Source organism: Astatotilapia calliptera, chromosome 15, assembly GCF_964374335.1.
Source record: "Astatotilapia calliptera chromosome 15, fAstCal68.1, whole genome shotgun sequence".
In the NCBI taxonomy this organism is placed as follows: Eukaryota; Metazoa; Chordata; class Actinopteri; order Cichliformes; family Cichlidae; genus Astatotilapia; species Astatotilapia calliptera.
The window spans coordinates 15429205-15549182 of record NC_137436.1 but is presented as its reverse complement, the minus strand read 5'-3'; the positions used below and the strand labels follow the sequence as shown (position 1 = coordinate 15549182).

The following is a 119978-nucleotide window of genomic DNA, read 5'->3' as shown; positions in this document are numbered from 1 at the left end:
GTTCTCTGCTAGCAGAGGTTAATAGGTGTGTATGGACGTGAGATTACATCCCAAAGGCTGCATGGCATCTGGCAAATCCCAGAAATCAATTCTTTCCAGGGAACAGCTTGGAAGAACGGTTACCAGAGGGTATTTTTTTCCTCTCTTTTCTTTATTATTCAGTTCACGTTTCCCAACTTGCACATCAGATTTAATGATAAAAGACACCCACAGGTGTCCAGAACATTGCTGTGCATCTCAAGACATAAAAGCATCAACAGCACACCTATGAACTTAACCCTAAATGCCCTTAAAATGGCTCTTAACTTTTTATTTCAGATTTGATTATGGGTTAATGTTTCTCAGGCTGACATTAAAATGGTGCTGGTGAAACGGTTCACTTTGAAACACCTATGAAGCAAGTCAAAGACAAAACTTCAACAGATAGGCATTTCTACTGAGTAGTCATGTCATGAATCTTTGCTAAGTAAAAAATATTATAATCACTAGAAGGCCATTGATTTGTCAGAGTGGACAAAAAACAGACATTTCTACATGTGCATATAAAAGAATCCCCCACTCACCCTGCAGGTGGTCTTTGTCCTTCAAGCTTGGGTTCTCTCCTGAAAGCCTGGGATCTTGAGAGTCCTGCGCAGTATATCAGCTGTTCCTAGGACTGGAATCTTCTGGACAGAGATCTCAGACAGACCCATTCTCCCAATGTGGGAGTCTCCGCCCGAGCGTTTCATTTGTCCTTCATCCATCAGGGTCGCGGGAAGGCTTGATCCTATCCCAGCTATCACAGGGTGAGAAGCGGGGTACACCCTGGACCACTTGCCCTCTGTCATGGGGCTACCACAGAGAAACAGACAACCATTCACTCTCACATTTTCAAAAGTCAACAACACTCTGCTGGCTTGATAATTGCAATTTCAAACCTCTTCTGGCATTAACATTAGAATAAAAATTGCGCGCTGGGAGTTTCATAGCATGGGTTTCCATGGCTGAGAACCTCCTCTAGGTGTAATGTGTAGGTGGCCGAATACTTTCATCCACATAGCTGGCATGGATCCAGCATTATTGAATTTTTTCCCCTGTCCCTTTCAAGGTTGTGTCCTTTTTAACACTAATTTTAGATACCCCACTGCAAGTCCTGTCCTGAACACCCTAATTTTGTATCTGCAATTTTATATGGACCTTAAATTTGCAAAGAGAGGAAACAGGAACCTCTCTGTCAAACTGACCTTACTGACATCACGATAATTGGAACTGGACCTTCTCTAGACCCAGAGACCAAAAAGACATTTTCAGTGGAGCGCCATTAGAATCATGCTCCTTGGGGTGATTTTGATACTCACAAGGGCATATACCATAAATTAGTCCCTGTCATGCACTGCCACCCAACTTACTAAATACACAGGCCATAACATTGTCTACATTTTGTGATTAGATGAGGACTTTTCAGAGCAAACTGAAAATACTACGCTGGCTGAAGGCCGTGTAATACTGCCCAAGGTGACCTATAAAGAGAGATCTGACAAATATAAATCAGGCGGTCAATGGTTTTAGTTATTGTGGTTAGAATCATGGAGGTTTCTGATCTACCACCTATAGGTGTGATTAACTGTCAGGGCAATGCATTAATTGAAATATACATGTGACAAATTAACATTAAACTTTAAATCAGACAGTTCTGCATGGTATATGATTCAGTGACTGTGGCATAAAATAAAATAATATCCATAAAGGCAAAATCTATTTGAACTTCCTTCTATTAGTCAATTAAACATAAAGAAAATGAAAATTGTTGCCCTAATGCACAACCCAAATGAAACTGAGTGGTTGTGTATCGTCTGAGGTTCTGCTTTACATAAAGTCCTATATACTCCCAATTTGCTTGAGACTGCTAGTAACTGTCAAACCAAATGTGTCCAGGATGTGATTTGGAAAGCCAGGTTTTTGGCCACAAAGAGTATGGTTGCTTACACAAACATTACATCACACTCCAAAAAATGAAATTGGGTGATTGTTACATGTACAAGATTCAAACTTGTAATTTGAACTAAATAATTTCATATTTCTATGGTGAACATAATTAAATCATGTAGCATCTGCATGAAATTCAGCAACTTCATTTGTTGTTGAGATGACATGATGCAATCTAGTAAGAGTGGTTAGTTGCCTGGACTCACGAACTTCACAAGATCACATTAGATGTCAAACTGCAGGAAAATCGCTGAAGTTTTAAGAGGCAAGCAGCTACACCCACACCACGTGTATGCTATTGCTATTTATTGTGGTTTAGCCCAGCGGTCCCAACTTCCTCGGACCGGTACCGGTCCGTGAGTCGTTTGGTACCGGGCCGCGAGAGTTGAGGCTCAGGTGTGAAATGTATGGTTTTCAGGGTTTTTATCGGTTTTCAGCGTTATTTTGTTATCGTTTTTGTCGTTAACTCGGTTTTCCTGGGTCTTTTCACGTGTGTTATGAATAAATCTTCTTTTTTTCGGTACCGGTACTAGTTTTATTTTGTTGTATTTATCCACGACACCTTAAAGGCCGGTCTGTGAAAATATTGTCGGGCATAAACCGGTCCGTGGCGCAAAAAAGGTTGGGGACCGCTGGTTTAGCCTGTCAAGGACAAAAACGTACAGAAAATTCTGGATCAAGCCTTGTAATCATAGCTTTCCTAGTTTTGTTAAGCCTGGATTGACAGCTTTGTGGTGTGATGGGTTGTGCTGTTGCCTCACAGCAAGAAGGGCCTGGGTTCAAATCCACAATCTGGTTGGTTTGCTGTGTGTAATTAGAGTTAGTTTAAATGATGATTCTAAATTACCCATGAATGTAAGTGCAAATGGTTGTTTGTCTCTATGAAATCATCAACCTGCATGGTCATTAAGCAAGACTAGCAGTAACTGCCTTGATTAACAAAGTAGTTGTTCAAACAATAAGATTTCATTGCTTTTTCCTGAAGTTTTTAACTTGTGTCGAATCAATTAAAAGAAATTTTACTCTGCATACTTAAATAAATCACTTCAAGGCAATGTAAGTATATTACGTTGATCCAACGTAATGTGATTACATCAAACCACCAAATGCCAAATGTGTTGGTTTGACATGGTCAAAAATGGGTTATTGTACTTGGTTAAATCACGTGGAAATAGGTGCCATGATTAACTTGTGTTTATCCAACAACTGATTTTTTTTGAGTGCAGGCGTGTCACTACGAATAGAGATGGATGGGTGTATTACCTTCCTTTCCACACGGTGTAGCTGAGACAAAATGAAGGCCGGGTTAGCCAGAGATACTTCACAGAATAACACATTTTATGGTTGTATTTAAGTGGCTTCAGTTAAATCTGAAAATGGATTCTGCATACAAAACGGGATTTCTAGATACATGGTATTTTATTTATTTATTAACTCCGTCATGTAGCAGAGGTCCTTCCTTAAACTTCCAAAAGTCCAAGCTGACTGATTATCACACGGTGAACCCATTAACAAGCGTTTTGGGTTTTGTTTGGGTTTTTTTTTTATTAGTATTCTGCTTTAAGGGCAGAAAATCTCTACGCTTAACTCCTTTGCATTAGGAGCCAATTATACAGCTGAAAAAAAATGACCCAGGGTAGTTTGGTGTCCAAGGTTGTTTGTGCTGACATTCTGCTTTTCAAATGCCAGTCTGTTAATTATGCAAATGGACCACAGGGCCTCTGTTCAACATATACATAGGCCCCCTTCATGTGTTCACAGTACCATATATCGTGTGAGTTATTAGAGTCAGCCGTCTCTTTTCCTAGATACAATAAAAACTGAAATATGAACAAGGCTCCTTCGGCTGCAGCGAGCCTCCCTTTCCAGTGTCCCTCTCAGACTTTCAGGCCCTCACTCTCCTCCCCTGTCCTCTTTTTCCTTGTGGTGCAGTTCTTTGCACAGCGATGCTATGCGACACCGGCCAGCTTTAGAGGAGGCGAGTCCACATTGCATTAATTCTGTGCAGAGCGAAATCCAGTATCAGATGTAATGGGTTTGAATCCAAAGCCCTGGAGCAATGTTCTGTGCTGCTGTAATGGTGGTGGGAGTAGGCAGAGATCCTGCACTCATCAGAATGGTGCCTAACACACACACACACACACACACAAACACACACTCACTCTCTCTTTCTCTCCCAATCTATCTCTCTCATTCTCATGTTTTCTCTCTTGTTCTTCCCATTTTCCAATCCTCCCTTAATTTCTCTCCCTTCACTGGAGCAGACCAGAGGTGTACACCACCCTGCCTCTTACTCGTCCCAACCTCCTTGCCATGTTGTTGCCTAATTACTGTCTCTAAACAAGGGTTTTGTCCCCAGCAGTCCTCAATTAAATGTCTGCTGCTCATTCGCAGATGGATAATTGTTTTGGGGGTTTTTTTTCCCTTCCTCGCTCTCTTCCCCTTTTTCAGCTCAGGCCACATTTAGTCAGGTATTCTGCAGAAGGCATCAGGGAATAATGCTAAAAAAGCCCGAAGGTAAGTTTCCCTTTTCTTGTTTACTTTTTTCCACCTCTTATTTTAATTAAGGAACAGCATCCCACCGTGAGCAGGGGAACATTTCCAAGACGACATATGATTGGTGCAGGGAGTTAGAGTCAAACTGCCTGCTCCAAAAAATGCAAGTGACATAAATCCATTAAGTCTTTCTTAAAAGAAAAAAAAAGAAGAAAGACTGAACTTTGACTAATCAAACACACATTTGGTTTTAAATGAAATATTTGACCTATATTAAATGATGAGGTACATCGCCATAAAGTGGTGTTTAACTTTGTGGAACCCTGTAAAACTTGCAGCTGCATGCTTTATCATGCATGTAACAACTTCAGCCTGCTGTTTTCTTTTTAGGAATGGGGGCAGGCTTGGGATCATTGGAGTGGAAGTAAAGCTTTACGGCTCTTTGGTGACAACATCCTGCATGTTTTATGGCATTGGAAGTATCTGTTACTTTTTCCAGCCATTTCACCAGTCCAGAGACTTTGGGGAAATTATGAAATCAAAATAACAAAGGGCATTTATGCAGAAATATGTCCTTGTTTGTCTCTGAGGTTGAGTAGGTTATCCTCTTTATGCTGTGTTTGCATTTACAACAGCTAAATTTGCTTTCCGTAGTTTTGTGGGAGATTCCCCTGCCAGAGTCCCCAGCAGCCTAAAGACAGAGTTTAAGTGCCTCTAATGCTGTAAAACACAAACACCCAGAACAGGCGGCTGTCCTCTGGCTGCACCCTTTCTCTTCTTTCTATCTTGGGAAAACAAGGGGATTCCCTGCGCTCACCACAAAGATGAGGATGCATATGTTTACGGCTCTCTCTGTCTACCGAGGCTCCGCTTTTTATTGTGATGGATGGTGAGGCAAAAGGGGAGAGCGATGGCCCTTGCCTCCCCGTCACCTAGCCATGAACAGCGAGCAGCTCGACCGACAGTGAGGTAATTACACCATCATTATAACACGCACTTGTGCACAAGCATACTTATTTGCACACTACATAAACACAGTCCTCTACACACCAGATGGGGTCCCCAATGTCTTCAGCCTGATGACTCCCTCCCTCCCCTCCTCTGTACATCTCTCCTCTACTATCTTTTTTTCTCAGTTTCCCTCTCTATGCCAACTAGGGAATTCCAGCCTTCCAGGAAAGCTTGCCAGCTCTGGACCACAGAGTGTGTCTGCGAATATTTGTGTATGTGTGTGTGAGAGAGCAAGAGAAAGAGAGAGGCACCGTCTGTTTGCATTGTATGTGCACATATGCGCAGTTCATCTGGGCATGCTAATCCTCACTATTAACAATTGGTAAGTATTTAACACTGGTGTCTCATTGACAAGCTGACAGATGTGTAAGCTTTTGTGATGCTGTGCTGGAGGGAAGAATACCGGACATCTGTATTATCGCACTTTACCTCATAATATAAAGCACCTAGAGGCAACTACTGTTGTGATGTGGCGCTATATAAATAAAATTTCATTGAATTGAATCGAATTGAACATGTTTTTCAGCGTTTCTAAAAGAAAGTCAAAAAAAGCATTGACTCTTTCTTTTTTCCCCTCCCTTTTTTCTCTGTGTGTTGGTGTACTACGTTGTTTTGTCTGTGAATCTTGGGTGTGGCCTTCTCCAGACCCTCGCTTCATTCAGGTTCTCATCACCCTTCTGTAAATCGTACCACCTCTTTGATGTATTCATTTCAAAGAAGACTATTTCCAGTGCTTTGCATTTTGGGGTAAATAGTTTTGAATTTGTCTGTCAGTAATACTAAAATGATTGCACCCATTTTATTTGTATATTGTATATGTAAGGTTTTTGACTGTGTGCATTGTTTTTTTTTGTTTTCTTGTTTTTTAAAGAAAAAGTACATGAAGATGTGTGGTATGTATTCCGTGGCCTTAATAAATGTGAATTTAAAGAGAGAAAAAACAGGACCGGGAGCATTTAGCTCGGACAGGTTATGTAACTGGTATCCAACTGAGGTATGCAGTGCAAGGCAACAGTGCACAACAGGACATCAAACTTCCAGGGAAGATCAGGAAGGCGTTCAATAAGCCCTTGAATGTCTTGTTTCATGTCCTTGTCAGAGCACCCCTGATGCTTCGCTGTGTAACAGATGAGTAAGAAAAGAGTGGAAACTGTGCCATGCACTTGGTTGGGTCATTGGACAGGAATATGGCAACACTGATAAAAAACCTAGAGGAGCTGTCTCATTTCTTCCTCCTTTAGTGTGCTCATATACCTGTGCTGATGAATTATGATAGATTCCCCCCCCCCCCCCCCCAATGAGAATAATACACCATGGAAGCATGAGGCCAGTCCATAAATAGCAGCGGTGCTTTTTTGCCCGGGGATGTAGTTGCATTTTTACAGGTCAGACTGTGATCTCCTCTTAAGCCTTTGCATTGAGACACAGCCGCAACATCTCTAGAGTGTTGACCTTGCTGTTTGAGGGCCCCCCTTTAATCTAATAAAGCAGGTGGCATCTTAAAAAGGAAGAGCTGGACGGAGGAAGGGGCTTAATTGGGTTTTCAGATCGTAGAAAGGATGCTGTTATTAATCACGTTTTAGGGTCCATGAAGCCTTCCTAGCTCCGAAGGATGCATGACATATAAACTGAGTGACGTCTGCAGACGTAACTACTGTTAATCAGTCTCCCTAAAAGCCTTCTCAGAAAATAATGGTCTCCATAAGAAATAATCTAGGATCCACACTACAACCGTGGCTGGCGGCCAGCAGAGTGATGTGTGCGGTTTAAACGGCCCCCGCATCCTGCCCGCTTATCTGTAGGTGTCCCGATGATCGCTCGGCGTTCTACTCCTCTCGTCTATTTTTTTATTTTTTATTTTTTTGCTGTATCCCAGCCCTCCTCCAGAGCTTCCTCCTCCTCCTCTTCCTCCTCCTCCCCTCCCTCTCCCGACTAAGTTCGATGCGATCGGCTCTGGGCCCTGCCGTGAGTTCTCGGTGCGGGCGACAGCGCTGCTGAACATGGCGTCAGACGGGATGATTTTAACGAACCACGACCACCAAATCCGGGTCGGAGTCTTGACAGGTAAACGCAGAGATGTCCACCGCCCGTTTCATCTTTCGCTCATGTTTCTGTGAATTCATTTCCGCCGGCTGCCGGCCCGGTTCTTCATACGTGTCGGCTGGCTTTGCTTGGCGGCGGCGGCGGCTCTGAGTCTCTCGCTGATTTTTTTTTTCAGCCTCTTGAAGGCGACGCTGATTTAAAGCCGGGTCTTGGGGTTTTTTTCCCCCCTCTCTCCTCTCTTACCGGTATGCATGACAACCAGTGCTAATGTGGTAAATGTGGGCTCTGCATTGGCGTGTGTAGATTTCTTGTCGAGCCGTTTTCCCTGCTGCTGATGCTGAAGAAGAAGAAGCGCTCAGTTTGTGCATTGAATAATTCATGCCCCTATCTGCTTGTCAAAGCTGAGAATTACAGCTGACCGTGTGTTGTGTCGATACTGAAGATGCTCAGCCTCTATGTTGCATTACGGACACCCAACTGACCACAGCATTTTTTTAAGTGCTGCTCACGACAGTTGCTGAAGGTGGATGTGGTGGTGATGATGATGAGCGCATCTTTGGCCTATTTAGAGCAGTGGCTGATGTGAGAAATTCAGTGAAATGAGTGTTAGACGGCTCACTGGGGGTTATTTTGTGAATGACATTGCCGACCGAGAAGTTTGGGCTGTATGATAACAGCTCTGGCTCGGTTTGGTAGGGCTGAACACACCGGTGAATCCCGACATTCCTCTGAACGCAGAGCGATGACGGCGCGTCTCTCGCTTACCAACACTGGAAACGTTCTGCGTTTAGATGCGATGTGAGGCTATGAGACGGCGGATGGTGTTGGATCTGGTCGCCGCCGGCCTTCATTTTACCCATATCTGTCACGCGCGCGTGTGTGTGTGTTAGACTGCTGCTTTGTCATGTTTCAAATCGGTAAAGCATAAGGCGAGGCGAAAATCAGCAGTTGTGGTCATGATCGGAAAGTAAATGAAACAGATTTGCTTTTTTTAGTGATATGGAGCGAGGGAGGGAGGGATGGAGACGATATCGGTGCTGGTAGTGGGAGCATGATAAAGGCTGTGCAAAGGAATACCCCCCCTCCACCCCCCCTCCAACCTTCCCCCCTCACCCCCTCCCTTTCCCTCTCTCTTCCTCTCCGTGTCCATGAGGCTGGATCGATCAATATTTCATGAAAAGCCGTGATCTCTCTCACACACATATGGTATTCCTCCGTATGGAAATCCAGTACGGAGGAGGTAGTAGGCGGTTTGCAGCGATGGAGGAATGACTGTGTAGACCCTCTGCTGAAATCTGCCAGGGAAACCCCCTCCATCACCAACAACAACACCACCACCACAACCACTCGTCTCCATCTCCATCCCTCCTCCTCCTCTCCCTCCTCTCCTAGCGCTGGAGGAAAGAGGCAACGCGCTGTCCGTGGTGCTGAAATCCAAGCGTCACTCACAAATCAGTGCGGTACTGACCCTACCACAGTAAATACTGCATGAGGTAGATACAGCCGGGAATGTAGCGGAGGATAAACGCATCCCAAGCCACTTTGATTTCTCTTCTTATCTACATCATCGTTTTTGGGCTGTATGATGGGGAGTTCCAAAGAGAAATAGTCATCGGCTGATGAGGATTTGGCATTAAAATTGGAAGTAAGCTTTTCTTGTGGATTCTGATTATGTTGGTGGCTGTTAGGTGGCTTATGTTCATCACCAACTGGAGGTCAAAGGATACTCATCCCTTTTTCATTTTTTTAAACTGACATTAAGGCCCACGCCACATTAGAGTCTGTTAATTTCTGTGTGTGTCATCAGTCACTTAAATCCCCAACTGTATCCCCAGCAAACTGACAGATTGCCAGTTTGATCTTGCTGTGCAGTGTTGACAATTCCCGCATACATATGCCGATGTTGAGACGCACAGAGACACAACCGACAGCTTATTTGTCTTTTTGATGTATTTGTGTGTGCATATGGAAAAGGAAGGCTCGCACTGTCAGGTGAAACAAAGCATCAAAGGCGTGAGGGGAAAATCCTGCAGGAAATGGTGCACAATGGCATTAAGTTCCCATGTTGTACCTGACCCCTGGTCTTTTAAGACTCTAATCATGCTAGGATTACTACAATAACCTCTGCGTGTTTTGTTTTGGGTGGGTTTTTTTTCTCCTTTTGGGGAATTTACTGAGAGATGATGTATTTTGACAGCAAAAAAAAAAAAACCTCCCCTGCTGTGATGCCAGAAAGAAGCAAAGCATTCAGGTTGACTGAATCTCTCTTACAACTCAGAACCTTGTTGCTAAGCCTCAGTCTTCTACATCGACAGTGTTCATTCCGAGTCTGCTATGGTATGGGCCGTGTGTGTGAGCAGAATGCTAATGGAGTCTGGAGCGTTGCTCAATCTCCTTTTCTGCCAGGGTCAAAGGTCACCCGTCCACTCCTGCATTCAGTCACCAGGGAGCAGATGAGACCTTGGCTCATCCTCCTCCATCACTTAGCCCCACATCTCTTTAGACAGGTGACAGAGCCCAGGGGACATCTCTGTTTAGACCCTGGACACAGTGCAGGAGAGGTGAGCTGGCATCTCCAAGTGTGTGTGTGTGTGTATTAGAGCGAAAGAGAGAGAGGGGGGGGAGGTAATGTATGTATTTTGTTGAACGTTTGAAGAAGAGGTGGGGTTTATTTGTGAGGAGAGGGAGGTAGAAAACTGGATAATTGGGGTGAACATGCTGTCACTTGTCAAAGATATCACATTGAAAATATGAGCTTTGTTAGGAGTGGATGAAAGCTTCTCACGCTGAGCTCAACCTTTGTGTGTGCTTGTATTATTTTTTTGCGTCTACCTGTATGTAAGTGCTTGTGTGGTTGTGTATTTTTATGCATGATTGCTCAGTGGCTACTTTCGAACTGTCTGTGTTTCTTCCACTTTACCGTGAATTTTAATTGTCCTATGCCTCCCACCCTGGGCCTGCCTCAGGGTCTGAGCACTCATCTACGCACTCACTTCCTGTGAGTGTGTTCTTGTTTGTTGCATATGCATTTGCGTGCTCCATTCAAACACTCACATGTCATATATTTCTTGCTAAATTAGTGGTCTGACTTGGCATGATGTATATTATGCATTTACAAAATGTACTTTGTATAAAAATATGGCAAAAATTTTGACTATTCTATGACATCTTGCCTTCTGAGGTCCAGGTTCGCTCCAGTTTTTGTCTGAATTGTGTGTGTATGTGTGTGTCCTTTGCATGCACAGTATGTGCATTTGCATGTGACTCCGCTTTGCTCTTCATCTTTGTGTAGTAATACCAAGCTCTGGCTGGGAAACACAGCTTCCAAATCCCCCCAGCCCCAAATATAGCCTCTGTATGCATACCTCCCATGATCACGCACACTGAGAGAGTGTGTAAGAGAGAGACTGAGTGAGAAAGAGAGAGAGAGAGCAGCAAAAGGCATTCAGTGGCTTTTAATCTGTGCAAAGCTGGCACGTATGTGTGGGACCATACAGTATTATTACACGGCAGCGCCCCGTGCAAACGCCACGGATGCTCTTGGATGTGTGGCTTGATTCGCAGCCCACTGAAAACTCCATTGATGGTGGATGTTGTGTGTGGGTTAACGCTAGCCTTTCCTCAAAGAGACTTGGACACAACCTAACCACCAAGCTTCCGACGAAGAGCCGAGGCAGGAAAGCTCCACTGTGCGACAGTCAGCACATGTTTTTCCCTCTCCGATCTCCTTGTACCCCTTTCTCGGTCTTGTCTCTACCTCCCCACCCCACACATATATTTTTTTCTCTTTTTCTATCTTCCTTGGTTTTAAGAACTCAGAGAGGCTCAGGGACATGTGGGCATCTCTCCAAACTTACATGTCTATCAGAAAGACATGAACTGACAGCAGGCAAGCTTCCCAAAACAACCACATTTAGATCACGCTCTCCATTCCTCTCTTAAGTAGAACTAATTCTGTGAATCTCATCAGAATGAATGAATGAAGCATTCATTTGGAAAGGATGGTGGTCTTTTTTTTTTAAATCATATGAAGTCTGCATTTTATTGCTGAGTTAAAGATCCAACATGCTGTCCTAAAAATGAGACAGAACAACAGAAAAAAGAAGTAGGAGAGTAAAGTAATTATTTTTTGAACATATATGTATTTCCCCTGCTTATTGAACAGTGCCCCAAAAATTTCAACCACAAAAATTTTGCATTAGTTCCCTTCAGCCTTAATGTATTTTGCTCGTGTGCAAGTGTGCAGGCTCACGGGATTGCGGAGATGTAAGTGTACCTTCTTGTGTGTGTACTTGTCTGGCTGCAGATGGGATAATAACTATTTAATCAGCTTTTCCACGTAATTTAATCTCTGGAGTTTATCCCAAACTCACCTTAACAACTTAGGTGCTAAAGAGGCTCTCAAGAGTAACAGGAGTCAAGTCAGCAAGAGGTGGAGCAGCTTGCCAGCGTACCTTGACCAAAATGCTATCGGGTGTCACCAAACAACACGGGTGTGTGCCAAATAATGGAGCAATTTCCTCTTAGTGTCTATTTATGACTCAACAAAGCAAAGTGCAGTTTTTGGCATTGTGGCCATTCCCATCTTGGGCTTTTTTTTTAGAGCCAACAGTGACGGCATTTAGACAATATGGTCATTATTATTGCTGCATTAATTGGCAAGCTACAGGGAGGTTGGCAAACTGCATCCATAAATTGTAGGATTGAATCACACAGATACCTGATAATTAGTGTTAAATAACATATAAATAAAAATGTTGGCAAACCAAAACAAGGAACACATGTTCTGCATGGTCTGTTTTTACAATTAACTGCAAGCCCTGTAATTCATCTTTCATTAAGTGCAGCAGCAGCACTCCCAGTATGGCCTAGAGGTCCAGTTCCATGTCTGAATTAGGGGAGGTGAAGGGCAGCAATGCTAAGTTACTAATGAAATAGTAGAAATGAACTAAAGACAACAACACCGCAAACATGGTTGAGAGGTTCAGCTCAGTCATTCGGCAAACAGATATCGGCTACAGCTGCAATCAGAAGCTGTTTCTTATTTACGGCCTAATGAAATTAACATTAAATAAGGGAGAATTTATCAATAGATACCAAATCCATTTTTATACCAGGCTGTAAACTATTCATGTAGGCATATTTTATGCTCTAAAGCCATTTTAATATTGGAATCTATGGGGATTGACTTGGTTTTGGAGCCAAGTGGCGATTCCAGGAACTGCAATGTTTTTGGCACATACGTGTTGGTTTTATTTTTCATCCCCCAGGGGCTGTTGCTTTGTTGCAAACAAGCAAATGGACATTTTTTTTGCTGGTGGGAAGCCATTGTGGGATTACCTTATGGCTTCAAGCATTAAACAAACAAGAGCCAGGAGACTGATCAGTGTTGTCTGCAAATGTTAAATGAAATAGGATCTTAAAGAAAGGTTTTGGCTTCTTGCAGAGTGTGCATGTTCTCCTCTAGCCTGTGGATTTTCAGCAGGTGCTCAGGCTTCCTCCCACAGTCTGATGAGATGAAGGTTAGGTTAACCTAATCGGCCCGTAGGTGTAAAGGTGTGTGATCTGTGTTTGACTGGCAACCTATCCACAATGGACACCGATTGTCACTAAGGAAGGATGTAAAATGACAGTGCGTGGCGGTACTGGATGGATAAGTGATATGGGATATGTAGTTTAGCCTATTTTTATATGAAAAAAATGTGATATAAGACAGATTTAATTCGAAATTTGCATCCTTTTCAGTTAAACTCTTTGCTTTTTAATAACAGCACTATGTACTGAAAGAAGCAAATAACTGTTTACACACTTTTCTGGTTGTCTGTACAGTTAACAGCAGTACAATCTTTCAATCTGGAAGATGTTCTCAAACTCATTGTAGCTGTTGTAGTGTCGTGTTTTCTTCATTTGGCCAGTTATCCATAGGCAATGGCAAAAAATGCACAACTACACTACAAAGCAAGCTCAAAAAAGTCATTGCTAACTCCCTCGTGGCCACCAGCCTGTCATTGATCCCATTAGCATCACAAGATTATTATCATTCCTTCCCATTTTCCACTTCGCTGACGCTTAGACAGGCAAACGTAATATCCTGACAAAGCTGACATCATGACAGGATAACAAAAACACAAAATAAATGTTAACAGTCGGTTCTCTGGTGATATAAAGATACGTGGTTTGAATGGGAATCAGTGAGCCCCAGGCGTGTGTCTACCCACTAGCATGATTTTATTCCTCCTTTTTCCTGTTTTGACCCTACTCTTTGTGTCTGCGTACGGTTGAATCATCTCTGAGCTGTTACTGGAGTGATCCCTTGCAATGATATGTGGGCATCTGTTCAACAATATGCTAGTCTGAGAGGGATACACTTGGAACAGAAGCGCTAAATCGGGAGAAAAAAAAATGAGCATATATTTGTTCCTGCTGCTTATTTCTCATCTGATTCCAGTATTTTTAGATCATCTCTGAGCCAAATCTGAGGGATTTCTTTGTATTTATTTAGACTTTGGTGGTTGTTGCCTGCATCATCACTGATGCGTAGGCTTCCAGCAGGCTGTCAAACTGGAAATGTTCATCATGTTACAATCCCATAGGCATGGAAGGCAAAGTGGTGCCGTTGTTAAAACGCAGGCATGCACCTTAATGGTTCCTCTTTGGACTCTACATCTATCTGAGCCCTTTATTTGCATGTGGTCAGACAAGGATTTGTCTTTTGTATGGGTGCAGCTCATACTGTAGCAGTAGGTAATACACAGACTGACCCTTTTCTCACTCGTTCTCTCTCTCTCTCTCTCTCTCTCTCTCTCTCTCTCTCTCTCTCTCGCTCGCTCTCTGCATCAAATACACATACACACACAGCTGTCACAGCGGACAGCAGTAAGGCAGGCAGACCACATGACCAGAATAGACAATACGGGATCAGGGACACGAACACAGAATGAGAATTAAGTCTTCACTGCAAAGGAATTATTTTCAGCATCTAGTAGTGGGGATTGCAGGGTGTGCTGGGCCGGGAGGGGGGTGACTCCCCTCTACTCTCCTGTCCTCTCCTCTCCATTGCACACACCCCTCACTCTCTCTGGCTTTCTCTCTTTCTCTGTCTCTGCTTTCATAGCCCATGGAAATGATTCTCCCTTACTCTAAATAGTCTTCAGTTGGAATTGCGAGTTAGAACAAGAGGCAGACTGTATTGGCGGGGTCTCCTCCGCTTATGTAGGCTCTTGTCAACTCTCCAGAGAAGAGCTCCGTCGGAGCTGCCTGGAAAGCCATTCCCAGACTAAACGCGTAGGTGTAGGAGAGTTGGTTGGTTCCCACTCCCTCTAGGCATAAAGCAGTGCTACAGTCTGTCATTCATTTGACGCGATAAGCAGTTTAGACAAGAAAAGGACATTTGTGCTTGGTATTTTTAGAATGAAGGATTTGGAATTGTTAGCTTTGTGATAGTCTGGCTACCTGTACATGGTGTACCTCTCCTCTTGCGCAGTGTGGGTTGGCATAGGTATTATCCCACCACCTGTGACCCTAGGCAGTTAAGAACATAGATGAATGGAGCTTTTTAGTCGAAGCACTTAACTTGAAATGATTGATGATAAACAGGAAAGACTATCCTGACTGACAGGATATCTCTATGGCATCTGTGTGATGTTTTCTTGCCAACACATGCATGTCACTCTCCTGTTCCACCACATCCCAAAGGTGCTCTGCCGACTGTGGGAGCCATTTGAGTGCATAGAACTCATAGAGATTTTTTGAGCTTTGTGACATGATGTATTATCCTGCTGGAAGGAGACATCACGAAGATGGTGATCACAGTGTTTGCATAAAGGGACGTGATCAGAAACAACAGCATTATGCCACCACCACCAGTTTGAATTGTTGTGACAAGGTTGAATGGCGCCATGCTTTCATGTTCTTTATACCAAATTCTGACTCTAACATCTGAATATGACTACAGAGATCGAGACAAGGCAACATTTCTCCAGTCTTCTGTTGTCCAGTTTTGTGAATCATAGCCTCATGATTTAGGTCCTTGTTCTTAGCTGACCAACCCAGTGTGGTCTGCTGCTGCTGTAGCCCATCTGCTTCAAAGTTCAGTGTGTTGCACATTCAGAAATACTCATCTTCATCTCTTGGTTCCAGCAAGTGTTTATTTGAGCTGCTTTGCCTTCCTACCAACTTGAAGCCATTCTCCTCTGACTCGACGATCAACCCTGAGAGCTGTCGCTCACTAGATATTTTCTCCTTTACAGAAGGTGTTTGGTAAACCTCGAAGAGTGTTGTGTGGGAAAATCCCAACAGATCAGCTATTTCTGATGATGCCACATTCAAAGTCACTTAAATCACCCTTCTACTCCGGTCTGATGTTCAGTTTGAACTTCAGCAGGTTGTCTTGACTATGTCTACATGCCTAAATCAATGAGCTGCTTCCACCTGATTGGCTGATTAGCTATTTCCATAAAAGAACAGGTGAACAGGTGTACCTGATAAAATTTATTACAATTAGTTCTTAGCTACAAATTTCTAAAAAGGCATCATAAGGTCATGAGCTATTACCAGCTCTCTTGACTGAAATTATTATGTTATTATTATCAATATGATAGACATTTGCATACAGTTGCTTTAGTAAGTATTCGCATTTCGTTTAAACCAATTAAAAACAATTCAAACTTTTTGCACCAGTGACAAAAAATAAACTGAAAACTCTGTTTTACAAAAGTATTCAGACTCATTGTCATGACACTTGAGAGTCAGGTGCATATTGCCTATGATTGCCCTTGAGATGACTCTAGACCTTGATTGGAGCTCAGCTGTGGCAAACGTAATTAATTAAATGTAATTTTTAAAGGCACGCCCCTTTCTATAAGGTGCCACAATTATACTGTACATCAGGACAAAAACAAGCCATGAAGTCAAAGGAACTCTCTGAGTGTCTATGAAATATGTAGCAGTGAGCAAAAGTCTAAAATCCACTTCGAAACGTCTGAGTGCTCACTCAGTGGCCTCAATAGGAAGAAGTTTGGGACCACTGGGACTGCAGCTGTCCAGCTAAACTGAGTAACTGAGCACAACCAAGACTGAACTCCTTTGCTCAGGCCGGTGTCTTTTCTCTGGGAGGTCACCACAAATCTCATGGCCACTGAGTTCCAGGATTGATGTCCTCTGCAGAGGTAAGAGAAGCACCTGGCCTAAAATCCAACCATCTCAGGAGCACTCCATCAATTTTATGAAGGAGTATTTAGAGGAAAGCCACTCTTGACAGGCATTCCTCATCTCCTGTTTAGTGCAGACTTTTCCAGAAAAATGTGGTGGCACCATCATGCTATGTTGTTGCTTCTCATGGTCAAAGGCAGGGAAATCATAAATGAGAATGGAGGAATCGAGCCCAGTGTTTTTGCTATTGAACTTTTGAAGAAGTTATTTACCATTTGTTTTACTTCAGTGCAGTGTAAGAGTCACTACTGCATTTATGTAATTTAAGATCTATTGGTTTTTGTTCTCAGTACAAAAATTTGTGTATATTTAAATATTTTTCACCTATTTCACCTGAAATGGCTTGGATCAAAGTACAGAGTAAGTACTGCAATTACTCTACTTTTTCTGTCTTCTTTTCCAAGAGAAGTTTTGCACTTTGACAACAATGTAATTTGACCTTTGGAGCAAGAGAACAAATAAGGTTAATTGTTGTAAAAAACAAAACAAAAAAAACAACAACAACAGTAAAATAAATAACCCATTTACCATCAGGAGATATATCCCATGCCCTTTAAAATGATCAGAAGCAAAGTTATTGTTAAATAATTGTTTATTATATGTATTATATGTTTATATGTTTCCAAGAACGCTAAACGTTTGAGATGAAGGACACTTCTGGGCTGTCTACAGACAGCAAGGGGTGCCCCCCTCCTTTGCTCAGGTCCGTCTTCTGCGATGACCTGTGCGAGGAGAGAAGCTGCTGAGTGATGGAGATAGAGATGGAGATAAAAGATAGAGTGGTGGTTTTAACTGATGAGTTACTCTTAATGCTGGATCCTCTGTCTTGGCTTGAGCTGTTAATTAGGGCTGGAGGAAGCAAAAGATAAACGATGATGGAAAAAGAACGAAGGGGAAAAGCATCAGTGGCCTCCATGTGCTGAGATGCCACCATGCGACTTTATCATTCCTGATCTAACAGGCGTCTGAAACATATGCTTCCACCATGTTTTACTCTGAGGACAAGGTCAGATCGCCTGTATCTAAGATTTGTTGCAGACTGACTGGGTGCTGATGAGACAGGGAGCTCCTTGTTGAGAGCAGGGGCTAGGGTAACAATGCTAATAGTCTATAGGTAGGGCCTCATTTTCTTGAAACAAATGCTTTGGTTTCTGGATTGTCTCACCTGGTGTCTGCTTCAATGCAATACAACATTTCAGTTGGCCCAAAAGATCCATAAATATTCTCCAAAAGTTGATTCTGTTCATCTGGACGTAAATATTCTGTTTCTTTAATTTAAATAGCAGCTCAACTCCTTTTCCTAATGCGATCTAGTAGTTCTTCAGCCAGAGAGCGTCCTCCCCCACTGACACTAAACATACTGTAGCTAGAACCTGGATATAATTTAGATGTGTTGTACAGATTTGAAATATGTCTGACATAATCATGATGAAATCAGATTTGTCCCTCAAAATGCCGGCTGCTGGACACATCAATTATGCTGAGATCCTCACAGTAAACACCTTGCTTATATTTGGTGTCTGTTACTGTCTGAGCTGCCCACTACCTGCTTGATATACACTGCTGGTGTTTTCTGGTTGGATGCACACACAAATCACTATGTCTGTTATAATACTTGAATCTATTGTTACCATATTGGTTTAATTTTCTGATTTTCTGGGGCTCAATGCATGTTAATTTTGGTGATAAGACCGGAGGATAATTTCCTGGATTTTTTTTATTGATCGTAGGTAACGTCAGCAGAAACTGTATTATTATCAGCCTTTTTTATGTCATGTCATGGCAGACAAATTCATTCAAAGGCACACTACAACCAAGATCAGAGACAATATATAAATGGCACCAATTAAATAGTGTTGATTTTGGCTTGGAGAGTGCAGATTTTTAGTGCAGAAGCAGTGTTAGAATTTGGGGCATGGAAAGGTATAAGTTAGGACTGCACAATTAATTGAATTTTAATCTTGATGAAAATTTTGGCTTTGCACAGATAAGTGAGTATGACTGACGTATACAGAAAATGCACGCGCCAACCGTAAAATGCCAAGCAAAAGTGTTCCCTAGTCTGGATGAGTAAGACTACATTAAGCGTAAGCTATACAACAGATAACAGACTGTGGAAACAAAAATTAAATGTCTAGCAAAGCAGAGTGCAAAGACTTGTCGCTAGAAGCTGATCATCATCCACTTTTTGGAAATACTTTTGATTTAAGACAATTGATGTTAACCAAGAGCAAATCATGGGCCGAGTGCTGTAGAGTTATGTGTACACTGCAACTCCTTGAACTCTAGTATAATGAATATATGAAGACCCAGGAAAGCATTTTGTCCAAGTCAGACATCCATGAAAGCGAGCCTGCACAGTATGTTTGCGTATCTGTCAATCTCATAAAGATGCACAGGAATTACTGAAATGTGATCACATTCCGTTTGGCCAAAGATATGTGTCTACTTAACACAGCAAGTAATGAAGGCTTCAGGAAAACGAAGACATGTTATCTCCTCTCGCAATTATTTTCCCAAATTGGCAATACCTGCAGTGTAAGCAAAACAGGGGAAGTGTAGACGAATCTCATAGCTGCTGCATAAGTTTTAGCCACTTCCGTTGTGCAGCAACAATATAAGGAGTGAAAGACTTCTAGGAGATACTCTTAGGTAGTTCCCCTTTTCATGCAAACATTTCATTTCTAAAATTTTCCAATATACTTATCAGCTAAATAACTTTAATGGCAAAATGCAAGACATGCTGCATGAGCCATGTAACAAAATGCCCCCACCCCCACCCCCGGACCACCATCAGTGACAGGAGTAATGCGCTGAGAGGGGGGCTTCTGAGATCTTCTATGTAGTGCAGCAGCTATTAAATTTGCTTCCCTGCAAGAAGAGACGGGGAACTTCATTTATGTCAACATCACTCAGGTTTCCAGTATTTCAACATTTTGTTATTGTTTGCCAAACAGAGCAGGAGAGTGGGGTGCAGTTTGAAGAGGGATGAGGAATGAAACACAGGAGGCAAAACAGAGTAAGTCAAAGCAAAGTTATGACAAGTGAAAAAATAATTTTTCAAAACGGTAATATTTTTCTCCCAAAAGGTGTGCACGATTGAAAACCACAAGCCCTTTAATGTTCATTCAGACATGCAAATAAAAGAGGTTAGAAAGCATCAGTCAGCAGCACACAACATCAGCCATTCATAAGAACAAAAACACGAGTCAAGAAGGAGGAAAAGGACCTCTGGGAAGTGCTGTGGTGCTGTGTGACTTCTGGCTGTCACCCTTGGCAATGGCCCTTCCACTGCTTCTTGACTTTCTGCCAGCTTATCCATTGGCTCGTCACTTCTTCAGACCTCTTCCCTCCCACCATTATCCGTCCTTCCCGAGGCCACAAGACCAGCCATGTCGAGGTGAGACGTGCTGATTGATGTGTGTGACACATGCTTCTGGGAACCTCCGTCATCTAAATTGCTTCTATTTTAGAAACAACAAATGCAAAGGTGCCACACTGGGGGGGTTGTTGTTATTGTTTTGTTTCTTTTTCTTCTTTTGAAAATGTATTCTCACTAACCATCATGTTTGGTGGTCCCCATTATGAAGGTTTTCCCCTGCAGTGTTTGGTGTCGCTATGGAGACAATGCTGCAATTGCATTCATAATTGACAGCGATAATTTAAGTCACTGTCTTGCTTGCACATGTATGTTTGCGTCAGTTTCACAAATCGATTCTGAATCAGTGATGACTGACATTGAGTTTGAAGAAAGTCTGAGGATTTCAGAGATAAATATAACACATTCACCCTACGTTTTCTACTCTTATAACACATTTTATCCCAGACCGTTCCCCCTTTTTCTCACCTACTATATTTGTCCCTGTCTCCTCACCTCTCTTTCTATGTCCACCTTTATCATTTTTTTCCCTTTGCTGTCTGTCTACATTCGGCTCACTCCATCTTCCCCGGCAAAGCAGTATGAGGGGAGCATGTGCCTGTGAATAATGGAGGAGGCCAGCTTCCCCTAACAAGGTGTGTTTGATGGCCGGCCTCGTCCCAGTGTGTGTGTGGTCAAGGTGTTCTCCTATTCTCCTCCTCCATTATTCAGTGTCATGCCTTTTCCGTTTCTACCACAAAATCCTTTCAGATCATGGCACCTAGGAATCAAATGTTAAGAGACACCCACGCGCCCGCATACTCACACACATCATAGCCATAAAATTTCAACACATGAACACAAAAGTCAATTTGATTGACAAGGCTTGACGGCTTTGTTGCCCTTTTGCATCATTTATGGTCTTGCAACAGGCATGACTGGTGATTTTTCAGTTTTGGCACGTGACACTGGACATTTAAAGATGTGAGTCAGGGAGTGTCTCACTCAGTTTCTTCAGTTTTGTTACATTAGCCCTCTTATTTTTACTTGTTTTGTCTTTTCTTACATTGGCAGCAGATTTCGAGAGATAAATAATTATCAATACTTGTGGCTTACCTTGAAATTTTGCCTAATGCAATAGAAAAACAGACATTCACTAATTCCAGTGTGGTGCTGCACTGTTGCTACTGAGATTTGCATAAGCACATCTACATGTTGTAGCAGTCTTCAGCCATTTGGGGACATTTAAAAAAAAACACAAGCTTCTTTTGTTTAAGTTTAATCTATATGTACTTTAGCTGCAGAGAGGATAAATGAAACCAAAACATAGGGGGTCAAAAACTGCAGCTTCCCTAGTGACCCTTTGGGTTCATGGAAATGTGTTTAATGTGCAAGGTAAATGAGACTGGAGGCCAGGAAATGCCTTCTAGAGTAACTATCTGGCAAGACAAACATGATTTTGAGAATTATATGTGCAAATGCAATAATTTTGTATGCATATCACAGTAGAGAATTACACGCCATCTAGCCCTTATAGTTCTTTAAGACATGGTGATAGTTTATTTAAAGGATTTGTGTAACCTTGTTTCACAGATAAATATAACTGAGTGGCATCTGCATTCAAATGGAAATGTATGCAGTGTTTTTAAATAATGTGGCTCGAAACAACCATGTGTAATGTGTAGTATGGGACCTAGAACAGAGCCTTGGGGGACTCCATGACTAACCAGTCAGTCTAAAAGTCAAGCTAGTAAACTAGTAAGTCACTAGTGTAACTTAATTTCTGTGCTGTAAATCCTGGCTGGATTTCTTGTTATTATTAAACTATTCCTCTGCTAAGGATCACATATTTGATCTTCAACAATTTTTTTGAGAAGGTTGGAAATGGTTCTGTAATTGACTAAAACACCTGAATCAAGTATAGATTTTCTGAGACCCATGTCTACATATAATTTGCTAAACATGCAGTGGTGTAGTGGGTTGCCTGACAGCAAGAAGGTTCAAATCGACTCGCTGGATGGGGCCTTTCTGTTTGAAATTAATATGTTCTCCATGTGCCTGTGTAAGTTACCTTCAGGGACCTTGGCTTCCTCCCATGTAAAATGCATGCAAAGATGCATTTTGGGTTAACTGGTAATTCTAAGTCCTTAGAACTGAATCGTTGTGTATCTTGCTATCTAGCCTTGTATCAGAGTAGCAGCCTGTCCGGGCTGTACCCTGTCTCTTGCTCTGTGACAGCTGTGATTGGCTCGAGCCCCACCATAAACTGATCCATGAACTGGATAAGAGGAAGAAAATGGATGGATGATAGCATTTTCTGTCATAGCTGACAGCTATCCCAGCTAATTTCAATTCTTCTTAGCACAAATTAGCAGGCGTATGTGTCTGTGCAGTGCACCCATACGCTCATATTATACTATATAGCTGATAACTTGGCACTCCACCTTCTGGTATTGTCAATTGTCACCTGTGGCTTCAAAACAACAACATGGAGGTACCGCAAATGCACCATTCATAACAATTATACCACTAACAGCAAGTGAAGCAGCACTTATTGGATCCTGCTCCTCAAGTATGAAGATTTAATGCTGTTCTTTGTCATATATCAAAGTTAACTGAATATTGTTTTACAGTTAGTTGTGAAGAGATTACCTTAGTCTTTTTGTCAAAGTGGTGTACTTTATGATTATTTGCAAAATAGTAAATTTTTTAATTAATTATAACGTATGACCTTTACGAAGAGGTTTGTTAACAGCCTGGAAAAAAGGTCATCCTGTGGATATAAACTGAGGATATTGTTGTTTGTGGCCAGTGCCTGTGGGCAACCAAAGGCTCCAAAAGGACTAATAATACTAGGAATGTAATAAGGTAATTAAGGAGCATTGAAAAAAATCAGTAGCTGCAAATCCAGGGGGTAGAAAGATGAATGGGTGATTACCATCTACTGTCATTTATTTACATATCATCACATACATATGGATATCTTCATCAGCAATAGTGGGATTGATTGATTTGATAGGCTCCACCCCCACACACAAAAAGCTGGATGGATGGATGAATGGATTTTATTTAAACACAGAATTATACACACAATCACACCAGTCCCAAAAACTCTCTGATCCTTAAGGATCTTCCCTCTTCAGTTGCCCCCACAGTGACATGTAGATGTATGTGTCTCAGTGGGATAAGTGATGAGATGTGTAAAATATGGCAAGTGGAGCACTCTATTAGGACGCTTCCCCCTTTGCCTCCAGGCTTCCCTTCTGCTCCACCATACAGAGAGGCTGGTAGAGTGAGTCGTCACAGGGGGTATGGTGATGTGGTGGTAGATCTAAGTTTGCATTGAGAGGTTTGGGTTTTAAAGAGCCAAGCCTGAGCCAAACACCCACTACTAAAGAAGAAGAGGAACAGGAACTCCTCCCTGCATCAACCTCAATTAGTCTGGAGAAGAAGTATCCAGCTGTAGTGTGTGTGTGTGTGTGTGTGTGTGTGTGTGTGTGTGTGTGTGTGTGTGTGTGTGTGTGTGTGTGTGTGTACATACATGTGTGAGCTCTGACAGTGGGAAGCTGCAATGTAATTGCTGACACTGTCCAGAGGATTGAATGTAATGAAGGTAGCTGCTTACAGGCTTCTTCATTAGTACAGCTGGGCCCGGGGCACTCCTCTTTCTGTGTGTGTGTGTGTGTGTGTGTGTGTGTGTGTGTGTGTGTGTGTGTGTGTGTGTGTGTGTGTGTGTGTGGGGGGGGGGGCATGTAAAACTCTGCATCCTGGGAAATAAGGGGAGTCAAATCATTTGCACACATTCATACTGATACACCCATGTATTACCACCCACTCACACATTAACAAACACATCAACAAGCACTGGCAACGTGTGGAATGTGTTCATCGTAACTTTCATCCACAGGACTTTATTTCCACTGTGAGTTTGCAACTTTAGGTACATTTTCTCAACAATGACGCCATTTCTGAATATATCACTTTTTGCATATCCTGTGAAAGATCTTTAATTCTTTGCAGCAATGCTGCACTGCATTTTTGAGCGCTTATACTGGATGTAGTCAGATTTAATGCACTGATAGATGTAGGCCTGCAACTAATGACCCTTATCCATACTCAGCTGATAATGTCTACATTTAATCAATGCACTGTTTGGTCTTTAAAAGATCACATAACAGCAAAAATCCCATAACAGTTTTCAGTTTGTTTTATTCAACCAACAGTCCATAGCCCAGAGATATTCATTTTTATGTAAATAAGTCACAGAATGAAAGCCACAATTTAGAATTGAGAAGCTAGAGCCAGCAAAAGCTTAGCAAATTTAGTTGCTGATTAATTTCCCTTCAATTGAATTGCTTATTCGACTAATCGTTTACGCACTTGAGGGATTTGCAAAACACTTTGCTTGTTCCTCTTCAGGCCTATGTGGATGTGGAAAGTGTAATTTGGGCTTGTTGAGGTGCTTCAAGTGTTTGGCATGTCCAACCACAAGGAGACTCTGGGAAACACTGGATGCCTTTGCTTACAGTGCTACTCCACAACCCTGAACTGAATAATACTTAGAAGGTTGATGCATGGATCTGTCAGTGGATGGGTGCATTAGAACAGCATCAGTTTATGATTCATGCTTCTTTTCACTTTCTTTCAACACCTACCAGCTAAATAATGCAGGTGTCATTGTTTACTTTTAGGAAGTAGTAGCCACAAGTTTCCACACCTAAGAAGCCCATATTGTTTAAAGCTGCAGAGTGCAGTGCTCAGTACTCTTGGTTGCTGCAGAGTTTTACTTTGCTCTGTTCCACCGATTTCACGATGATTGTTGGCACAATGTCCTAAAGCCGCAGCTGTGCTGATCAGGCTTTTGTTTTGCCTTTTTAGAAGCGAGGCTGGCATGAAATGGGATTTGTGGACAGAGAGCGGAGACTGGTCATGGGGAGGGCAGCTGGTAGACCAGGCGATGATGAAGCTGCCATCTTTGCCACATGGGGACCCTGTGGAGATGCAGTTTAGATTAACTTTCCACTTAGTGAACAATGTGTCACTTACAATATGGACGACTCTTTTGCCCCAGAAATCGTCTTGACAGCTGCACCTCTTGGGACTTGTTTGTCCCAATCAGGATTGGAGTTGTGGTTGTGCATTTGTCCTGCCCATCAAATGATTCCCCTCTCAGCATGAATGTGACCATTTGCTCTGATCAGAAATGAGACACTGATTCTCAGTGGCTTTCTGTCAGTATAACCTTGACCTGTAACCCTTATTGCAGTACCATAACCGTTGGTCTGTTCCTCCCTCTGCCTTTGAGCTTCTCTACCTTCCTTCATATGAGTGAGACATATCGCAGAGGAGCAGGGAGAGCATTAAGCTTCCTCCTCTATGAAGACCAATCGATACCTGATCTGATTAGGCCTCAGCACATATGTACCACTACAAACCCTGAACGCCAACAGATTAAGAGCCCCATTGCTTATCTTAGCCAATAGCTATACATTTCAGAGGCTAACCGCTCTCCACCCTTCGATCTTTACTCATTTTAATTGACGTTTAATAAGTGAGGTGAGTGGGGGGGGTTTTTTTCCATGTTGTTGTTCCATGTTCAAACTGGGATGCGTAAATCTGTGGTTGTACTGCTGCAGCCTCGCATGAGCATCTTGGAAGGATAAAGGAGGAGGTGGGGGTGGAAGAAAGTGGAGGAGAGAGAAAGAGAGAGAGAAGGGAATTGGAGGCAGAGGGGTGGGGTGGGGGGTGGGGGGCTTCTAAAGGAGATATCAAAAATGTACAGCTATACCGATGCCAGTGTAAGCACTTCTATTGAAATCAATAGAGCTGCTCTCAAACTCATTTTGGCTTCTAACAAGAGAATGGTACCTGGCCGATTAATGGAGCAGTCATAGATATAACACACACAGCTCGGTATTTGTTTGCATTTTGTAATCCTCAAAATGACAATATCCATTATCTTTTAAATATGTTGTTTTCTGAATTCCGTAAATCAGCCAGCGAGTTGGTTCACAGAAATTGCACACACACACACAACAGAAAAATACTTTTGATCTAATTTTCCTATATTTAAAATTTTTTGGTAGCACACAAGGACTTTTGTGCTGATAGCCAGTTTAAATTTGAAATCGGCACATAATTTTGTTAATTCTGAGCAAAATCTGGATAATAAATGTTATTTTCACAATAGCCTCCTATCTGAGATGTGACTATTCCTTTAGATATGCTCCTGCACATCAAATGCAGGCGAAGTCTCTTAAATTAAACTGTTATGCATATCACATCAGTATTAATTTTGGGGTCTCCAGTACTTGGGCAAAGTAGGAACTGTCAAATAAATTTAGTCAACAGGTCATGCTGTTTATTGCTATCCCAAGTGGTAGCCACAAAGTGGTATTACGGATTATTAGGAAATAAAAAGGTAAGAGTTTTTCAGCACTGAGCTTATTTATAAATTAAGCTACATCTGTAAACTGTATATAAAAGATGAATATAACAACCGTAATAAAGCAATAGATCTTTCAGCCCAATTCTATTTTTTCTGCATAATCCATCATATAAAATGTAATCAAAAGAAAAAGCCTCTTTTTGAAACTAGTTTTATTAGTTTTAATCTTTTAACTTTACGCATGAAGCAAACATTAAATTATATGCAACATTCTCTGACTGGAAGAAATTTGTTTAACATTTAAACCTATTTTCTGCACATTCCAGCACATAAAATAAAATAGTTTTTTGTGTTTACACTCACTCTTTCAAATAAATGCACGTAAACCACAGCAGAAAATAAATAAAATCAAAGACTCAGCGGTCCTGTTGCTCTATTTTCACCTGTATAGCAGGAGTGGCATAGGCGGAGGTTTGCCCTGGTGCAGGTGTGTCGTAGTGGTCAGTGGAAGGATCTGGGAGTTTGACATTCCCGTGGCGGCGTACTGTCGGTGCTTGCTCTGCTCGGAAGTTTAGGGGTTTTTTCGCTGTAAAAAGAAGTTTTCTTCCCACGTAGTGAACAGCGGACGCTAATGTTTTTGTCACTTTTTACGGAAACAAACTCAAAGTAAGGTCAGTACTTCCACGCTTTAAACGCTGCATGGTCATACTCTCTGCCGCACTCGTTATATTATCCATTGTTGATCTGCACGCAGCTGTTGCAACGAACGTGGCACTCGCTTACGTCACTGTCATGAGTCACTCGCAAACAGTGTTGGGTAAGTTACTTTAAAATAGTAACTTAGTTACATTACTAGTTACTTCTCTCAAAAGTAACCCAGTTACTTCAAGTTACTCGTTACTTTCAAAGTAACTAGTTACTAGGGAAAGTAACTTTGGTTTTACTCAGAATTCTCTTGTTAATGTGTTTCTTCCATAACTTTGCCAGTCTTCTAGCTTGCTTACTTGCCACAGTGCACTGTGCCACCTACCAATAGAAAGGAAAAAATAATGTGCACATTTCCACGAGAGAAAGCCCACGCCTGATTCTATCCTAGCCATTCTATCCTCGCTTTTTACATCCAACACAAAAACTGCAGTCGTGGTGCTTTCGATTGTACTCAGAACTCGGAAATTCTGCCTTCTGAATAGGAAGATGTAGGCAACACCAGACTGCAGATGAGCTGCATACAGGGCTGGACTGGGACAGAAAATTGGCCCGGGCATTTTGACTAGAGACCGGCCCACCATTATAGGAAAAATCATAAAGCCTTTGAATGAAAATAAACACTGTTGTGACAGTGATGTACACTGTTCTGATGGTATATATGTATCAATCTATCAATCGTTTGTTGTAAGATTCAGATAATTATTTTTTAAAAGCGAGACATTTTAAATGAGAATAAGACAGAAAAGTATTTCTTTGTGCCCCCCTTTCCCTGTTAATGCCCTACCTGGCCCCCCTGGCAACACTTTGCTAGATCCGCACCCGCACAGTTACCAGCTGTCAGCTACATAGAAAGGGATCCTGGTGTTATTTGTCTCTCAGAAACAGTTCATAACTTCCCTTCAACTCATTCATGTCACCTAAAAGGTAAACCTGTTTCTCCATCACAGCTCTTATGATTCAGTAAGGACATCTCCTGGTTTCATCTTCATGTTTCCCTCTCACCAGATAACCAAACTGATATCATGACCAGCAGCTTTTTTGCAGCTGTGGCTCCAGCAAACATCAGCTGATACTAGAAATTAATATTAAATAAATTCTAACAACAGCTGATCAAGCTTAAACGTGCTGCTGTTGTTTAACGCGACCTCCGCTGGTTTCCTCTTTCTGGCGCAAAGTGAGCGATAAACAAACAAGAGAGAAAAGCCGATCAGCTGATCATTGATCAGTTTTCATGATTGAAGTAGAAACGGGAGAGGGAGGGGGGAGAATGAGAGAAGAAGAGGCAGCTGTGCAGCAAAGACACAGAATAACTCCAGCTTTGTGCCTTTTTCATTGTAGCTGAATTACAGCACAAACTGTTCCTTTTCACCTCAATAAGAAACGCGTAATATTTCCTCTGAATACCAGACGGGACGGTTGGCAACTCTAATAACTTATGAACAAAATAAAGTTCAACATCATTAACTTCATAGCACCCACCCAGCTGTATAGAAACTCCGTCATGCTAGCTAGCACGCAGTACAGAAAAAGTCAGAATAACAAAAATAAACTCCACCTAAACTTGGTTCATATCTGACCCAGAGAGACTGCAGGTCATAACTTCTTACCTGAAGTTCAGTTCACACTTGGACCGGCGGCCGCCTCGGGTCTCTTTTCCTTCTGCGTCCCTTTTCCTTCATCCACCTGCTGGCCTCCACCACTTGCTAATGTTACTGAATCTGTGGAAGCTCCGCGATAGCCACCACACGAAGTAACGAGTAACGACCCTATCTAAATCCCAGTAACGAGTAACGCGTTCCTGATTTTGGCATAATAACTAGTTACCGTGCTCGTTACCACAATAATAACGTAGTTACTGTAACGCGTTACTTAATAACGCGTTAGTCCCAACACTGCTCGCAAAGAATCACGGTTTTAGTAACGCAGTAATGCAGCGTGCTTACGGGAAAGTAACAGTAATCTAATTACCTTTTTTGCAATAGTAATCCCTTTTTTCTCATTACTTGAAAAAGTAATCGGATTACAGTAACACGTTACTTGTAATGCGTTACTGTAATACTTGTAACGCATTGCTGCCCATCTCTGCAGAGGATGCAATGCTGCCTGGTTGTGTAAGTAAGCTTGGTTAGTAAACACCTTCCAGTGTATGAGTGATGCACACCAACACACACATCTGCCTGTTAGTGTAGTAACTAACAAACTAATAAAGAACTAATAGTGTCATTCACCAAGACTGTAGCGCAGCCTTTTTTTCGACAGCCTGTATTGCACAGCAAGTCATATTATTTGTTCTGTTTGGCAGCTTTTGGAGCAATGGCGCAAGCTATGTCCGCTTTACAGTATCCAAATGGATGCGTTATGAAAAACAAAAAATCACCCACGGTGTAGATGACATGAAGGGAAAACTCATCCATAGAAAACAAAACCATGTGTGTACCAAGCTGTAAGCTTTTTAATGCTGTTAAGCTGGAAATTGTAAAAAAATAAAAATAAAAATTGGAGCCAGCCTTTCTTACTTGCGAACATTAAAAACTAAATCTAATCATTTTTCAGGAGGAAGTTAAAAAAATTTGGAATCAGAACCTCAAAAACATTCTTCTGCAGTGAGAGACTGAGAAAATTACATTTAGTGGATGTGGGCGTGTGTCATACTAGGTAGACAAAAACCCAAATTACCCACATTGTGAAATAGCGTTGGTGGCAAAATAGAATTCACTGTATACATACTTTATTTTTTAATTTCTTGTCAGCTACTATAGATAGTGTGTTTCCCTGCTTGAACCCCTGTGACTTGTGTACATCCAATGTGAAAATTACTGATTTCTTTTTTGCCCTCACCTATACTTCAAATGGCATATAGTAATAGTAATAGTAGTAATAGTAATAGGGCTATAGTAAAATAGGCCTATAGTAAAATGAATGTGTGAATGCTTGCTCTCGTGCATTCTACATACTAGCACTCGTGTTTATAAAATGCCCAGTGAACATTTAGCTTGTGTGTATGTGTGCATAAACAGCTGTTGGAAATGCCACAGAGAGCTGGCTTGCCGTGGGCCCTCTGCCATCGAAATGTCATGCTACATGGGGGAAAAGCTGTGATACCTCATCCCCCAACAGCCACACTCTCGCCCAACCTTCTTACTACATGCACACACGCGCACGCACTCCTGACTGGCTATATTGTAATGCAACGCCGAGCCACAGACACATTCATCACGCCTGTTGTCATTAGAAACAAGCCTCATTATACTCAGAGCCTGTGGTTTATGATTAATATTTGCAAGGGGTGTGGCAGATTGTCAAGCCCCTCCAATCCATTGATTTCATTGAACAAGAAAAACATAGATTGGGGAAGAAGATGGAGGCTGCTGAGGGGTAAGTGTGTGCGTGTGTGTGTGTGTGTGTGTGTGTGTGTGTGTGTGTGTGTGTGTGTGTGTGTGTGTGTGTGTGTGTGTGTGTGGGTGGGTGGGTGGGTGGGTGGAGGGTGAGCTGCAGGGGCATTCCAGCCATGGTGTGGGAAATAAGATGAAGGACAACGAAAGAGAAAGAAGGGTGACATAATCAAGGCCCCGTACTCCTTGCTGCTGTAAATTGTCTCTGGAACTTTTCTACGCAGCTTCATTAGTAAGTGTCTTTTCAATATTTATGGCTATGTTAATAAAACATTAGTACCTGAGGCCTTTGTGGAGAGCTGCAGGTGGCTGCAGGTTTTTAGTAATATTTGGATCATAAAGAGAAGTTCAGGTAAGTGTGATGCAGAGTGACTGCAAGGAGCTCACCTGTGGTGGGACTAACATTTGGATGACTGTGGCAACTCTGATGGTGGGTAGTTTGCAATTCACTGCCTCACACCACTTGCTTTGACTGCTGGTACTTTTGTCATTCGATATTGTTTGTAGGTAGTGTTGTAGAGTAACCATAAACTGCATTAACGTGGACGCTGTTTTGGACGGGTTTTGTATCAAGCATTGAAGTGTTGAGTTGGGCAGTTGGAGATGAATGCACACAAGCAAAGTATGAATATGGATAAGAAGCAGGGAACATTGTAAATGACAATGTTGCCACACTCTAATGCATACTTTCCTTTTTAATCACCTGTTTTTCTCTAAATGGGACCAAAATGTGCATAATGAACATCACAATGCATTAAAGAAGACTTCAAGCTAGCAATTGACACCATAAACTCATTAAGATGTTTATTCTGGTATTAAATAAAGTGAGAAGCTCAGTCATTTTCACATAGGCTTCTTTAAAGAAACTGCTGGAAAGAATCTAGGTTTCCTTTTGCAGTGCACTCTCAAAGGTTTCACTGTAAAACTAGATGTGGAAAAAAATTATAGTTTACTAAAATACAAATGAAAACTTTTCACAAACAGTAAAAGTAACTGAAATGATTTTGTGAACTTTAAAAAAGTAACTAAAATCAAATCAAAAGGAGAGAGGAAATATCCTTAGTTTTAGTATTTATTAGTATGGTAACTTTTTATTAGAAAACTTGCCTGATGAGCCTTTGAAGGCGGTAATTTTTAAGACTGGATGAGAGTCAATTTTATTTCAACAAGTTCTGTGTTTTATTGTAATACCAGTGCTGATTTTCCTAAATCTTCCTAAATCTTGCCTCTTACATTTGCCCTCTAACACTGAAACTACTAAAAACGTATTGATAAAGGTAGGAGCCAGATTTACTAAGGTTTTTATGGCGTTAAACAAACTGCTGTCAGTATCTACAAAGACACTGAGAAGATTGTGTGTACGAAGCCGGGAGGTTGCGTTTTTGCAACTGAGCCTCTTGGATTAAAAAAAAAGGTATAGATTATATAGCCACCTAATTCAAAATTTGTTTAGTGAATTCAGAGGTGACCTCGAACCTTCACCCAAAGGGAGTCAGCTTACACCAGCAACAACAAAATTCTTCCAACTCTTTCATTTTTGGTGTTGGTCCTTTTCAGAATACTGTGGCTTCTGTAGCAGGAATTTCATGAGGTTCAAAGCTAAATGCCTGAAAAACAGAGAGACCAGAGCGAGGACGATGTTGTCTTTGGACCCTATCCTGAATATACTCAGGCCCCGGTTTGATATCAGGCACAGGAAATCTTAAAAAGCGGTCTATTTTTTCATTTTGATGTTTTAGATGGTTTGATAGTTTGAAGGTGCTTTTTGTTTTTGGTCCGTTTAATAAACTAAACACATTTTTCCCTTAATAAAGTTTTATTACACTTAAACAGTGAAATATTAATTCAACTTGTAAACTTAAACTGAACCACAGACAGTGCAAACAGTTTTCACTCTGATTTCGTAGCTATGATCGAATATGGCTGTTTTTAGTCGTAGATCTACACAAATTCAGCTGCATGCACTGACAGCACGTGAGGGATAGATCACAGATGGGCAAACATCTGTAATCTATGATTGTTTATCCTTTTAATTAACATTGATAGATAGCATAGATAAATTCTGCTGGTACTGTCCACCAGTTGCAAAGTATAGAAATAAACGTTTGTCAATCAAACATTTCTGGTTCATTTTATCCCTTCAAGTGTTGTAAGTTGTCTTAATACATGAATGCTGCATAACGCTGTGTCAAAATATTGTTGCAGTTTACAGTTCTACATTGGAACCTGTCAATTAATGAAGCTTGTTTCCATTATAATGACTCTGTCAGGCAGACTGCCACATAGGCCTACTTTTAACGTGTACGTGTGACCTATATTTAAATGCTTTTCTGATTACAGTGAACAAGTCTGTCCTGTTAGTAATTACCCACAGCTGGCAGATTGGGCATGACATATGCATAAAACAGCAAAACCTTTGTAGATCACCGCAAAACTAACCCATTTGGGGTTTGCCCTCACAAGCCTTGTTTTGCCCTGTTTAGTAAATCTGGCTTTAAAAGCAGAGCTTGGTCCATTTGAATATTTAATATCCTAACAAATCTCTGAAATCTCAGCTATATAAAGTATTTTTACAATGGCACCAGCCTCTAGAGGCAGAGGCTCAAGTAAACAGTTAAACGTGAAGTAAAGGAATGAAACAAAATCAACCTGGCAATGACACGGCAAGTGCTAACACACATAATCAAGTATACTAAAACAATGCTAACACAACCTTGCAAAGCCAGAAGCATTTATGGCGAAACTAAAAGCTGAAATGTAAAAATAGAAAAAGAACTACAGAGGTGGAATATCATATGCCGCAGAAGAGAATGGGAAAAGAGAGAGCAATAAGATATCTGCTGCGCCTAGATATGAACCTAACAGCTAGATGTGAAGACCTGCAGAATAGACTGAGAGGCAATAATTTGAGAATATATTGTGTGCCTTAGGGGAGTGAGGAAAAAGATGTTAAGGAGTTTGCAAAGGAGCTGATACAATTCACAAATAGAGAGCTCACCGTTCACTAACAACCAAACTAAAAAACCCACCAGCAATCCTTAATTGTAATATGTGTGAACTACTTGGTCATACAAGCATGGACCTGAAAACTTGTCGAAGTAAATGTTCTTTGTAGACCATAACTACTCACTTTTTAAAAAAAGTCTCTGACCTTAAATGAGACGCCTGCGGTTCTTTAATATTGTTCTGGGTTCTTTTGTGACCTCCTGGATGAGTAGTCGTTGTCTTCTTCTTCGGGTAATTTTGGTCAGCCGTTCACTCCTGGGACGGTTCGCCACTGTTCCAAATTTTCTCCATTTGTGCATAATGGCTCTCACCGGGGCAGCACGGTGGTTAGCACTGTTGCCGCACAGGAAGAAGGTCCTGAGTTCAATTCCACCATCAGGCCGGGGTCTTTCTGTGTGGAGTTTGCATGTTCTCCCCGTGTTTGCGTGGGTTCCCTCTGGGTACTCCGGCTTCCTCCCACCGTCCAAAGACATGCAGCTTGTGGGGATAGGTTAATTGGATAATCCAAATTGCCACTAGGTGTGAATGTGCGAGTGAATGTGAGTGCGAATGGTTGTCTGTCCCTGTGTGTTAGCCCTGCGACAGACTGGCGACCTGTCCAGGGTGTACCCCGCCTCTCGCCCTATGACAGCTGGGATAGGCTCCAGCGCCCCCCGCGACCCTGAAAAGGATAAGCGGAAGCGAATGGATGGATGGATGGATGGATGGATGGCTCTCACCGTGGTTCATTTAAGTCCCAAAGCCTTAGAAATGTCTTTGTAACCCTTTCCAGACACTTGGAAATCAGGAAGGGGGAAAACAATTTTTCACACCACTGTACATGCTGTTCACACATATAACACTAAACAAAGAACCCACCCAACAGTTATTACCTCATACCCAAGCTATCAATAAACAATTCCTGAGCACAGGAAAAATGGAGCCAATGCAGTAGTTTTCTTTTCCTTGATCAGGCAGATGCCAGGTTTTTTTTAAGGACTCCTCCAAACCTTTTTGACAATTTGATAAGGAAAAATTTGAAAAAACATTTAAGTGTTGATGTGATCAAATGTCATTCTGTCATGTTCAAAGAACAATTATATACTGACTCTGACTCTTGGCTTTCAAGTTACGAATATTCCCCACAGTCTTTGCCTATTTAGGCAGAAGAACGGAATAAATTGTGAGGCTAAAGAGAGACTGAAACTATAGATAGTCAGGCGTATCTGGGAGCACTCGGGGTTCTCTTCCCCCATTTTCCTTCTTCTTTTCTTGTACCTTTATATGTTCTATTCATCTCCATGTGTTTTATTTATTCCTCTGCATCTCTCTTCTCACACACTCCCATTACCAGTCTTTTCCCCGTCTTCCCATTTTACCGTACAACTCCCTTTCCTCTCCTTCTTCCTTTTTCTGTCCTCCCTCTTTGTTTTCAGAGTACTCCCACTGCTGCTCCCATCTGTCTTCTTTTCTGTGTTCACCTTCTTTTTTATCCAGTGTGAATTGCTCTGTTAATCCTCTCAGGGTTGGGCTCCAATTTACCCTCCCTCAACTCCACATGTCCATCCTACCACCTCTCCTCCTCCTTTTTTTTTTTTTTTTTTTACTCAGGCTGGGATGGAGCTGCCTCATCTCCAGGGAGGCAGGCAGGGGGAGAGTTGCATGAGCCGGGCTGGGAATGGTCCCTCCCTGCATGCCTGGGACACAGCTGTGAAGAACAGAACTGTCTTCCTCTCTCCGTCCTTCTTTCTCTGCACATCTGGTGCGTAGGGGGGACTGGGCCATGCTGTGCTGTGTTGTTTTGTCCTTGGCGCGACACGGCTGCCGGATTTTGGCCGGGCCACTTTGTAGTAGGTTTGGATTTGAGATGCAAATCGGCCCATTGCTATGCCCACACGGATGAGCCAGGCTCCTTTGGTTATAGTAAGCAGTGGTTATTAAGCCAATGGATTAATTATTAGCCACAGTGCTAGCGTGGGCCCAGTGCCTTTTTGAGTTGTTTCCCTCTGTAGTTTTCTTCAGCGGCTGGCTCAGTAGTAGCAGGTGGAGTGTCGCACTAGTTGCATTATGTAACTCCACCCCAATTTAGATCTGACTTCAAATAAATGAAAATCAAGCTGCTGGTTGGCTCCTTTCCCCATGGATATAAATAGCATTTTCAAATCTTATCTAGAAACAGTGTTGTAGAGGGGAGAGGCTTTGAAATGCAGCCCGACGATTAGGATCCCATTGTTCCGCTCCACACCCCCTCCATTCTCCTGACTGCTTACAGTAAGCCTGAGGTTCTGTGTGCATGTGACTATATGCGTACTCTTGCACATGTGTATGCCTTGATCTTTAGCACGTGTGATTGAGATAGCAGGTAATGGCAAGATAGCATGTGCATCTGCATGGTGTCGTGGATTTGGGAGTTTGAGTAATTGGTGTGTGTGCGTGTGTGTGTTGCTGCTGGGTGTGTCTTTGATGATGGATGCTGTGCTTCTGCTGCTTACCCCACTGCTCCTCACAGAATTAACAAGGTTGCTAAGATACAGTGGGCTTATATTAGATTAGGTTATCTGCCGTTATTGCTGTTACTATATTTTACCCAGCACCGTGAAGCTTTTATTAATTTGGAAATTTACCCTGCCATGGAATGAAGATGCTGGTATTTGTGCACCATTGCTCCTCTCCTCTCCTGGCTAAGAAAGGGGTTGTAGTACTGAAAGCCCCCTAGTCAGATGTCTACCCCACCCTGTTACAATCTGGAGGCGGATCCAAACCTCTATTCATCATTAAGCCCATTTAATCCAAGGCCTGGGGCCCAGTGTTTCCATTTGATGGAGAACAAGCCAGTAAAATAGATGACAAGAGGTAGTGATATCACTTTGGTAGAGGCTTATTGGTGTGCAGAGGTGTTGTCCCTCCCACCGGTAGATGTCAGCCCAATCCAGTGTTTGACCCCCCAGAGTAGCTTCTCCGGGGCTGGAGGGCCACTTGCACTGCTTTTAGCAGATAAAGAAGAAAAAACAATAGAGGTGCCAAGTGGGCTGCTGAGAAAATGAGACGATACCCTACTATCCCAGCGCTAGTGAAATTGCAGATTTTTTTCACATGTACAGATGTAATGAGCAACTTATAGCCAGCTGGATTTCTGTGTCCTTCTTTCAAAGCAGCAGGGTATATAGTCTTACTCATGGCGGAAGTGTCACAATGGGACTGGAAGCAAACTTTATCCATTCTGCTCTGCACTGATTTGTAATCTAGCTAAGCCCCGTTGCTGATCCATATAAGAGCCTCCAAGGTTGTGCGTGTCAGTGTATAGGTGTGTTCTTACACCTTGAAAGTAGAGTGCAACATTTAATAGGCATCTAAACACATCTATACACCGGCACACTGTGTGTGTAAGCTATGTGATGGGTGTGGAAGGACCTGTTATAAGAGAAAACCCCATTAGTGTGGAATCCCAGGGAGATGATGAGAGTTGACTGTTTTATGTCCTGGAAATGATTAAGTGGAACAGGCTAGCGGTTTATGAAGCAGCAGTCTCTGCTAGCGGCTAACAGACTGACAGCACACAGACAGCTAGCTAGTCAAGCAACTTACTCTTTTACAGACGCTTCCTGCCTAGTTGCATGCTAGCATTACCTATATCACAGAGACACCTAACCTGGTCTGTTTGCTGACTTCATTGTCCGTTTCACCATCACTAATAGCATAGTTTTATTTTTGAGGCTGCAGCTGAGTCCGAGTTATAAACCAAAATAAACTAATTCTAAGTCGGTTATGGACTGATACTTATATAGTGCTATTTAACACATAAAGCACTTTTTTACTACTCATTCCCCTTCTTAACTTTTATCTATGCTTTGTTAGTGCTTAGTAACATTCAGTCAGGGATCAGTCCATTGACCTTCTGATTGGAAGGTGATCCACTCGATCACCTGAGCTACAGCCTCTTATCACTTCAGGTTTATACTAATCAAAGAATAGACTATAACTAATTAATGCAGTGCAATATTTGGAGATCCTACTCACAACTTGAAAACAACAATTCAGATGTTTTGTCTGTTGTTTTGCATGTTTGCTTATGCATAAGTCTTTTGCATCATCTTGTGACATCATCAAGAATGGCAAATGGCGGGCAGGCGGAGTGGACACCTAATTTTATGAATGCGATAACTCGAGAAGGAGGCAGCGTAGGAGGTTCAAACTGATACCACATCTCTGACGAGTTCGAAACTCAGTGACCTCAAGGTCAGAGGTCAAGTTTTCTGAAAATCTCGTGAACGCAATAACTGGAGATAACTTAGATTGTCTGGAATAACTTCACTGATGTGACAAATCTAGTCATGTTTTGTTTTGTGTGTGTGTGGGACTTGCTCAAATGGAAGATCGGGATTTGCAGTTTTGATGTGATTTTATTTTCAGTTATATTAATGTGCGCACAGATGTTTACCATAATCATCACCACTACATACAGCAGATGGCAATGAAAAGACACCTTTTACTGAGGCATAACTTATTATTAACATAAACAAAAATGAGCATTTTTTTGTAAATGACATTGTTTTTGTCACTCCTTAACAAATAAGCCATGTGTATTATTTCGACCCCGCAGTCTTAGTCCAGCTGAAAGTTTCTAACCCTCTGAAATATAAGAACAAGAACAGTCAGCAAGGTTTCTTGCAGGATCCTTAACATAGTTCTGTCATGTAACCTCTAGAAGGGAAGCCTCTTGGAAATGAGATGTACTTTCTAAAAAACTAAAAAGTTTCCATTTGCTCTTGTAGTCCATGTTGTAGTCTTAGTACTAAAGACTGGTCACGGTAGGGAAGACATTAGTTGCAAGAAAGCAAACAGTCAATAGGAAGAGCAAAAGAAGAAAAAAGACTTGTGAATGACATCTCAAAACCACTAGCTATTATTTAATTCTTTAACTTTTTATTTGCTTTTTTTTTTTTTTTTAAATGGACTTTAAAGTATCAGCCCAGATGTTCGATGGCCAAACACACCTCAGTCAGCCAATGATTGCTTCTGGTTTTCTAGATTGATGTGTAGGCAAGATATCTATACTGTACCGGGCATTCTTCCACAGGTTTTATTGGCATTGTCTCCATTATTCCAAGGTCAAAGATACATAGCATCAAACTTTTGTCCTATGATGACATTTCTTTCCACTTCCTGATCAGTTCTCTTTTCTTTGTACTCTTGATGTGCTCTCCTGTGCTTTCCCGTGCACTAGCAGTTTACCCTTTAAGAATGTGCAGGAGCCCGTGTTTGCGTTAGGGTGTGATCTAGATCTCATGCGTGGTGCTGCCCTGCGTAATGCTTCTGAAGCACAGGCCTCCTGTTCCCCTCCCACTACTTTAGCCTGGGGACATCCGAGCTTGTGCACTCACACACATTCACAGGCAAATATAAGATGATAAGAGTCAATACCGACAGACACCCCAGAAAAAAAGAGATTAAATAGAAAATTGATCAGGATAACGGAGATACCTGTATGGATAAATGCAATACTTTTAGGGACGTTAAATCAGTACTCAAAATACTTGTTTTTCACTATTTATTTTTTAATCATTGAAACAATGCAATAGCAATGCACTATAACATTGGTTCAACTTTGTAAATAGTTACTTAGTGGTTCTCCTTTCTTAATATAATATGACTCAGACAAATAGACAGTGACATAAATGTAGAAAAACAATGTAAAAAACGGAACATTTATCCTTAGACTCAATATAAATAACATTGAAAAGAAGAGGACAGTTCAAGGGAAATGTTTGGTTGCACTTGTTATCATTGATGTCCAATATAAAAACTAAATGCATTTGCTCAGAATTGAAACTTTTCTCAAAAGATATGAGCCTGACCACAAAATAGCAGTCAAATAGAAGTCTGTCTGGGGTTTAGCCGTCTGTCTCCTGCTGGATGTCCAGTCATGTAGAAGCATTGACCTTTAGGTTGCAGTATGTACAGTATGCAGCATGGGGTATAGCACCCTCTGGGGTGGGACAGAGGTCACTGCATTGCGTCTTTACTGTCACCGGGAACAGAGTTGCACTTCCTCAGCTGCTCACTGATCAGGTATCATCGTCGTGCTTGTAGAGTTGGAAGTAAAACTCTGCATGTGCTTGCTCTGATGATTAAATCCCTGGTGGCTACTACACCGCATCAGGTGTGAGTAGAATGCAGGCGGGCAGTGAAGGCTTGAGCTGCAGATTCACCTGGAGAAAGGTGCATGGGTGGAGCTACACGGATGGGAGATAGCGATGTCATAAATTCTCACGCCCCTTTTCCCCCTTGCCTTCTCTCTCTCTCTTCCCCATCTACCCTCCCTCTTCCCCCTTCTCTTCCCCTGTCTTCAGCTCTTGCACAGGATCACATTAATATTCCTTTGAAGCCTGTTTCAACTGCAGCCAGATCTCCCTGTCCCTCTCTCACCCGCACTCCTTTCCCCTCCTCATTTTGTTCCCCTTTCTCTCCCTCCTGCTTTCTTTTTGTTTTCCGAGCTATTGTTTTCTAGGAGGGATCACTTTCCCACCATTTCTAACCGGTGCAGAAGGGAGGGGCAGTTTTATTACCCTCAGTCAGGAGTTCCCCTTGTTGCACAAATGCATGCACGCGCACATGGACGCACGCACATACACACTAAGGGGTGGTGGATGCCGATGCCTTTGACAGACCGTGTTGATTGGTTCAGAATGGTTGCTGCCTCTTGTAGGAGAGTGGAACGGCTATTTTTAGATCAAGGGGTAGCTGGGAGAGAAAGACTGAGGAGGGCTCTGTGTGTGTGCGTGTGCAAGAGTGTGTTTGTAAGGAATACTGCAGTCTTGAACGAAGTTTCGTCCTTATACACATACATACGCTCAACCTGATACACACATACACATCCTTGCACTTATGCAGCAGTCCCCCTGTAAAGCCAAGGTGGTGTGTATTCCATGTGCTATCATCCCCTTTTCTCTCCTCCCTCAGACTTTTTCTTTTGCTTCGCCACCACCCCTCTCCGACAATCTTTCTGTCTCTCTTGCTTCTGCCTTTCTTTCTCTCTTTCTGAGAAGGCTCAGTGTGCAAATGTCAGCACTTTCCTATTTATTTGCCAGAGCCTAGAGCAACGTCCTGCTCCCTCTGTTTACCTCCACAGCGCTGCCCCATCGGCACAGCTTTTTTCGCCATTGCCCTTCCCCCTCTTTCAATTTTTTTTTTCATCTTCTACATCTTCCCATTTTCTCTTCCCCAACTCAATCTTTTATTGCCCGCACTCAGATCACGCCATACTTTCCCATCTTTTTTATACAGCTTTGTTGCGTTCTCTTCATTTGAATTCCTCCCCTTTGCCATCTCAATTCCATTTTTTGCACCATTCTTGCTTCACCCATGTCCTTACCCTATCCCTCCGCCCCCACCCCCCCTCCCCACCCGCTCTTGTTCATGGATCATGGCACTTTCATTGGAGTAACATCATGACATTTCCAGTGTTGGCTACGACTAGTGCATCAAGTTTTTTGGCTTAAATCCACCGCCATCACCCCCTCCATTGACTCGTTTTGGATCTATTTTCAGATGCGAGTGCGTGTCTGCTCATGTTTGACCCATCGGATTACAAAACACCTTATCCCTCTCTCCATTATCTTGAAATGTCTCTTTCTGTCTCCTTTTGCTTTGTTACTCATTTTTCTTTCTCCACATATTCATCTTCCTCCCGTCGTACTCTATCCATCACTCTATCTGTCTATCATCACCGCGATGACTCATGTGGCTCACACCTGCTCTGCAGTCAAGGGGGGTTTGCGTGAAGGTGTGGCTTTCCATAGGCTCACCGATATCAAAAGCCTGCACAATGAAGGGTTTGGAAGGGTGTCACTATGTATTTTTCTCACACCCTGACCGTTTTTTTAATTTGCACTATGGTTTGGGTTGGAAGACAGGGTTCAGGCGACAATATAGCAGTTACACCAGACATGATTCTGATATACAGAAACACCTGCCTTATAATAGTCGCAGCTGACAAGTGTGGCTGCAACAAATATCAGCATCCTGTTGTCCCCGTTTTTGACAGGACGAAACCTGTGTGCTGGAGATTCTCTGTTTGCCAAAGCATAGGTGTGAAATGTAAGAATAAAAACAAAAACAGCAGAGATCCATTTAAAGGTGCGTGTGGAGGGATGTTTCCTGGATTTTCCTCCTCTGGTGTTTTTCATCTGTTCACAAGGAGAATCGTTTTGGTTTATTTCACTATTTTCCTTCATCTGGTAATCAGTTCAGTTTCCCACTGTGGAGTCACAGGTAGGCACAGTTTGGAAAATTAGAGGAGTAAAAAATAGTAATTTTTCTTGCGTACTGCATTAGGAGGCAGACACAAGAATAAAAAGGTTTATGAACGTAAATTCTTGAGGTTTTCTTTTGCTTTTCCCTTGAAATTACTTGCATTTATGGCAAAGAAAAATCTTTTTCCTGGACTATGCATGTAATATAACATTAGAACTTGGAGCTAACCGCATTTTTTCTTCTTTCTATCGCTGCCTATCCAGTGAGTGACAGCTGTTTTCGAAACCTAGCAGAGGACCGCAGTGGGGTCAACCTCAAAGATCTCGTCCACGATCCCTCCCTGTGAGTACTGCCCTTTTCTAGACAAATGAACACACACACACACACAAACACACAGATGAAAGTTGTTTTAAATCTACCACACACAAATGTGATGCACAGTCTCCTGCATGTGTGCGTCTTTGAGTGTAAGCCGCCTTCTTTTAGTGCAGGAGTGTAACTAAGAAGCTAAAAATATCTCTTCAGCTCAACATCAGTGTTGCCCCTCATGAAGAGAATTTCCCAGCATGCATGGCAACAACAAAAGCGCTTGCAGTTCTCTTATCTATAAGGATGAATTCTGGTAGCCGCAAGAAGTCATTATTTACTCAAAAGAAGTTGAAGGAGGGGAAATCAACAGTTGTTAAAAATGTCCCAGTACCACCGTGCTCATTTGGATCATTTATTTCTTAAATAAAGTCATTCATTCAGTCACAAGAGGATTAGTGAAGTCAGGCCGGGCTCACAGTTTAAGTTCATCCTAAAGGTGGGATTCAAAATGGTTGAGGTCAGAATTCTGCGTGAGCCAGTCAGGGAAAGCCGTAAAATTTCAAGCACACCATTGTCTTGTATTTCTTCCATTTAGTGATTTGAGAGTCTTTTTATACCCCTGCAAATATCACACATAGAAGTGCCATCTCATCCTGCGAATACAACACTAAAAAGTGTGACCCCCAACACCAGCCTCAGACACGCTTCTCTAGACATCCGAGCAATTTCTCATGTGACCGTAGACCTGCTGGAGCTACCCTGCTCCCTTGTCACTGTCTCACACTATTCAATATCACTGGAGTGTCACGAGGCCCCACCACCCCCCTGTTGTGGGACCCTGGACTGATCCATGCTTGTCATGTCCTTTACGGTATGTTTATTTTGAGCCTGATGTGTAATTCATGTGTCAACTCCGTGTGACACAAAGAGGGAGTGTGGGCAGCCCTATGCCATGTCATGTGCGTCACGCTCGACAGGGTGCCAGAAAGTGATTAGGGATTCATGACATGCTTGTTTGTACAGTGTTGTGCAGCAGGAGTAGAAATTTTAAGTTGCTTGTTTCATTTTGTTTGTGTATCTATCAGTGCATGCATGCTTTAAACCACGTGTGCGTGCATGTGCGTGTGTGTGGCTGCGTGCCTTACAATATACATATTTTCGAAAAATATTTTAGAGTTGACGGGTCAAGCAAAGCAACAACAGTGTTAAAAGATCCTTCAGTTTCCTTCTGGTATTGATGGAATTGCATTTATTTGCATTAACTCTTTAGCCCTTGGACGCCTACTAGGGGTAACCCTGTATCTCTTTTGTGACCTGAGCGGTTTTTATCATACTCCAGCCCTGCTTCCAGAACAAAATCACTCGATGTACATCAGAAGTTAATAAAGGCGATCTCTTCCTATACAGTTAACTGGGGGAAAAAAACATAATCTGTTTTAATGGTCATCAAACCACATCTTTATTGATGTATTTAGAGTCAAGACTTGTCGCTAAGGGTACTCGGCAGGTTGTCAGACGTCATCTTCATGAGGGTAAGAGTTAAAGACGGGCAACCCTGTTGATATTTGAATATAATAGGTGGATCTATTTTAATATGAGGGATGTAAAAGACTTACAGAGAACTCTTGGCTCGCTCGTTGTGAACTGGGATATGAGAAAATGCAATTGGCTGTTGACAGCTGATAAAAGGTTCTGTTGTGGCCAATAATTTTGTTATAGCCAGTTCATTGTGAGACTGTTGGCTACACGTATTTGATGTTTGTCTCCATGCTGGGCTCCCACTGACTTGAGGGACTCTCATGCTACTAAAGAGCACTTGAGACGAGTGTGTTTTATACCAGTTAACTGACAGAGATGACTAGTGGTAAACCAGCTGCTGTTAAGCATAAAACTGGAAATTGGAAGGCAATGTCAGCATTGGCATCTGTTCTCTCTGGTCTGTTGGGTCGTGGTGATGATTGACCTCCCCTGGCTTAAGAGTCTCCATGCCATGTTAATCCACACCGCACCACAAGTCAGCAGCTCCATCAGGTTGACCACCCAGAACGCCGTGCCCTCAATGTGCCACTGCTGCCATGACAAAGGCACATAGACAGAGATGAAAACAGAAAGAGTGGAGGGGAGCCAGCGAGGGAGAGAGTATTGCAGCACAGCAGGACACATAACATAAACTGTAATCACAGTGTCTTTCAGGCACGCAAATACACATTGGCACATGCAATCAATCAGTCTGCCCAGTTTGACATTCAGGGGTATCCAGAGGTGTGTGTCAGGGCGAGAGAAAAATGATGTGTGGCAAGTAACAGAGGGGGACAAATAAACGATACCTCGAGTCAGGGACACACAGATGAGGATGAGGTGGATGCGTGAACAAGCGGCTCTTTGTATGTGTCTTTTTGTACGCGTTCATACCAAAGTGTCAGCAAGTTTTCATTTGAGTAATTTAGCATAGCGTTAGTCGAGCCCAGCTGCAATCCCAGGCAATCAGCTGATCTCAGTGCAGTCTAATATCAGCTTAAGGTTCAGGTGATAGCTTTCTATTTTACTGGCACTTTTTTTTTCCTGAACACAGCTGCTGTGCATCTGCAGACTGCACTTCAACCTATCATGCTTTGTCTGACTTAAGGTTTAGGGGATGGTGTTGCTGCTTTCTGTATATATCCTTTCTGTAAGGACACTGAGATCCCTCTATCTAGCTGTCGATCTATATTGGTTTGTAATTTACGGAGGACAGATGTGGTCAGGACACTATAGCGGTCCTGACTGAAATATTTTTTTATCAATCCACTTTTTGTGAAAATCTCTGATGATACTATAATTCAAAATAACACTTTGATTGAAAGCCCATGCTGATGGGTGTTTTTCTTTGTTATTGTTTTGTTTATTTTTATTTTTTGTCATGCATTTTCCTCTTTTTTGCTTTTTGTTCTTTTTTGTAACTTACAAGTGTTAATGCTCTTTAGCCCTTCATCGCTCTACCTTTAATAAAGCTGCAGCATGCCAATTTATGAACATGAATCCCAGATATAATGATTGCAAAGCTATATAACCCAATAGATACATGGAAACTTAGGCTCCTTCTGGCTTATGTTAATTGGTTACTGCAGTTAACATTGCGTATTATCATCTGTTGCCAAGAAAATGTTACATCTATGACATTTGCTTCATGGGTCATTGTAGCTATTAGCATTTATGTTAAAGGTATGAAGGTATGTGTATGTGTCCCTCCCTTCATAACAGTTAATCTCGTGTCTTTCTGGTCTCTGCCTTCCAGTGACTCGTGTTGTAACGACCCTTTGTCAATTTTATAAATGATTATGGCTAAGAATAGCTAGAAGCCAATCAGATGCATGATAGTAGGCCTAATTTTATTGTCAGGAGATGGTCGTGGGACAAAGACGCAATTGTAAATCTGTGCTGCTAGAGATCCAGCACCAATAAACAGTCGAAGGCCAGACTTGTTGTTATTTCACATTAAAATGCTGACCATTTAAATGGAAGATTCCTGGTTTTTACCTGACTTGACACCTTTGTTAAATATCAACATGTTTACTTTACTTTTACCTATTTTTTTTTTACTCATTCTACATTTTAATATATACTTTATGAATATATATTTATACAGCAGTCACATAATAGTGTAAACCTCTCCTTGCTACTACCTCAGTTAATATTGTCAGTACTGTTGTTAACACTACTCCTACAACCATGAGCGCTGCTACTTCTGCAAGCATTATTATTATGTAGCAGTTGGAATTTTGACACTGTTGTATCACAATATAAGCAAGAAGTGAATTTATATGTATCCATACATACTACCTGCAGTATGTAGTTCTCTGTGTAACTCTCAAATACATACGAAGTAATTGTGCACATCAGTAAGAATTTAAATATACCTGCACTGCATCCTGAATGTTTTTATGGATTTTATGGATTACCTGGATAAATCTGCACCCGTGCTAATGGTTACTGCCACCATAAACAGTGGTACTTTTTTTTTTTCAAAAATGGGTGGTGTTGACTTTGAACCAGTGGGTTGGCATGGGTGACTTTCAGGAAAGGAACCAGAGGTTACCACAGAAGTGTTTTGGTTGCTTCATCTGTTGAGCTCATCAGTGGTTCACGGAAAGTTAAATGCTATTACACAATCACAACATAGATTTTCTTCCTTTTTAATTTTTTTTAATAATTATTTTTAATTAATGCACATTTTGTTGTATTTGTGCTTACATTTAAATTGAATTACTTCTGTGCTTCCTGCGTAAATTTAGTAAATCTCTGCAGTACAACACTGCCTGCTGTTGTACGACATGTACTCGCAGCAGTATTTTGTTATACTTAATTTAATAAAATGGATTTGTTCTAGAAGTCTTATCATTTGTTCAGATGCAGTTGTGCACCCCTAACCAGTGCTGGGATGGGGGTTTTTTTTTCAAGAGAGTAAGACATAACTTTCTTATTTAAATGAGGCTTATAGGGTCTGTTGTGGCATTGTGTAAACGCATCTAAATGCTCCACACCAGCAAACTGCCAAAACGTCTGCTTTATAAAGATGTTCATTCTTTCTGATCATCAGTTAATTTAATTATCATCACCTGGCTGCTTCTCACCCTCTAAATTCCTAGCTTAGTTTTCCACAGGATTGCATTAAGTTCTGTAAAATCATAAATCTGATAAAGAAGAATATGCATGTGGAGTGAATAATGTGTGGCTGTCTGTTCGTAACCATTATCAAATTAGCTGACAATAAAGCACTGTTGTACTTTAGAAGAAAAAAAAACAAGTGCAAAAAACAGCATTTACTTTCTTTATTGCTTTGCATACATTTTAACGGTCTGCTTTGCATATTTTGCCATCATATCGTGACCAGTTTTGACTGGAGGAAATAACATCAGTATTTCAACCATGTTTGCTATTGAAGTCAGACATTGAAGACCAACTTGAATACTTGAAATGAAAAAAAAAAGAAGCTGCACCTTTCTGAAGGTCTGGGCAGGTCAAAACAGACAACCTTATCACCACAGTGCCCTCAGCTGTGTGTCAATAAGGCTGCATTATTTTAATGATCTAAATCGTTATATACAGTCTCATTGTAGGGACTTGTCTGCCTTATGGGGGCAAAAAGCAACATCCTTGTTTAAATAGTTATATTTTAAGGAAAAGACATGTTTTAACATTAGGGTAAGGTTCAGTTAAGGCTCATGTAGTAGTAGCTACGGTTTAGGTTACAGTCAAGGTTGCAAACGTCTAACGTCATTGAAACTTGACTCGGTGTGCTGTTTCTGTGGCTCTTTGCATGTTGTTTATTGGCCATGAGTGGAGTCATGGGTGTGGAACTGGGCACTCAGAGCTCTCATCACAGTAGGACCTTGAAGAGGTTGGTTAGTCCACTCCTCCCCCTCCATCCCTTCATCGTTCCCTCTATCAGCGAACATGTTGAGCGGTGACCTCTTGAGAGCTTTCCTACATATGGATGAACCAACAACTTAGCTCTAATGGGCTCAGCTCCATGCTACTACCAGGAGTGTGGAGATGTCCAAGTCTCTCGTCTCCTCCCTGGGTGGAGTGTGAGTGTGTAAGAGAGCAAGAAAAGGAGTGAGTGAGATTGAGTGCCCTGTACAAAGAGCTTGTATTATTAATGAAATCACCCTGGCAGATGGGTCTCATCTTGGAAGTGTCCCACAACCACTGAGATTTGCAGCTGGCTCACATGCATACACACACATTTGCTTTTCCTCTCTCTTGTTAAGTGTGCCCCTGACGGTCTAGCCCTCTTCTTTCCTCTTTTTTTTCTTGCTCTTTTCACTCTGTGCCTCTCTTGCTTATTCTGTCTTCCTCTCTTTATCCTCTTCTCTGTGCTCGTCTTTTATTCATAGACAGATTTGGCCAATGCGTCCAGGCTTTCAGGCCAAAACTACTGCCATGCACACCCCCCGGTCTCTCTCTGCTTACCCCACTCTTCCCCCTGCTCCTTCCTCCACCCGCATCAGGATTTGTCCACACCTCAAACAAAAAGCTTTTTTTTTTCTTTTCTTTTTTTACCAGGCTGACTACCTCCATCCTGCAGTTTGAGGAAGAGCTTTATATGCCATAACCCCCTGCAGTAGAAAGAGACATAGATGGGTTTTGGAGATTAAAATGTTGCAAGCCCTTTCCCCTCTAATAGGCTTCTCTCAATTCAGAGCACACCCACCTAAAATACAGCCAAGCACTCTATCTGCAAAGAAGAAGCCAGTCATGCTGAAACTAACAATTTATTCATATACTCTCATATGTATAAATAACCATTTTACATCCTAGATGCATGATACTTCCATGTGCACAAATATGTATGTGTATTTTGAATGTTCACATACTGTAAGCAGCGTTATGTGAATGAACAAACCACTGTTTTGCATTTGTGGAAATAAGTGGGCAGTGGTAGGGTGATGATAGCAATCAAAGTAAATTCAACTACCTAGGTTCACACAGTGTTCATGTCATCGGATTTGCTGAGTTGCAGGGTTTCTTTGTTTTGTTTTGTACCAGCCATCAGTAAAAACTTGTGTACACTCCTGGTGTTTTCATTTTTATTAAAAAGAAAAAGAAGAAAAACATCAGTAGTCATCAGAGATAAGGAGCACCTCCTCAATTTCATCCTTTTGAAATATTTTTGTTAATTTAAACTTTGGTTGCCCCTAGGCATGTGTGCGGCCATATTTCTTACTTTTTTTCTCACAGGTAGGTGGGAGGTGGCTAACTAAGAAGATGATACCCCATTTTCTTAATCCCACCCACAAAGTATCATTCAAGTTAGTGGTGCACATCTGTGTTCTATGTCTATGTTTAAATAGTATACACATATTTGTGTGCAAACATGCACAGAAATATACACAGGTAGGTCTGGAAATTTTGTCTCCATATGCCACTGCAATAGATTTGAAAACATGCACTTGCAGCTTCAACTCGGGCATCACGTAATGCTTTGCCAGGCCTTTACTGCAGATCTCTTTTTCATTTAAACATTTAGTTAGATCCATAAATATTTAGACAATTGCAGTTTTTTGTGATTTTGCTTCTGCGCACCACCACAGGAGATTTTAAATCAAACAGTCAAGATGTGATTGAAGTGGAGACTTTCAGCTTTAATTCAAGGCATTTAACTGAAGTCTTGCATTAACTGTTGTATAGTTACAGACATGTTTATACCTGGAACCACGTTTTCTGTGGCTCAAATTGCATCGGAAAAACTAACATAATTTTAAATATAAAAATGTTTTTTAATACTTGGATGAAAATCCTTTCCAGTTTTTGACTGGATGAAGTATAGACCCCACAAACATCGCCAAATGCTGAGGTTCCTCCTATTAGATGCTCTGCTCGGCCTCTGCAGACACCTTCAGTTGTTTCTTATTTGTGGGCCCTTCTGCGTTCAGTTTTGTATTTAATAACCGAAAAGCTATTATTGGGTTGACATCAGATGACTGACTTGGACTCTGAAGAATATCCCCACTTAAAAACCCTTGGGTTGCAGTTTGTTTTGGGTCATTATCCATTTGCAGTGTAAAGCGCTTTTTGATAAGTGTTGCAGCATTAGGCTGAATCTGAGCAGAAGGTAAAGCTCTGTGCAAGAATTTGTCCTGCTGCTCCTATCAGCAGTAACATCATCAATAAAGACTAGTGGGCCGGGTCCACTGGCAGCTACACATACTCATTCTATAACATTGCTTCCACCTTGTATGACAGATAATGTGGTATGCTTCAGCTCATGAGCAGTTTCTCTTCTTCTCTGTAATTCTAAAGTTATAAGTTCATCTTGGTTTCTGGCAAAAGAAAGTTTTCCAGAACAGTGCGATTTCTTTTTTATGTTTCCCTGCAAAGTCTAATCTCGTTTTGTTAAGTGCAATCAGTGGTTTGCACATTGTTGTAAATGCTGTATTTCCATTAGCAAAGATTTTTGTGAACTTTTTGCTTTTTCTTATCACATTATGATACACCTTCCTCCTCAAGACAGTTATTAACTTGGTCTTGATCAAAGTCAGAGTTCATGTTTTTCTGAAAATCATGTGAATACGATAACTCGAGGAGGAAGTCGCCTGGGATTGTGAAATTGATACCACAGGTGCATCTGCAAAAAGTTTCGGACAAGTTGGAATTTCAGTGATATCGAGGTCAAGGTCAGATGTCAAGTGTTTTGGATAATTTTATGAATGCAATAACTCGAGAACAAAGCGACATAGGATTTTGAAATTGATACTCGTGAGTGTATCTAATAGGAGGCAGCTGCAGTATTTTTAAAGAACCAGGTTGTGGTTCATTTGGTCTCTCTTAAAGTTTTTGCTTTTTCTCTGATGGGTATACTATATACTGATAGCATACAGTTAGCACATATTATTATAATGTAAGCAATATCCAGCTATCCATTCTTCCTATTATAAATAAAAGGCATCTACACACATCCATGTTGATGAACAGTTTCAGCGCACACAATAGAGTGCATCTCTGCAATTCTAGTGGAGGCGTGAACACCATTTGTCCCTCATTTGGTGTTTTCAGTGGGGTTGAGATCTGGCCTTATAGCATGTGAGTCACATTACGGTCCCCCTCATTAAACCGTTCAGTGACACCTCTTGTTCTATTAATCAGGGGCATTAAAGAGACCTCACCCGTTATATGACTGCCTGCTGCCCCCTTGGCCGGGTCATTCTTGAAAAAGAAACATTTAACCTCAGTTAGACTTTTACCTGAATAAATAAAGGCTCTGATAATAAAATAAAGTAAAAGTTTTTACTCAGAAGAACAGATTTGCAGTGACCTTTCCTTTGAAGGGGGCAAGTCGTCACAAAAATCCCCCTCACAGCATAACAGAAGCACCGAATTGATAAAGTTGAGGTATTTCCTTTAATTTGTCTGTTTTTCATGAACATGTACCTACAGACAAATGCTCAAAAAAAACCATCTAGTCAACACAACATATTGTTGCTTTTGCAGACAACTGGTGTCCCCGATAGTTACAAAAAACAAAACACACACACACACGCATGCACCGGCACACACAAACTCTCACTCTCACGCACTCTCTCACATTGAACAACACAGCAACTGGAGGCTTCAGACAGGAGGGGTTGCCTAGGAAACGGTGGGAAGGAACCCTAGCTATTTGTGTTGAGCATATTTTCATTTGGGCTGAAACAGAGAGGCATAAAAACCCCAGGAGAGCGAGAGAGGTGATTTGTCCTGACAGCTCCTTTACTCTCCCGAGGTGTAACACAGACGCACGCACACGCACGCACAGACACATCAACAGGCGAGTGCGCGCGCATGAACACGTATACACACATGCGCGCTCACATGCACGCGCAGATACATACAGAGATGCCAAAACCCCCACCCCTTCCGAACACATCAAGAGAAGTAAATCAGTCGTGCCATCACAGGAATGTCAGCAGGGAAGTTGTGCGGTTGTGTGTCTGTGCATGAATGCACAAGTTAGTGGATGCTAAGTGGCCCTACATGTGCAGTGTTACATGCAAAAGTCATTCTTAAATGATTCTTCCCGACTTCTCTGCATCTTTTGTCAGAAGCAGCTTCCCTCTGAACCTCGTGCTTCATCTTCATGCATGCTTGCTGCAGTATTTCGGTGTTGTCTAGCGGTGGCTCGTCTCACTGCTGCTCCATCGCACAGCTTAAAAATGAAGCAGAGCCAATGGATTCAGCAAATTATATTTCCAGGGCGCACAATTTGTAACTCCGTGTGTGAAGAGTTAGGGTTCCCATGTGGATAAAAGTATCTGAAAGGCAGAAAAAAGAGTTTTAATGTTCAGAGTTAATGGGTGTTTGTCTAAGGGAGGGTATCATAGCGTTTAAGTGTCTGATGCGGAGGGGAGACATCATGCAGAAGTCTCCCAAAATAGTGCTGGTTAGAGAAAAAAAGAAAAGGTATTACATAAGGGGGTGTCTGTGTAGAGCCTTCACCTTGAGCCTGGGGTTGTTTTTTTCTTGCCTTGTTTTGGGGGGGTTTTCTTAGTGCGGTACTGAAACTAACCACAGGAGGTCACTATGGCTCGCTCTTAAACTGAAGCACGGCCCTGTCCTTGACAGAGCTCCTTCCTCACTGGGCCATCCTGTGGAAAATCCTTTCAGGAAGGGATGTTCAAGGGCATTCTCTCTCTGGACAATTTTGCTGCTGTAAAGCTGTGTCTCTCGCTCCTTCCTGCCTCTGTTTTCAGTCTCGTAGACTGTTTTCATCCCCTTCATTTCGCCCACATTTAAAATACATCCTGAGAGTCTCTGTCTTCTCTTCTGTATTTTCTCCATCAGTGTGTCCACAGCTGTGTGTTTTCTTGAATGTGTAATAAAGGTGTAGGCCTTATTCTAAAGGCCAGTGGTAGCTGAAGGACAGAGGATGAACCTATCTAAAAATATGCCACATTCTCATTTCTGCTTTTTTCAAGCAATACTTTCTGCTTTGCTGCTTTGGGAAATATATAAGAGATTGTGTAATATTAGTGTAATATTGTATAATAGCTTTAGCCTGCTGTTTTGCAAAGGCTTTTCACTTGTGTATGTAAATGATGGACAACATCCGCTTGAGTTTGCAGATTTCCTTTGTGAAGTTTCTTGTTGATTATAAACCAGGCGTCACAAAGAATGCAGTGGATATGCTGCACACTTACTTTCTTCACTTTCTTCGATCGCAAGGTAGAAATTTTCTTCAGTATTTTAATCTAAATGGGACTGAAATTTACAAAGTGAACATCAGGAAGTATTAAAACAAAACTGAATTAGTGATTAAGACCAGAAACTCATTAGGAAAATGTTTTTCTGTGTCAATAAATCAAATGAGAAGTAGGGTGATTTCCACACGGACTCCTATACCACTGGACTTTTTTCAGTGAACAGAGAATTCGCCTCCTGCTGGCCAGGCAGTTTCTCAATGGCTTCCCTTTTTGGACCTTGAAGCCAAGAATATTGTAATACAGACTTATGGTATATACTGAGTGCAAAGAATTTTTTTTTACCTCACTCTGGTGAGAGGTGACCATGGATTACTGCTTTGTGATCAAATCATTTTTTCTACCTTTTACAGGTTGGGTGGTATGATCGCGGCCTACAAGATAGTACCTGATGAAATTGATGAAATTAAGGTAACTGCCATCTATTTAATGTATTCCTTTATTACAGGATATGTGTTTTTTGTTTGTTTGTTTGTTTTGCTTTGCTGTTTATCTGGATAGGTCGATCCCATGGTGAGCAGTAATTTGTACTCGCATGTGTGTTCTTTCTATCAGGAGACACTGGTGGACTGGTGCGACGAAAAGGAACTCAACCTCATTCTCACCACCGGAGGCACCGGCTTCGCCCCCAGAGACGTCACACCAGAGGTTAATTTACACATTTTTCATGAACACGTGTCATTCGAGTCATGCAATGGATTTACGCATAATACATAATGACGTACTGCACTATAGTATTCATGTGCTTTAAACTCTTAATGCTGACTTTGGAGTAGCGAGCATGGGTGTCATGGCACAAGATCGTGGCTAAGCACTTCACTATGCATGCATCTTACTGAAGCTGTTTCTCAGTGTTATTATTTACTGCGTTCACACGCTGAATGAATAAGAAGTTCTCCCCATGTTTATGTCGGTTCTCTCTGGGTACTGTGGCTTCTTCTTGTAGTCCAAACACGTGCATGAAGTTAGATTAACCTGTAATTCTAAATTGTGCTTACGGGTGAATGTGAGCACGAATGATTGTCTGTCTCTTTGTGTTAGTCCTGCAATAGATTGGCGACCTGTCCAGGGTGTACCCTGCCTTTCGCTTTATGGCAGGCAGCTGGGATAAGCTTTAGTCCCTCGGCAGCCCTGAATTGGATAGAAAGCGGAAGAAGATGAATGGTTATCCTCTTGATTTAATAATCCATGCTTGTCTATGTTTACATTCAGGAACTGAGTTGCTGCCCTTTGTTTTCGTATCACTTCTCTCAGTAATGCAATGAGGGGGTCAGTGGTGCAGGTGCAGAAGAGGGCAAAGGCACACCAGAATGTTTTTTGCATTGGGAATTTAGTCTTGGTTTTAGAGCAATGACACGTGTGCTAACTCATGAAAATGCTTCACAAATCACATTTTATTGCTTTCAGTATTTCATAACTGTAAAATTAGGTTTAGGGTTGAGCTGAAATGCAGCTAGAAACATGTTACATAAGAATGAGCGAGGACAGCTCGAGTTGAAATATGGGCACTGTTTTCTCTAAGAGGTCGTGTAAGGCAAATAAGGTCATACTACTAAAACACAAGAATGATTGCAGTATATTGACACGTAACGGAGCTTTAGAGGGTAGCGGATTTAAAAGGCAGGTGTTTCTTTTTGCTGCACGTGCTATATTCAGAGAACTGCAGCATTTTTATACAGATCACATACGCGTGTTGCAGCACTGATAAACACACAGTGTAATTAGCCCCACAGTCAAATGGGAAATAAGAGGTAAGATTCTTCTTGACTCCCTTTGAAAAAATAAATAAACAAATGTGCTGTGCTGTTGATAACTCAGAGATAATGGGTGGCATGTGGCATTATGGCTGCACGGGGAGGGTTTTTTTTCTGCTTACTTGACAACATGAGGCCATAGCAGTTCCCAAATGTAAACACAATTAAGATTTCATTTTTGTGTCCAGAATCAGTCTTTAGTTAATTTTTAGTTAATGCCTCCATCAAAATGCAAAATACACAGTTTTTGTTTACTTCTTTTAAATCCACAAAATCAGTAATGGGGGAAATTCTCTGGTTGAAATTAGCCTGAACAACTTTATTTAGCAGTTACAGAAGCAACTGCGCTCACTAGACACTTCATTAGATACAGGTTGCTTATAACTGGTTGGACCCCCGATTGTCTCCATAACTGCTTTTTCATTAGCTGGGCCCACATCCTCATTTTAGGTTTGACAGCGTTTTAGTGGTAAAGGTGAATGGCTTGGACATGACTTGAGCAGCAGTTTGGGGAAGGCCTCGAAGGGGACTGGCGGCGGCTCCCGGGCCTGGCAGATCCCCATGTACTAAATAGAAGTGAAGAAGTTAACGAATTGAAAAGGGGAGGGAAGGTGGGGCATATAAACGAGAGTGAACAGAACTGGGGGAACCGATATAGATGAGAACCAGAGGGAGCGTGTTTGGAGGCGTGGTCCCGCTCCTTAAATTTTGATACATAATCTCCAAAATTTTTCATGTCACAGATTCACCAAGTTGATGGAAACATTCCTCACAGGTTTTGGTCCCTGTTTACATGACGGCATCACACAGTTTCTGCACATTTGTTGGTTGCACATCCCGTTTCAATATAGGAGATGGGTACACTATGATTATAAAGGAAAGGACATGGTCAACAGTAATACTTGAGTATATTGTGATGGTTAAACCATGCTTAGTGGGTAGTAAGGATCCCAAAGTATGACAAAATAATGTCCCCTACGACTAACAGCGTGAACTGTTGATACAAGGCAGGATGGTGCCATGCTTTCATGTTGTTTACGTCAAGTTCTGAGCCTACCATTCAAACGTCACAGCAGATATTAAGACGCATCAGACCAGACAATGTTTTTACAGTCTTCTGTTGTCCAATTTTGGTGAGCTTGTGTTTCAATTGTAGCCTCAGTTTCCCTTTCTTGGCTGTGTGGTCTTCTGCAGCACATGTTGTGCTTTCACAGATGCTCTTCTTCATAACGAGTGTTTATTTGAGTTACTTTTGCCTTTCTTTGAACTTTAAAAAGTCAAGCCATTCTCTTTGTCTTTTTCTTGAGGTTTATTTTTGAATATTGTAGCCTAGACAGCGGAGCACACAGGAAAGAGAAAGAGCAGAGGGAACAGCAAACAGGAAATGACCCAGAGAATTGAACGCGGGCCTCTTGGGTGACCGTTCAGCTGCCACCTGAGTCTAGCTGTTGTCCTCTGACTTTTGCCATCAACAAGTGATTTTTCTCCTGGAGAACTGTTGCTCACTGGACATTTTCTCTTTTTCAGACGATTCTCTGTAACCCCTAGAAATGGTTGTGTGAGAAACTCCCAGTTAGATCAGCAGTTTTGTAAATACTTAGACCAGCCCATCTGGCACCAACAACCATGTGACAAGTCACTTAAATCACCCTTCTTCCCCATTCTCATGCTCAGTTTGACCATGTCTACATTCTCAAATGAGTTGCTGCCCTGTAATTGGCTGATTGCTCTAGTGTTAACAAGCTTGGGGAACAAGTGTACAAAGTTGTGGTTGAGTGTATGTTGTCAGTACACAGTCAGAAAAGTGTTTGTTGTAGTTTTTGCTACAGCTATATATATTTTTTTTTTAATTATTCATGAGTAGTCGTCGGTACTGTATCAAAAACATCTAGCTTGATTTCAGCCAATATGAAGTACAACGTTTTTAGTGTTATATTTTATTTGAATCCATATTCATGCACGTGTAAATAGAGCCTAGTGTGAAGGCTGTGCACAAAGTCTTTTGTCTTTGCATGCAGTCAGCAAACCTCTCAGTATCACACTCACCAACACAAACGCAGACAAGCAATCTGTGGTTCTCAGCAGTATCATTGGTCCTCATCAATCACGGGAGACAGCAGCAACCTTCCTGGAAAAGGAAATACGCATACACGCTGTAGTCACTGATAATACTTGCTATCTGATTCAACCCTGCATGCTGGAAACAGTCATATCTTTCTGTCTGTCTCTATGTTTGAAGGCTGTACATGACACATGTAACTGCTCTGACTTGCTTTTAGTTATAACAGAAGTAACAGTGACACTTTATTAACAAATTACCAGTAATTTCATTACTCTGTACCTGCTTTCAAATGCTTAAAAAGATGTGTAAGTGTGAATCTCATCTTAGCTGTAAGTGTTAATTTATTCTTAAACACTACATGTTACTGAATTTTACATTGCATCCATTACTGACTATAATAATCCCTGTCTCAGCTCTCTGAATGTTAATAAATCCTCATCTGATCAGCTTGCTCTTCATCTACATTTATCAGCATTAGCCGCCAAATCACTAGAGTAATATATATAATATATTCTTGGTCAATTCATGCATCTATCCATCAAGACAGTTAATGCTGAATGACTGTAAAGTCAAACCTGAACTGACTGGGCATTAATTGTTTTATTCACAATGTTTGTTTGCATTATGGAGAAGATGGTGTGTGAGTCTTACTTACTTTTTAAGGACATGAACAGAAGAAGTTTAACTGAGTTACTGTATATTTCATTGCTAGTACTCTGTCTTGTAGATGTGCTGCTAGTACAAGTCCTTTTTCTTTATGAAAACCATACATTACCAAGCATCTGCTTTTCTCTGCGTCAGTCTGCTTTTTTCTACCTTTTATGTTGTTTTTATGTCTTTTTACTGGCTTTGTTACCTCTGCCAAGCAGGATATGTTTTTGGTAGTTTTCATGTGTCATTCTTTCTGAAAACGTGATAGCCCGAAAAGTTTAGAACAAATTCTAATAAAACCTTGTTGACATGACCCCACTTGACACAATCTATTAAAATTTGCCTAACGCTAACCCATCAGGATGTTCAGGGTCAACTTCATGATTTATTGACAAAATCCCATAAAACTTTAAACTATTATTCTTAAAAATGTGGTGCGTATTGTCAATATATAGAAAGTACTGCATGAGGATTTAAAATGTCATGTCACATTTGACCTTTAACCCCTCATACAAGATTAATATTGTTGATCTGAATATCTTAAGCAATAATAATGCTATATAGACCAATTTTAAACTATCTTACTGCAATACGTTGTATTGACAACATATAGGTGTAGAGGTAGTAATATATAGGGGTTATAAAACATCCCATTATGTGATATGTTATATATGTTATGTGCACCACAGTAAAAATTTATAACTGTTTAAATACATAACAGTTTAAAAACATGATCAATGTTCCTTAATATGCTTTTAAACAAAAACTTGTGATCAAAACAAACATTTTTTTAAAAATCTGCTACTAAACAATGAAATGAATGCTACGGATTTACTGCATCCACATAAATGCACAACTTCTGTCAGGAATATTAAAATGGGTTTCAACAGTGCAAATAATAAAAACCTGCACTTTGCACTTGTTTTTACTTCACTACAAACATCTTAAAGTACAGTTAAAAAGAAGAAGAAAACAAATGCTTACAAAACCTTACGTACGGGTCGGTATTTATCCGGATGTATAGCTTTCTTTTAAGAAGGACGTGTTCAGTGTATGACTTTAACAAGGGCACATATTTTTTCTGAAGCTATTAATGTAAAAATCCCATTCTTACAAGATTTAAAACTAAATGACTTCTTACTTTTACATGAATACGTGTAAACCATCATCACTCGGCATTTAGATATTTGATACATTTGAAATCTTTTTCAGGTTCCTATTAAATAAGATTCCATCACATAACATTACGTTGTGAGTTCTTCAACCTGCACTTGCCATCATATACTGTCATCTCATACTGTCATCAAATGCATATCAATTAAAAAACAACAAAATCACATATTATTTTGTCTATAAGTGAAGAAAAACTTGTAAAATCTGGCAGAGTTCATCAAAAGCATGCCACAAAAATATTTGTGGAGTCGAACATCAGGCATACATCTCCGCCTTCTTGATTCTGCGTGATGTATTCGATGAAGTATGAGTCGAGCTTAACCCCTCACTGTCTCCATCCTTCCCTCTTGTTTCTCATTCACTCTTCCTCAGTTCCCTCCCACACTCTTTCCCTTCTCCTCATCCCTCTCCCTTCCCTCCCTCCCTCCCTTCCCTCTCCTCTCCTGAGTCCAAGCCTGAGATGCTCACCAGTGGCTCCTCTCCTTTGAAGTTCTTCCTCTCCCCTCTCCCTCGCTAATGGTGCGTTTGAAGTGTCACTCAACTCAAGGGCACCCAACACACACAGCTGGAGGACCAGGCATTTTTTTGCCATCTATCTGTCAGGAATGTGCTGCATCAACTTTGGTCCCATAAACATATCTGTGTACTAAAAAATGTAAATCAAATATTTTAATAAAGAGCTGTTTCCACCATATAGCCTTTAATCTGTCTGACTTGCGTATTATGGGCAACAACGAAATACTATTCATTTTTTATATATATTATTTTTTTCCTATAGTCGTTTTTGCTTAGGCAGCAAAAGTCTGTACAAAAGTATTGAACCACCAATCATTTCTTGATATTTTGCAGACTTTTTAAGTGGTCTTGAGTAATAGTTCTCTGGGCTTTTTTTGAACATTGGTACCTGACCACTTTCAGGTACCACTGTCTAATTGTTTTATGCCACTTAACACTCACCTATGAATCATTTAAGTGTAAAAAAAAAAAAAGCACATAACTCAAGAGATGAAGCCATGTTGTGCTCACACATACCAGATAATGTGTCTTTAGGCACCCTGTTACTTGCAGCCTGTCAAAACATCATTTGTTCCGTTTGTTTAATTAAATCTGCAAAAACAAAAAAAACTTTACACAGTTTGATAAGCATAAAATAGCATTTTCACACCAACAAGCTGATTCCCAAGCAGCTGTTAAAGTTTTTGAGGAAACTGGATGAGTTCAGAAGCAAAGAAAGGATGGCAGGCCTAATAAACAACTACAACAGATGAACAGTATCTGAAAGTCATGATCTTAAGAAATGGGAAGAAAACCAGCAGGACATGAGAGATGCATCTGGCCCTTTGGCTGACATCATGGGAATACAGTTGGTTTCTATTGTTATTGATTTGTTTAGTTATATTTGCAATTTCTCGCATCAACACACAACAAGAGATCCACTTCAGAGGCTTCTGCTAAGAGCTGGGTTTAGACAAAGGTGCTGCCAGATTAGAGTATGCACACTGTGAATTCATTTGGCAATTGTCTGCTGTGCTCTTATATTGGTTAGGAGGTGAAAGGCTATTTAAGTCTGATAAGACTGGATTGGATGTTTGCCTTCTCGTGTGCAGCTCTGTCATGCTATGCTATGCCACTGATTAGAGTCAGTAGCAGCTAAACACTTTCAAGCATGCAGGTGTTTACCACCATCAGATCTTTACAGCATATAATATAATTCCAGTGTTTCCCCTAATGAATATTGCTCCAGTTTGCTCAGAGAAGGAACAGCAGCAATGTTTTTAGTTGACATGGCATGGCTCGCATGGTTGGCTGGACAATGATCACACTAACAACTCTCCTCCTGTCTCTCCAGGCCACTAAGGAGGTGATAGAGCGCGAGGCTCCAGGGATGTCTCTGGCAATGCTGATGGGATCCCTCAACGTCACACCACTAGGCATGCTTTCCAGGTCAGACGCATTTTTAGTACAGACAGCACAGCAGAATCACACACACCAGAGTTATTATAACACTGCATTTTCTAAGTAATTTTTATTTCATTTTGATTTTTCGGTTTTATTGTTTGAAAATCTTTAGTTTCAGTGTTAGTTTTAGTCTTTTTCATTATTAGTGTCTATGTTCTAGGACTTATGTCAGAGGAAACATTTAGGAATGTCAGTGAATATGTTACGACAAAACACATTTTATTTTCATTTCATTATTTAATTCTCTTATCACCCTAACATGAGGAACGTTTTCCCTTCAAAGTGATTCCAAGTTCAGACTAAACTGCAGCTCAGCTAATGTTAAAATGTCCTGTGAATCTGACATTAAAATTACTGTATTTAGAAGTGTTCAAGGCAGGTAATTAGGCAGGTTTTTTTTAGTAGACCCTCTTTCCTCATGGTTAAGAAGACCATAACACTTTTTTATTTTTATCACTTGATTTAAGGAGATTTTGGTTTTACAGTGAAAGAAGAGCAGCACCCACATTTGTCACTATAATTGAGCGTATTTCTCACAGCACTTTGTTCCGCTGTATTCATTAAAACTTTCTCTTGTCTGTTTACAGACCTGTGTGTGGTATCCGAGGGAAGACACTTATTATTAACTTACCAGGAAGCAAGAAAGGTTCCCAGGTAGGAGACACCGCAAGCATCCATTACATGGATGTAAAAAAAACAAACACAAAAAAAAACAGACTCACCTGAAGTAAGAGAGGAACATTCATATTTATGTGGTTCAAATATATACTGTACATCACAATCTGTGTGAAAGCTTCCTAGAGTGAGACCGATACGGTTTTTAAAGCCAGTGCTGGCAGACGCAGAAACACCTTTAAAAGGTTTAGACACAAAAGGGGATGCCGAGTTGAGGGGTCCAAGTAGTCGGTGGTCTCTAGCTATTGAAGGCAACCAAGCAGGGTATGCAAACTTGAGAGGAGAATCACAGGCGGGCAGGGAAGCTGACAGTTTGCTGGCACACATATAGTCTAGCAGACAAAGAGAGCTGAATTACAAAAGTAAAAATCACAATAAGGACTAGGAAACAATAGAAGAGCCCACAGTTGATACTTCACAATTGAATTATTATACGTGAGAGCTGATTTCGGGGTGTGTGTGTGTGTGTGTGTGTGTGTGTGTGTGTGTGTGTGTGTGTGTGTGTGTGTGTGTGTGTGCGCGCGCGCGCACCTGTCTCTCTGTCAAAGGAACTCAATCAGAGTCCGAAAGTCCGAAATTTTAACTGGGGATTTTTTTGTTTTGTTTTGTATTGTTTTTTAGCCTTTTAAGCCCTATGCTGGTATGTTTTGGACTGTTGTTCTACTGCCCAAGTGCTCTTGAGCTTGCCAGACATTCTCCTTTTCTAGTAGAGAGCAGAATTTACGATTGCATTAAATATGGAAAATCGTCCAGGTTGTCATCAAAGTAGCCCCACTTCCACCACCATGTTTGATTGCTGGTATGATGTTCTTTCTATCAAATGCTGTGTTAGTTTTACTCCAGATGTAATGGGACTCAAACCTTCCACAAAGTTCAACAAGAATATTTTCCCAAAAGTCTTGGGGATCATCAAAATGATTTTTGGCAAATCAGGAAATAAAAACAGGAAGGAGGCAAACACTTTTTCACGTTTCATTATTTATTTTTATTTATTTTTACAGTATATACCCTGGTTTGGAGCAGGTTGTGTTCATTTTTACTTAAAAATGGGCTGCAAGCCTTCATTTACGCTATGCTTCTGTGCTATACAGATTCTCTGCTGAACACGTCTTTCATACATCCAAACTTTTAAGTCTTATTTTACCGACACCGCAGAATGAAGCACTCCTGCAAAGTCGCCGCAGCACAAACTGTAATACATCACTGTCACTGGAATTTGCATGCATTCTTTTTGTGATGCTGAAAATGCGTGAATATGTTTTTATGCTGATCCTAATGCCCTGCAAAGTCTTTTTTTCCACACTGTTGGAACTGTAGCATTTGTAGGCTAATATTTAATTTAAATTTGTTTTATCTGACCTGTAAAACCTAGTTGCTCCAGATCATTAGACCTGTTTGCATATGACATGTTTGCTTACTGCCAACCAACAAAACATATTGTAAAATATTTTAGTTAGTCCATGTAGAGTTAGAAATTTGGAGCTTAGTGAATTATTCTTGAACAGTTACTGTATCCAACTGTGTTTGTTTCAAATTTTAGGCAGACCTTTCTGTGCAAAATACCTCTTTTGAAACAAAGTAAAGAGCCGAGTTCATGGTAGTGCTTCTGGTTATTTATTGTTTTAGCTAGTTTGCTATGACCTGTTTGCCTGAACAGCATTAGCTTAATGTTGTAACACCTAAAGCTCATCTTATGTTGGATTCTGCACACTGTTGCATTTACTCATTACCCCTGTGCGTGTAAACACCAGGTGCACCATATGGATTTGTTGTTGTATGGTGTAGTTGTGTGCCTCTGTCTGCTCGGTTTGAATGATTGATTACTTCTGTGCAGACTGATCTGCAGGTGGACTTTGGTGTTTGTGTTGTCATGGTAAGCCCACATTGATGTTTTAATGTTTCTATGTTTTGATTTGCTTTAATATAAAGGTTAGCGCATCTCTGGACAACATTACTTAAATGTCAAATGAGTGAAAATTGCAAATTGGGGACTCTATAAATTTTATCTCTGTGAGTAAGGCAAGGCAAGGCAAGTTTATTTGTATAGCACAATTCAACAACAAGGTGATTCAAAGTGCTTTACAGAGACATTAGAAACAAGAACAAATAAAAAGCATGATTTAAAATTGAATAAAACAAGCAAATAAACTAACTAACTAATTAACAAACAAACAAACAAACAACAGTATATAAAATCAAAACAGATAAAATCAGTGTAGACTGAGTAGTGGGTGAGACTTCATGTATAGCTGGCATCGTCTGTGCAAACTACTGGTAACCGCAGCAATCTGCTACCGAACGAATCAATCACTAGAAGGCTTTTGGTCCAGCATTAGATACCTCTTTGTGATCAAATTCACTTAATGACTGCAATCAGACACACCGACTAGGCAACCTGTGCAAGTGCCTTGTGATTGAAGTGGTCACCCAGAGCTTGAGGATATTGCATACTCATGTCCTGGATGTCACAAGGATGTTACTGTTCTACTTTTAACTTAGTGTAAATGAGCCATTACACTGATTGCATTACTTCTAAGTTGATAAGCAGAATCTTTACAAAGAGCTTCAAAGCAATGACAGGCTCCAAACTCATTAGAACTCAGAAACTCATTAAACTAGTAGTAAATACAACTGCAATCACTTATACAAAAGTCAGAAAACCTGTGATCACTGAAAGATAATCGAATACACCTGTGATTACTAGTAGGTCTATCTGCGTGAACATGAAAATGTCCTTTGTATACCAGAACTGTCTGAACTTTAGTTCTGTGGGTTGCATTAGCATGGCTCCACACGGAAAATAATTTCTAGAAAAGTCTGATTTTTAGACCTTACAAAGGACGGAAAAGGATGTAGGTGACTTGGTGAACAGATAAAAAGCAGGGGAAACAGGACAACAACAGTATGAGCAGTAAAAAAAACAAGCCATGGCGATACGGTGCAACTCGCTTCCTCTCTCTTTACCACAAAAATGTACGATTAAAAGTTGCTAAATAAAAAGAAACTAGATAAATATTGGGAGCACATTCTTTGTCCACATGAGATAAAATTGTTTGGTTTATATGGGATCCAGCATGTTTGGTGCAAACCAGGGCACCAAACATGTTCACCAGAAATGAACAGTGCCAACAGTGACGCAATGAACCATTTTGCCCTGGCTTGCAAAACGGTTTAATGAATTAATTTGTGGGTTTGAGTTTATAACTTGTGCATGTGATTTCATATATGTGCTCATATTTGTTTATTGCAATGTAAAACTCTACATACGCTTGTACTTATATATACATGAACAGTGTTGGGCAACTTACTTTGAAAAAGTAATTAATTATAGTTACTAGTTACTTCTTCAAAAAAGTAACCGACTTAGTAACTGAGTTACAATATTCTAAAAGTAATTAATTACTTGAAAAGTAACTATTGCGTTACTTTTAAAAAAACGTTGAACCCTCTGGGGTCCAGGGTATAATTGGCCATTTTTAACTACTTTTGATTTTCCCTCCACAGTTCACCTTTAAAAACTATTTACTTTGCCTTGTTTGGTATCATCCCATTTTTGGCACAACCTTACGTGTCTGAATTTACAGTTATGTTTTCATTTTGACATACTGTATTAACACAATTGATCTAAAATCACAAACATGTTTAATGAATCATATTTCATAACCTTAAATACAAATCTAAATTTTCAATTTTAAAATCATATGCACAAGTTTTCCAAACAAAGTTATTTGCATCCATTTACCTTTTAAAATAACCATTTCAAACTATTTACAGAAAAATCAGCTGTTTTGCATTCAATAAGATGCCACACAAATTATTTGTGCCACTACAAAAACATAATTTCTGTTCACTATAAAGTGTACTTTTTTTATTGATCCCCGTGGGGAAATTCCTCTCTGCATTTAACCCATTCACCCAGTGGGCAGCCATTGGGTGCCCGGGGAGCAGTGTGTAGGGATGGTACCTTGCTCAGGGGTACTTCAGGGTAGCTGTTCAGGGGAATCAAACCCCCGACCTTCCGATTATGGAGCCACCACTCTACCCACTGAGCTATCCCTGCCCTATGGGAGAACATCACAGCCTGATACCTGCAGGTCTGACAGCAGCAGGTGTATCACTGCTCCTGTTTCTACCTGGAGACAGCAGTCACCTCATTGTTCTGACACACAACACAAAACTATCCACAACACTAAACACTAACTACACAAGACAACACATTAACTACACACCCCAAACACGCTAAATGTCACAAATCTCTCACATCTGAACACTTGCTCTCTCTCTTTTTCTGCTGTCTCTCTCTCTCTCTCTCTCTCGCCGTCACTCCTAAAACTTCCCCTGTTGTTTTTTTGGGTTTTTTTCTCTCATAAGCAGAGAGTGCTTGCTAGCGCTGTCCTTAGACAATAAACGCGACTAAGCTATTGAGGAAAAAGCACCGCTTATATATTGTTTATCATGACTCTGGTTTTACGTGGCCTATCAACACAATTTAAAAACTGGTAAATCATCATGTTGTTGCTTTGTCTTTAAGTGGTCATGTCATTGGCTTACCACGACTACTTTATTCTTCCTCAGTCAAACAGCAGCACTCATGCGATCATTTTGCCCCCTTAGCTCCAGGTGTTGTGCTAGACAGTGATCGTGATTACCGTCCGCAGGAGCTCGCGCAGCTGCTTGAAGCTGTAGCGCCCAGATTACTTACAGCTACTACAGTGCAACTGATATAAGATGCGGTAAGCTGAACACATCTTCAACCTTCTGTTTGTTGAAAAATAGTAACGGACAGCATTTTGTTGTTAGTAACTGTAACGGCATTGTAACAATAGAAATAGTAATTAGTTAGATTACTCGTTACTGAAAAAAGTAACACCGTTAGTTGCTTGTAACGCCGTTATTCCCATCACTGTACATGAATTTGTTTTCACCTACTGCTGTCTCCTTCTCGACCTTCTTCACCCTCTCCGCCTTGCTCACCTGCACATCTATCTCTGTCTCGTTACACGCCCGCATCTCCTGATCGATTTTAGTATTTCTTTCAATCAATTACACCACCTCTCCCCATCTGCTGCCATATTAGTGTCTCCCTGAACAACCTCCAGTTAAAGTTAACGGTACAGGAAGCCCATTGCGGGCTTTTATTACAATGATCTCCTGTCATAAAGATAACAGGGATGTCCAGCTGAGCCAGCCGGACGAAGCCCCTTGTGTCCAACTGTCAGCTGCATACCTTTTAGCTCCTCATTTAGTCTCTTTGGCCTCATTTATGCTGCAGATATAATCCAAAGCATGTCCATTTGCAGCATTTACATATCAAGTTTTCAGCTAAATACTTTAGATCTTTCTTTTTTTTGTACAGTGATTTATTAATATGTGTTGTTGATGCTTTAATTCTGTCTCCACTGTAAAGACACTTTGAAATAATGGTGATGAGAACATGGTTTTACCCTCAGAGCCAGTAAGCTGGTAGTCTTCTATGGACTGTGTTCTGTAACTGCTTTTTATAAATACATTCTGACTAAAGTAGAAATACTTTTGATATGAAAATGACATGAAAGGATGCTCCAGTGATTTGCCAGTGGTACTTTTTTTTTATTATGTTTCAATAATCACAAGACATGAAAAAACAGAAGCAGCAAACGCGCATTTGTTGACGTGAAGCTTGGAAATCGGTATCTTCCATGATGCCGCTCAGTAGCATGCTACTTTTGGACTCTTGTGACAACCTTGTTATCCTTCCTTCTGGGTGCAGTATTAACATTTTTGCTTAGGTATCATAATTTAGGCAACAGTGTTTTTCTTCTCACATCTAGTCTAATAGAAGCTTTATATGTTAGATTCAAACTGTAATTGATAGGAAACTGATCATTACCATATAACTGCAGGTTGCTGTTGCTCTCTTCCCCCAAATTTCCATTCGTGTTGGAGTGTGGAGACATGTTATGTATTCTCAAACGGTGCTACTTAAGTGCTACATAAAAGAATAACTTAGCAAAAGTTACACTACAGTTGGAAAGTGAACAATTTTATTTCTTTCATTTCATGCTGACTTCATCATTAAAATATATGCTAATAATATTGTTGGTAACAATGTTTCAAACCATAGTGAGAAAGGCATTTCTGCACAGTGCAATGACATTTTTGTCCAGTGGGCGAATTTTGTTTTAGTTTCTTACTGAAAGCAAAACCTGCAGAGCTGATGCAAATTAATTTAGCTTTATATCATTTCAACATGGATTTACACCTTCTTATTGTAGCCATACACTGTTTAACATTTTCACCTCTCATTTCTGACAACTAAACATTTGAATTCCTTTTTGCTTTATCTATGCGTGTACAGTCATGAGCACAGCCCATGATAGAATAGTCTTTCTAGCTGAGGCCTTACATTTGACTCAAGAATATCTGGTCTAGAAGATGCTTTGTAGTCGACTCAATATCTGCAAGGTGTCCTAGTCCTGTAGCTGCAAAACAAGCCCAAATCATCACCACTCAACCACCGTGATTGACAGAATGTGGTGTTTGTGCTGATATGTTGTGTTTGGATTTTACCAAATGTGGTGCCAAACATTTCTACTTTTTCTAATCTGTCCAAAGGAAATTGTTCGAGTTGTGCACAAGATTTGACTTTGTTGAAATCTTGTGGTGTGTCCAGATGCGACTTTACAAATCTAAGCCATGCTGCATGTTCTTTGTAGAGATTTTCTCCATTAGCATTTAACATGCTAACTGAGGCTTTAGAGTCTGAGATGAAGGCATTTTGTTTTTTGCAGTCTCTTAGCATTACACAGTCTGTTTTTGGAGTAATTTTGCTACCACTGTCTTTCACTTCTGGGAAAATTATGGCATTATATTAACACACACCTGAATGATCCAGACAACCAAACTGCCAAAACCTCTACATTTGCTGGTTATAAATTAATGCATGGAAAATATGCAAAAGCTTTATTTTTCACACAGTGTATGTATGCATATTTCGAAGACTGGGTGTGTCCACTGTCCTGTACAGAAGTAATTACATTGTTGAACAATGTAACAATGTAACATTGTTCAACAATGTAATCACTTAGTGATGATGGGAAGGAAGAATTTCCTTTTAAAAGGAAGACCCTTCGGCAGACCAGACCAGATGGGGCGCTATGTATGGAGTCTGGTTGAGTGATGAAGGGAAAGAGAAGTGAAAAATGTTGCATGGATGTTGAACTTTCAGCTATCAGCCCCCTCACCTGTGGAAACAGCTCCCAGTTGTGGTTCAAGAGGCAGATAATCTCTCTACTTTTTAGATTATGCTTCAAACTTAAATTTTTTAGCAGATTTTAGAGATGGAGCTGGATTAGGTGGCCCTGTATCATCCCTTACTTATGTTACTATATGCTCAGGCTGCTGAGGTCCCATCATACATTAAGATTATTTTCTCACCTCCACAAGTTTCTGCCATTATGCATTTGCAAGCCACCACTGGCTCCCATAGTTTATGTTTTGTCTTTGACTACCCATGCACTTCTTTTTTCACTTTTCTTTCTTTCATTCATCAACCAGACTTGATAGATGGCTCTCCATTCAGTCCTGTCTTCTGAACGGTTCTTCCTTTATAAAAACGGGGTTCTTCCTGGCCACCATCACCAAGTTTTATAATAAATATTAATCATTTATAGGCATTATAATATTTACTTACAGGGGCTTAATTGTCTAATTTTTGAAGAGGTTTTTTCAAAATGATTTGGGGAAATTAAGACTTTTGCAAGGCAAGCTGTTCAAGCATCCATTTCTTGTTAAGTAAACATAATTTTACACAATTCAAAGTCTGCAAGTCCAACTCAGTGTTAAAGCAGAAAGAAATAGGCCATTTGGTTTGTTTGCATGTGTGAGGCTATGGACAGCTTTCCTTTTAGGTTTTGTGAAAGAGAAGCGGTAGCAAAAAAGTGCCTGCAAGTTTCCAGACTAAAAGAATAAAATTACAAGATACACATGGAGTGAGATTTTCAGCCTATTTTCAGGACGTGACTCAAAAGTCAGTCCCCTCTTTAGAGTACATTTTTTCTACTGCTTTGGAGAGCTTTGACCACAGTTGTGTTTAGGTTCTGTCCTGTTGCCCTTTTAGTCTCTGTTCATTACGTCTCATTTACGTAATGAACATTGCATTTCTGTTTAATTTAATTCAGTGCTGGCACTTACCGATAACGAAGATAACATCAAGATAATAGTCCATGAGATCTTTAAGATCTCTCTGAATCTCTCTCTCTCCTCTACCCCAAAACTCTTTATCTCTTGAGATCTCATCCACTCTCATCTCACTCACTACTTTTCTCTCTCCTTCCATCTTCCTGTCATCCTTTCTCACCCTTTCTCAGAACAGCAATGCCTTCCCCTCTTCCTCCATGCCTCTTTCTCTCTCCTGCTCGTGTTTCTGATCTGTTGGTAGGGATTCTGCTCTTTAGTGTTCTTGACAGTTACTCTCCTCCAGGACAAAACAGAGAATAAGAGCAGAAAAAAACCACTCCTAATGTAGCTAAACAAAAGAAAGAAAGAAAAAATTCCCAGCATGTATTAAATGTGCAAAACTGTAAAGGATGAATATATCCAGGCTCTTGACACAATCCTCACTCATTCTTTAGTGGAGTCCATCCTCTGTACATCTCAAACCCACCCAGTCCTTATTTCTGCATCCTCCAGACATGCTCAGATGTAGGCTTCAAACTCAGCAGCGAGAGACATAAACAGCCTTCATTTTGCTGAGGGGTTTTGGAGGAAAATGCACGCGAGAGATGGGGATGTAGGGTGTAAAGGTTAGCTTGCGGCTACGCAACAGGACAGACTAGCTTTCATCTACTGTTTTGAGTCCTCCTGCCTGGCTTTTTTGATGTTTATGCACATTGGTGCTGAGAATGCTGTCTCAGTAATGCATGAATTGCAGTTTGGATTTATGAAATTTGAATTCAGTCAAGCTGAGGTTAGCATTGTCAGATTTAATGCGGATTCCGATATGTACACATTAAAACAGACAGTGGAGTGGAAGAGTTGCCCCGAAAGCCCATTCACGGGCAGTGTAAAGTGTGGGGGCGATTAATAATGTATCTTCTCCATGCTTGAAATACACAGGAAGATAAATAATTTCACAGATTAGCTCTTGTCTTGTGAGTGAAGAGAATGGAGCGTTTAGCCGACGAGCCCACAGGCACATTGACACACACATACATGGAGACATTGGAGGAGGAAACTGGGATGGATGCAGAGAGGAAGTACCAGAGCAAAAGCCAATAGACGTGTAGCCAGGGAGAGGAACTGTGATTTCCTCAAATGAAATCTTTGTGCCTCAAACAGGTCGCACCTCTGTGTGTCATATGGTCAGTAGTTTGCACCCTAAAATCTCACAAACTGTATATTACGGAAATGCGTTCCTCACATGTTTAAGGCATGTTTTCTCCAGGAGCCTTCTGTCTGCGGGAATGTCAATGCATCACTTCCTGCACGTCTGTCATAACTATGATAATACGTTGCTCCCACCTTTTACCTAAATAAACTTTTACTCTCAGTACTGAGTGAAAGCCTTGAATCATCACTCAATTATTTATTTACTGTTGGGAAAATGGGGACTACGGGCAGGGAATTATTAAAAGATATGTGAACATACATGGACAAACAAGCAAAAAGTGAGTTTGTATAATTGTAGTGAGTTTGAAAGTCAATATTTGGTTTGACCATATTGAACTCTCTTATGCAAGTGTTCTTCTAATTTCTTTAATTAGTCTTCAGGATTAGTTTTCCAGGCTTCTTGAAGGACATTCAAAGCTTTTTTTTATGGATGTCGGCTACCTTTTGGTTTTTTCTCTGTCAAGATGATCTGACACTGCTTCAATAATGTTGAGGTTTGGGCTCCAGTGAGACCAGTCGATGACTAATAGTGCTCCATTGCATCTTTTTTTATCCAGGTATGCTTTTACTGCGTTGGCAGTGTGTTTGGGATCATTGTCATGCTGAAAATTAAGATTTTGCAAATCAAATACTTTACAGATATTATTACATGATGGATTAAATTTTCAAATTTAGATTATTTACTGCATAAGACCTGTTGCCCCTAATATTCAGTCAGTTCTTGAGTAATTTGGCATAACTCAGCCTTTTTTCCATGTTTCCCTTCCTTAAGAATGGCTGACAGCTTCCATTGAGGCCATTTGTGATGAAGCTTCAGGGAACAGTAGATGGATCCACTGAAGGGCCAGATGCATCTCTCAGGTCCTGGGTCAGGCACTTCTTGGATATTTTTCGTAGTACTTAAGACCGTGGCTTTAAGATGCAGATTCCAGTTTCTTCAAATTTTAAAGGACAGAACAGGGCCAATTTTTGACTAAAAGTTATTTGGGAATCACCTTGTTGGTGTCCGACTGTGATATATTCAGTAATAATTGGCTAAATATACAATTTGAAAAAGGTTATTGCTAAGTTGGTTCATTGCTGGGTCTTCTCTTGAGTTAGATGGTTGTTTTATGCTTGTATAAATCATAGGCCAGTGTTAAACGGCTTAAGAAACAAAAAAATGGTCATGGACTGGACTGAAATGAGTGAAAAAGTAACTAATGTTCAGCGAAAAACTGGGAGACCTTCAGCAAGTTTGGAGAACTATTTCTCAAGACCACTTTGTATGTATGGCACCTTGGAAGCAAAAACTAAAGAAATGTAGGATGGCTTGAGACTTTTAAACAATATTGTAATATTCAGATTACAGAATACATGGCCCAAAATGTAGTTTGTAACGTATTCTGTTAAGTTACTTAATGTGAGTAACATATTCTGAATACTTTGGGTTACTTTACATATTGTCATACTTTTTACAACTACATGAATGTACTATTGCTGTGTGATTTATTACTGTGACTGAAGGCTACTCGCCACCTAGCTAACGTTGTTAGCTGGTGTTAGCTGAGGTTAGTTCATAGACCGCAGACTGCTAGTTGCAAATAATCCTCTGCAGTTCTGAAAGCAATACCAACTAGATCTTTAAATCTTAATATAAAATGAGTAACAGTAGGGTGGACATTAGGTAAGGCTGCGCTTTTTGCAGTGATCTCTTATAGAAAACTATGTCTTTACCAGTATTATGTTTTCTTCTGTCTTCTTTCAGAACTGCACATGATTATTTACAGCTAGCAGGTTGTAATGCACCACATAACCCAGGTACCTACCACAACCAAAACAAGGAGGTTTTAGTAAGCTAACATTAGTTTTTAGAAAAGAACTTACTTCCAGATGTTTCTTTAGGTTGGAGGTGGAGTCTTTTGACGCTGAGAGCAGCTTGGTTGCTGGCAAACAGTTGCATTGAGTTTGCATTGCACGCTCAGATTTCCTGTCAGAGCCTTTATTTGCATATTTGTTTGGGTTTCCGACAATGCGTGGAATTACCAAAATTAGAGAGGGGATATGAAACAGGAAAAGACCGCAGTGTAATACATTTATTTCAACAAGGTAACAGTAACGGAATAAAGTTACTCATATTTTGTATTTTAAATACATATCACCGCTACATGTATTTCGTTACTCCCTAACACTGTTAATATTTAAGTTAATCTTTAACATTTTTATCATGTATTTTCTACATTAAAAGCCTCCAAGCCTAAGAACATCATGTTCACACTGTAATTTTGAGAATATTGGCAGTCCTGTATGACCTGGAAATGTTGCGTTTAACTAGCACTACTTCAATGTTGATTTAAAATTACAGGAAGAGAAAACGTAATCTAATTAGTGGGAAAAAAACAACATGGGTTTGAAAAACTGATACAGAAATGTGTGAAAGAGGTCAACTGTAAATCTGTTCTTTCACCGACAGAAAAGGTCCTTCGGGTTCAGGTCATAACACTCAAATGTGTTCAACCAACCTTCACTTTCTTCATGCTGGCAGCTATTAGATGAGATTGTGCCATGATTTAAACCCTCATTAGGACAACTGTGCTTAATCTGTTCCAGGAATGCTTCCAGTTCATCCTTCCAGCGCTGCCGCACGCCATCGACCTTCTTCGGGACGCAGTGGTGAAGGTAAAGGAGGCAGCAGACGAGCTGGAGGACTTGCCTTCACCACCACCGCCCCTCTCGCCACCTCCAAACAGTTCGCCACGCCGCCAGACAGAGGATAAAGGTGTGCAATGTGAGGAGGAAGATGAGGAAAAGAAGGACAGCGGTGTGGCGTCCACCGAGGACAGCTCCTCCTCCCACATAACCGCCGCATCCATTGCCGCCAAGGTACCAGGACAGAGAAGAGGAGAGGGGAGGCTTGGTTGTTCCATAAAAATGACATTTTTCTCAGATATGATTTCATCCATTTCATCGTCATTACGTGTTCACGTCATTCATAGAAGATAATGTTAAAGTAGTACTTTCAGCACCAGTAAATTGTTGAACATAATAACTGAATATAACAAAGCCTGTGCCAGTGAGATGTAATTATAAAAATTATGTAAATAGCAATTGCAAAGTATATTTTTCTGATCTTTCTTTGAAGTTGAGAGTTCAAATAGAAAACAGTTATGCACAATTGCTGCTCATCCAGGCAGATAAGATAGTGCCATGATATTTATTTTTTGCAGACACTCTATATGAACAATACTGGGCCATATTGCATCATCATTGAATTCACTTGTTTTCAGTCCCCTTGCCACAGGTGTGTAAAATAAAGCATCTAGCTATGTCTTTACAAGCCTTTGAGAAAGAATGGATCTTTCTAAAGATCTCTAAACCTCCTGTGGCATTAACATCAGCATTACAACACCAACTGTCCCTTCCCAGACGCCCTAACGCCCACTCACATCTTGTGTCAGTTGATCTCAATAAGTCACACGATTGGATGAGGCACAGTCTCACAATGGTTTCACCCGAAACCTCTGCTGATAATGACCCACACCCTTTTTCACACCTCGATGAGGTGCATGATCAATACTGGGTCAACAATCCTCTTAGGCGACAACTCATGCTAGCGCTTAAAAATTGGACTCTCCACCATTTAGTCTCAGAAATGAAGAAGCTTCTTGGATGAGACGTACAACGTAAAGAAGCTCCTCAGATAACTTTAACATATCATGGTGTTGTGACTGTCTGCCTTTGTGTTTGTGTGTGTGGGTTTGTGTATACTCTATGCATTCACATGTAACATCAAGTACGTCTCCATACTCCTCCAGTCTGCAGCCTGGACCCTGCTTAATGACTCCATTCTCAGTCTAACATCTCATCTCATTGTCCAGTCATAGATTGATCTTGGTAAGACTCCACCAAACAGCCACAATCAATGTTCTTTTTAAAAGGTCCAATTTTTCTCTAGCATTTTATTAAAAATGTTGAAAGACTTTGTCCTCACGGTCATGTTACATGTATATAGGTTTGTAGGAATTATTCATGCGCAGCTTTTTGAATTTTCAATGTCAGGATGTGTGCTATGGGTTCATGGTATGTGTGTGTATGTGCGTACGTGGTGTTTATATGCATGTGCGTTTGTGTTTGGGTGTATGTGATCTCAGATCCCAGATTCCATTATCTCGCGGGGTGTGCAGGTGTTGCCCAGGGACGCGGCCTCTCTCAGCACCACGCCCTCAGAGTCACCCCGTGCCCAGGCCACCTCCCGCCTCTCTACCGCTTCTTGTCCCACACCCAAAGTAAGTAAGCATACAGTACACCCAGTGGCACGCATCGGCATGTAATTACACTAGCAGGGAATCTAAAATGCTACGTTAACCATCAGCCGTATAAGGTTTGCAGCTCAGTTGTGAAGAGAACACATCTAGAAAAAAACAGACTTAAAGCAAGCGAGCGAACAATACCGGTAATCCTAAGCAAACTTGGAGGAACTTTACCAAAGCTGAGCTTTAGCTCTTGCTGCTCATGGAGTTATCATTCAGATAGAATTTTTGCTAGATAAGCTCAGCAGCTGTTTATAAAGCTGTTATATGAAACAGGATTGCTTTTCATGGAAAATGCAGCTATCTTTACAACCTATAGCTTAATTAACTTATTTAACAGTCACCCAAGCTCTGTTTAAAAGATCAAATGCTTTCTAGCACACGTTAATTCTGAGCCCGGTTCGTATAATCTATAAAAAATGTTTGGTAACCAACATAACTCTGGTTCTCTGAGAACCGAGTGAGGTATCTTACTGTGGGAAGTAAAACGGGGTCTGCTGGATTCTGCTGTGACTAGCTGCTGTCTGGTAACACGTGACTCTGTGGGAATTTGAAAAAGGTTGCATAGCAGCTAAATAAATCTGGTTTGTTCTTCGTTCTACATGTCTGGGTTTAAAATGCATCTTGAGGGTTCTCAAAGGACCACTTAGTGACATCACAGTAGCTGCATCCATCTTTGATATACAGTCCATGATTTTTTTGAACGTTAGTAGCAGCCAGTGAACATAGACAGAAATACACAAGAAGAAGAAAAATTGTGTACAATTTGATTCACAATATGTGCATGTAGAGGGGAAACTCGCTTGGAAAGAACGTTTTCGATGGTTCCTACATTGTTCAAAGCACTTTTCAAGGTTTCTTTGGTTAAGTACTTCCACTTTTTTATATTCAGGTTTTCCGCAAATTGTCTAATTTATTCTTAACGTTTAAGCCAAAATGACATACAGATATTAAAACTGGTATGAACACAGTAGTGACAGCTACTGAGCTTGAATGTCAGCAAGCTGCAGACATTGACTGAACTCTTGAAAAAGCTGGTAAGTAGATCTTGAATGTTTTTGTCAAGGTCAAGAGAAAACTCTAATGCTTTATGGTTGGTTCAGTTCCTAAAGCACCTCTAAATCTGATTGTAAATACTAATTGTAAATGTAATTCAACCCAAGCCCCAAATCAGATTGTGTACTTGGTTCTCACTGGGAGAGAAGTACAAGGACATACACTTCCAGCAACACATATGCATGCTCACACAAACAAACAAAGGCCGCCCCTAGCCCATTTTTCCCTTCTGCTCAGCCCTACTGTTCGTCTCCCACAGCTCAGTTGTATTTGTCATGCCCTGACTCAAACATTTAATGCTTATAGACTTGTACAGGAATAGGAATACTGGACAAAACCAAGAGTTCATCATATTATTTCTTTTTAATATAGAGAGGAATATGTTTTCTTAAAATCTTTATTTTTTGCATCTTCCACAATTAAAATCTGATTATTAGTAAATGTGATGTTGTGTAAAATGATTATGTTGTGTAAACAGCGCACACACACTTCAATGACCGGTTTCAGTGTCACAGCATCATAAGTGTCTGTGTTTCTCTGTATGTTTTGTGTTTGCTTCTATGTGTTTTATATGTTTATGTGTGAGTGTGTTTATGGAGACAGCAGGTTGTGGTTTTTTATGCTTGGATGCTAACAGTATTATTTAGCAGGTTTCACTGCAGTTTTATGCACTTGCTCTGGGCTTGCTTTAATGGGATACTTGAACATGTCGTCTATATGTATTCCCATTTTTTTTTCCCCTGGCATTGTCTCGTTGTGGCTATTTAACTGAACATTTGCACAATTCTTTGTGAAAAGACTGTTTTAACTGATCTCTCCTGCAGGTTTTTAAAATGCCAAATGGTGTCAAGTCTCTCTTTCTGTCTCTCTATTCTCTCTCTCTCACCTCATCTGTCAGTGTCGCGTCTCCGTGTGTCTCCCGGACAGCAGGCAGGTGCCATGGGAATAGATGAGTGGGGTTGCCATGGGAACAGAGGGATGGGATGTTAGCAAAGGAGGGAGGGCGGGTGCATAGATGGGTCATGCAACTGAGGAAGCAGCCATGAACAGTGCTCTCTCTTTCTGCTGTGCTGTGTTTGGGTGTACATGGAGTGGTGAAAGGTCAGACAGGCAATAAATCATTGCAAGTAATTTCTAACAGGCTTGTTAGATATGTAGATATTTAAAGATATTTGCAAGTATAAATAAGCAGCAAGATGTGAGGCAGTGAGAAGTTAGTCATGACATGGTGTAGTGAGTAAGGATTCTGTTAAATCTATTTGGTGAAAATGAATCTTGAAAATATTCATCCTCCCAAGAGGCCACTGAGCAAGGCACTGTAGGTCTGAGGTTAATAACTTTGAGAAGATGGTATGTGAATATCAGTTCTTTGGTGAAACACACTTCCTTGTCTCTGGGTTTTATTATTTTGTGTGTAAATATGAACACACTAGCGCTAAACTTAGAAATACAGTTTCTGATTCTCCTCTTTCTTTCGCTGACCCTAGAAAAGTTCCTAATGTTTTATCATTGCTTTATCATTCTTTTTTAACCTAAAAGGGCCCATAACTTACAAAATGAGTATTATGCTGTTATGAATAAAACTGAAAAACAATGATTGAAGCCGTAAGTCCATTAGGGAAATTGTTTTTCACTGTATTAAATCAGATGAGAGGGAGGGTAATTTACTTTGCTTTTCAGATATGCTTCAGATACGCTTATCACTTATGCACGGTCTATAGGTGTAATCCACACTTTACTCAGTTTTGTTGCGTTCCTCTCCAGATTTCCTCTTGCTCTGGTCCACAGCTTGTAGTGATCGCAGCCTATCCCGCTGATCACATTTAGAGAGCCAAGGTGTTTTTGACCTCGACTGAGCCACAGAGTGTGGAGCTGTAAATAATTGGACAGTGGGGAGCTTTAATGCTGCTGTTGGCTCCACTAATGCATCGAGGTAGCCCTCACCCCATTCCTTTCCCGCAACACCCAAGCACACGTGTGTCTCCACCTTTCTTTGCGAATGACCCCATTTGAGTTATCGCCAGCTTGTCATGATCACATTCCGGCCATATTACTCAGGGTTTGTGTGTACTGTGCATGCCTGGGAATGTGTGTTTTTGTGAATGGCAGATAACAGGCAGTTAATGGCTTTTCTAGGTACAGCTTTTAGCTTGTTTAGATTCTGACATGAGCTTTTACCCAGCGACAAGCTGCCATATGTTCTTTGAAATTCCCACATTGCAAGCGGCTGCTGACAGTATGTACACACTGTCCCTAGAGCCACAGCCAGAATGGCTCTGTTCACTGATGCATTTCATGTGCCACTGTGGGCTGTGTTAGTTTGTTAGCTAGGTCTTGTTGGCAAGGCTGTGTGGTTGCTTTAAGAAGAAAAGGTATGAAGTAGGTCTTAATCTTGTCACTGCCCGAGCTGCTGCTGCGTTTTCTGTACATGCCAATCCGACACCTCAGCTCACAGAGCGAAACAGAAGCAAAAGGGCCACTTATTTTTTGCCAAATAGAAACGTGTATAAATCCACAGAGGTGGTGTGTTAGCACTTTAAGTTCAGGTCACATTTGTCAAGTTATGACACTATGCATGCAGTCTTATTTGTTTTTAAGGGGACAGCAAATGTGTTTGCAATAATGAAGTCACTTTTAAATGTGCACATCAACACCGTGTGTGTGAGTTTGGATCCTGCACGTATGGATTCGCTGCTAAGTATAAAGTCTGTGCGTAAGTGCAGCGTGTGGAACGAACTGATGGTCAGACCTGTGTGTCTGCTGCAGCACGGCAACTTGGAATGCACACAAACACTGCATGTAATAAATTTTGACTCACATCCTCCAGACAGAAGGTGTCTCTCACACTCCCCACACAGCATACAGCCCAGGAGCAACTTTACAAACCATTCATGTAACCAGATTTCTGTCTCTGTCATACAGTTTCTTAGTTGCGCACACACGGAAAGATGCCACATGCACATGCACAAGATGTACGGAGAGTAGTTGTACCCTTCCACTCTTGTGAGCATTTAGTACAGTTACGTAATGGTGAGTTTGGATTAATGAACCATATGGGAGATAGGGCTTTGATTCAGAGGATGGCTGACAATGTGTGTGTGTGTGTGTGTGTGTGTGTGTGTGTGTGTGTGTGTGTGTGTGTGTGTGTGTGTGTGTGTGTGTGTGTGTGTGTGTGTGTGTGTGTGTGTGTTTTGCCAGTGTTTTCTGGGGTTGTGTCTCCTGTTCTTATTCTCACTTAAGTGGTTAGTTAGTTAGGCTTTTTATGTTCATTTGTATAAAGTTTGGGAGGTTTTTTTCTTGCTGTTATTTTGGTTTTTGTAAAGACATAGTCTCTTAAAATCCCTGGAGCTGTTGCTGTAACAAGTTGATATGTAAGTAGATTCTCTGTGTTTTATGCAGCAGTCACAGCAGGTTTCATTTCTGCATGAACATTTGGCTGAACTCAAAGTGTCTGAAATCATTTTTGTTTGATTTCTGGGTAGCATCACATTTGCTGCCAATATTGACTGGAAGCAATATCTGAAGCAATATCTAATGTAACCTTGATAATCCAGTATAATACTCCTCTCACTGATTCATCAGTCATCCAATAAAAGCGCTAAAATTCCCCAGTAAGGAAAGTATGAAGTGGTTAATGAGTATTTACTTCGTGGCTGCTCTTACTCTCATTTATTGATTACCTATCGGTAGATTGAGTTGAGTTGAGTTGTTCAAAACTCAGCACCAAAAACGAGGACGTAATATTTCATTTACATTGTGAGGTTGTTTTCTTGTTGGTAAAAGACTTTTATAATCACTGCCGTCTTTTGGCGCTATTGCCAGTAGTTCTTTATGGAATTGAATATTTTAGTATTGAATTAAAGTTTCACCTCCTTTTTAAAATAATACTCCTGCCTTAGAGTGGCTGCTGCCCTTACTGTACATCTACACTCCCCTTTCCATCAGACCTTTCGCCTTGATCGCCACGCATTTTCCAGAGCCAATATTATTTACCGTCAATATATTGTATACTGTTCCAAACATCCCATCAGCTTGTCAGATTTGAGCATTTATTTTGATTAAAATATTCAATGCTCTCACTTTCAGATGGTGCCTTTGCACAGGTGCTGGCTGAGCACCTAGAGGACACTGCCTCATTCCACCCTGGTCCTATAGCATTTTTTTTTTATTAGTGGTTTGATGTATGGCTTTGGAGCCAAAGCCAGGGCTTATGGAAATCACGTCCTCCTCTGCAATGTAGGACATGAGTCACTTTGCATCCCAAACCACTTCGGTAACCTTCACCGTGGATATTTGACATTCAGCTGACTGCTGCAGACCAACAGGGAATATTAATGTACACACGAATGCAATCAATTTAATTACAGTAAATTTAATTACCAGTTAACTGTTAGTTTGCCAATTGATTGGGGAAAATGGGAAAGCATCTTCATCGAAGATTCAGAGAGGCAAATTTATGAAAGAAATAATGGGTCATTCAAACCAACACGAGCCTTCTGCTCAACCTTCTCCAATTTGCATAAAAGCTTTATGGTGCAAAGTTTATACATATAAAATTATTGGTGTGAAATTTCAGCTTCATATATTAAATAATTTTCATGATCACAAAAACAAAAGAAATTACATTTTCATTCAACTTTCTTGTTGTATTGAGCAAATATGACAAGTTTTACAACAAAAATAAAATTCTCAGAGTGTCTGTCAAAATAGAGTAAAAGTATGGATTTTCCAGACTCTAACTATAGCTCAGAAAATAATATAGTTAAATATGTGAGTAATATTCATTTTCAAGACCTGGGTCATTCGATTTTTACACCGTTTCCGCTCCATTATCTCTGATTTGTCCATAGCTGTCATTATCGTACCATCTAGAACAGTGTTATATTCAGATTATACCATCTATCAATATTTTTGTTTTTGTGGTACAACACAACTCGTCATATTAGCTTAAAATAGCACGAAATTTAAATGAAAGTGGGTTGGGTTTTTTTTTTTCATTTTTGTGTCCTAAAAATTTCATGTTAAAAAGTATTCGACGTGCTTTATTTTACAGTATGAGATTTTATGAGAAATCCAACTATATATCATTCAGATATTGTCACTAGTTGTCTTTTGCTGTGTTAGTGTGTACTGTAATAGGGAACTTTGCAGGAGTGCTGGATGTTTTTTGGTTTGTTTGTTTTTTCATATTTTAACTAGCCAATATTCAGACTTTTTTATGTATCTAAATCACAGATTCTGATTCATTTTGAAGCTAAGAAAGACCAGTGAAAATTTCAGCCTTTTATATTTAAGAGTTTTTGAGATATGCGTGTTCAAACATTGCAGCAGATTTCAGTGTGGGGAAAAAAAGAAGCCTGAAAGTGGGGTCGACGTGCCATTTTTATATATATATATATATATATATATAAGTATATATACTTTTTCTCTTGAAAAGTATTTGATATATGAAACTAAAATGATGGTCGAGCAGAAAATGTTCTAAAAATGAGCTGATTTGGGTTGGAATGAGTCTAATATTTATAAATTCATGTTTGATTAAAATTTTAAAATGACACATTTCTTATTTTTCTGACTTAATCATCAGCTGTTTGTTTGTTGCACTCATCTGAATTTTCCACACCTTTTTCCTTTTAGTGTAACTACTCTGATTTTGTTCTATTTTTGGGTAGCTCGGCTTTCAACAGTCTTGATAATCTGTCCCTTGCAAGAGTTTGACAGATGTCAAAATGCACGTTTTAACGTGATGTATAACATGAGCATGAAAAAAAGAATGCACATGCAGTTTGGCCTGGGCCTAGTCTGTACTCAGATCACAACATCATCACTTGCAAATATGTAGTGACAGAGGATCACTGACAAACTGAAGTGATCTGTCAGCAGGACATGAATGATTTATGCCCTGGCTGTATGCGAATGCCCCATTATAGTGTCAGCTCAGCTGGCTCTATGCGTGACAGATCAATGATCTGTAAGCTTGTATGGCAGATTTCTCCTTCTGTAACCCTGAACAGGAGATATGACTCTTGACTGTCCAAAGGTAAGAGTTTGTGGTACAGTGTGGGTATGCAGGTGTTTCTCTGTGTGTCATCTACACTCAGTTTGGTACTGTGAAGATGAAGCCAGGTGTGTGTGTGCCTGGTTTTAGACCTTTAGCAGCAATAAGTTGAAGTAATTGTTTTCTGTGTGACTTTATCAGTCTCTCACATAATCTTGGCCCACTCTTCTTTACAACCTTGCTTTAGTTCATTCAGGTTTGTGCGTATTAGCTTATGCACAGCTCTGTTAAAGTCCTCATTTCAGTTGGTTTAGGGTCTGGACTTTGAGTGGGTCGTTGCAAAAACTTTATTCTGTACTTTTTCAGCCATTCTGCTGTTGATGTGCTGGTGCTGCCAATTTCACCCAGGTTTTAGCTGTTGAACAGATGGCCTCATATTGACTGTAGAATACGTTGGTATACAGAGGGGTTCATGCTCGACTCAATAAGTGCAAGGTGCCCAGTTCATCTGGCTGGAAAATGAGCCCAAACCACCATCCGCCGCTAATGTGCTGGATAGTCTCGTGGTTTGTTCAGATGCAATTTTGCAAAACTAAGCTGTGCTGGCATGTTTTTTGTTGTTGTTGTTGTTGTTGTTGTTTTTTTTTGGGGGGGGGGGTGTTTATTTGCTTGTTTGTTTTTTTGAGAGAAGCATCTTTCTCCCAAAAACCCTTGCAAACAAGCCATAGTTGATCAGTCTTTTTCTAATTATGCCGTCATAGACTTTAACATTTAACAAGCTAACCAAGGCCTGTAGAGTCTGATATGTAGCCTTGGATTGTTTGTTTGGGGTTGTTTTTGCATTTTTCTGAGCATTGCACAGTCTGACATTGACTTCAAGTGCATTTTGTTAGCAGCTTCTGACTTCTGCTTAACACCTTAATAACATATTGAAGCAGTAAAGCAATGCTTAGTACTCTACATGAGTGCAGAGAATCCTACATTATGAAAACATCTGTACCAGGCTGTAAGTGTGCTTCATTTTCTGTGCTGCAAAACTGAGCATTTTTAAAAAATGAGAATCTGTGTGTTTGTTGACGTTACAATGGGAGTCTCCTTCAAGTTGCACTGCAGTTTTTCGCATTTCTGCCTCGGCTTCATTTTTTATTTCCCAGATATTGCCATTCGGTCATTAGCGCCTTTATCCAGTTCACGCAGTTACAAGATTCATTAAAAGGGTAATGTCAAAGAAAGTAAGAAAGAAAAAGCATAACTGAAAATGGCCTCAGTTCATTTTAATGTATGACAGCTTAGAACAGAACGTGATTAAAACTGAAAGTAAAAGTGAAGTAAAAAAGTTAAAAATTCAGTTAAAGCCAGTTAAATGCGTATGGCTGTAGTTTTGTTTCAGATGAGGATAATATGCTGAGCATGCAGTTTGGTGACCTGTGACCTTTAAGTGAAGAGTTAGGATCAATAACGGTGCCACATAGATTAGAGATGGTATTAAAAACTGCCATTCACAAATCCCATTTTCAGTGTGGCCTGTGGTGCTGCCCTGCGTGCAGCCTCGACTCTTTTATGGAAGTGGTTAATGCATGTGCAGCACGTCAAACCAGGACAGATTTTCCAATGGAGATGGTAAAGTACAGTACATTGTTATGAAGATCCTAATCAAACTTAATTGATAAAAGCACACATAGTACAGGTAAAATGTATTGATTGCTTTAATGCTCTTTTCTTTTACTCTACTATTTACTGTATGCTGCAGTGGGCGAGAGTGTTACGAGATACTTTACTGTTGGAGCGAAGGCGCAGTGTGACGTTCCGGCGCTTCTTTACAGCTCGCATCGTCGTTCTTTTAAGGTTTATTCCCCTGCACAAGTGATAGATAGGATTTTTTATATGCCTTTGTGTTCTGCTGAAAGTTTTATTATGTTTGATTTAACTTGACAGTAGTGACCGCTTGTGTGTCTGCTGGTGTGTGTGTGTGTGTGTATGTGTCTTCGGCAAAGCGGCAATAGTGCTAGATATGTGTTATTGTCCTCCTCCATTGCAGTAAGGCTCATAAATGTGACTCCTCGTCTTCTGGCCTGCTGGAGGTGTGGAGGATTTATGATGGAGTGAGTGAGAAAGTAAGAAAGGCGAAAGGAGAGAGAAGGAGAGAAGAAAAGAGTGGGAGGGCGTGAAAGGGATAGATAGCTAATAACTTCGAGAGGACAGGGGACTGGGAGAGAGTAGGAGGTGGCGAAAGGGTGATGGAAGGAAATTAAAATGCACACAGAGTGAACAGTAAGGACAGTTCAGCTATTTTGGCCTGTGTCTTTTTGTCAGTCTTTATTCATCTGTCCATCCCAGAGGTTGAGTCCGGTAGCTCACCTCGTCTTAGCCTCAGCATTCTCCCCTCCCCCGGTTCACTCATCTCAAATCAGTGTGAATGTGACAGAAGGAGGCAGAATAAAGTTGAAAGATGCAAGAAAGAAAGATGATCGTGAAGAGGAGAAAGTCACATCTGTCACTTTCCCTCAACGGAAAGGCTCATGGGAAATACACACTCCCGCACACATAAACACGCACACACACAGACCTCAGTCATGCATGTACAATTTAGGACAGCACACATCACCGTATGTGCAGCTATATGCCCTCCTCCTCACTCTCCTCCTCCTCATTGTCTCTCTGGCTGTTGCATTTCCTCGCCACTCTCTCTGTCTTCTGCATCCTTCCTGCTCCTGCCTTCCCTTCTTATCGCGTTTTCTCTCTCTCACTCTCTTGCTCACCCTTCCTCACTCACCCTCTCACAGTTAGCGAGTGTGTAAAAGTGTGTGTTCGTGTGTGCATGTGCTGGGGAGCTCATTCTGTTTCGACTCCAGGCAGAAGATGGTAAGTAATGTCTTTCCTCCTGCATATCTGAGAGTGTTTACAGGTTTTGAGTGTGGAGGGTTGTGTGTGCGGAGGTCGCTTGTGTCCATGTTTAATAAGTGAAGGATTTTGTATTATTAGCTGAGTGGGCATGGGGGGTGGATATATTGCGTGTGCAGCGTTGTGTTTTGCAAATGTTATTTGTGCATGTGTGCTGCTGTTGATGAGGAAGCTGACGCCTGAAGGAGGTACAGTGTCAGGCCATGGATTAGTTAGGAGGTAGGAGGGTGAGTAATGTAGGATACTGTTGACTAGCTTAAACTAGCGGTGGGCTGCAGAGTGTGGATAAAGAGTAAGGGACTTATGTGCCTCATGTTTTGGTGGTGGTGTTACTGTCGTGTTGGACGGTGGCAGTTACATAAAAAGACAAAGAAAGGATGATGAGTATGAGTAAGCGACACAATATCTCATAGGGCTCTGCACTCCAGCAGTCAGTCAGTCACTTAAGAAGTAGATGACACTCCATCCACATTTCCCTTCCTCCCTCAGCTGCTGCTTTTATCCAAAGCACCTTACAATTTATGCAGAACAGGAATCAGAAAGCCCATGATGCCGATGCCTTTACTGTTATTCCTTGTCCCTGGAGTTATCATGTGCTTCCTTCCAGGCAATAACAGAGCAGCTTAGCTGGAGCACTACTGTAAATGGAAATGAGGGCAATATGGATGAAGAAGTGTGGAAGCAGCGCCTTCAGAAATCCATGATGGCTTTATACAGTTGACAAGGAGAAGCAGCAAGATACTGATGTAACTGTGGAGAATGATGCCACTAATAGCTAAATGTCAGGTACGGCAAAAATAATGGCTATTATGGAGGCTATGCTTTGTAGAGCCTGTGAGAACCTGTGGATAAAATAGAGCTCTGCCTCTTTGTGCTTGTTTGGACTAAGAGATGACCAAAAGAAAACCACACACAGCTTACATTAGGAAAAAAATGAATCCAGAAAATTGCATTTTGTTAAAAGATAAGTTGGACATTTTAAGCTTTTTGGCTTTCTTGCTTATAGATATGTTTTAAATTGATTGTTGGTGTATTTTTAGGTTGTCTAATAGTCGTTTGGTCACCAAAGGGTTGGGGCCAAACGTAAAGGGCTGTTGTTACCATAAAGAAATGATAGTTGTATATTGCTGAAGCAAAGAAACCACATTTCTTGAAATATTGAAAATTTTAAGTGACAGAATCCGTCATCCCTGTTTCCTTTTCAAATGAGTCCTTTACAAGACTGCTTTAGAAGTGTCTGTGTATTGAAACCAGACAAAACAATACTGGCTGCTGCACTGGATTTTCAGATTTATTGTTTTTATTTTAGAAAATACGCGAAAAAAGCTGGTTCACTTTGGAGACACTAAAATATTCACATCATACTGACAGTTTTTTGCTTTTGAGAAATGAGACCCTTAGACTCTTTGTCTACTCTTTCTCCCTTTTATAAACCTGCTTAATCCGGTCTTTATGTAGCCTTAAGGAAAGCAGAAACATGGATGTCAGAGTGTTCAGAAGAGACACAACAGCATTCAGTAAATGGATGAAAAAGGTAGACTGATGTTATTTAGCTGTGAGGAGTGACTGCGCTGCAAAATGTCAGGTACAGAAGAGAAGGATGGCTGAGAAAGCTTAAAGGGAACCGACTGTATTGTAATAAGTGTGAGTGTTGAAAAGACCAGATGAAAGTAGCTATGGCCAAGAGGAAAGTGCTCTTTGTCTCTGATTAATGTACACACAGTTGGCCCTCCCTGCCTTTATTTGGCTCCAGGAACCCATTGACCATTTGGGTCAAACTGCTGTAGGCTTTAAATCAAAATAAGTCGAATGTGCTTGTTCATGTGTGGAAAGAGCATGTGCGCACACGGTGGATTTTCCACTTTTGTTATCGAGATTATTAGATATTCAGGAGCGTATATTTTATATGTCAGCGTCATCCATTTAAAATATCATGTCTTCTACGCACATGCAGCGCAGACACGCATCTGCATGTGTGAAGTTTGCGTGCACCGTGTGCGATATTATATTTGTCTCGAGTTACTCACGCCCACTGACTCAGAGCGTTTGCCTTTAGGGCAGTCGAGGGAGAATAGAAAGCGTACAAGTGCAGTGAACAGCGGGACAGAACAAGAGCAGGAAGAGAAGACAGAAAGACAGACAGGAAAGGCATTAAGAAGAGTGGATGAGTTGTCTGACCAGCTGTACTGAGTGTGTTCCATCACCATGTGGGCTGGGAATGTGAAGCGGGGAAGACTGGTAAGCGATATAACACAGGCCTGTCAAATCAGCTGTGCTAATGCCACGCTCTCTGAAAATTCACTCAGTAGCTCATTAATTTCTAACATATGTAGACATGGCCATAGGAGCGCTGTGATGAATGACCGGGACAAGATAAAGATGCACACAGCGCATGCTCCGGGTCAGCCTGGCTACTAGTTGTTTGGCTTTTCCAGTGTGGACTCTTAGCCAATATTAGTTATTCTTGAGGGAGCTGTTGGAGAGCAGAGTTTGTTTTTTTGTTTTTCTTTAGTAACTCTGTTTTGAAACTGTAAGCAAAAAACTTGAAATTACTTTAAAGCAGTGACAGCAGGAAAGTTTAATTTGACAAGTAAAGAAAGCAGCTCATCATAAACCTGCACAATCAGCTGGTGATATCATTCAAAAAATGTTTACTTCAACCAAACTAAATCTATAATTCAGCTCACGTATGTGTAATCTAATCCCAGAAACTCTAAGTGTGTTACATTTTCTCTTCTTTCTTCTTCTTTTACTTTCATACTTTGAACTGTAAGTAAATTATAGACTGCATTTTAAAAAAAAAAGGTATCCAGCATGATGATGTCACCCATTAGTTTCTAGACTTCTGCTTGAGCTGTGAGTTATGAGGTAAACAGATTAGCAAGGTGCATCTGCTAGACCTAAATTAAATAACACATTCACACTCTTAGAAATAGAGCACAGAATGTTTGGATGGCCGCATTACTTTTAGACAATTGCATTAAAATGATGCAAAATCCAAAGGTCCAAAAAGGATCCAAAAGGCACCAACACTACAAACACAGTTATGAGGTTAAGAGGTACTCAGTGCATTGCAGTGCCGATGTATCAGTTAAAATATATGAACATGAAACAGCACTGATTGGGTGGCATTCTGATGCATGAATATTATTACTGTCCCTATTAATATGTTTGGAAATATTTGATGTTAACATTGTCTTTCACCTTGTTTTTCTATTAATACTAGTCATGCTAGCTTCACATTTACCTTTGTTGCAGAGATGAGGGAACCATTAACCCCAGCGAATATCACTGTGTGTAATATGAAGCACAGTGGGACATTTATTAACCCCATTTTCACATAGATGATTTTAAATGCATGTCTCCAAATCTGACCAAATAGCAACACAGAAATTTGTGAACTAGCTGCCCATTGATGGCTTTATTTAAAGTGCTGTGTATGATGGTTTCTGAAGAAATTAGTTTGCGTTTCACTATTAAAATTTTCCAAACAGAGGCTGTGCTGTAAAAAAAATTGATGAAAAGAAATTGTGTAAACAACGTTTTAATATAATATACTAGATTATTTTTTTTGTCTTCAGCGAGTGCAAAGACACATTGTTATTTGTCAAAAATTATTACCTAAGAGGTGTTATGATCATTGTTACATTTTGATTTTTGCACACGTGTGATGTGGTTTGTGAAGTGTTTTTGTATCTGAGAACAGTGTTAACATTTGGCTGATATCTCTGGGCCAAGAGTAATATCTTATCTTACAAGTCATTCCATCTCAAATGAGCTTGTTTGACAAAAATCTTTGAGCTTTAAAATTTGGACGTAGGTAATTATATCTGTAACATTTCATTTATCATGTATCAAATACTTTTCTAGATGTTTTACCACTGCAAATTTTGTTGTAAATACAAATAAATATAGCAAAACAACTGACAAGTAAAAAAAAAAAAAAAAAAAAAGAGTAAAGAAAAAGGAGTTGGTAGCTCATTTCATGAGAGTAGCCGATTTGTTGTGTCCACATGATGTGATTGACACAATACGAGTAAGGATCAATCAAGAGATCGGCATGCTGCCTGGAACAAATGCTGCAAGAGAAGTAAACTATATGAAAATGCTACATTGTTGCGTTTTTAATGTCTGTTAGTATATTTTGACGTTAACCTTACAATCATGTAATAAAGTAGAGTATACGTTTTTTTTTTATTGTAGTGCAATATATCTATATAATATTCAGAAATTGTCACTAGCTGTTTTTGGCAATATGATTCAATTTTATGGTAAGAAAGGCCAGTCCAAAGTTTAGACTTTTATCTTTAATAGATGTGAGATTTGTGCCTCAGATTTGTGTGATAAAGCATGAAAGCTGAAAAAATCTATCTTAAAATGTATTTGATGTATGAAGATAAAATTTAGTAGAAATCATTATTGGTCGATGGATGGATACCATAAAATTTTGAAGCAAATCAGAGATGGTCGAGCAGAAAGCCTTCGATGATTTGAGATGGAAAGAACCTAAAATAACAGTCTAATGACAACCTGACAGTATTATACTGGAAAGTCTTTATTTTATAAAACACCTTAATTTATTTCATAGAAAAAAATTGTAGATCACAAGAGTTTAATTGCAAAGTAACATTCTGATGTTTGGAGATCTATCTGCTAGCATTGTGTTGCTGTACTTTAACAGGGAACTTTCTCACATCTTGTGGATGATTATGTAACCCAGTTTCATTACAAAACACTGTCATATTCTTGAGACCAACCCTCCATCACCACAATAAACTCAAAAAACAGCCCTCATCTAACAGTCTACACAACTGCTATCATATACATATAATTAGATTTTAATAGAACATGGTAGACTAAAATTCTGGGTTCGAAAAAAGAGAATCGATGTATTCAGTCTATGGTAGTGAATTGAGCCCTACCTCACCGCTACAGTATTTAGGAAAACCTTGTGTAGTTTACTTCTGAGTTTCAATTTGTAACCTCCTATGGTTTCCTGCCAGTGTCCATTATCTGAGCTGTGAGCCACATGAGGGCAACTGCTGTGAATGTAGAGCATTTCAATTAGGAAGGATGAGATGCTCATCTCCTTCACAGTGCTGCTTTACAAAGGCTATTTATTATATAATCTGAAATGTTACTGATTCATGAGGAAAAGTCAGGAACTGTCTAATGACTTTGCTAATAATTCATACTGAGCTTTGCTTTCATGTTAGGCATTATTTGGGGACTAGATGTAATACTTCTAAATGGGTTTCCCAGTGATATGTCATAGCTGGAAGGCTCTTCGACCAGAAACAAACAGCCGACCCAGATGGCTGCGTTTATGTGCAGTTTTTGTTTGGGATATTTTGGCAAACTAGCACATGAATGAAAGGCTGTAGAGCAGTTGTCATAGACACAGGGATTGGCTTTCCGACTAGCACATGATCATCTTAATAAATCAAATTAATCTGATCTCTGAAATCTGATGAATCTAATGATTCAGTGTCTCTAAAGTAAGATAAACTGGATAGTCTACGAGCACCGTCCTGAAATATCACCCTAAAATAGGCTGAGACATAACTTCCTTCTAGCTTCATTAGGGGAGTTAATAAAAAATTTCATGTGCCTTTTGGCGAAGGGATTGTTATTAAAGTGTTGTACCACAGCTTGAATAAAAATACACCAATCATGGGTGACCCCAGTGGAGCAGTAACAGGTGATACCTGGGGATGGTAGAAATAAATTACACTGCCTCATTTATTCCCCATGTGCTTTTGGCTTACGGAGTCCTTTTAACAGTATGTCACATGTGATGTGAAACTGCAGTTGGAGGCATGTTGGATCCGTGACTGACATCTGTCTTGACTGTAGAACTGACATTTTTACTGTGTTGTGGTCAGGTTTGCATTCTTTTTCAGTTCAAATGGCACCTCTGGTGAATTCAGTTCTTCTACTACATGTGACGTAAAACCTTGTGTTCGAGTAGTGTATAGTCAACAGCAAATGAGTGTGTTATACATGCCCTATATCACACTGATATTTGCTTTTACACAAAGTGCCCTGGTCTAGGATGGTGACATACAAAATGATGGGATAATCTAGTTTTGCAACCATTTATTTGAACACATTTTCATCCCTGGTGTTGCAGAGACATGCGAAAGGTGTCCTCTGGCATTAGTGTGGCCATGTTAGGAGTGGCGTTTTAAATCTTTGAGTTTTGCAATTTATTTATTTTTTTCAGTCGCTAATTCATTTTCTTCACATGTGCTTTTTTACTATTGCTTTCACCCTCTGCTTGGTGAAAAACAGGAAATCATTATCAGCATTTATAATAGCCAGTTGATGAGAAATGTAAAAGAACAATGGAGATGGTAGAAACACTCTTTAACTGAATATGACATTATTAAATAATGCTATTTAAAAAACAATATTTTTTAAATAGCATTGTCATATTCTCTTAGCAAGGATTGGGGAAATCTGTTTATGTTTTGTGTCTAAAAAGAAGATATATTGGATTTTCAAATGTCTGTATCAGTAATGATTTTAAAATTGTTCAGTTAGACTTAATTTGACAGACTGGGAGTGAGAAACCTGCCTGGGTATTCTTATAACATGCCCCAATGCTGAAGGACACCCTGTGTTTATCTGTGGTGCAAGTGGAACTTGGTGTTTCACAGATATGCATGGATGGATCTGCCACCGTGGGAATGGAAATAGGTTGGTCATTCAGATTTCTGGAAAGGGCTTAGCAGAAAGTAGCGAGAGCTTTGTGGATACATGTGGATTCTCTCTGGTCAATTTTAAAAACGTGGCAATTCTGGAAAATGCATTGAGAGGCTAAGAAAATGTTACATTAATGTGTGATTTATTTATTTTTTTGTTCCTGTGAAACCTGTTCTCCTATTGTTCTGATGGGGAATGAATCCCCATGTAACTCCTACCTGCTGTCCTGACCTGTCCTGTCTTGTCCTTCATGCCCTTGGCTGCCATGGCCTACCTGAGACAGTCACACAGAGAGCTGTCATGCAGATGTCCTCCTGAAAGACAGAGGGCGCTGTCCGCTCCACCCGCCAGTCTCTGTGTGCCTCTGTGCCCCGCTCAACCCGGCTTTGGCTCTGTTAAACCTCTTCTCTTCTCCCCTCCTCTCTCTCGCGGCACCAGGCGCGGCTCCCCTCCTGTTCATCCACCCTAAGCATTGCTGAGGTACTCCTGCATGTGTTCTAAAGCATCGTTACGGTCATCATGGTGGCATCAGTTCCTACTCCTTCCCTCTCCAACAGCACCTCTAATTTCCTGCCTGGCATGACTGCTTCCTGCCTCCTTTCCTTTCCCTTGTGTGTATGCTGACTTGCCTGCTACACTCCTGCTGTCTCTCTGTGTTTTTTGACACACAACCCACAATCCTTTGTTTTTCTCCCTGTGTTTTTGTGCGTATTTGAGTCTTGTAGTGAAATGTTGTCTGATTCTCATACACATACTGTATCTAACCCTTTGCCTGGTTTCCATGCACACACAGCCTCCAGAATAAACAAACGTCCATCACTTGGCATATTACTCAAACGCGTTTCAACCTCACAAGTGAAGTTGAAAGTTGCTTGAATTATGTATTTGAATGAAAGTGATACTGGTTGCACAAACAAAGTATGTTTCTCTCCCTCTGTGTATACACTTCAGTTCTTTTTAAAGCGCCTCGCTGACACACATTCATCAGCGCGTAAAAGAGAAAAGGCCCGGTAAATATAAGCTTCGCAGCTTTGCTGTGCTTGGCACACTGGTCATGGCCCCAAGTGACTCTGATCAGTGAGTGATAAAGACATGACCTCTGTGCAGGGCGTCAAATGGTGCTGGCGCTGTCCACTGTGATATTGAAGCCCATTGATTAACTGTAATTGCACAGTAATGAAACTACAGATTTTGAATACGTGTTTAAAGATAAATTATCTAGCGAGCTAATGCACATTTCAATTTCAATTTTTTTTTTCAGCACTAATGCATTAGAGGTAACTTTTTATCTTCAGTTTTATTTTGAAATGCAAAATCGGACATTAACTCAAAAGTAATTGTTGCCTATTTAGTGTGCTATGTATGCCATTAGTCTTAATCTTGCTTTAGACTTAGGCTGATCTTGTCATGTACTGGAATGGGATGCATATAAGTAACAAGGTACTGCAGTACAGAAATGCCCAATGTGCAGTATATTTGAGGTAATTTAGAAATTTTTGCAGTGCTCCCAGCACAGGCCTACTCAGGTACTTTCCGTATCATTTAAAGTTGTATTTATGTGTAATTTCATATTTTTGGTGGCCATCTTAATCTCATCTTAAAAAATAAGATATATATGTCTTTTTATTTTATTGATTTTAATAGAACTTATGGTCTCAGGGTATAAAATTTAAATAATTACGCACTTAGAGGCATGTTTTCTAATATTTATTTGTAACTAAATGAGTTAAGGAATAAAAATAACTAATTAAATTAATAAAGCTTAATCTCTTTTTTTAAATGTACATCATTAAAACAAAACAAAGACACCGAGCGCGGCGTTGAGTAGGGCCAAGGGTCAAGCACTCGCTTGGGTTCACTTCTTTAACATTCACGTTAGTTCAAAAATGTATTTATGCTAGCAGAGCTCACCTGGAACTGTTGTCAGATCCACTGAACTGATTTTGTTTCTCATCCGTCATTCCTTATGTTGAGTTTTTTGGCAGTTTTCCAGTGACTTGTTTGCCACTTTTTTTTTTTTTTAATTTAAATTTGTCTGACTGCCGAATGTATATCATTCAATGGCTTATTTCTGGCGTGTGTGTGTGTGTGTGTGTGTGTGTGTGTGTGTGTGTGTGTGTGTGTGTGTGTGTGTGTGTGTGTGTGTGTGTGTGTGTATTTGTTGCATTAGTATGCTAAATTAGCAGACTGTGTGTGCAGCTGTGTTTAAAACACTAGTATCTGATGTGTTGCAACAGTCCGAGTGGGAGTGTATGCCTGTCGTCTGTACGTGTGTGTGTATACGCATGCGTGTGTATGTTATGAAGGTGAGTGACTATCCTGTGGCTTCCCCCAGGCCTCACGGAGAGAATTCAGGGCTCACCTGGATGAGGTCATCACGCTCAAGTCAAGGTACTCTACCTTGGACCAGGTAAACCCGCTAACCTTCTAGCAACTTCTTCTCTACCGGCATGCAGGCCACTGGCATCCCACTGAGCACCTAACCACACTAGTGACATGCACAAGCATTCACGTACACAGACAGGAAGGCTGATGGAGGGACAGAGAGGCGCACGCTGTATTTTAGATTGCAATGGGCTTCACTTTGCTATAGCATGTACCTGCAGCACTGGAGCAGGTGAGAACTTGGCACTACTTTAGTAATAGACAGTATCTAACTGCTTATGTTAAGTTGAGAGACGGAGATATGAAACATCTAAATGCAAGAGATCACTGCAGGGTGAGACTGTTCCCGCCATCTCAATTGGTCAGCCTAAAACTTAACAAACTAACTTTTAAGTGTTTAAGTCTGCCGGTTTGCTCCAAACTGAATTGCATATAAAGTAGATTACTTGGAAATTACTTGCAAATAAGTAGAAAGCTTAATATTACCAGCTGCAAATGCAAAGGCCAGTCTATATTCTCTGCATGACCTGTGTGGACACAAATCAAATCATGTATAGCAGGTGTAAAAGGGATCTTGTTTAATGAACACAAACACACATAGGACACGTCCACATGTTGCGTATTTCTACAGCAGAGGTGTCTGTTGCCTGAGCCATGCAGAGCTAGGTTCAGATTTAGAAGTGCAGTGGTGATACACATGGGCAAAAAGACAAAATGAAGTGTTTTCCAAAGTCAGATGTATTTGGACACTGATTTCCATCTGATTTTAGTCTATAAGTTGTCCTGTGTACCACCATCTTCAATAGTTTGCAACATTTCTTCTCCATGCCTCAATCTCAAGAACTCCACCAGCACTCATTCTCTTCCATTCATCCCCCCATCTGGTCATTTGTCAGGTTTGATGTGTGTGTCAGTGCCTGGTTTCTGCACAGGATGCAACGTATTTGTGTGTTTGTGCCTGATATGGATATGCCAGTGTGCTGCTGGATTCACAGAGGGATCACTGAACAGTAACTGACCTCCCCACGGGAAGCCATGAGTGCACTCTCCAGGAGGTTGAAGCCATCGCTCTGGATTGCCACAGTAGCATTTCCCCCTGCCCTCTACTACTCTGTCTCTATCATCCTGGCATTTTGTCCTCTGCTCCATCCCTCTCTCACTCCGTCACAAGGGGTGAGGCGGTTGAAGCCAGTTTACAGCAAGCCTCCATGCCCTGTCACAGCCTTCTCCTCCTTGCAGAGGATGTATTAATCTTCCCCTTTTTGCATAATTTGTCTGACAGCTCCTTTGTTTTTGTGCTGAGCTCAGCACCGCGGCAGTTGCATCCCATCATTTCCTGGAACATCTCCTTAGCCGGCTAGTTATTGGCCCCATCGATTTTTCCCCGGGCGGCTCACAGATGCCGGGCCACGTGTCTCGCTGACCTGGCCGTGTTCGCTATTCTGTGTCCGTACACAGAACCGTCACCTGCTCCCCAGCCCATTGATCTTCCGGGCAGATCTCCATGACAACCCGTTGTCAGGCTGTTTCCGCGGTGACGGCAAGGTTGCCGTTTAGAGCGCTTAGTGTTTCTGGCACGAAAGCCGGTGGTTTTTCCATTTGCGTGTGTGTCTGCATTCCCTGCAACATGCCTAATGCTTCGTTGCAAACACTCACACATGAATGTGAAAACTGCCTGCTTTTTATTTCCTTTATTTTTGCTTATCCAGGGAGTTTTGAAACTGTTGTTCTTGCGTGTATGATGTGTGCCTGTTAAAATTTGCATCCCTCATACAAGCCCATTCTCTTCTCTCACTTGGTCGGTCTCTCACCAGTAACAGGGGATTGCAGCGAAGGGTAGATTAGAAATGAGTGCGAGAATGTTTGACAGTCTGCTTTTATGCCTTTCCTCTAAACGTCCAAAACATCCCAGTCTGCCTTTGTACTCATTCTCCATGTATCCTCCTCGCCTCTAACACATCCCCCTGTAGCTTTTTTCCCGTGTTCATCTCCATATGCAAACTGTCTTTCCCCTTGGCTCTCTGATGGTATGATCTTTTCTTCTGAGCTATTTTTTGCCATACTGAGGTTTTGTTTTCAACCTGTGTCAGCATTAGTGTCATCACTCCACATTGCATTGAGGTTTTTCCGCTATGTGCTAGCTAATGGTGACCGTATATTGCTGCAAGACAGACTAATGATCCATTACTACACGACAGAGTGTGAAACTGGGTTAGGTAGAAGAAGAAAACTTGATCTTTGTGGTTTATCTGTGTGTTTAAGGAGACCAGTTAGGCAGTAAGATTTTGATGTAATTGTTATGCTTTTTTTTTATTTTTTTTTTTTTTAGATGTCCTAGTCCTAGTGTTCTTGGAATGGCACACCTTGTACAAAAAATGCCCTAGCTGTCAGTCGCTAGTTTTCATATGTGCTTTTCAATGTCTGCAAGTTTGATCTGTGCCTTGCTGTAGCTGTAATTAGCCCCCTTAATCCCCACCTTTGTCCTTTTTTGTTTTTTCATGCCTGCCTCTCTCTGTTTCTTTCTGTTTCTATCCCTGTCTCTATCACTCTCTCGCTTGCTCTCTCTCTTATATTTAGGGTTATATAAAAGAAATATAAGGGCTTTCGAGCTTCAGCACAAATTTGCTAGCATGAGCTGTTGCCATCATGGCATCCGCTGAAAAAAGCTTGTACCAACTAAGAGAAAGTGGTAAAATTGTAAATATGATGAGGCATTTTAAATCCAGAAATCAGATTCTTAAGCACTAATGTCAACAATTACAGTTGTTGTGTTACTGCTAGTCCTCAAAATATTAGGTAGTCCATCTGCGTGGTGACCTATCTGCTGCCAGCCTAAACTAAAACTTCGTTAGCATTTGCATCTGCTGAAAATTGTTCATAAATGTCAATATGGGTATACAGCTTACCAACATGGCAGTATGGGGGTTAAAATGCTGAAGGGGAAACTGGTGTTTCATTCACGTGTTCTGTCCGCCTAAACTGTGCCGTTGTACGGTTATAATCTAAGGCTATGTCCACACATGTTCAGGTATTTTTTAAGACAGGTTTTTTTTTCTTTTTTTCTTTTTAATAATAAAAATCTACGTTAAATAAAAGATGTCAGTCGCCCTCAAAGTAATAGCCTTATTATAGCAATTTATTATACAGTTGTATTTGCTAATTTTTTTTATCTTTGTTTCATTTTGACTTTTTTTGTCTTCTTTTTTCAGTTTAGTTTCCCTTAGTCTACAGAGTGAATTTTCTTTTCAGTTATTTTGTTTGAAACTGTTTAGTTTTAGTTTAGTTTTTTATTAGTTTCAGTGTTAGTTTTAGTCAGTTTAATTATTATTGTATGGAGGGCACATGTCAGAGGGAAAATTGATGACAATTAGTATGTGTATTACTACAGAAACACATAACTTTTTTAAAGCGGTTGATCCATAGTGTGTCATAGAATTGTAGACCCATTATACATGTATATTATGTATTTTGAGACTCATCAGGCAAGTTGTAATAAACTATTTTACCAGTCTAATAAACACTACAACTAAGTATATCTCTACTACATTTTTAGTTAAAAAATTAACTAAAGTTTTTTTTTTTAACTCAATTTTCGTTCATTTAGTTTAATTTGTTTTTCAAAAGTTAGTTAACTAAAATGTTTTCTCACATCTAATTTTAGCTTTTATTTTAGTGTTAGTTAATTGTGAAAACCTTGGTGGACATGGCTTCAATGGCTACATTAAATTTGCTGGACACAAAGTAGGAACACATGAGGGTTACTTATCCAAGCGGCATGCAGGAACTGTTGACATCGGGACTGGGACTAGATTGAAAGGCAGAACTGGCTCTGCTCCAGCACTGCATCAGAGGTTTACGATACAGTGTAGTAAGTCAAGCTTTCCCAGTGAAAAAGAAAAAAATCTGCTCTGTTATCATTTTTTGTAACTGAACATTTTTAAAGCATCGCGGTTTAATATGTTATTATAACTTCTGATTGTTATAGAGCGCATCCATTATTTCCGGATCAGCATAATCACAACATGAACCTCAGCGAAAGTTTTCAGGAAGCCAAAAAGCCACTAGGTGTTCATTCTTTATGGCCCTGCTTTATGCCACCTTTCTCTTTAGCTCTTTTTCCTTCTTTCTCTCCTTTCTGCTCCTCTCCCCCCAGCTCCTGCTAGGGTTGCTTGTTGTAGTGGATGCCTGTCTGTCCGTTTGTCCGTCCGTCCGTCTGTGTGTCTTGTCTGTCTGTCTGTGGTGTTCTGGTTGCTGGGACAGATGCACTGATGCCTGTGATTCGATGCTTTATCTCCACTAGCTCCAGTGTAGGTTGGAGGGGCTTAAAGATGATCGCAGGAGGACCTTCAGCTCTCGAGTAACTATCCCGCCCCCGCCCCCTCTCCTCTTTCCCCTCTTCCCCTTCTCCCCCCCTCACCCTCCTCCGAGGAGCGCGCAAAACAAATGTCCTGCTCTTTGTACCTCCCCACCCCACCCCACCCCCCTACTCGCTTGCCTAGCTATCTCTCTAGCTCTCACTCCCTCTCTTTCTCTGTCTGTTGCCACTGGTCTGTTTCTTGTACTCAATCTGTCGCTCACTCTACATCACTCTTTGTCTAGCTGTTTTCTCTGTCCGGTCTGTTAGGGTTCCTCTTTTCTCAGTCTCCCACGCACACTTTCCTGTCTCTTATTGTTCGCTTTCTCTCTTTGTTTCTCTCGCTCTTCTTCCATCTGCTCATCTTTCTCTGTTTCTGTCTCTCCGGTTAACATGCTCTGCTTTCAGTAGCTATGTCTGGTGTGCTGGATGTCTGTTAAGTAGATGCCATCAGGCCGCTCTAATGGTCTTTATTGTTTTCGTTCTTTTCTTCCTCTTTTCCCTCTTTTCTGCTATGTCTCGGCTCTGTAGTTTAGTGAAGTCTGTCTAGTTTGTGCTTCCTGTTTTTGTTTGTTTCTTTCTGGGCTGTGGGACCACGTCACGCTGATCCTCATCCTTCCACCCCCACCCTCCCTGTCTATCTGTCTACCTGTCTCCTCTATCTCTCTGCCTGTCCATCCCTCCTTCTCCACCATCCCATCCACCTTTGCCTCACCTCCCATTTACCACCTTCTCACCTTGGCTGTTTGGTGCCCAGTGGTGTCACAGTATTAGGCATTGAGGGAGGGGAGGAGAAAGAGAGGGGTGGGTGGGTGAGTAGAGAGACTTTCACCTTCACCGTGGGTGTTTTGGTTCTCCATACACAGCACACTGCCCACACCCAACTTTTATGATAACCACGGGTCATAGAAGTTACTGAGTTTCAGAGGACTTTCAGAGCCCAGAGGGATTGAAAGACATGTTAGCGCAGACAGATAATGACTGCCAGAGTACAATCAGCTATGTCAGTTGACAAATCTGAATATTAAGGTTGAAAGACAGCCAGACTAACGAGCAGGCGAGAAGACAAAGGGAGAGCCAAAACCAAAGAAGTGGACAACATTGGCACAAATCCCATACTTTCACTCCAGTGTATCCAACCGGACCTCTATTTGTGTATGTGTCTAAAGAATAATTACTTTCTGATTATGTGCCAAACTAGCTTAACAAAGTGCCTCCTGTGATTCTTCTTCCCTTATTTATCGTTCCCTAAGGCTGAGTTTCCCAAAAGCATGCTTATTACTGCAAGCCAGCATCTTCCTTTTTAAAGGTGTGCTACAACATTTTAACATAAAAGCATCAAAGCGTTGCTTGATTTCCAGAAATACAGCTAAAAGAGACAGGAGGCTAGAGCAGTAGCATGTCCATGGATCAGTGCTGCTTGGCATCACATCTCTTTTCTTTCACTAGCAGCTAGTCTTGGACTAAATTACTAAATGTAAAGCAGAATAAAGGTACTTAAAATTGGGAACAAAACTGTGTTCCAGACACACACTACATTCCTTTTGGCATGTAATGTGTTTACAGTTGAGAAGTTTCATTGTTTTAACTCAAAATGTCAGCAAACATGACAATTTTCTAAAACGTTACTGTCTTGCACAAAAGAAGGCAGGAAGTATTGACAATTGATCGTCTTCTACCATTTTCTACCACTTCTCCTGATCCGGGTGGCAGGGGGCAACAGTCTAGACAGAGATGCCCAGACTTCCCTCTCCTGGTCACTGTCTCCATCCTCCATCAGCTCTTCCTGGAGGTCGCCAAAGATTTCGCAAGCCCTTTAGGAGACATTTTTACTGACGATTGGAAGTAAAACTTGAGAATCGTCCTAAAATTGTATTTGAGAAACAGGAAGCATTTTTTGTTTTATTTTTGGTTCAGTACTGATGTTGCCATCCAAATAATTTCCAACAGGTTGATTTCCTATAGCACAAAAACAATAACCAACCATAGACTGTAAATAAAAGATCTTTGAACAGATAATTGAAATAATGAGGCAGCTCCTCTAGTTGGAAAGAAAAGTCTGATTATCCTGAAGTCCATTGGACAATTACAGAGTTTACAGACTTTCGCGTTACATTATTATTAAACACATCATCTTCTTTTTATCTTTTATATAAAGTCTGTATAACAAAGTTTGATTGAAACGGTAATGTTTAAAATTCAAATTTCTCACCCATACTGTGCGCATTTACTATGTTGTATAGAGCAGGGGCACAGCAATAGCCTCCAAAATAAACTTCAAAAATCCAGAGAGGCCACTCAAGCAGGAAGACAGAAGTCAATGGGAAATGTAAATGCAATTATTGCTAATTTTGGCAACACTGATTATACATGAGGAAGTTAAGAGTTTTATAGGAAAATTACAAGCTCCACGTGCCTTCTCTCAACCATGGACAGCACCTGAGCTCCAGCCTCAGGTTGTTTTTGGGAAACTCAGCCCAGTTTTAACCCGCTCTGCTCTCCTCCCCACCTTGCCGTAGATCACGGGTAGCGTTCAAACGCAGCATCAGCAATTTCCAGAGAAATCTGAACCCTCTTGCGCCACATCTGAACAGCCACTATCGTAACTCAGCACTACATTTCCACTACATTTGGTGTTACACTGTAGCACAGTTAAAACATCTTGTGATACAATATTGTCACTCTGTATGTTGCTGCCTTTGTCCGTATATTCTTTAAAGTGCTTTAATTATAGTGTGACATGTCAGTGCATTTATCAGTGTGACAACCACCTGTGATATGATGATGTAGTGTACCGTAAGTGATCATAATGGTCATGGGGGAGATGTAACCATCTCCCAGCAGCAGGACAAAGTGCACAGTGTAGTGTGACGCAAGCTCTTGCCAGTGCTTCTGACTGTTGTATAAACAGCTTGTCATTTCAAGCATGTGAAAAGAGCAGCTTGGTTTATCTCAAATTACCACCACCTCTGCTCTCTCTCTCTCTCTTTCCTTTTCTCTTTCCTTTTGCCCTTTCTTGTCTTTCGTTCCCAATCACCCTCTCAATCCCCAGGTGCAGTCACGATGCAGCAGCAAAGAAAATATCCTAAGATCAAGTAAGCACCAACTTTCACGTTTCACATCTGCACGTCACAGACTGTGCCCTCTAACACTCAGATAGATTTTAAGTGTGTGTGTGTGTGGCTTCTGTGTTGCATTTACATGTCCCTGTGTGTTTGTGATGTTTTGCCAGAGGTTGTTAAGCCTCATGTTAAGCATCAGAATATGCTGTGGAAGCGTAAGTGTATGTTTAAAGGAGAGAAATTGGGTCAAGGGAAATCAAAGCACGGCGTCTATTCTTCGCTGTGAGGCAGAGCGAGGCAGAGAGAGATAAAGAGAGAAAGAAAGAGAGAGCAGATTACACATTAGTTACACCTTGCTTTGTTCCTTTTACCTTTGGAATTATTAGAGAGGTATTATTAGACCAACATGGCTGCTATCGAGCACCTCTGTCATCCAGCTGCGTTTCACAGGAACAAACAAACAGGACTGTTTTTTGCCAGTCCCTCCTCATGGCATTCAAATAGCACACATATGCCTACATGCAGCAAAAATAAGTCGTCTTAATCCAGTTTTCTTACCATGGTGTGAAGACATATTAGTTGATATATCCTTTTTTTATAATGATAATTTGTGCATTTTAACTGTATGTCATGTAGACTCTGGACTTAACAGCTGAAAATCCAGAGTGCGAGGTTCTGTTTGAGATTTTAAAATTGTTGTTCAGAGTTGTTCAGTTCCCTGCTTTTAGAGCCACGTAGATGCCTGCTGCCTTGGGAGTGAATCCCAGTAGAGTTCTCACTCTTCTCCTTCCTTATCTTCCAGTCTTCCTCTTTCAAAGTGTCTAAATAAAAATAAATACTTTTTCTCTTCTTTTTTTTTAATTGTTCAAATTTAACATGGAGAATTAAACCTGATTTTGTGGATTTTATGACTACATCTGTATGTTTCACATCGTCTCAGGTCACAGTGCTGTGGACATCACCAAGGTGGCCCGGAGGCACCGTATGTCCCCCTTCCCCCTAACCTCCATGGACAAGGCCTTCATCACTGTGCTAGAGATGACTGCAGTCCTGGGCACTGAGATCATCAACTACAGGGGTGAGGAGGACAGATAGGTGGTTACCCTTTAAAGCCTGTAGCCATGCTGCTACAGAAAAGCTTCTAGTTTGTAAGTCTTTCCTTTTTTTGCATATCCAGCTCATATAGATGCTGGGATGTTGTGGTGGTACTCCTTTCCGATTGCTAAGTACACATGACAGCATTTAAACACCACCTGTTCACAACCAGACACCTCACTTAATCAGCAGTTCCTGTACGCAGGCCACGCTGTCAGTCACACAGACTCAGATTGTCTTTGCTACAAGGTCAAATGCATAACAAACAAATGACTTGCGTGTGTTGTTTGACTTCCCACAGCTTGTGAGACACTTTATACAGACAATGGATCCAATTTTTTGCTCACCTGATGCATTTGTTTGTTTATTCATTTATTAACATGTACCAGGTTGGAGTTTCGTTTTATTTCTCTGTAACCGACAGTGACATGCACGTGATTGTAGCTTTATTCCTTAGCCATAAGAGTGCTACTGTGTTTCCATCAGAGTACATTTCAGCTAAACAGAACTGAATTCTACAAAAGCAAAAATTATCAGAATTGTGGCCCCAATATTATGTCAAAAGAATAGTGAAACTAATGTTTTTGTTACTTGAGGCATTTGAAATTGAGATCACAACACATCAAGAGACAAATTGAGGCTGAAGCTAGCTTTTGCTTCATGGGTATATGGGTCTATATATAACTTTTGTGTAGCAAATAGCTAAAGCCAGTAATTTTCAAAGTTGATAGTATACCAGGATTATTTACAGCTCATTTCCGCTGCCCCCAAGTGGTCAAAATAGTAACAATTTTTAATGCAGTTGCAAAACTAATTCCTGTTTATATAATTCTCAGTGTCTGTCATGACATTTGTATGTACACATTACTGCTTGTGTGTTCATGTCGCTGTATGAGTTAACTGTAGCAGTATTTTTGCATTGTGTGCTTACAAGTCTAAACAGACATCCAGATTCTAAGGTACAAACTTGCAAGACAAGTAGGTTTAGCACCTGAGGGTCTTGTCATCCTTCTGGCAGAGTGGCTTAAGTGCCAGCGGAGGATGACACAGAGTCAAGCTGAGGGCTGGAGGGGAAAACACAGTCTTTAATTCATCTGTAGAAACCGTAGCAAAGACTGGCGGCAATAATGGCCTGCAGCGCACATGACTTCTAGATCAATGATGGTAGCAGGAGCGCTTTCGTTTTCCAGGTGTAAAGTGATGTTTCATGTTATGGAATAGGGGACTGGATTGCAGGATTTGCAAGAGCACAGCTGGGTGGCGGACAGTTGGGTAAGGAAGAGAGAATGGGGGGATTTGAGAGATGAAATATTTAGACAGTCAACAGCTGGAGCAGCTCCCCTGCTGGATTTAGAACAGTGTGTGTGTGTTTGCTAATGGATGTGTATTCTGCATTTTTTGCATATAGTGAGTATTGAATTAGAGGTGTCTAGCGCTGATTTTATTGTTATAATTGGTTACTACATATTTCTACGTAAGCTATTACTGGAGGAATAGTATAAATTAATACTAGATCCCTGTTTATCTTTCTTATTGTATCGTAGAGACATTTGCTGTGATTCAGTACTTAAATATGAAGTTCTTGACAGTTTAATATTTAATGCTAAACAGTCTAAAACACTTTAAAGGAATAGTTTGAAATGCTTACTCTCTTTCACGCCCGGAATTAGACAGAAATATTTATCTGCATGTGAATTATGAAGCCCTAACTATCTGGAGGTTAACTTAGCCCAGCAATTGAAACAGGGAGAAAAACAACATGCTCGGTTACACTTGGTTGGTTTTAAACACAGAGACCTTCAGATTTTTTACTTCAGAGCAGTTTTAGTTTAGTCCGCCCTTGTTTTCAGGCTAAACGCTGGGCTAACCTCACTGGCTTTAAATGTACTTTTCTGCAAAGGCATGAGAGTGAGTCATTTCATCGAGTTTTAGTTAAGGAAGTGAGCGCATTTGTCAAAACAACAAAACAAAAAATTCATTTAGTTCCTCCCTATTTTCCTGTCATAATAACCAGTGTTATTGTTCTTAAATAGGGCTATTTCTTAAGCAGAAATCGTAGACATTAAAAGATTTAATAAACCTGTTTTGTTTTTTGTGTTTTTTACTTTATTTTTCCGATACATATTAGCTCACACTACTTTTTAAATTACTGACGTAAACATTTGCATTTCAACTGAATGAGACATTATTTTAACCACATCTGCTTTTATAAGTTTAAACTGATACACTTCAACAGACGAGGTGGTGTGAGGTTCAGTCTTATTGGCCTCAGAAACGCTGGGAACTGCTGGCTTAGACTGGTGTCCAGAACGTCTTACAAAAAGAGGTTCTTCTTTTTGAAAAGCACCTTATCAAACGTGCACTTTTCTGCTGCAACAAGACATCACCTCTGTTCTATTATTAGTCACAGCTCAGCTTCAGCACATGGTTTTAACAAGCTTTTCAGTTCCAGCTTGTGTGTAAAAATACACCAATTTAAATACTGTTAATATAGAGAAAAGATGGGAGGATTTGGACACGAGCATGTGTGCCTTTATCCATGATGGAGATGCATTATGTACAGCAGCTCAGTATTCCTGTCATCTGCATGTGTGTGGGTGTCTGTATGCACATGCATATTTTTTCCCCTTAAACTCGTTGATATCAAAGCTTAGATCTTCATATTAACACCCACATAATCACAGCATGAAGGCTCAGCTATATATAGGCACACAGCAGCTTAAGGTATTTTAGTGCCTGGATCTTTTTTTCTCCCTCCACCCACTCTCCCTTCTGACTTCTATGTCTTTCTTTCCTTCCTTTACTTTCTCTGAGCCATTGTCTCAGTGAAGAGGCTCTGTATTTCCTCCCTGACATTTTTTAAGTTGTCTGGCTGTTGGAAATGCTAAAGAAATGTGCACATGAACATTTGCAAGCCCCCACTTGCGGTGTGCAAATCGGTAAACTGAGGTAAAATAGCGCAGTGTGCAAGTACATGTCCGTGTGTGCAGGTCAGGCGGTGAGTCATGCAGAGAGATGCTGATGCGTGGTGTCACACTATGGCTCTCTTTAAAACATGCACACACACACACACACGCATATACACACCTCCAGCTCAAACATTTCTCTGTATCTTCATCAGATGCACTGTTTCACCCTCTATGCCTCTGTCTCTCTTTCTCTCTCTAACTTTTGCTCTCTCCTTCCACCAATCTTCAACCAGCCTCTCCACTCCACACTCATGTTTTTCCTCTTCTTCTACAGATGGGATGGGTCGAGTCCTGGCTCAGGACGTTTACGCCAAAGACAACCTGCCACCCTTCCCTGCTTCTGTCAAGGACGGTTATGCTGTGAGAGGTAGGTAACATCAATTACGGCGGGTGATGCTAATTGAATAATATCCTCTCATTCTTGTCTTTGCCACATTTTGTTGCCCATCCATCTGACATCCTTTCAGTATTTAGTACTTTGGATCTTATCCTCAGTTTATCAAAAATGTACATAAGTGTAAATGTTGCAAGGATTATACTGTTATTTATGATATATAGCCCTTGTTGTGTTCAAATGACACATCTTACCTAAAAATCAAACACATTTATGTTTATTTTTAGTTGTTTACGGGTCCTTTTTTACCTCTTGTTATTACCATGAGAGCAATGAGACAGTAGGCCTGCTTAACCAGGTGTTCGTAAGTGCAAACTTTGCATGGTTATATGTAATTATTAAATGGAAACCATTTATAAAATTACATTTTACAAAGTCACAAGAAAACATAAACACTAACTGAAACAATACTGTTACAAACCTTACCTAAAAGAAAATCCTAAATATTTAGGAAATGTCTGTAGTTTTTTATTTTTATTATTAAATTTATATACACGTTTGTGCCTCATTATCATTTTTATTATATATAACAAATATCAAAAATTATTGAAAATTACTACTAATTACTGACTAACTGAAACTAAATGGAAATAAAATATTCATTTAAAAATTAAAACTAAAGAAAAATTCAAAACTGTACTGATTATGCTTTGCCGATCTAGTTACATAAAGAAGTGGATCACTTCAAAAGCAGTGCATATACTTAAGAGTAGTGGTGTCAGCGTTAATCTCGTTAAAATTGCTGCATGTGGCAAATCTCCGTTAGCGCGGATCACCCCATGCTGCACAGCGTCAACGCATTAGCGCGGTTAGCTCGTTAATGCGTAATGTGGTTATGGCGTTAACGCGCTTTTAACGAGATTAACGTTGACAGCACTATTAAAAAGTTGATGGACTGAGACTGAAGCTAACGTGTTAACAAGCTAACCGCGCTAATGCATTGACACCGTACAGCCCCACGCACAGGGTGATCCGTGCTAACTTGCTAACGGAGATTTGCCGCATTAATGCGGTTATGCCGTTAAAAGGTCATTTTAACGAGATTAACGCTGACAGCACTATTAAAAAGTTGATGGACTGAAACTGAAGCAAGTACAAACCTGAAAAGATGTGCAACCTTTTGATACAATTAAATAGTGTAAATAGATTGCACATTATTTTGAGGAAATACTGTGCACTCACACGTCCTTCCTCACATGGCGGATTGTGATTGATTCCCGTTAGGCACTGCTGCAGAATTTTTTCAACTGATCCGAGCATATTTATAAGGTATAACAGAGACAAAGCTTTAATAGTGAAATCTGACAGTTGAAAAGACAATTATGAAATAAGAAAACTAATCAAGGTTACTTTTTGAATTCTACCTCACATTGACGCAGCTGTACGTGCCTGTCATGTCATCTTATTCGTAAAGTCACTGCTGTGTAACAGAGCAGTGATGCTGCAGAAGGACTAACTGTTTCTGTCCCAGTGAGATCACTGCAGGACACCGGAGCAGGAAAAAACTGCTTGTTGGACAATGTAAAGGCTTTTTCTGTCGCTGTGATTGAACGGTGATCCTTTCAGTTATTGTACATAAACGAGGCTGTCCTCCACAGCTGCCAGGTGGCAAGAGATAATTCTCAAATGGTGGAGGATTTACCTTTGTTCAGACATCCAACTCTCAGAGTTTCATCCTTATGGCTGTTAGAACTCCTTTCTAGTGTTTTTCTAGGTGAGATTCAGAAGACGTTGGTTGAGATTTTCTGTCAGTATTTTAAATGAAGGGAGTCCTGTAAAGCACTGAGGGCTCTGTTAACCTGAAGAACAGGGTGACAACTCGCTGACTTCAGGCAGCTCAAAACCTCCTGTACATAACATCTGCTGTTGGTTCCTACTGAACGAGTAGGAGGAGAAGAATACCACAGATCTCTCAGGATTTTCTGCATCTGTCCTAAGGGCCTGTTGCCTGCTAAAGGATACGTGTGTTTTTTAGAAATTATAGTGCTTAAAATATGGGTCTGAAAAGAGTCTGTTGTCTAGAGCTTGAATTTTTCCTTTTACCAAAGTGTAGCTTCTGCCTTTTATTGTCACTTTAAGTAATAAAAAGCACCAAGAAGCTGACAAATTAGCCTTGGTTAACATCCAAAAAGTGATCAGGGAAGTCCTGGGTTCTGCTACGTGTGTAGTGTGAACAGGTAAAAATGCAGTAGATGTTAATACTAAGAACTGCATTGGTATGAAGCAGAGTTAGATGAGGAGAGATGCTCCATAAAAACCCATAGAAACTTATATTTCCATCATGGCTCTCAGGTTTTTCCCAAAAATGTGAAAAACCTCTTCATGTCAAAACAGATTTTTGATGTCATCAATGGGATTTTTTAAACTTTCTGCACTAAAGAGAATGGCAGATTCACCCGGCAAGGACATTTTTAATGTCAAAGGATGCAGTATATCCGTGTTCAAAGAGCATCTTGTGATGACTTTCGTTCCTCTTTCTGTGTGTTTGTTAATTGATAAAGAGGGATGCTAAAAATGATTCTTGATTTCTCAATTTTTGTGTTTGCTCTGGTCGGTCACAGTACTTGGCTGCAGTAACAATAAGGGTTGGGCTGTGCAAAGGCTATCAGACTGATTTTTGATTAAAACTGTAAAAATCTGCTTGCCCTGGTAGTACTGTTTGTGTCTATTTTGGAGATGTTTAATAAACTTTTCCCCCCAGATCTTGTTTTTATCATTTCCCACTGTATTTTACCAAAAGAAATGACTCAGCTCAATACACACTCCCACACACCCACAGGTTTTCGCCTGCACTCGTGCGTAATACTTTTCAATCTTTCTTTTATTCTAGCGGCTGACGGCCCAGGCGACCGCTTCATCATTGGAGAGTCCCAAGCTGGAGAGCAGGTTTGTGTCCACGCTGACACCTCTGCAAGCACACAAAGACACCCTCACTCACACAGTCGGTCTCACACAAACACCCACATAAGCTGGATATGAAAATAAAGTACTTCACTTTTGCCCTTCACCTTATGCCTTGACCAGCCTGTAATTGCACATCAGTGTGTTCCCTTAGCAGGTGATGAAAAGCCCTTCGCACCAAAGCATGGCCAGAAAGTCAAAGTGTAAACACATGAGATCACTGAGACAAAAGTAAGCCTGACATATTTTCGACAACCCCTCACATCTCCTCTCAAACAGCATCACCACACATTCAAGCATCTGTTTCCTGTTTGCCTTTATAAGCTCTTAAAATTGCAATTATGATGTACATAAAGTCAGTTTTCTGTTTTATTGTATAGATTACTTCAGTCACAAACAGTCCGTCATTTATTCCATAACACCGATGGGTTAAATGTTAACCCAGTGTTTGAAATTTGACATGATATTGTTTGTCCTTTCCTGTATCTTTGACTTATGTTTACCTTTCTGTGTTTGCACAGCCCACCCAGACAGTGATGCCTGGCCAAGTGATGAGGGTGACGACGGGTGCCCCTATACCCTGTGGGGCAGATGCTGTAGTCCAGGTGGAAGATACCGAGCTCCTCCGCGAATCAGAAGACGTGAGCGTGAAGTTTCATGCTAAATGAAGGACAGTCAGAATCAGAACGCTAAAAGGCCTTAGTATGCTCATTTCCAGCTTCATATTTTGAATCTAAAACTACTCAGTTTTCCATGATTCATAGTTTTAAAAAGTAATAATTATTATTATATACTGGCCTTTGATGCAGTGTCTGGGTTCATCTACTGTCTGAACAAGATTGTTAAGTGCATGTCTCTTTAAGGCCCGAGGCCTGCTTTCTTTTAATTGGTTGCCCCTCACCTGGCTATTGCAAGCAATGCCCACTACATGTAAGCACCAATTCCACACCACAGACACAGCTAAGGGCACACCTGGCCATAAAAGGAAATCCATCCCAAGCTGATGTTAGCTTGGTCAAGAGAAGAAAAACATTAGAAGCCAAACATCCATGGCGCCCTCAAGCCCAAGCTTTTGTCTCACTTCCTTTTTAACATGCCAGTATCTTTATTAAAAACTTCAGCTATGTTTATTATAACCATCCTATAAGGTTGTCTTTAACCCAAACCTGTGAAAGGTTTCATTTAATTCAGTTCAGTTTTATTCATATAGTGCCAAATTACAACAGCAGTAAACTCAAATCACTTTATGTTGTAAGGTAAAGACAAGAAAACCCTAACGATCAGCTGACCCCCATGACCTAGCACTTGGCGACAGTCGGAAGGAAAAACTCAATTTTAACAGGAAGAAAGCTCCAGGAGAACCATGCTCAGGCAGTCTGGTTCAGGCAGTGATCGGTTGGGATTCTCTCTGTGTACTGCAACTGCTTCCCAAATTCCAAATACATGAATGCTAGGTTAACTGTCTATGTGTTGGAGCTGCAAGAGACTGGTGACATGTCCACTATGTGCCCGTCACCCTGTGACATCTGGGATGGGCTCCAGTCATGGACAATTTCAAGCTCTCAAATTTGTGGGATAGCAGTTTGGGGATAGCCTCTTCCTGTTTCAACATGACTGCAGACCAAAGCAGTTCATAAAGACAGTAAACAAATTTGGTGTGGAAGAACTTTACTGGCCAGCACAGAGTCATGACCTCAACCCGACAGACCACCTTTGGGATCAATTAGAGCGGAGACTGTGAGCCAGGCCTTCTCATCTAACACTGTCTGACCTCACAAATGTGCATCTAGGAGGAATGGTCAAAAATTCCCATAAACAAACCTATGAAAAGCCCTCCCAGAAGAATTCAAACTTCTCATAGCTGCAAACAGCAGATCAGCATAATGTTAAACCTTATGGATTAGGAATGGGATGCCACTCAAGTTCATATATGTGTGAAGGGAAACAAGTGACTACTTTTGGCAATATAGTGTCTTTTATCCTAGAAATGGACAGAATACTGAAAGCATCATTTTCTTATCTGTCACTGACCCAGCCTGTTCAATGTGATAAATGTTTTTCCGGTAGGGGACGGAGGAGCTGGAGGTACGAATCCTAGTACAAGCTCGCCCAGGGCAGGACATCAGGTTAGTCCGTGACTGAGATGTTTGCTATGTATTATACTTATTAAATACTGTAAGGCTGGAAGACACTGTTGGGAGTTAACTTGAAAAAGATTAATGCAAGGTATAGTGCACCACTACTACTGCCGTTATTATAATTCTGTCTGTCTGCATGTTTTTGATTATTATTGTTCTTTATTTAACATTATAATAATGATGAAGACTGAAGGAAAACAGATGCTTAGAACACATTTCATGTCTTTACCAGAACATCTATGGTGAATGTAGCAGTACCCTTGTTCTTGCAGGCTTTAAATGTTTAGTGCCCATCTCTTCATAGGCCTATCGGTCACGACATCAAGCGTGGCGAGTGCGTGCTGGCCAAGGGCACCCATATGGGCCCATCTGAAATTGGCCTCCTGGCCACTGTTGGAGTTACAGAGGTGGAGGTCCAAAAATTCCCTGTGGTGGCCGTCATGTCCACAGGAAATGAGGTAAAGGTTAAGAAAATCTTAGTTTTTGTTGTGGTGAATTATGCCTCTCGACTTGGCTGCGAAAGGTACAACAGTATGCCTTTTTTTCCTAACAACACACCACGTTCATATTTATGCACAATCACCATTGTTTGCTTTGGCTGGCGACAACAGAACATCATTTAGAAGTGAATGTGCAGTCAGCTGTTTCACATGTGCTTTCAGTTGTGAAGAACGTGTTTATCTGTGACCAGGTGGTTTCGTTTAAACAGTAGAGTCAGATTTGTGCATTTTCTGTGTGACTAATGCGCAGTTTAAATTTCATGGGGTGCATGAATATGCATAGCTCTCCATTTTCAGGGCCGTGCAGACCCATATTTAAACTTTATCACCTGTTTGTTAGCATATTTCACTCATCTGCCGTCTTATGAAGTAGAGGATTAGATGCAGCTACATTTTATTCATGAGCACTTATTTTGGTGGCAGTGGACAAAAAAAATCCATGATATCCTTTTAACATGTTGTGATTCAAAGATTTTAAGATACAACTAGACTTCTGTACCTCTTCAGTGTTCCAGTTTCAGATATTACAAAACCTAATCCATGACGGCAGACTTTGGCTAATTGAAGCTCTTTTCCAACCTGATCAGGTGATGTGCTATAAAGAGTGTCATGGTGCCACATGGAAGTAAGATGTGGTGGCACCGTCAGTTAAGCGTAGCGCTTTTAGAACATGAAGCTGAAAGACTGCATGAACCACATGCGTATGCCCGTGTTCATCTCATGGAAGGACTAAGAAAAGGAGAGGGGCAATGGAAAAGCAGTGACTCTAAGATATTGGCTGATATTAGCTTTTTCTGATATATCAGTGTCTGCATTGATAACAGCCAATAAATGAGCATTTAAAAAGTAATGAATATGATGAAAGACCAGGTTGACAACATGGTGACAGGTGGGTTTGTAATACAAGAAGAAGAGTCAGGTGGATCGTAAAAATAATCGTGCAATTAAAATGTTTATTTTTAAAAAGCATTTTCATATTATTTTTGTAAAGACTCTTACATAATTACACGCAGTAAATGTTAAGGAAATCTGTCTGTTGCAACATTGTGTATTTCAGACTTTTAAATGTGTCAGTCATGTTCTACTGTTTAGTCTTAAAATGTGACAAAATGGTGACAAGAGCACCTCACAAGTTCCCAGAGGCCAAGCTGACATCTTTAAAGTGCATTGGTTTAGATGACACTAACTTTAGCACGAACAACAGATGGGTGTTGCTAATTTGAAACTTCAGAAAGTGTTTTTTTCTCAGTTTTAAAGTATTATTTTATGCAGCATTTTTAACTCAAGGGTAATAGAACCAAAGCAGATTTATTCAATACAGAGAGCATGTTAAATATAGTAACTACATGACTGGGTACAAAAATGAAAAAGTTTGCATAAGGATTATAATATTGTCTCATCTTCCAGCAGAATAATTATTTTTTTACTTACCAGACCTCATCGCAAATCAAAAAGATGCAGAATGATTTATTTAATGATTTTCACAACTAATAATAAAAGATTGCCATCAAATAGGAGTTTCTAACATGTGATTTGTTTGGGCGATAGCTTCTGAACCCAGAAGATGACCTCCATCCTGGAAAGATCAGGGACAGCAATCGCTCCACCCTGTTGGCCACAATTCAGGAACATGGCTACCCCACTATCAATCTGGGCATCGTGGGAGACAAGTATGCCGTCAGATCTTGCCTCTGCCACAGTTCCCTTTAGCTATGCTTTTGTCCTTTTAATAAGCCCTGTGTACTTATCCAAAGATAGGCCAGTTTTCTCATTTTCTGTGATTTCTCTGTCCTGGGTGTCGCGGGGGGCTTGACATTTGTATGTATATGTTTGTCTGTGCCCTGCAGCCCCGATGACCTTCTCAACGCTCTGAATGAAGGCATCAGCCGTGCTGATGTCATCATCACCTCAGGAGGAGTGTCTATGGGAGAGAAGGTACAGTGGCAGAAAGTCCAGTGGTAGAGTTGTGTTGTACTGACACCATGTGGTAGCTGATAGCCAGACAGCTGAGCTTCACAGTTCGTTTGAGTTCATTATTTTATGAAACACATTTTTTGGAGTACTTGTTCTTCATGTCTGTTGAGTATTCTTAAGGATTTTAATTTTCTTTCTTTCTAACATCATTTTTAGGACTACCTTAAGCAGGTGCTGGATATCGATCTTCATGCTCAGATCCATTTTGGTCGTGTGTTCATGAAACCAGGGTAAGAAAAAGAATCCGCTTCAAAAGTGCTTCACAAACAATACATACAAATGACATGCAGAAGGAGTCATGTGGTGTAAAATGACAGCCGGTGGAGAATTTAGAAATTATGTTTGTTTTTGTCTTTTTTTCCAGTCTCCCAACAACTTTTGCCACGTTGGACATAGATGGTGCTCGCAAACTAATCTTTGCCCTCCCAGGTAGTGTGTGAAGTTGAGAGAAAGAGTGATTCACTCCGCTGTTTGCGCAGAGATGTTACTCACATATTTCCCCCCCCCCCCCCCCCCCCTTGCTTTCTCTCCTCGCCCTCTTCTCTCTGTCCCCCCGTCTGTCCTAGGAAATCCCGTGTCTGCTGTTGTCACCTGTAATCTTTTTGTCATCCCTGCCTTGAGAAAGATGCAGGGTATTTTGGACCCCAGGCCCACCATCATCAAAGCGAGGGTAGGACACACAGGGCAACTGGGACATCCTGACTTCATCGCGTTCCCAAGTGCAAAAAGTGTCCTTTGCTCCTGTGAGGGATGATTCAAAGTCGCTGTTGTAACAAATAGGCTTTAAGAGTGTCGATGCAATCAGCTGCAACAGAGAGAATATATAATATATGGGGACATTTACAGTTATGTTTATACGTAAAAAAACAGGGTGTATTATTGCAGCCCGTTGCAGCCATGATTTGATATAATTTTCATCATCTGCTTGATACATATTTATGACCACAGTGTTTTGCTCTGATTTGACAGAGGAACCAATCACGGCCCACACTGACCCAAAGGCCTGCTCCCCGGTCATGAATATTCATAACTGTAGAGTGAGAAAATCATATCACGATAATACACAGTGAGCACACACAGCCTATGTCCCCAACTAACATCATGGAGTGAGCAATCTGGTCCCCTGCCATTATGGGTGCTATTCAGGGTGCAGTGTTACATCATTTGCTGTTATAAAGCAGTTAGAAATCAACTTGAACACATTACTGCCACTTAGGGGTGCAAATGATGGCCTTCGCCAGATGTAGCCAGACAATTTCCCAAAGCAGATGGCATCAGACACAGGTCAGATAATACTCTGAGAAAACCTTTCCTTTTGCCAGCAAACTTAGATAATCTTTGAACTAATGTATTTGCCCTGTTTTAAATGTGTTTGGCAGAATTTTACCCAACTTGCTTACATTTTGTGACAGTTCAGATCTGGATTTTTGCCATTAGAAGATTTGTGTGTGTACATGTGTGTTTAGCCTATAGACTGTATATAAAAGATGGCTGTGGCTCTGAAGATTACTGCACTCTGTTTTTTTTAGAAGAGGCCATATTTGGACGAGCCTGGTTTTTTCACTTCTGCTAGGCTTTAAATTATAGCTCTGTTGGAATTCACTTGGTATAGATATGCCATCTATTGTGTGGCATTCAAGACCAAGGAAGGTTGTTTATTATTCAACTTCTGGGACTTGGTTGAAAATTAAAAGACATGCTAAATAAACATGAAGTGTGACTGAGTCCAAAAGCTTGTCCAGACCAGAGTGCACAGGAAAGTCGGAAAGAAAGTCATGCATGTTTTAGATTGTGGCTTTCACCAGCATCTTTAGCATTTTGTAATCAGTGTACGTGAACATCTGAACTCAAGCAAGACTCCTGTTGTGACTTTTGTCTTTGTGGTTCCAGGTAACAGTAACATGAGAGCCAGATGGATTCCAAGAAATTGTCTGAAAGCAAATTTTGCATTTTTTTCTCCACTACATTGGGTGTATCCTCTTCAATTTCATACTTCAAGCACAGTGGTGATTAAAAAAGGGTGATGCAGCATTAGAATTTATGTTGTGTGTTTCTTCGCTCTAGTTGTCTTGTGATGTGAAGCTGGACCCTCGCCCTGAATACCACCGCTGCATTTTGACATGGCATCACCAGGAGCCTCTGCCGTGGGCACAGAGCACAGGTATAAAACCAGCATCTGTGGGGGGAAAATAACATTTGAGCACAATGATAAAATAACACTCATAGGTGTGGTTAGTTTTATAGTGATTTACAAAAATTGTGTTGTTTTTTTAAACATAAGTGCAATCATTTAAGAACACCTTAAATTATCAGGACTGACAAGACTGGCAGCAGTTTCTTAGACGAGTTTGAAGATCAGCATTTCGATTCCCAGTCATGTAAACGTGTGATCATTTTGGCCGTTTAGTATTCGTCAGAGTGGAAATAATAAAGAGACTTACCAGTGTTCACAATCTCTATATGGAACACGGAGCAGAAGTAGACATGATTCCATACTAGGCTCGCCTCGGGGTTTCTTTGATTTACTGCAGGTGAAACTACTTCAAATACATGGTTTCTGTAGTTTTTGAATACTAGCCAGTTTGGCAGTGGAAAAAATAAAAACTGCTCTTTTTAACAGCAATTATTGTTTCCCCTCATCATCTTTTCTGATGCAGGGAACCAGGTGAACAGCAGACTGATGAGCATGCGCAGTGCTAACGGGCTCCTGATGCTACCTCCGAAAACAGAGCAATACGTGGAGCTGCACAAGGGCGAGGTGGTCGACGTCATGGTCATCGGCCGGCTATGATGTCATAACGGAGGGACGGAGAAACGGCGTCACATAGCGAGGGAATGGGTGGTTCACGGTGCATGTCCACATATCATTGACTATTCTGTAATATGCAACGGCACAGCTAGTTTTTATTGATTTGGATAACGTTGAGGTATAGTCAACATCTTGATCACAACCTAGATACATATGAAAAAACTAATTTAAAAAGATTATAGTATTTCAAACAAAGAAAATATAACTTTTAATGAAAAAAATCTAATTATAAAAAGAGATTTATTCTGTAATATATTATTATGATTATTCTTATTATTATTATCATTATTCTTATTATTATCATTATTATATTAAGGCAACTTTGTTCCTTTCATTGCAATTGCTTTGTGTGTTCAATGCTAGACCTTATCTATAGCAGTAGCATTTTAATAGACAGCTGTAGGTGCCTGCCAGGACAAAAAAAAGAAAAAAAAAGAAAATTATTATTTTCTCATCTTTAGTGGGAAAAAAAAATACTCTGTTTTATGAAAATAAAGAAAACACAGAGGAAGGCTCCAGATTCCCCACGGTGCTCAGCTAAGAGGAAGAGGGGGGGCACATAAAGGCCACTTCCTCTTTGGAGTGCCCATCAAGGTGACACTTCTGTTTTTCTCTCATTAGTATGCATCATAATGGCTTCACAAAGAGCTTTGCTTGTTGTTTATCTTGTGAGTCTTGTTTATGTGCGCAGTGCCAAATGCCTGGGCAAGGAAGAGGCGGTGTCGGGGAGGGTGGGGAGGGGAGGGGGGGGGGGCACACCCCAGTCGGCCCAGGACCCTAAAGCTTCCTTATATTCATGGTGACCGGGTGTAAACTCCGTCCCAAACCCCACCACGAGCGAGCTGAACCTGGGAAAAATAATCTTTTATTTGATCAACTATTTAAGAAAAAAAAAATGAAAGAAAAGAAACAGCTTCTTTAAGTGCTGACAGCCTTTTTAACCAACTTCACAAAAAATGTACAGAAAAAAATAAGAATCATATTGTACAGATATATGTGACCAGCACTCCTAAGGAAATTATTAAGCAATGAGGAGACATTGAACAACGCTGTACTATAACATTTTCTGTAATGAAATGAAACTGATGAAAGAGACTACGAAAATAAAATCCTTGATCATTATGTAAAAAAAACAAGTTCTTGTTGGGTTTCCTTTTTTTTTTAAATAAAATATATCTAATGAAAAAGCAGTGAATTTCTTCATTGGGGCTAAAAGTAGCGTGAAGGTTAGAGGAGTGTATGAATGAATCAAGAGTTTACCAGCCTTAACAATCACTGATCATAACAAGAGGGACTCAGTGAATACAGTTATTAAATATGGATTTGACTAAATGTTCAAGAAAAATCACAATTTCTGTTTATTTTTTTGGTTTGTGACTTTTAACTTAAAGGGTCCAAAGAATTTCAGCTTTCCACTATTTTACAGTTTTTCTATCCCTTTATTTTTCTCATCCTCCTTAGGAGTAGCATGTAAAGTTGTTAAAACTAGGGTCTGTTTTTTAATACTGAACTAATGTGGTTTCATTTATATGACTTTGAATGGACATTGCTGTGCAAAAGTTTTGAGTCATTGCTCATTTCTTAAGATTTTACTTCCAAGGAGCCAGACTTCTTGTAGTGGTCTTGAGCAATAGTTCTTCAGGCTTTCTGAGGGGCTTTCAAAGTCTTTCTTCGGACACTGGCTGATTTTTCCTTCTTTAAGCTACTTAACTCTGACCTGTAAATCATTCAACAATATCACACCTAACTCGAGAGATGAACCAGTGTTGTGGCTACACATATCAGAAAACTTATCAAGGAACCAATTTTAAATTGTATCTTTAGGCACGTCGTTACTAGCAGCCTGTCACAAGAAAAGATTTATTTATTTCCATTTCTTTACTTGAATCTACAAAAAAATGACATAAAGAAGAGGAAAAAAATCTAACACAACCTAAGAGAAGCATGTAGACCTTCAGTGTATCCATCTGCAGTTCACTATCCATCTTGTCTTGAGGTCTTGTTTGATGCATAACTGGATAGTCAGTCATGGCTTGGTTTACCCAAAGCCCAGACCTCAAAATTATTGAAGCAGTGTGGGATCATCTCAACAGAGAAAAGAACAAAAGGCACTGAAATTCCAAAAGAGAGGTTTGAATGTCCTTCAAGAAGCCCGAAAAGCTATTCCTGAAGACTACTTAAAGAAATTATAAGAGAGTTTGCTGATCTGAGTGGATACTAATGGAAAACAGGCTTAAGAGAGGCTGTGGTGAGAAATAAAAGTGATCATACCAAATATTGACTTTCAAGCTCATTAGAATTATACCAACTTGGTTTTGCCTCAATGCATTTCCATGTATGTTTGCGCATGTTTCAATAAATCACTGCATCTGTTTCCCATTTTCTTAGCATGTATAGAAAAAAATAGAGATGGCTTGAGATTTTTTCACAGTTTAACGGTTTTTACACTGTTAATTTTTTTTTATTTATTTTTGCGGTTACTTTTTTAGTACTTCTTTTACTCACTGCTCCTTAGATAAACATGAAAAAATCAGTTGCATTGGAAGAGCCTAGGAGGTTTTAACTGTCTATCTTTCTAGGGAAGCTAAGTATTTAAGAATTGGGAACTGGCAGAAGGGAGCCTAACAAGGAAAAGAGGTTAAGCACAAAAGTGTCAGAAAGGATTAACCAAATAGAAAGTACGGCTAGAAAAGGCAGCTCCTGGCTTCAGTGGAGATATTTCTTAGGCAGCTTGAGATTAGACAGTTTCTCTTCTTCTCAGCAAGGTAAAATGACAGTAGATCCAATTAGCTTGCAATGAATAATAGTACTGTGACAAGAACTTAGTTAAAGTCATCAGTGTGGATGTGTGTAAAATGTGTTGAATGTAAGAGGATAAGAGTGAAGATGACGGCAGGAATAATGGCGCTTTCTTCATACCCTCAAGTGCAATGACTGTGTTTATTCATTAGAAGATATACATAAGTGTCTAGTTTTTGTAAATACATTCAACTAAATTAGGCCATTTAGATTAAAAAAACAAATGAAAGGATTTATGATCAGTCAAAGCCTCTCTGAAGATACTAAGTTGTTGTTTGAACCTTTTGAAAAAGCTTATAGAAAGTAATATTATTATTAGGAGGAGAATAAGGCAGTCCTCCAAGTGTGATGCAGCTTCCTCTGTGATCTTCAGTCATAATTTTATACACGCTTCCTTAAAATTCACTGTGATATTTTGTGATCTGTGGATGTGCTGTCATTAATTCCGTTTTATACTACTTTATACTTTGGAGGTAATTATGCCACTTTTACTTCACTAAAATAAAGACAGGTTAATTTACAGTTAGCTTGGACTTTTAGAGCACATTTTCAAGAAATGTAGTCACAAAATAAATTATATAGCGCTTAGAACTAACTTGACTTTTACAGGCTGCGGCATTAAAGTAACGCTCACACGCTAGTCTGCGAAGAATCATATGAATGATGTTTCATATGTACTCACACCCGCTGGTCACTTTTTTTTAGCTACATCTGTTCAGTTTCTTGTTTATGCAAATATCGTATTACTCAATCACATGGGAGAAACCACATTTAGGCATTTAGACGTGGTCAAGCCTGCTGAGGTTAAAACCTTGTATAGGATTGGGCAAGAAATGAAGCATTATTTGCGAGTTTCCAATACGAATTTGGAAGAATTTAAAAATACAGTGCTCTAAAGGATATTTTCTCAAAGTGAGTGTTTTCTGAAACTATCCAGTTTTATTTCTGTTTATATTCTAAAGGGTTTCACTTTTTTTTCATTTATAGTGTGAATTATTAAAAATAAATGCATTTCTTTCCCTAACTGTTGACATTTTGTGATCTATCATGTGATTAAAAGATATTGATCTTATCTTTAATGTAAGAACAAAATGAAACAGTAATTTAGAACCTTGCTTTTCTGTCATGCAGTCTGCACATTTGCACACAAGTTGTATGTATAAACACAGC

The 119978-nt window shown here is 40.5% G+C and overlaps 1 protein-coding gene across 10 annotated transcripts; it reads left to right on the top strand.

Annotated features, from left to right (window-relative positions):
• The first annotated feature begins 7333 nt into the window (after positions 1-7333).
• gphnb (gephyrin b) lies at positions 7334-116726 on the top strand. 10 transcript variants are annotated; one of them, XM_026193923.2, is made up of 25 exons: positions 7334-7536; positions 42073-42151; positions 53187-53244; positions 53389-53481; positions 60323-60417; positions 61020-61086; positions 73066-73338; positions 74607-74741; positions 91867-91908; positions 93764-93838; positions 98114-98170; positions 101220-101262; positions 102170-102307; positions 105568-105660; positions 108518-108573; positions 109110-109229; positions 110656-110714; positions 111031-111184; positions 112775-112896; positions 113074-113161; positions 113357-113430; positions 113565-113629; positions 113767-113870; positions 115265-115361; positions 115858-116726. In XM_026193923.2, exons 1-25 carry the CDS (start codon positions 7473-7475, stop codon positions 115989-115991), a joined length of 2385 nt encoding a protein of 794 aa, XP_026049708.1. In that variant the 5' UTR covers positions 7334-7472; the 3' UTR covers positions 115992-116726. The 10 variants fall into 10 exon arrangements, with proteins under 10 accessions (XP_026049708.1, XP_026049707.1, XP_026049709.1 ...); XM_026193922.2 differs by having other exon boundaries at positions 113565-113632; positions 115858-116449; XM_080289453.1 differs by lacking the exon at positions 7334-7536 and adding an exon at positions 9142-9160 and having other exon boundaries at positions 113565-113632; positions 115858-116449.
• Positions 116727-119978: the final 3252 nt, after the last annotated feature.

Coding starts and splice junctions, on each gene's coding strand:
- gphnb (XM_026193922.2), top strand. CDS start 7,473: ATGGCGTCAGACGGGATGATTTTAACGAACCACGACCACCAAATCCGG. Junction 110,715..111,030: donor CGCCCAGGGCAGGACATCAG/GTTAGTCCGTGA, acceptor ATCTCTTCATAG/GCCTATCGGTCACGACATCA. Junction 112,897..113,073: donor CTGGGCATCGTGGGAGACAA/GTATGCCGTCAG, acceptor TGTGCCCTGCAG/CCCCGATGACCTTCTCAACG.